The 123,877-nt window shown below is 35.0% G+C and overlaps 7 protein-coding genes, 1 long non-coding RNA gene and 1 pseudogene across 13 annotated transcripts in view; 5 read left to right on the top strand and 4 right to left on the bottom strand.

Annotated features, from left to right (window-relative positions):
• Positions 1-6,479, top strand: part of LOC110712866 (protein arginine N-methyltransferase 1.6-like) — a 17,272-nt gene extending 10,793 nt beyond the window's left edge. For both annotated transcript variants that reach the window (XM_021891314.1, XM_021891315.1), the window contains 7 exons: positions 1-152; positions 259-332; positions 1,034-1,127; positions 1,199-1,348; positions 1,455-1,529; positions 5,874-5,970; positions 6,086-6,479. The exon at positions 1-152 is cut by the window's left edge and continues 85 nt beyond it. In XM_021891314.1, the coding sequence (XP_021747006.1) occupies positions 1-152; positions 259-332; positions 1,034-1,127; positions 1,199-1,348; positions 1,455-1,529; positions 5,874-5,970; positions 6,086-6,243 (800 nt within the window). In that variant the 3' untranslated portion in view covers positions 6,244-6,479. The remainder of the gene's footprint in view (positions 153-258; positions 333-1,033; positions 1,128-1,198; positions 1,349-1,454; positions 1,530-5,873; positions 5,971-6,085) is intronic.
• Positions 6,480-8,856: 2,377 nt separating this feature from the next.
• LOC110712860 lies at positions 8,857-12,657 on the top strand. The gene is made up of 2 exons (XM_021891308.1): positions 8,857-9,463; positions 12,386-12,657. The coding sequence occupies exons 1-2, from the start codon at positions 8,857-8,859 to the stop codon at positions 12,655-12,657; spliced, it is 879 nt and encodes a 292-aa protein (XP_021747000.1).
• A 2,673-nt stretch (positions 12,658-15,330) lies between these two features.
• Positions 15,331-40,116, bottom strand: LOC110712869 (chaperone protein dnaJ 13-like). 2 transcript variants are annotated; one of them, XM_021891319.1, is made up of 13 exons: positions 39,836-40,115; positions 37,151-37,434; positions 36,802-36,999; positions 36,550-36,664; positions 35,929-36,015; positions 35,704-35,792; positions 35,221-35,305; positions 30,595-30,648; positions 30,137-30,217; positions 17,088-17,165; positions 16,293-16,532; positions 15,738-15,845; positions 15,331-15,656 (listed from the first exon to the last, which is right to left on the bottom strand). In XM_021891319.1, the coding sequence occupies exons 1-13, from the start codon at positions 39,977-39,979 to the stop codon at positions 15,600-15,602; spliced, it is 1,620 nt and encodes a 539-aa protein (XP_021747011.1). In that variant the 5' UTR covers positions 39,980-40,115; the 3' UTR covers positions 15,331-15,599. The 2 variants fall into 2 exon arrangements, with proteins under 2 accessions (XP_021747011.1, XP_021747012.1); XM_021891320.1 differs by lacking the exon at positions 30,595-30,648 and having other exon boundaries at positions 39,836-40,116.
• A 6,148-nt stretch (positions 40,117-46,264) lies between these two features.
• Positions 46,265-48,957, bottom strand: LOC110712861 (protein FAR1-RELATED SEQUENCE 5-like). The gene is made up of 3 exons (XM_021891309.1): positions 48,533-48,957; positions 47,008-48,169; positions 46,265-46,895 (listed from the first exon to the last, which is right to left on the bottom strand). The coding sequence occupies exons 1-3, from the start codon at positions 48,955-48,957 to the stop codon at positions 46,782-46,784; spliced, it is 1,701 nt and encodes a 566-aa protein (XP_021747001.1). The 3' UTR covers positions 46,265-46,781.
• An 8,878-nt stretch (positions 48,958-57,835) lies between these two features.
• Positions 57,836-58,310, top strand: LOC110712868. The gene is made up of 2 exons (XR_002509716.1): positions 57,836-57,925; positions 58,017-58,310. It is a non-coding gene; the product is annotated as an uncharacterized LOC110712868 (long non-coding RNA).
• Positions 58,311-79,479: 21,169 nt separating this feature from the next.
• On the top strand, positions 79,480-82,473 carry LOC110712871 (putative glucuronosyltransferase PGSIP8). Its single transcript, XM_021891323.1, has 5 exons — positions 79,480-80,040; positions 80,561-80,816; positions 80,997-81,198; positions 81,396-81,543; positions 81,669-82,473. Exons 1-5 carry the CDS (start codon positions 79,748-79,750, stop codon positions 82,210-82,212), a joined length of 1,443 nt encoding a protein of 480 aa, XP_021747015.1. The 5' UTR covers positions 79,480-79,747; the 3' UTR covers positions 82,213-82,473.
• LOC110712870 (asparagine--tRNA ligase, chloroplastic/mitochondrial-like) lies at positions 79,966-102,300 on the bottom strand. 3 transcript variants are annotated; one of them, XR_002509717.1, is made up of 16 exons: positions 101,895-102,300; positions 101,749-101,817; positions 99,487-99,597; positions 98,105-98,209; positions 97,355-97,492; positions 96,657-96,737; positions 96,084-96,161; positions 95,915-95,983; positions 95,756-95,830; positions 95,571-95,654; positions 95,154-95,240; positions 94,086-94,181; positions 93,926-94,000; positions 83,526-83,652; positions 82,619-82,799; positions 82,245-82,586 (listed from the first exon to the last, which is right to left on the bottom strand). XR_002509717.1 is itself a non-coding variant. In XM_021891322.1 (15 exons), exons 1-15 carry the CDS (start codon positions 102,267-102,269, stop codon positions 80,082-80,084), a joined length of 1,587 nt encoding a protein of 528 aa, XP_021747014.1. In that variant the 5' UTR covers positions 102,270-102,300; the 3' UTR covers positions 79,966-80,081. The 3 variants fall into 3 exon arrangements, 2 of the variants coding, with proteins under 2 accessions (XP_021747014.1, XP_021747013.1); XM_021891322.1 differs by lacking the exons at positions 82,245-82,586; positions 82,619-82,799 and adding an exon at positions 79,966-80,098; XM_021891321.1 differs by having other exon boundaries at positions 82,245-82,799.
• Positions 102,301-106,991: 4,691 nt separating this feature from the next.
• LOC110712862 lies at positions 106,992-116,648 on the top strand (annotated as a pseudogene).
• A 932-nt stretch (positions 116,649-117,580) lies between these two features.
• On the bottom strand, positions 117,581-121,426 carry LOC110712867 (transcription initiation factor TFIID subunit 14b-like). 2 transcript variants are annotated; one of them, XM_021891318.1, is made up of 7 exons: positions 121,260-121,426; positions 120,817-120,980; positions 120,585-120,673; positions 120,252-120,473; positions 120,010-120,176; positions 119,773-119,891; positions 117,581-117,692 (listed from the first exon to the last, which is right to left on the bottom strand). In XM_021891318.1, the coding sequence occupies exons 2-7, from the start codon at positions 120,922-120,924 to the stop codon at positions 117,594-117,596; spliced, it is 804 nt and encodes a 267-aa protein (XP_021747010.1). In that variant the 5' UTR covers positions 120,925-120,980; positions 121,260-121,426; the 3' UTR covers positions 117,581-117,593. The 2 variants fall into 2 exon arrangements, with proteins under 2 accessions (XP_021747010.1, XP_021747009.1); XM_021891317.1 differs by having other exon boundaries at positions 119,989-120,176; positions 121,260-121,424.
• Positions 121,427-123,877: the final 2,451 nt, after the last annotated feature.

Below are 123,877 nucleotides of genomic sequence, written 5' to 3' on the forward strand. Positions count from 1 at the left end.
CCCGTGTAATGTTGTTGTTTCCTGGGTTGCGAGAGAGAGGTTTACAGTATCTGCGAGCTACTGCTGAAACAAATCAGTTTTCTGCTGACCGTCTGAAGCTTCTTGACCACCGATTAGAGTACATCTCAATTCATGAAACAGATGGGAAGAAGGTAGCCATGGCAAAGTTTTTCATCGTACAACAATGGTTTTTCTCGAATTCATGCCATAGCTGACTGAAACTGTCAGTTAATGTTGCTTATTTTCCTTTCTGTGTAGATTGACCTGTTGGTTGGAGAGCCATTCTACTATGGATCTGAGACATGGCTTCCATGGAAAAATCTGCGATTTTGGTGACTATATTGCTACCTTGTCTGATTTTTATAAACTGCTTGTAGCTATTTGATAGGATAATGATTTTCTACCACCCTGGTTTTGCTGTGCAATTACTTTCTTTGTAGTTCTAAAATTTATAATCTTCAAGAAAGATCAAACTACTTTTTGTAGTTCAAGTCTGCAATTGCTTTGAATATACCAAAACATGGAGAAAGAAAGAGAACTAGTATGCATCACAGGATTTGGACCCAAGCTAAGGGGAGTGAAGAGGGAAAATATATCCGAAGGTTCCACTTTCCTCCTCTGTTATATGCTTAGCTTTGACTGAGCATGTGTTTATGACAGAGTTACTCTTAACACCTTAAATAAGAGAATGTTATCAATGTATCAGTGCTTAATTTCCTAATATGATATTCCATTTTAATTGTTCTTACTATGATACTTCCTCCGTCACTAAAATTTGCAACACATCCTTTTATACAATTATATAGAAACTGCATCTAAGTGAAGTTCAAATCTTGTTGCTGGTGTACAATTCCATATACTTTCTATCCCTATCTATTGTGAGCTTCTATTAGTATAGGGTCTAAGGGTCGGTACAATACTAGACTTTCAGCCTTTATTATATATGAAATACATGCTAGTCACCTTCATCTCATGATTCTTATTTAAATATTGACTTTTTCCTGCATTGATTATATTTGTGATATGAATTTAGGAAAGAAAGGACAAGGCTTGAAGGAATATTGTCCAAAGATGCTATTGTCATTCCCTGCAAAGGAATTTTACGTGTTTGTGCCATGTCTCTCCCGGTAAGAGCCCTGATATATGCTGATTGCTGGTGTGTTGGGGCGGAAATGTGACCTTATGATCTGCTTGTTAGGATCTCTGGAAAAGTCGTTGCAGTCTTACATATATTGAAGGATTTAATCATTCTGTTGCCAATACCATCCTGGGGGCATGTGGCAACTTGCCATCTCCTCAGGAGGGTCCTATACTGCCGTTCTTTGTCTGGCAAAGTGGGGAATCTAAGGTATTGATACCACTTCCTCAACGGCTCAATCCCCTACCCCCCCCCCCCCCCCTCAAACCTTTCATTTTGTATTAATATCCTTTTTTTAATTTTTTTTTATCTGCAGGAACTGAGTGAGAGGTTGACACTGATGGAATTTGACTTCTCAAAACCTATGAGTTCTTGCTCTGGTAAAGCGAAGGTACACACTCTATGCATCTTTTGCTCAGATAATGACCCATTGTTAAGTTTCTAGCTTCTAATACTATATAATTTGAATTGCTTGTATGTAAAATTCATGGTTGTTGAGTAACATTACTGGTAAAAGATATTTCTGACATTTTGTATACCTTTTAAATTGTGTCAATTGTTCTTGTGCATGGGTGTTACACATGAGTACATGTTTTACTCATTGAGAAAAAATATTTTAAGAATTAGGAATTGCATAGGTAATTTGGACATGGGCGTCTGGACATGACACATACCAATGCAATGTTCTTAGACTCCAATATGCCTTTTGCACAAACAAACATATAGAGAAGGCAGTGAAAAGGATGGAATTGTGGTGAGAGAAAACAAATGTTATTAGTTTGAATAATTGATGATCAATGTGTATTTTGAGATAACTGGAGTTACTCAAACTTTCTCAATCATTGGTATTTGGGAACCTCATTCACGAATTGATAATCCTCCCCTTTCGATATCAATTTTGTTTTCTCAAGTCCAATATTTAAGAGCGCATTCCGCAATCGACATCTATTTATATATATACTATACTATAAGACAAGCAAATCAACGTGAGGATGACAAATGTCACTCTCTCATTCGCCTGTCTTATATATATATGCGCATATATTTTGAACTAAATGTGCAGAATTCTTAAAAAATAAAAAACCAACACCTTAGGGCTTGTTTGGCATCAGTTTTGGTTTTCAGTTTCCTGTTTTTTTTTTTTAAATCAAAAACCAAAAACAGAAAACAAGAAAAAGGTGTTTCCACTTTTCTGTTGTCGGTTTTCAAAATTATCATAATTTTAATAAGTTTATATAATTTTTGATTCATTATGGGACTCATATTATATACTTTTAGAAAACAAAAAACCAAAAAACATAGCAATGCCAAACGAACCCTTAAAAATAAATTTCTCTTCCATTTTCAAGATTTTATCTACCTCTTCTCCAGCTATTGTTAATGCTCATAACTTTCTCTCTCCTCCAAGCTCCAACAATGGTGGCCAATCTACCGTAACTCACATGTACTTTCTCTCTCCAACACTTTCTTATTTGCCGTAACAACCGCTCGATGCCCACTATAACTGTCAATCTCACTCCAATTCGGTCTCTTCTTCTTCATAATCCTTCCCTCCACGGTCACCAGAATCATAATATTATTGCAGCAAAGGTTGTTGAGATAAATTTTTCGGCATCAAATTTGAATTAAATGTTATTTTTGAGTTCTTATATAATAAGACTCCTCGCTCTAGGAGTATTAAGGTCGCGTTCTGGACTTCTAGGAAGGGGTTGTAGTTAAGAGACACCTAGCCGTTCCACTAACAACGATGATGTAGAGTCGTAATAGGAGATTGGTGGTACTTTTGTTGCTAATGAATCTACAGGAGGTTGATTGTTGAAATTGTGAAAATTGAATTTGCAATATTTTTAAATTAAATTTGCATAATATTTGTACTAAATGTGCATTACTTTTGCTAAATAATGAATTTTACACTAGGTTGATTTTTCAAAGAGTGAAAAATAAATGTGTATAATTTTTGAATTAAATGTGCATAATATTTGTACTAAATGTGCATTTTGCAATGGTGAAATGTGAATTGTAGGATTCATTTGAACGTTTAAGATTCCTTCTTATGCTTCTCATTATAAGATCCTTCTCAATGGATCACAAACAAGGTGACTGTATACCCCATACATAAAAAGCCTAATATTGCTATTTTGCTAAAAATTGTTAGAAAAAATCAATGAAAATTGATGTTCAAAGAGACCGGATAAATTCTTCAAGGCACGTGATAAACGCTTTCCTAATAGTTATTTATCGACTCTCTTTGGAACAATCAAGTTACACGATAACACTATTGGGATACAATGAAAAACCAATTAGTTTTGCTTGTTCTTACAAAACTAATTCAACAAAGTTTGAGTAGAAATGTGTTTGTTTTCACTCTAAGAAAATTACTGCAGATTTTCTCTCAAAGTAAGCAAGAATGATTTGTAATTCTAATCACATCCATCATATATGTCATATAAACTCCTATTTATAGAGTTTATATGAAGAGCAGTTTTAATTCAAACAAATATGTCCGTTCACAAAGCAAACCGTTCGAAAAATTGTCAAAACCGTCATTTTTGAACTTTGCCCGGTCAGATCGCGCAATGGAGCCCTACCGGGCGCGAGCAACACTTTTGTAAAACATGTAAAAACTGACAAACCCCCTTCGCCCTGACAGACCGGGCAATTGAGCCCTACCGGGCGCGAGCAACATCTCAATGAAATTGAGATAATTGACAATTTTTACTCGTGCTCGCCCTACAGGGCGAAGCACAAATTTGTCAATTTTGCCTTGTTTTGTCACTTTTATACATATTGCTTTGCTATACCAAGTATAATCATTATACTAATCTCCTCAACTCCTAACATAATATAAACTTCATATATGATGCATAAGCTCCATTTATTCCATAAATGTTCCAACAAAAATTAAACAAAATCACGTGTAAAATTTTGCTTGAGACCTAAATTATTAACATAATTAATAAAATAATTTGGAGAATCATTACCAAAATAATCAATAATATATCTTACTCCTATTTACCCAAGTTCTACCCTTTTCAACTCATCTTACGCCTCTTACCTCTCACTATATACACCATTTTTACACACTCTTTCTTATTTATCCACCTTTTTATACACGCACCCACCTATTAACCAAATCTCTTTTACATTATTCATTTTTTTCTTACATTTTTTTTTTTTTTTTTTATTTTTTTTTTATTAACATCTCCTAGAAACAGGAATCTACACTATATGAGTTGAACTTTTTTTAAAAAAAATCTAGGAACAAATGGACTAATATTTATTATTAAAGTATTATTTCCTCTATTTTTAAAATTATTTTTTTGATTCACAACTAAAATTTCCACAAAATGTCAAAGTATTTCCACTCAAAAATTTATACTTACTGTGATAAACTAAATGTTGCTGCTATTTGCTCTTAAACCTGTAGAATCATTTTAATTCTTGAATAATAATAGGCAAAGTTTACATCACAAACACATGGGAATGAATTGCATATGTATCATGTCAGTTGTGGCATATACCTGTGTGCGTGGTACCATGTTCAAGCTTATGAATCTTCTTTCATCAATTTAAATGCCCATGATTTTTTTTGACAACTACTAAACAAACAAAAGGAAGAAACAAAGGATCAAAACTAAAACCCAGTCGAATGCCTTATCGAGCCCTGTCATGTGCGGCTGCCACCATAACTCTATCGACCTTGCGGATAAAACAAACCTTGAACTGTGTCCTTCGGTCCTGATTTCCTGGAGAGTCAGGTGAGGTGAGCAGGTGAGTGACCAAATTAAAGGAGTCAGTATAAATTTCCACATAGCAAAGATGCATTGGTAACACCCAAGTCAAACATTGAAAATAGGCCAGAGACTTTGTGTGTATAGCCGAGTAGCTGACCCAGCTGAGGTGTAACATTAATACAACATGCATTGATAGTCACGCACAAGTCAGTGTAATTAATGTTACATTTTCATTTGTTTTTTCCATTTTTAGCTTTTTATATGTAGCCCTAAGGGTTATGTATAAAATTTTCCATTAAACTAATGTATGTTTAATTTAATAATTAGTACTACCTCCGTTTTTTTAGTTGACATGTTTTGACTTTAGCACTATTCACACACTTCCCTTTGACCGTGTTTTGTGATTTATACGTAATGAAAAATATATTCTTGTGGGGTCTTGTTAGATTCGTCATGGTATACATTTTCAAAATATCAACTTTTTATAATTTTTGCTTATCGGTAATTAAAGATATTAACGATTAAATTTGTGCATAGGCAAACATGACTAAAGAAACGTGTCAACTGAAAAGAAACGAAGGAAGTATAAGCTTTAAGTCTAGATGGCCAGAGCTTGAAAAAGTGAAAACTATCTTGTTTATTAGAGAAGAAATGTGAGGATTAAGACAATTCTAAAATGCAAGGATAGTTTGAGAATTTTGTTAAACCTCAGTGTAGCCATTTCCCTATCTATTTTTTTTTAGGTAGAAAAACTAAACATATATTTGTAGAGGTCTTCCTATTGCGATGTACAATTTAGCTTGCCTGAACGATACATATGTTTCCTATACGTCATAGCCTGAGCTTTGGGGTGGTTCTCATCAGAAAGTAGCGATGTACAATGCCATTCCTTTTTTTTTCTCTCTTCTCTGGAAGCATTTTTAGAACATAAGAAATTTGCTTTATGACAGCACTCTTATGCATGAAAGTTGACTTCATATGAACATTCTGCTATACTACAGGTTAAGTTTACCGGGACTGGTATATGCCATGGCTTTGTTCTTTGGATTGATTGGGTATTAAGTGCAGAAAACGATAGTGTTGTATCAACTGGCCCAGGTATTAAGCAATAGTAGATAAACTTCCTTGTGAAATATTACATCCTTTTATACATCATTACATTTATGTTATTAAAGCAATAGGACATATTGACTGATTTGCTTGTATACCCCAGATCATAGACAATGGAAGCAAGGGGTAAAGCTGTTAAAAACCCCTGTGGCTGTCAGTAGTCAGGATCATATGTCTTCTGATGATTTTCATTCAGTGGAAATGGAGGCAAATTTTGATTCGGCCAATGGTGATCTCATGATTCAATATGTCTTTGTATAATGAGAAGAATTGTTAGCATAAAAGTATATGCATTTGATCTGTCTTTTCTTGCAAAATCTTACACTCGGGTAAGATGGATGCTTTCTATTTTCTTGCCTTTGTAGTCGTCGCAGCCCTTAGTAGAAATGTATGTGCGCTTTCAGTGGTCTTTCCCTGCAAATTTGCCAACAGCAGTCTTTCTTGGTTGACTTTTATAATTACTACAAGAGGGTGAGGGAGTGAAAATTTTAAGTTCACGCCTCTAAGAGCATGCACAATGGTTGTCCACAACCATTGTGCTTATTGATTATTTTATTAATTTCTACATCTTTCACCTCACCTATAACCACTCTTATACCCATTTAATAACCAATGTCTCTCAATAGTTAACCACGTCTTTTTGGTTATATATTTTCTCTCTCCTACTTTTACCCAACTCCACCATACAATATCTCTTTTAAATCCTATCATATATAACTAATACACTTGGTAATAATCAATTAAAACTAATAATTATTATTAGCATACAATAATTAAATAAAATGACTTATGTTTAAAATTAATGCATTATATTATTTAATTAGTAAGTAATTAGTCGTTAATTAAGAAATACACAATAATTGCAACTTTACTAAATTCGATAATAATAAAAAATAGTACATATTCTATCAAATGACAACAATCTTTAAAAGATAAAAATGAACCGTGCTTGAGTACAAATACAATAATTTAATGTTACGATTATACAACTATTAACGCAAATTATTTTGCCTACTGTGGACACCGAACTTGAGCCACATATGTTCAACTAAGTCTTTCTTTAAGGCTTTATGCATAGCTTCATCACGAACACGAGCTCTATTAGACACATAAATTTCCAAACTTGCAATTCGGTTGTTGCTATTTTCGAACTGAAAAGGCTCTTCAGTGTTTCTATTACTTGAAGACGCGTTTGTAGCTTGATCATAATCATTTGGATTGTAATACGTTTTATACTTATCTCTTTCGTCCTCAACGATCATATTGTGCATAATGATACATGCTATCATTATTTTTCCTAACATTGATGCGTCACGAGCTAGCGCAGGATTCCGTATTATTGCAAAACGAGCTTGTAATACTCCAAAAGCACGCTCAACATCCTTTCGTCTAGCTTCTTGTAATTTGGCAAAAGACCTTCTTTTTCATTTTGTGGTAGTGATATTGTAGGAATGAATGCTGCCCATTTAGGATATATGTCATCAGTGAGATAATATCCCATATTGTAATGATGGTCATTCACAACATAGTTAATAGAAGGTGCACGACCTTCAAAAACATCGTTAAACAAAGGGGATCTATCAAGAACGTTAATATCATTACGACTACCTGGTGTCCCAAAAAAAGCATGCCTGATCCAAAGTTCATATGATGCCACAGCTTCCAATATTAATGTGGGCTTACCTGGTCTTCCAGAAAACATATCTTTTGTAACACAAGCATATTTGGGACATTTTGATACAACATGATGCGTGGAAACCAAGTGAAGATATTGTTCAAAAATGCAAGCAAAAAACATCTTCTAAAGGAAGTGACTCAAAGAGATCACATATCAATGAAGCTGGCAACTACTCATCTTCATCAAACCCGGAAACACCAACCAGTGGTGATATTGGGTATTCAGGCTTGCCTTCCAGCAACGAATCTAGCAAAAATAAAGGAAAGAGAAAGATGACAAATATGCCACTTGCAGCATGGCAACAATGGACACGACCCAGAACATGAACCTTATAAGACAATCAGAAAATCAAGTGGAAGTTACAAGGTTGCAACTAGAAAGGGAGAAAGAAGCAAGGAAGCAAAGAAAGATTAATATGGAGTTATTTAAACACCTCGATTCAAAGCCAAACCTATCTTCGGAAGATCAAGAACTAAGGAACAATTTATTGAAGAAGTTGTTCCCCTCAGACTGATGTACTAGGTGTATGGTTAATCATAGTTTAAATGTTGCTTAGCTTAATTTCAAATAATTTGCTTTTTAGTTTTCTGTTTTATGTACTAAGGTTCGATTTTTATTTTCGCAATTTTTAATGTGTTGTTGATTCAGGATATGAATGAATGTTACATTGTAATGTTATTACTAATATAAAAAAAAAACAAGTTTATTAACAATTTAGTATTAAAATCGTATTATACGATACACTTTATATACATATAATTATTATTGATTTGACTAAACTCATCAATTCACTTTGATATTTCATAGCAAAAGATGTTAATTGATTTACATTACACTGAAAAAGAATTGATGTACCCAACACTGAAAAGCAAATATTAGATATTAGACATTGATATACTTAACACTGAAAAGGTAATAGTAACACTATATTGCTTTTACGTACATAACAATGTTAAGATGATATTGACAATACAAAAGCATGCATCTACATTACTAAAAAAATATTAATTTTTTTTTCTGAATCAATGCATGCATGCAAGACTTCAAATTCACCATATAAGACAATAAAGATGACTACATACCCAACACATTTGTTCTATAAAATGGATGAGATACATTTCACTTGATTAACCATCCATTTTTTTCCCTAAAAAACTTCTACCTTCCATTCTCATATCAACTTGGTTTTTAATAACATGTCATCCGACGAAAGCTCCAACTCTTCTAACTCTTCATCCAATTCAGAAAATAGCCAAACACAACGATATGAAAGACAAAGGCAAGCCAATCGTCTTGTTAACCGAATGATGGATGAAGTTTTTATGTCCAATCCAATTGAAATATATCAAATGTTAAATCAAGTTCCAAGGGAACAAAGGATCCCCGTTCCAAGGGATCGTGAGGATGGACACAATCGTTTATGGAATGACTACTTTGCTGACCATCCTGTGTTTCCCCCACAGTTATTTCGTCGGAGATTTTGTATGAACAAATATATATTTCTCCGAATAAAGCAAACTTTAGAAGAACGTCATCCCTTCTTTCAACAAAGACAAGATGCTACAGGAAGATTTGGTGCCTCCGGATTGCAAAAATGCACAGCTGCTATGAGGCTAATAGCTTATGGCACCTCTGCTGATTCTGTAGATGACTACATTCGAATTAGTGCATCTCTTGCAAGAGATTCACTACAACATTTTGTGGAAGGAATTGTCTCTTATTTTAGTGATGAATACCTTAGAAAGCCCAATGAAGAAGATCTAGTAAGACTACTAAGAATTGGTGAACGTCGAGGATTTCCAGGTATGCTAGGTTCTATTGATTGCATGCATTGGCGGTGGAAAAATTGTCCACTTCGATTAAAAGGTGTAATCCCCCGTATTTTTAAATATTTTATATATGAAAATTTATTTTATTTATAATATTTATTTGTTATTTTTCATAATTTAATTTCAAAAGTTTCAAATTATTAAGCTGGGTCGAAAATTATTTGAACAAATTATTTTATGCACCTTTATTCTACAATTTATGTCCAATCAAACAAGCCTAACCCATTTGTATATTTAATTGACCCATTATTTTTATGAGGCTCAATCTTCCTTTTTACCCTACAATAATTCTCTCCTATAAATACCCCATGAATCTCCAAAAATTTCCCACACAAAAAGGTTAGTCTTATTTTCTCTCTCCTTTGTTTTATTAATTTGTAATTATAATTATTGATTTATGGATTTTGATTTTATTGTTTGAAAGTAATTTAATTAGTATCAAGTTGTATTTTGATGATTAAACTTTATAATTTCAGATTTTATAAGTGTCATAATTTTTCAGATTTTGTAAATTTTATAACCTAGGGTTTTTAATTATTGAAAATCATGATTTTAGGGTTTTTATGAACAATTGATTTAGGGCTTTTATAGTAATGATGTTTTGAAATTTTGGTGATTATAACTAATGATTAGCTTAAATTAATTCCAGATTATTTTGAACACTTAAATTCGTGTTTTAATTTTAAGATTTTCGTTCATTAATATTAATCCCGATCAGGTTCTGAACTCATCCGATTTTTATGAAAAAGTAGTGTTTTTCATGTGAAAACAACGTTTTAAGAAAGCCTCACTACCTTTGGTTGTGTTCACCACCCTCTCGTGGCCAAATTCAGCCTCTAAATATGATTTTCGGGCAGTTTTTGATTTTAACGAAGTTTTTTTCATACTTAAAATATTATCCTTGAGTTTGATTAATAAAATTAATTATGTTTAAATTTAAGCATAAATATATGTTTTTATTGAATTTTTAAGTGTTGGAAATAGTTTCTAAGTACTACTTTTGATGTTTTATAAAGAGGGTTTAATCACCCATTAAAAAGGGAGATTATAAGGGGTTTTAAAATAAATTTCAGATTTTTATTAGACTTTGAACTTGCTGTGATTTCATGTATAAGAGTGTATTTTAAGGTTTTTATGAAGAAAATTTAAAGAACTATATATAAGCCTTTAATTTTAACTAAAGGGAAGGTTTTAAAGTGATGTTTGATTTGGATTTTGAAGGTTTTAAAGTAAGTTAGTATTGCTGTAAATTTGATTGATTGGGTATTGATTGAGATGTTATTATTTGGTCAAGGAGAGGAGTTTATTGAAGGTGATTTATAGTTAGTAAAGTGGCATACCAATTCGTTTGCTCAAGGTACGTACAAGTTACGAAACCTTTATTTTAGGTGCATGTTTAAGGACGACGGATCGAGAACTTAGTATCATGTATAGGGATGACTGAGTTAAATTGTTTGGTTATACATTGTGAATTTCGTATGACGTGCACTATTTTATATTGCAAGTATTATTTGTGCTCTAATTATGCAAGGTGCACTTAGAGGCAAAGGTATATGATTGGTGTAATGATTAATTTATTACTCATTCATGATTATGCAAGTAGGATGAGTAAAGGAAGAATTTAAGTCTTCTAAGACGAGGTTAAGGTTTTGGGGTGCCTTATGCACTCAAGGTGTTTATACACCGAGGTAGTAAAGGAATAAATAATAAATGTTGCTTGCCACTAATAAATCAAGAATTGAAATTGAAAAGTTGTTTTACTTGATTGAATTGATATTGGATTGATTGTATTGTTTTGCATATGAGTCATCACCAAGTCTAAACCTATAAATCACGTAAAGTGCAAGATGGATGAGTAATAAAACTCTGGATTGGTGCACTTCTGTAGTAATGACAATCAAGGGTTGGGGTACATGGGGTATTAGCCGTGTACTTTTCTCGAGGCCGTCTGATCTACCAGTCCCTTATTTCAAATATTTTTCAAAACTAGGAGTTATGTGAGATCTCATACTAACTACGGTCACGGAGTCGCACTTATTGATGTTTCCGAAAGGAGGCATGGGGTTTTTCTTTTATTGATGTTCCAAATGGAGCATGGGTTGGACAACCTTGTCTATTGCGTAATCCAATGAATAAAAATAATGATTTACCTATTATTAATTAATGGAGTCTTAGTAATATAAATAGTCGAGTCGTGTGTTGAGTCTATAATTTAATGATGCATGATGATTGATTATTAGTAGCATGTTATGGATTTCTTAATTTATTTTGCAGCTTGTATGTACTCAGCTTTGCTGATTGCGTGCTTTGTGTGTCTTTCTTTGGTCATGACCTTCGCCTTTCAATGACCCTGTGACGATCCAATTTTTACACTTGTAATATTGGGGAGCAGAATTACCACAGGTTCTTACACAAGCAGCATTCATCAGGGTTGTGGGATCTTGAGTAGAGAGTTGGTTGTTTGCATTTTGTTTCTTTTGCAAGTTTGAATTTATTTTAATTCGATTTTATTCGACACTATTTCTTTTGGGTTTGAATTTATTTGAACACTGAATTTAATCACTTACTACTTTTATTGGGGTTTTGAATAAGGGCCTTAATGGTTCCAAGTTGTATGACTTAATTTGGTTTCATTCGTTGGTTTTGAAACTTATTTATAACTGATTTAGTTTTTCCACTGCTATTTTTTGATAAAGCCTTAACGTTTGAACACGTGGCGGTAGCACGCCAATAATTCTCTTGAATATTGTTCAGGGTCCTCACAGGTTTAAAGAGAGAATTATTGGGGTGTTACAAAAGGTATGTTTTCTGGAAGACCAGGTAAGCCCACATTAATATTGGAAGCTGTGGCATCATATGATCTTTGGATCTGACATGCTTTTTTTTGGGACACCAGGTAGTCGTAATGATATTAACGTTCTTGATAGATCCCCTTTGTTTAACGATGTTTTTGAAGGTCGTGCACCTTCTATTAACTATGTTGTGAATGACCATCATTACAATATGGGATATTATCTCACTGATGGCATATATCCTAAATGGGTAGCATTCATTCCTACAATATCACTACCACAAAATGAAAAAGAAGGTCTTTTGCCAAATTACAAGAAGCTAGACGAAAGGATGTTGAGCGTGCTTTTGGAGTATTACAAGCTCGTTTTGCAATAATACGGAATCCTGCGCCAGCTCGTGATGCATCAATGTTAGGAAAAATAATGATAGCATGTATCATTATGCACAATATGATCGTTGAGGACGAAAGAGATAAGTATAAAACGTATTACAATCCAAATGATTATGATCAAGCTACAAACGCGTCTTCAAGTAATAGAAACACTGAAGAGCCTTTTCAGTTCGAAAATAGCAACAACCGAATTGCAAGTTTGGAAATTTATATGTCTAATAGAGCTCGTGTTCGTGATGAAGCTATGCATAAAGCCTTAAAGAAAGACTTAGTGAACATATGTGGCTCAAATTCGGTGTTCACAGTAGGCAAAATAATTTGCGTTAATAGTTGTATAATCGTAACATTAAATTATTGTATTTGTACTCAAGCACGGTTCATTTTTATCTTTTAAAGATTGTTGTCATTTGATAGAATATGTACTATTTTTATTATTATCGAATTTAGTAAAGTTGCAATTATTGTGTATTTCTTAATTAACGACTAATTACTTACTAATTAAATAATATAATGTATTAATTTTAAACATAAGTCATTTTATTTAATTATTGTATGCTAATAATAATTATTAATTTTAATTGATTATTACCAAGTGTATTAGTTATATATGATAGGATTTAAAAGAGATATTGTGTGGTGGGGTTGGGTAAAAGTAGGAGAGAGAAAATGTATAACCAAAAAGATGTGGTTAACTATTGGGAGACATTTGATTATTAAATGGGTATAAGACTGGTTATAGGTGAGGTGGAAGATGTAGAAATTAATAAAATAAGCAATAACCACAATGGTTGTGGGCAACCATTGTGCATGCTTTAAAGGTTGGAAAAAACTTGTGTGGACCTGTTCACAATAATTTTATTGCAGACTTGAAGTCCACACGTGCCAATCGGCGTTATGTTGAATATAATAACCTTAATTTCAACACAATTACTTTTATTAAAACCTGTGTGGACCTCAGGTGTACAATAATGTGCCAACTAATGTTACATGGAATATAATGACTCTAATTTTGATATTAATATAGTGACCTTTATCATTCCAGCACGTTTCTGATGCGGCTGGCCGCACGGTGCGACAATGTGTCACATCAGTAACCCCCCAAAGTAACCACTTTAGTAACCCCTCAACTAACCCCTCTAGTAACTCCACTTAAGCAACCCCTCAATTAACTCATCTAGTAACCTTTTAAATAACCCCACTTAAGTAACCCTTTAACTCATTTGGTAACCCCTTAAGTAACCCTTTAAGTAACCCTCGACCTAGTAACCCTTTACCAGATTTAGTAACCCCTAACCCATCACTAACAGAAAACTACCACCCACCCAAAACACCACCATCATCATCTAACCCCAAGAAATTGATATTATATTGAACTTAATAATCCAGTTTTATCTATTTCCAGGTTTCTATTTGTTCTTTAATTTGACAAATTATGGTGGACAACAAAACTTCTAAAAGCGCATCATCATGTCATCATGTTCACAAATGTTCCTCAAATTATTCACAAAAATTAAGCCTCTAAAATCGAAAAGTAAGAAGAAGAATACAGTAACATCTTATTGCAGTCTAGACGCCTTCCTTTTGAGCTTGAATATAACATGCTCGAAAGGTTTTCGGCTAAATCTCTTCTCCGTTTCCAGCGACGGAGTAACCAAACCACCACTACCCTCCCAGCGAAGCCACCACTTTCGAGGAACGAACCACCAAACAACGAAGACGACTATTGATGACAGTTGTAAACTTTGTGTTCTCTGAGAAAATGAGATGAAGGTTCTAGCTTGAAGAAGAAGAAAAGAGGAGAGAGAAGAGAGCGAAAAACAGTTTTAAAAAAAAATAAAATAAAATTGTGACTGGCCGCACGGTGTGACCAGCCACATATAAAACTTTGTGTTATCATTCATATTTATTTTATATTATAAAAATTCATTATAAAATATAATAATCTCTTATGAACTTTGTTATATCCCAATGCCTATTATTTTAACATAATAACCTTTATGTATTTTTGGGTTAATTATCTTCTTATGTCATAACTCATAGGTTTTTGTTTTTTAATGATGTTCTTTGGTATTATACTAGCTATTTTGCTGATGTAGTAAACAATAAAAATTCAAATTTGCAATATACGTATGAAAGGGACGAAAATTATGGAAACATTAATTTCATTTATGAGATACGAGTTACTTTTTTTGTAAATCTCTTGAATCTCTCCTCTAAGGGCTAGGGTTTTACTATGTTTATGGAACATACGATATCAACTTAATCCATATTATGAACCTATAACGGTTAGTAACAGAGAGGAAATGAAAGTCTTTGTGACTTTTTCCATCTAAAGCTTAATGAGACTCTAAAAACAAAAATTGTAATATTGAATTGCAGATTAGAGAATATGATAATTATTATATAATTCACGAAATTCTTAAGAAAATATCTTTTATTTATGATGCATAGTGAGCATTATACATATGCAACTACTACCATAATTCCCCCCAGTAATTTACGCTGTTAAGTTCCTCCTAAAAATATGCACTTGAGAATTGCAACTTTTTGGAAGGAAAAAAACAAAGGCACCATATAACAAAAGAAGACGCCTTGTTAATTTGTTATACAATAATCAGTCTGATTAGTTTGCACTCTCAGTTCTGAGAAAGAATCAATTAAAACAAAAATGTTCCAGCCATTTAAAGCCTCAAACAAAAATGATACATATGGCATAATTATTGCATTATTGACTAGATAATCACAATAAGAAGATATAACTATAAATATTGTACTGTACTACTGTGTCTTTATTTTTACTTTTGTGATAATTGAACATAAGACTACAGTATGACCTTTGTGATGCTTTACGGGCCTCAAACAAGCTATAGGTGCTTCATAGGTGATTTAAGGGAGGTGATGATGCTCTTGTTACTGAAGAAAAAGTCTAGAGCTTGTGAGCTTCCTGGGGTATCCGCAGCTCCTCACAGTCTTCAACCACCACCTATTTGTAATCATGTGAACAAATTAAAACTTACTCCTATTAACAAAGCTTACAATTATCTAACAAAACAAATAAAATTACCTGGTAGTTTTGACCGTTGCATGTGTACCTGACCAGCAGTTTCTTATGTTCTCCTGGACATGGGTCACAAAACCCCATAATACCTGATTTCTTCACACCTTCATGAAGCTGTGCCGAAAGGAAAATTAACCAAGTACTTCGATAGCAATATTCACACACAAGTACAAAACCACAATGCATGTCATTGGGTTAAGGCAAGAAAATTATAATAAGACATTGAAGACAAGGCAGGCAATGTTTGGCCTCGATTCCAATTAACCTGGCAGGCATTCAAATCTATCTCACCTAAACATTTCTCATATCATAGTTGAAGCTTAGAAACCTGAACATAGTCAAAACAAATATTTTGAACTGCCATTACAATTTACAAATAATTTGAGTGCTCAAACATCTGTTTTGAGTTTGTTGATTTGCCTTATCATTATAATTGACAAATCAATCTTTGCAGCTCAAAAATTTAAAGGAAAAAATAGACGGAAAAGCCAAGGAATATCAAAATTCAAATTGAAATACAAGAAATTGCATGCTTTCATAAGAAACTAACAGGGATCATACCTGTAGTTGCCCCAAATCATTAACCAAGAAATTCAGAGGTATAGTAACATCAATAACTTGTGAAGCCAATTCATCACTTGATTTTTCCACATCATCCAGCTTTTTCAGAGCTTTTGCACTTCCATAAACTGCTTTTGTGATGATCAATCCACCAATTTCAATTTGTTTATTCATCTTTCTATTGGCCACATTTTCTAACAGCTGCTGAGCCTTTGCTGCTGCTACTCTAGCTTCACGAACCTAGATCAAAGTGTTGGGGATAAAGTGATTGCCAGACATATATCATAATCTCATAGATGGCAGAGATTTCAAGTCCCAACTCCAAACACATAAACACTTCCCTGTTCAAAACGTTAAAAAAGAAATTTGGAAAGGGAAAAGAAATGGCAGAAAAACATGATCATATTCCCCGAGCAAACATTAGTCACTTAATGTATGGAATTAGAGGGGAAGAAGTTGTACATACTTAAGATTGATCAGGGAAAAAAAAAAGGTGGACTGTTTCAGAAAATATTCCTAAGATTTATTTTCTAATCCAACAAGGTTTAAATTAATGGGACACTTCTCTACATTAATTTTAAGAAGAAAAATACAGAGTACAATATTATCATAGGAGACTCTATAAAAAAATCCAGAAACTACATCAACAGTTTTCTATAACAGGCTAATAAATCATCAGTGTTCTACTTGTAGCTACAATGGCAACCCTTTGGCCTCCTTTTTTTTGATAGTAAGCATGAATTGTATGCATTCAGAAGTAACACAGTTCAAGTAGCATATATAATTATGTTATACCTGCCCTGAGGTTTTCTCCATGATTTCTACTGCCTTGTGCTTCTCTCGTTTAAGGTAATAAGGTTTGGCAACAAATTTCTGCAAAACAAAGTATAAATAATAACATATCGCTTAGCATCACTAGTTTACTTCTGCAAGACAGGCGTAAAAGTACTGCTGGCTGTCTGCCTAATTGATCAAAAGTATTTCCCTCTTTTGGGAAGAGCTATAAAGAATGGTGATGCAAATATAAATTAACCTCAAGCCACCTTACAAGTTAGTAAGTTACCACTAAGCTAATTGTCATTCACTTATATAATCTCATTATAAATTAATGTAATAAGGTGACACCCCCCAAAAAAAAAAGACCATAATCCCATACAATTCTTGAGGAGTACAAAACCTATGTAACATTTGCTTGCATCAAAATGTGTGAAAAGTACTTCCATGGGTCCACAACAGGTTGTGAATTACTCTCCCCCCCCCCCCCTCCCTCCGTCCCCAATTAGATTTCTCATTTGGGTTGGACACGAATATTGAGGGGAGACATTGTAGTGAGGTTATGGTAATGCAAATATGTTGTTTAGAAGTAAATAAAAAAAATAAAATAAAAACGATTGAAAAATTAAAGGGTTAAAGATGTGATGTTTAAAAGTTTGAAATGATTATTAACAAGGAAAATTTGACAGAACGACCTCTGGCAGCAGAACCATAAACAATTTTTATTTTAAGATGCAACCTTACTCCATTTTTCCACAAACCCTTTTTTGACATTGACTCTCACGTGACCGTCATGTGCCTCTTCTCATCTCCATCTTCTTCTTCTTCATTGCACTCCAAATCTTCATCTTTAGTTCATCATTGTCATTACATTGGAAGTAGCCATTCCTCAAATTAAATGCTCCCTCCTCCTTGCACCATCTTTACAATAATATAGTGTCATATAATTCATCACGGTTTTCAAGCAATTAGGGACATGTAGGTGGGTTTCTCAAGTAAGTTTGTCGTATGATAAAAATCCATCCCGTGCTTGTTATAATCATCTTCCCATCACTGGTAATATCTCTCTTGAAAGTTAAGGCTTGGGAGGGATGATACCTTGAGATTGAGGGCCCTTCTCAATTATGAGGTAAATTTGATGTGAGAAAACGAAGCAACAATTTTGGGGTAAAGCTAATGTCAAAAGTGAATTGATAAAAATATTGGCATTCAAAGCAACAATTTTGGGGTTTGTGTGAATTATTTGTGGTTAAAGGGTTGTAATTAGGGAAAAATAGAGTTGGATTGAAAAGAAAAGAACGTTGAAAAGGGATTGTAGAGAGTAGATACATCCTTTAATGGCTAAAAGCTTTGGGCATTCAAAGCAACAATTTTGGGGTTTGTGTGAATTTTTTGTGGTCAAATGGTTGGAGAAACTTGGAGCGATCACCACTAATTGGAAAATTCATGAAATGCAATTCGAGATAGCCGATACTCCAGTACTTTTGAAGGGTGATCCAACTTTAGAGAAAACCCAAATTTCTCTAAAAGCCATGATCCATGCTATATGCAAGCAAGGGAGTGGGGTTTTGATTGAAGTCAACCAAATGGAGATGGGAAGTATCAAGAAGGAGAAAAGGGACCCGTCGGATTTTGTGAGAAGGGTCTGGAGTATGGAGTATGGGATGGTTTTTAAGATGCCGCAAGGTGGTGAGGGGGCATGAACACGCCATCACATTAAAGGGAGGGAGTGATCCAGTTAGTGTGAGGCTATACCGATACCCCCAAGTCCACAACGACGAGATCGAGAATCTCATAAGCGAGGTGCTAGAAGCCGGAATAATAAGACCTTACATTAGTCCTTTTTCAAGCCCAGTGCTCCTAGTCAAGAAGAAAGATGAGTCATGGCGTTTTTACATCGACTATAGGGCTCTAAACAAAGCAACGGTACCGGATAAATATTCCATACCGGTGATTGATGAGCTCCTTGATGAGTTACATGGAGCAAGGGTGTTTTCGAAACTCGATTTAAAATCGGGGTACCATCAAATTAGAGTATGTCCATAAAACGGCTTTTCATACACATGAAGGACATTACGAGTTTCTAGTAATGCCCTTCGAGTTAACAAATGCACCGGCTACTTCTCAATCTCTCATGAATGAGATCTTTAGGCCCTTTCTACGCAAGTTCGTTTTGGTCTTCTTTGATGATATACTGGAGTATAGCAAGATGAAATGGAGCATGCAAGTCACTTGAAGCAAGTAATGGAGAGACACTGACTACTCACAAGTTGTATGACAAGAAATGTGAGTTTGGAAGAAAACAAGTAGCTTATTTGGTCAAGCAATTTCAAGCCAAGGTGTTGCAATGGATGATGAAAAGATTAGAGCCATTGTGGATTGGCCAACCAATAAATTTAAGGGAGTTGAGACTTGAGAGGCTAACAGGCTATTATGGAAAATTTGTGGCCCAATATCTCTGTTACTCGGACACGGCATTTTTGCTGTCATACCCGGGTCGTACACAGATCTGGGTATGAAATCCGTTCCGGACTCACCATCTAGCCCTCGGGTACGGCTATTCACAGTAGCCAATGAAGAAAAGAAGCCTCTAGAGAGAGAGCAAAGAGGGAAGAACGAAGAAAGCGGTCATTAAAGGAAGATGAAGGGTTTTAAGTATTTCTTTACCTTTATTTTATTTTTTTTGAGGAATAACTTTATTTAAAAAAGCTTTCTGACTTCCCAAGAAAGAGAGATGTACTGCACATTTATTTTAAAAAAAAGGCTTTGGAGTTTGCCAAGAAATTGGTACATAAAAGTTGTGGTACTTATTTTCTTTAATAATAAAATCTGGTTAGCTTCCCAACCAAGCTTTTACAAGATTTTATAATGTTTAAATTAAATATTATATTATTTATTTTAGTTATTTAAAAGAAATGTATCAAAATTTATATTGAATAAATATAGACTCAAAAGATTTGTGATGTGTGCCAAATAAAAAATACTCCCTCCGTTTCTTATTTCTTGCAACATTTGCCATTTATGGAAGGTTCACATTTCTTGCAACAAATGTTTATTTTCCTTAATTAGTATATTTTAGTAGGTCAATTTACCTTTTTACCCTTGTTTATGTATCATTAAAATGGTAATTGCCCCTTACTAATTCATAATGAGATTATTAAGTCTTCATCATTAACTAACCATTCCCACCAAAAAAATCAGAACCCTTTTATCTCCCCTCTATTTGTATCCTACTGATTGAAGAACAAAATTCTTCATCTTCCCAACCACCTCATTCAATTCATCTCCAGATTTTTCACCTACCTACAATTACTCCATGGCTTCACCGTCTCTCTCATCTCCCTTTAAATTCGACACTTTCTCTCCCCTGTTTTTTTGGAACCCTAGTTCTTGTGCTGTGATTCGCCGCTTTCTCCTTGTTCCTAAATTTCCACCTTATCCCCCTTCAAGATCTACCTTTTTTCCTCTACTACGAACATGAGTTCCTCTGAAAAAAACGACCCTTCCTTGTTTTGCTTTGAGAATCTCCCCCCTGAATCACCAAAGGATGACCTCCCTCCAGGTGCGACTCGATACATCTGTGAGAGAGGTTCTGGGAAGATAAAACCCTTGCGCCGTGCTCGGATAAGGGCGCTTTCTTGTAGGGTTCGTCGTGGTGCCTTCTGATGAAGAGAGTGAGGTCCAGTCTGAATTGGCCGGGAAAACCTCCAAAAACCCTATTGAGGTTACAGATCTGGAAGAGGAAACTAAAGGGCAGGGATCTGTGAAGGGGGAAGGTGTTGGGTCTTCCAAAGGGGTGGTCATTGAGTCCCCTGTAAAGGCGGCAGTCGAAGGTGGTAAGTCGGTGACAGCCAAACAGCAGAAGAAAGGATCCCTCTCAGGGATGAAAAGGGTAAGATCTGGGCTGCCTGTTGATCCTGAGCTTCTCTGTGATGAGGATTACATGGATTTTCGGAGGGATATGCACCCTGAGTGGTTCTCTGCCAATTAACCCTGCAGCGTATAACCTTTCTTCTCCTCAAATCATCTTTATTTTGTCCTCCATTTGTGTTATTGTTGCTGGTTTACTTGTGTTTTGAGTCCCTATATCATTGTTGTGTATACAAGGAATGTTGTTATTTCTGTGTTGGATTTGTATGTGTTGTGTTTAACTGTGTGTGCATATGGCTTGTGGTACTCTCTGTGTTGGTTGTTGTGTGATGCCTTTAGTTTTGGTTTCATAATGGCCATGGGTTTGTTTAGTTGATGAATGATGCAGTGTTATGTTGGTTATGTTGGTAAGACTGTTATTTGCACAAAGCTTGTGGTACTCTCTGTGTTGGTTGTTCTGTGTTGCCTTGAATGTTCCACTACTGGTGAGGCTGTGTTGTTCTTGAGTTTATATTACTAAGAGTCCCACTCTTATGCACATTGACAGCCCTATGGAATATCATTGTGCATATATGTCTGTGTTTCAGCAACCCCCCTAACATCTTATTGTGTTATGCCTACCCACTGAATTTGTTTGTCATGCTATTCTGTTGCCTATTGAAGAGTTGGAGTTATGAGTCCCAACCTAGGTATTGTGTGACTATGCCTTATTAGATTGAGCCATGTGATGAAGGGACTCATTTGAATAGCAGTTGCTAGTGGTAGCATTGCTCCAAGGCCACTGGTGTTGAGGTAACAACCCTAGCTAAACTGAGTGATGTACACATACCCTTGCTGATGGTCTTTCAATCTTAGGTTTTTTCCATGCATGCATTGATATTAAAGTAAAAAACATCTTACCATTTACTCTAGAGTGTTCAAAATAGAAATCCCCTTACTTTACATTACTGCCTTGCATCTGTTGCATTTGGTTAATTAAAATACACATAACCTAAGCATTACATACTAATACTAATAACATGTAAATAACTTTGAGAAATTCTTACCTAAGTCACCAAAATACTAAGAAGGTTATGTGTGGCAGTCATACATACTTGTAAGGGAGTTAACATTCCTTTGTCCGTAGTCAGCATCAACTTCCATGTGTAGTTCTTCTGCTCCATTTGTTGTTGGGATGAACATTGTGTCTAGATAATTGACTGCATCATGTATCAATTGCCTAGGCACATGTAAGTGTTTACGTAGTACACCTAACTTCTCAAGCTTCTTCTTATTCATATGAGGAGGTGAGAAGTTGTTTCCTCCCTGTTTTTCAAGGACCTTGATCATGACTGACTGTAATGTGAGTCATATGTACTTGTTTGCTTTTACCTCAAAAGCATTATATGCATTGGTAACCTCTTTGATTAAATCATCCAAAGTTGTGGGGAATGATTGATATTGCAGGGACTGAATGACTTTAAACAATCCTAGGTCTAAAACATTCAAGTCAGGAAACTGAGCTGATTGATAAACCATTTCAATATTAAAACCATTAGCATGACAAGCACCAACAAATTCTTCATCTTTAGGGATTTGATGAGGCCTTGCATTGTCCCATTGAATTTTCACATTTTTAGGGCCTGGCCATTGTTGGTGTATTGCTGGTATGATGTGCTCCATTAGCATTTGTTTGATTGCATCCTTGTTGACATTCAGTACAACCTTTGTTTCCAATGTACCAGCTTCTCTGTTTTTGCTCTTTTTCTTTGCCATCTGTTTTATCACAAATAGAAAGATACCATACTTTCCATCATGCAAAAGAGTCCCATCTCTTGCATATATTGGTTTCCCAATCATAGCCATGAACATGGCCTTGATCTTAAACCTCTTACTCTGTTGGCACCTGTATGGATCTTCCTCAGGAGGTAGAATTTTCTGGTTTCAGGGTTCAAGTAGAACCATTTTTCATCTATGTGAATGACTTCTTGCATGTCAACAAACTTTGGGTCCCCTTGAGTTGGAATTGGGTTTATATGACTTAAAACCCACTTCAACCTTGCCACCTTATGATTGGATTTCAATGCAGAATGGTTTGTGCTTGTGTGTGTCCTCAGTCTTCCTTTCTACCTTAATCTGTGAATTGTTGAATGTGAAACATTCAGTGCACCTGCATAGCTTCTCTCTGTTGTTCTTTTGTATAATGGCACAGATTGCAACCATTCATCAAAGTACTCTTTGGGTTTTGGACCAGTCCTTCCCAATTTTTTTGATCTGACATCAATGACATTCCCCTGGGCCATTTGTTTTTTAATGTCTGCATACAATCTTGACATTGTTGATCTGTGAATGTCATGCTCTCTTGCTTGCTGTGATAAAAAACCCCTTGGCAGATCTCCTCCTTGCATTTTTAACGGAATGGCATCCACTATTTGCCTCTTGTGTTCAATGGTGAGGTCCCTCCTCTTCTCTCCTTGTTGCTGTGTCTGTTGATTGTGTAAAATCTGAGAGTATGCCCACTCTGCAGCATACTCATCCTCTGACTAGACAGTGATGAGTCACTTGATAAAACTTCTTGTTCTTCTCCTAGCAACTGCTCTAATGAAAAAAAATCTTCCATATCCGTTTCAAGTAACAGATATTACCTTGTTCTAAACCAGGTATGGCGATGGTGATGATGGTGAGGAAGTAACTTTTTGGACAACTCAAACGGAACCAGCTTTTGGAAGAATTCTGAATGATGCCGCTGCCCCTAATTTAGCACTAATTAGTTTTAGGAAGTATTTTGGTTGTATTTATGGTAGTTTAAGAACTTTTGTAGTGCTAACTTTTGCTGAATTTAAAGCTCAAATGTATTCATTAGGTGGTTAGGTGGTAGTTGAAAATGGTGGTGTATGACAATTATGAAACTTAGCTTGGAGATGTGAACTATTTATACCCCCTCTTCCTTGGGGAAAAAGTAAGAGGAGGGAAAAATTTAGTCCCTAAAAACTGAATTTTTAAAATTTGGTGAAAATTTGGGAGGGAAAAGTACACCCTCCCAAAAATCTGCCCATGTGAAACTTTAAAAAAAAAGGGTGGTCCCTTATACTTCCCTCCATTTTAAAACTTAATCACATGCTATTAACCCTACCTTTATTCCCTTAAAAATTTTGATTTGGGAATTGTGCTACCCCCCTTTGTTGCAAGAAATAAGAAACGGAGGGAGTAAATAAAAACGTTTTTCTTACAGAATTGATGTTTTTTTTTTTCCTTAAAGAATTTATTGTCATATCTGTCCAAAGTTAAGACGTTGTCCCCGTTTTCTAAATTTATTTAAATGACGTATCAGACACTCGGATCCGTACTAATATCGGATACATGTACCCGTGTCAAATGTAACATAGCCCAATATGCAGAAATAGCTAGCCTTCTTACTTTACAATTAAAGAAAGATGCTTATGGGTAGACGGAAGAGACTAATCTTGCATTTCAGAATTAAATGTGGCAATGACAACGGCTCCCGTGCTAGTTATGCTGAATTTTCACAAAGAATTTGTAGTGGAGACTGACGCATCTGGATTTGGGTTAGGCGTCGTACTTATGCAAGAGGGTCGCCCCGTGGCATACTTTAGCAACTTGTTGGAAAGTCGAGCTTAAGCAAAATCCATTAACAAAAAAGAGTTAATGGCTACACGTTTAGCCATCGAGAAATGAAAGCAATATTTACTTGGGCGACATTTCATTGTAAGAATCGACCAACAAAGCTTACGATACATCACTCAACAATGTGAGGTGGGAAGTGAACACCAACAATGGATGAGGAAATTGGTCGGGTTTGATTTCGAGGTGCAATACCGACCCGTTGCTTCCAATCGGGTAACAGATCTGTCCCGGAAGGGTAGTAAGGTGACACAACTTAGGTCCATGGTCCATTGGTCCACACTAGGTAGTTAACCAGCATGAGTTAGAGGAAGTACCAGAGAAAGATACGTGGATGAAGAGTATTAAGGCCGCCATAGAGCCCAATTCAAATGGGCCCAATGGGTTTTCAATTGAGGGAAATAAGCTCTTATACAAAGGGAGGATTGTTTATCTAAGCAGTCCAAGATCACTCCCATTCTGCTACATCAATACCACGGCACACCGGTGGGCGTCCATGAAGGGGAGGTCAAAACTTACCTCTGAGCGCCGGCCGGCCGACAGGTACTGGCCGAGAATGAGGAAGGCGATCGGAGGGTATATTCGCCGTTGTGAAGTGTGTCAGCAGAGTAAGGTGGCGCAGCGCTCCCCCTCGGGTTGCTCCGGCCACTATCGGTGCACTGACGGCGGTGTGGGAAGACATCTCCAAGGATTTTGTGGAGGGCCTTCCTCTATCCAAGGGAATTGACACCGTTCTCGTGTTTGTGGATCATTTCTCCAAATACGGCCATTTCTTAAGGCTTAAATACCCCTTTAACGCTCTCAAGGTGGCTGATCTTTTTGTTAAGAAAATCGTAAGGCTTCATGGTTTTCCCTCGAGTATCGTTTCGAATTGCGATCGAGTGTTCATGAGTCACTTTTGGAAAGAGCATTTTCGGTTACAGGGAACCCGACTAAAGCGCAACACAACTTATCACTCGTAATCTGACGGTCACGAAGAAATCGTCGACAAAATCCTTCCCCTGTCCTTTCAGATGAAAGAAATCGTCGACAAAGATGAAAGAAATTACCACCAAAGGGGTGGGCTTAGTGGCTGAGATGGCAGACTTAACACCTCCCCACATTTAGCAACCAAGGTGTCACCGTTCAAGGTAGTATTGGAGAGATCCGCCCAAGCAGTGGCGAGTTGGTAATGGGCAAATCCCAATTGATGCGTTGGAAGAAATGCTCCAAGAGTGGAATTTTATGCTGGATGAGTTGAGGCTAAATTTGAGCTCAACAGGTAATGAAGAAGTATGCGGATCAGAAGAGAGGACGAGGTATTCTTAAAGTTGCAGTCGTACCGGCAATGTTCCCTCACAAAGCGGTTGTACGAGAAGCTGGCCACCACGGGCCGTTCAAAGTGGTTCAGAGAATTGGAAAGGTGGCGTATAAATTGTTGTTGCCACTGTCCTCTAAGACATACCCAGTCTTTCATGTTTCACAACTTAAGAGGGCTCTAGGTGACATTCCTATCAATTCAACGGTTATCATCAGAATTAGAGCTTGTGGTTGAGCCTGAAGAGCTAATAGATGTTAGACGCAAGGGAAGCCAAGGATCACTATGCTTGGAGGTGCCGATTAAGTGGAAAGGCCTGCGAGAATTCAAAGCAACTTGGGAAGAGTTCGAATTGATCAACGATTTCCATCCTTCCACCTTGAGGACAAGGTGAAACTTAAAGGGGCGGAGAGAAGTGAAATATGTGATGGACTGATTTCGGGGCTTGAGTCAGGAAGGTCAAACACCGATCTTGGTTTATTCGAGGCGCGGGAAGAAGGGAAACGTGAAACAGCAACATGAGCAAGGACAAGGTAGTCAAGGCTAACAAGACAAAATCAATTAAAGAACAATTAGAGAAAGCAAGCAACAAGTCTTTACTTTGTCTAGGATTGGTTTTGCTAAATTAGCTAAGTATCACGAGTACTAGTTGAAGCTTGAGTATAAGTATGTAGTAACTTTAGTAGTAAAGGTATCTAGAAAATTAGAGTGAAAACACGTGAGAGTTGTAGCCTAAAGCTATTGTAAGATTCATAACCTAAAATTATGACTTTTGACCCTCAATCAATCAAATATTCAAGCTTTTAGCCTAAAAATTATTATTACCTGGGCTTATTTTCATTAAGTAGAATTCAGTCCACAACAAATTTATATGTATCAACCCGAGGGATTTAAGGTTGAAGGTAAAGAGAATTAGGTATGTCGCTTAAGGAAATCACTTTATGGATTAAAGCAATCTCCTCGAAAGGGGTACAAGCGATTTGATTCTTTTATGTTAAAACAAGGATTTTTCGGAAGTAGTTACGATTGTTGTGTATACATTCGCAAAATTTGCAGAGGTGATTATATTTATCTCCAATTGTATTTAGACGACATGCTTATTGCTTCAAAAGGCAAGGTGAAGATAGATAGGTTAAAAATTCAGCTCGGTAAAGAGTTCAAGACTAAAGACTTGGGAGCTACAAAGAAAATACTGAGTATGGAGGTTAGAAGAGAGAGATCAAAGCGGAAATTGTTCTTGAGCCAAAAAGGCTACATTCAGCGGGTTTGGGATGAAAGTGCCAAGTCAGTGGTGACATGGCTCCACATTTCAAGCTTTCTAGTAAACAATCTCCCACTATAGCTGAAGATAAGGCATACATGGATAATGTACCTTATGCTAGTGCAATAGGCAATTTATTGTACGCTATGGTATGTACACGTCCAGACGTTTCACAACAGTTAGTGTTGTAATTAGGTTCATGGCAAACCCTGATAAATCACATTGGGAAGCAATGAAATGGATTTTAAGGTACTTAAAAGGTACCATTGACATAAGTTTATGCTTTGGTCAGTGGAGGATCAACATTGACGCCCGGGGGGGCACGTCCTTTATATGTGTATATATATTATAATCTGTATAAATGTTAAGTGTCTCCAGCATTGCTTCAGTGGTAAGGGAGTTGGATGGGTGAATTATGTGTCTTCAAGTACAGGGTTCAAGACCCCTTAGCATCATTTTTTTTGCTTTGAACCCAAATGAATTTCCACTTTCCTCCTATTTAATTAACAAAAGGATAAGCTATTACTATCTTTTCATGATAAATTTCTTTTTTCCGTTTTCACACTTTTTATAAAACAGTCCTTATTAATATGACATACTCTCTTCGTTATATTTTATTCATTTTTCTCATTTTCATCACATAATATTTATTGCATTTATTTGGCCATTATTAAATCTTGTTTATAATCGTATGAAAATTTACACTGAAATAAATACAAAAAATCATACTCCAACTGTGTTTAAATAAATGAAACATTTTGACTTTTTGTACAATTCATCTAATTCACTTTAGCTAATATTTATGATTTATACATAACAATAAATATAGTCATGTGGGTACTTGGTGGAATCGTCAAATTTATTACTATAATATTCAATTGTTATAAGTTAAATTATTAAAGATATATATTTTTAGTCAAAGTTTTACGTTAGCATATGTGCCATAAGTGCACAAGGAAAAATTTATACCAAAGTTTTCGGTATAAATTCATATGCAACTTTGACAAAATAAAAAATAAACAGGTGGAAAGTTTATAATAGTATAATCGATATCCACAATATAATTGAATTATTTGTAAAAAAAAAAAAAAAATTATTTTAAAAAAATTATTTAAAAAAAAAAATACACTTGTCAATATAAATGTTTGAATGTGATTGTTAATTATTATACGACTACACAACGCATTATATCCATGTTTGGCTGATTAATTATGTTACGTTACAACAATGTTATACTTTTTCGTTTTATTATTGTCTAGTGCTACCCCTACTTCGGATTCCTAGAGATACATGTCATATAAGTGGCTTTGTTGACACGGATTATGCTGGAGATTTAGATAGAAGACAATCTAGTGGTTATGTGTTTAAAATACATGGTGCTCCATTTAGTTGGCGATCAATGTTACGAGCTACAGTGGCTCTATCTACGATAGAAGTCGGCTATGGCATAAGGAGTTAAGGAAGCAATGTGGTTACGGGGACTTCTAGAGGATTTGGGGTTGAAGTAGGATAGTGTGAACCTAAACTGTGACAATCAACTTAGCCAAGAACCAGGTTCATCATGCTTGTACCAAACATACATATGTAAAGTATCATTTTGAACGAATGTCATAGAGAAAGGTAGTATTTCTCTTGTAAAACTGCATACAATTGTAGACATGTAAACAAAAGTTGAGTCAGGAAGCAAGTTCCAATATTGTTTGGAGTTGCTTAACATTGTCCCATGTTAGGTTACATGGAGAAATAAATGGAACTACGATTGGTTTGATCCCGATCAAGCGTAAGTAGGCAGTCATTGTAAAAATGCTGCAAACGGATACGGATAACTAAAATTTGTTCGTCTAAAATTTGAATGTTGTCTAATTTTGAACGAGGTGGAGTATTGTGAGAAATTTAAGGAAAGAATAGGATGAGAGCAATATAAGGAGGATAATAGGGATGTTTACCTTTGTTTAGTTATTGCTAATTAGAGGAAACAATATTCGTGATTGTTAGAGAAACAATGTAAACCATTGTTTAATTAGCCTTGTATTCATTATAAATGTGTAGTATCATAATGCATAAAAGAATTCAATCATTTCACTTCATAAGTTTATTATTTACCATTGTGAGGTATCGGTTTCATATTATCTAGTAGAAGCCACATTTTCGCTGCTAGTCTATCCAATGTTAATGAGAAAAAATTGTTATTTCAGAACGTTCCTTAGGCCCTTAGGGGAGTGATGATCAATGAATGAGATCATACCCTATGTTTTTTTGCTTTAATATTATTTGTGTTGCATTGTTAGGACACTATGAGTTTATTGTGTCGCTACTTATTATAAAGCCTCAATCGACCCTTACCTTCGCTCTTGTCACCAATTGGAAAGAGTGCCACTTCTAAAATAAAGCGTTTTCCTGTGTTGCTAAGTGCACACAAGCCCATTTCCATACAAGGCTTGCACCCTTGCAACAAATAGGTAAGAGTGCACCAAACAATCCAGTGTCTATCCTTTCCCAGATTTACCGACCCTTCAAATGATATCAAGATTGAATATGTATGGTTGAGAAAAGTGAAGAATCTGTCAACAGCCATATCTTTAAAGGGCCCTTATAACCCCCATACACTTTGCAGCCCCTCCTCCCTCCTCTTCCCCCTCTTACACACGCACACACACAACAATGGATCTCTGAAACTGTGTGTGGGTCAAGAAATAAAAACCATAATGGGACAAAAATTAGTGTAACAGCCAAAGTCAACTCTGCATATACATTTGAGCTGTTGCTGACATTAATCGGGTACATAAGAAGCAGATGGTGCTTATCATAGGCAAGACTTTGCACAAAATGCGGTGAACAATGAAGTCTGAACAGAAGACCAAAGTTTTTAACATTTTTGTCGTACCTCACCATCAACCCCTCCCAGCATGGATTGTTGTTTGCTTTATTTTAGACTTTCAGAGCAATATTTATAAAACTTACTATACTAATTCAAATATGGATATCTCACAAATTTATCCCAAAAAAGGACGTCTAACTTACCTTAAGTACGAAATAAAGGGATGTCGGAATAGCAAATGCCCCTGCTGCAAAAAAAGGATTTATATACCTGGAAAGCAAAATCTGCAAGCAAAATTCATCCCATAACAGAGATCCATAAGCTAAAATGAAAAATAGAAACTGAAGATGAAAAAAAAAAAGGGAAAAGCGATAATCAATATTGACAACCTTGCATATTCTGACAGAAAGTATATAACCACTTCTACTGGCCTCTTAACATACACATAATTTATGCAAGAAAATTAATGATAAAATTGCTCAATCCTTGTAATCATGTGCACCACAAGAACAAGGAGGCATTGAACCTTGAACCTCTAGACTTTGTTCAATAAGTAAAATGCAACACATTCTACATTGGATTATGTGTGATGCAACAAAAAAATAACATCCATGCAAACAAGAAATCTAAAAATATAAATTAAGTTGAGAACAGCACTAACAGGAACTATTAACTTTTGACCACCGCGATGCAACTCAAACTTCCAAAAGACACCCTACGAATAAGAAAAGAAAAGATCATTAATAACAAAAATTGATGCATTTTAATGAGAAGCAGAAGCTAATGATTATATATATATATATATATATATATATATATATATACACATTTAAAATAAGAAGGATGAGAAGGATTTTTTGTGCATATATTTTGTTCATAATGTGCACATTTTCTAGTTTTCTAGAAAAATCAAAATCTTTATTAGTTCAAAAATCAGTTTTGCACATTTAGTGAAAAAAAATATGCATATTTAGTGAAAAACTCATGCACATTTCATCCTTTTCATTCTTCTCATTTTAAGAAACTTCTTATATATTAATGATAAATAAAAACTTCCTCTGTTTCTTTTTATTTTTATTTGCATCACTTTCCTAAAACGAAAGTCTTAAATTAGTTGTATCACTTTCCTTTTTCGTTAATAAACTCTCTCTATCTCTCTCCTATCGCATGGGTCTATCCCCCCCCCCCCCTAATTATCTCTATCTCTCTCATCTCCGAAAATTGCCTAGGAATCTGCAATTTGCAAAGTGATGCAACTAAAAAAAACGGAGGAGTAACAATAATGATAACAATAATCCAATGTATCAATTCAATAATAATATAATTATAACAATGAAAAAAAGGCACCAAGAGACTGTTTGATAGATAACGGGGAAGGCAATGTATAAGAAAGCTCTAAGGCGCTCTAACGCAAGAGGGAATCTGTTGTGATAAGGTGCACCTCCTCTATTTGAAGTTTTGAACTATTAAAATTAAATTAACTGAATAAGTGCGCCTCACATGCGCCAAATTACCAATGCCTTGCCAAACCAAGTTAAGAGCTTACCCCTTAGCGCCTTGTGCCTTACCTTAGGCGTGCTTTTTTAAACGCTGAGGGAAGGTCTAAATGATCGTTTTGTCCAATCAATCAACTAGGATAGCAGGAATTGAGTGTTGTCAATCGCAAACAAGAAGATGCACAATAGTGCGGTTTTGTGTTTGGTTTTACTCCCTAAACTCATGATAAATAATTATAACCTAACGTCTTATATAGGTTTAGATGAAATGATTAATTCCCTAAATATAAAACCAAGATAACAAAACCAATTATTCTATCTTACTCGTTTAACAAAAATCACAATAAAATCTAAAATATCATAACATAAAATTACAGAGAAATTCTCTTTAGTACACACAAGTTTTTTAATTTTCTCTTAGGTGAACGTTAAAAATTTAAATTATCTTTAATAATCACGAAATATTAGTATAAATAAACTATAACCTTAATAATATATTTTTATTAAAATCATTAACTAGGGTTAGTTTTTTAAAATTTTGTAATAATTAAATAGTTTTTAAAATATTAAAAAAAAACCACCACCATTACTTCCCACAGCCAGCGCTAAAGCTAAACCCCCTTCCCCGTGCAACCCTCTGAAGCACCCAACCCCCCTTCCTCAAAACCCTCTCCCTCTCCTCCCCCACTATAAACCCCTAAATCTGCCCCCACCCCCCCCCACACCCTCGAGAAATTTTAAATAACCCACATAGAACTCCGACAAATTCTTCGGCGTCTTCTCTCTCCTCGAACGAGTCAAAATCAGCGCCGATAGTGAGTAGTTGAATCGGCGGTTAGAGTTGAACCGAAGCTTGAAGATGAAAGAACCTAGTGTGAACTCTCGGGGGCGTTGGGGGAGGGAGGCGGGCGGCAAGGGAGGGAAGAGAGGACAGCGACTGGTTCGAGCAGGGGAGGGTGGCTGATTTCAGCGTGCTTCTTGGCAGGGGGAGGGGGGCTTCGGCAAGGGAGGAAAGGGTAAAGGTTCTATATTTTTGTTCGTTTATCGCTTTAATTTTTAATAAATTATTATTATAATACCAATCAAAATCATTTTTAAAACTATTTAATTTTTTTTTTTAAAAAAAAAAAAAAAAACTAACCATGGTCAAACCGAGTAACAAATGTCATCATTGGATTAATAACAATAGTTCATGATTACCAAAGATAATTGAAATTTTTGCTTATCACCAAAGAGAAAATTAAAAATCTTGTAAGTACCAAAGAGAATTTCCCAAAATTATAACTTAAAATGAATAACTAACCGATAAATCCCATAAAATCTAAAACTCTAAATAACCTTAATCTAAGTCTTGATAATTATCGATTGCACGGAACTTAAATACTCACGCTTAGATCTAAAATGTATTGAACGAACCCGTATAAAAACTCGTTTTTTATCTTAATCTGTAAAATTGAATATGTAGGACATTGTTTGGTCGGCAAATGAGCTTAAGAGAGAGAAGAGGCAGAGAAGGAACTGAGGAAGTGTAGCTATTCTCTAGATTTGGCAAGCACGTGATATTTGATGAAGATTTTTGGCTAACCTAAAAATTTATCCAATTTGTTTGTATTATAAGAGTCCAAATCATCAATGATAAAGTCGCAAACCACTATGTTACTTATTAAATAAGAATTTATTTTCATTAAATAAGGTGAATAATTAATGGAGGGGACAAAAAGTTCACCATAAATAACAAAGTAAATAGGTCAAAAAAGCAACTTCTATCAGCATCCTTAATTATCAACTTGTTCAATTGTGGGGCTTTATGTTGCAGCGCAAGGACTATTGATGGCTACAATATATTTCCTTTTTTTTTAGATGTATCATTTTTTATATTATGGACTTGTAGGCAATTTTTGGAGTGGAGAAAGATGGAGAGAAAAAATAAAGAAGGCTCATGTGATATGGGAGGGATAGAGAAAATTTATTAGTTTAAAAGGAAGTGATGCATCTAAATTGAAAGTTCCATTTGTGGACAGTGATGCATTTAATAAAAAAAACGGACGAAGTATTAAGATAAGGTCAAAGAAAAATTAGGAGCAGCTAGGGTATATTGATGATGGCTCATAGAGCTAACTACCACTATGTAGAGCTTGACATTCAAGCAATTGAGGACGTAACAAAGATCAACAATTACAAACTTGGATGCGTTCCTATAGATCTATTGTAGGAAGATCTTACTTGGCTTCATTCCACTTTTACTTCATTCTCCGCGTCTCATGTAGATAGTATAGGTAATACCGCAATACAGTTGCTAATTTCATAGCAACAGTTATTCCTAGTAATGGGGAAAAGTGGCTTTGTCGAGGTCTTTCACATTATCTCTTTGTATTGACTGGTTTGTCAATCAGTTGTTGGCTCACACGACTAACTATTAGCACAACTCTTTTATTGACTCCCTGAGTCGTTAAACTTCAAATTAAACATAAATTGGCTACTAGAAATTGATAAGGTCAGCTAATAAACTGATCTAAGTCATCCAACTCTTTGAATTCTGACTATAAAAGCTGGAGAATAAGGTGAATTAATCAGCATATTCATTTTGGCTAAGAAAACTGGCTAAATAAGGCTGTTTAAACAAATTATAGCTAAATGCCAAAGGCTGAATTCTAGACAAACACCATTTGTTAAACAAAACTAAAATGAAATAAAAAGAAGGAAATTTTAGATTTTAACACCACATAAAAACCCGAAAATGGTTTTTAACACCTCCATAAAAAAAAATAAAAAATTAAAAAATTGATTTTAACACCACACAAACTAACAAAAAATGGGTATTACCACCACTTTACGGATTCCTAAACGGATTTAGTTAAGTGCCACGTGTCTCTTTCTTATTGGCAAAAAAAAATAAAAAAACCTAAAACTACCCAGCCCCACCACCGCGCCACCACCGCCTAACCACCAACCCACCCCTACCCTCCCAAAAACCACCACCAGCGACGCCTTCGCTCACCCAACCCAGCTGAACCCTCCCCCTCCCTTTCCCGCAACCGCTTCGCCCCCAAAAACGACCAAACCCAAAACCCTCCTTCCCTAATACGGTCACGATTCCGGCCAGAAATGGCCGACATCGGCCGATCAAGGCAACTCAGTCCCAAAACCGGCCGATTTCGGCCATTTGTGGCCGGAATCACGACCGTATTAGGGAAGGAGATTTTGGGTTTGGTCGTTTTTGGGGGCGAAGCCATTACGGGAAAGGGAGGGGGAGGGTTCACCTGGGTTAGGGGTGCGAAGGTGTCACCGGTTGTGGTTTCGGGGAGGGCAGGGGTAGGTCGGTGGTAGGCGGTGGTGGGGCTGGGGTAGTTTTAGGGTTTTTTTATTTTATTTTTTTAAAAAAAAATTATTTTTTTTAAACAACTAAAATGGTGACACATGTTACTGTGGACCCCACTTAATGGAATTTTTGGACGGAATCGTTAAGTGGTGGTAATACCCATTTTTTGTTAGTTTGTGTGGTGTTAAAATCAATTTTTTTTTATGGAGGTGTTAAAAACCATTTTTGGGTTTTTGTGTGGTGTTAAAAGCTAAAATTTCCTTAAAAAAAAATTCTATCAGCCATTTCAACCACACCTAGTATAGACCTCATTGTAAAACTGTCAATCAACAAAGTTAACTTATAATTGTCAGGGGAAACCAAAAGGTAGCATAACAATTGAGACAAAAGTCAAAGCCAATAATTATTTCAGTTTCTCATAATGCTACAAATGAACAGAACAGTCTAAGCCCATATAGAAGACCGTAGTTACCTGAATTCCTATAGAATACAACATCCGCACTGTGCTGAAATCAGATATTCTACGTCCCCCACCAATTTCGAACTCAAGAGCATTGCTACAGAGAAGAAATTCAATTCAAAAGCCAAACGTAGCACACCAAACGCACAAGTACAAAGTATATACTTGCAAATTTGAAAGAAATGGTTCGACAAAGGGCTCATCACAAACAGGATGTATGTAACAAAATATTTCCTCTGTTTTCTAATAATTGCCGCACATCCTTGGCATGCTGTTTGAGGAAGTAATTAGAGAAGGTAAACAGACATATTAATTAAATAAAATTAAACCGCAATAACCTAACAATTTCCTCTTATCGGTGGTAAAATTATTATTAGTAATTCCCATTTACCTTCCCTAATTTCTTCATTAACATGCAATGTAGCAAAGGAGAAAGTATATATAGTAACAATTAATCAGTCAAAAGTGTGAATTTTTATAATTTAACGGACAAACCTTCCTAATCTGCCTGTTATACGCCCATGAGACTTAGATGAAAAGCGGTGTGTATAATGAGCTGATGCCCCAAAAGAGCTGGTGCCAAACTGCAGCAGTGAAAACATCATAGAATAATATATCCACAACTAATCAGTAAATATAAGCTAAATTAAGGAAACATATTTCATTGCTACCAAACAATAATTTCTTTAATACTAACTTTCCTCAATAGAATTTTGGTACCTTTATCTCTCCAGCAACAGATATTTTCTCTTCTTTCTTCTGCCATCCAACAGCAATAGATGATTCTGTACCCAGAAGAAGTTGTATCTGAAATGACAGTTAAGCAAATTCAAATATTATATTACCAGCTGCAAAGAGAATCAGGAGATTTCAGAGTACTGTAGAGCTCATTTTTAGCCATGTTCTCTACAAATAAACAAGTAGAAATAATGTTCAGAAAATTTTAAAAGTACTAGTAAAAATCAGTTTTGATCAATTATCAGTAACCTCGTACAACAAAAATAGTTTCAATCAATTAACACCAGACTCAATAAGTAAAAAAAAGTTTTAGCCAACAAAAGCAGTTTAATCAGTTATTATAAATTAAGTCCAGTAATATTTCCTGTCAAAAAAAAGTCCAGTGATATTTTGGTAAAAAGAAAAGGGCCTTTTGTCAAGATGATGCGTAAACAACATGTAAACAACAATGTGTACAACATGATATGAAAGTTGTGAAGACTGCATATGACCATTGATGACTACAAGCATATGGATCCATAACAAAGGCAAACATGTATCTCCCCTTCACATTTTCCTTTTTATTCTATTTTTGAACGTGCTATTGTGATGACAGAGATTTACATTGCCATTTGAAGTCTGAGACAGTTGGCGAGTCCATAAATTAGAAAGATTGATAGATCCATCCTTTAGTGACATTGCAAGTCCCGCAGTGGCAGAGGAGTGAGGTGATAAGTGGCTGTAGGAAAACATAAGCAGTTTTAACTCTTGGATAAGTAAAAACTTGACAATCAAGAAGTGTAGAGAAAAGGGGTGCCACACTAGCAAAATCAGCATGATAAAATTAAATTACAAAAATAGATACAAGTTAGATACCGTGTCGTTTCAATACCAATAATTGAACGCAAACCAGCAGATGCCATGAGTTCAATGGAAGCAACTGATGATATCTGGTGTTTAAGTACAGCAGTGGCAGCACCACCGCCTGAGTTGCCTGTAACAGCTAAGTTCCCACCAATAGCAACTGCAATGCGTTTGGACATTTGAGATTGGACCTCACTGGCCATGGCCATTCTGGCATTTACAAGTGCAGGTACCATTATAAGATCAATGAGTGGCATTTTAACAGTATTAAATATTAGTTTTTTCTGCAAAAGCAGTGATACAATCACACATGGAAAAAATTACATGTAATAAGGGGGAAAATAAAAATCAAATGGCATACCCTTTCATAATGCCATCACCCTCACAAAAGTCTGGCAATGACAAATTGGCCATAATAGAACCAGTAGGTCGGATATGGGCCAGCTTTTCCTGTTCCTTTCTGCGACGTAACTTTTCAAGTTCTTCTTTTATTTCTTCAGCTTTATTTAGCTTTGGTCCAAGTTCTAGACCAGAGTTTAAACCTTCCATACCATAGATATCATATATCATTCTTTTGTTCTCATCTGAGAGTATTTCATATGCCTCACATATCCGCTGAAAATTCTCTGTAGCAATTTCTTTCATCTGAAAGGAGCAGGGGAAGGAAATTAAGTGTCGAGAAAACTTTAAGCATTTGCACCTCAAAAAATAATTATCAAATAGACATACATGTAGGGAAAAACACCTTAGCTATAGAAGTTCAAACATCATATCCAGAAAATGAAATCTTAAAATGCAAAGACTTACATAATTATAAAACTCCTAACCATCAGAGAAGAATTAGCTTTTTTTCTAGGACTTATGATAAGCTGTTTTACATACTAATACATATGACTCACTGATCTTCAATTACGACATCTTGCACAAGTATCTCTTTATCCAAAGGGCATGAACTTCGTGGAGATTAGCACATTGATCTTGGACCTTCAATAGCCATACATAAAAGTTGAAGGCCAAAGATTAATAGATCACAGACTGCTTAAAGAAAACTTCCATTAAAGCACTTTAAAAAGCAAAGATGCTCAAGGTGATCATCTTTTTTTATAGAGTCCGTGCAAAGGAATAGGACCATAAGGACTATAGCATTGAAATAATGTACCTATCTAAGGTCGAGTGTAAGCAAAAAGTCCATCAAATATTTAAGATTACCATGTGCTACTTCCCAGATGCAATGGAAATAGCTAACTCCAACAAGAATATGTTGCACTTAATCAATATGAAGTCCATTTCCTCTTGAGGAAAAAAAAAAAAAAAAAACCTTCCCCAAAAAAATCAAAACAAAAAAATTCCTAGTATTGTTAGATTTAAAAAAAACATATGTACAAGATCTAATTACTCCATAGAATGTACAAAGACTTCACAATAAGATTTATGTACGTCAAGGTACGGGGTCGTGGTGTCCGCTATGAAGACTAAAATACCTCATCCTTCAAATATAGAATTGAGGAAATTAAAAAAGTCAATCGATTTGCAAAAAAAGGGGATTAAACAATCAGCAAAGAATAAAAAAAGTTCAACAATCAATTACTTAAATTATGTCCACAAATAAATATACTACCTCCGTTTCAAATAATTTGCAACGATTAGACATTTTTTCTCTCTACTTTATATCAAATCGTTGCAAATAATATGTAACGGAGGTAGTATTACATTATTTTATTTATGTCAATGAGTACAATCAATTAATAAATAAAAATATAAATTTCCAATCATTCAATAAATTTATACAATAAAAATCATCTCCAATTAAGTTCAATAACTAATAGAGATGTCATTTTTCCATAATTCATTAGCTTAAATTATGATAAGCCAATAAATTAGTAGTTTTGATACTTATTAATATTAGTATCAATGTTTATACATTAACGCGGAAATACAGATATACTACCTTTATTTGAAATTTAGTCACAAAAGAAGACGATATTAAACACCGTAATCACTCACTGTTGTTGTTGTTAGTCGGGGTGCCAAGCCCAACTATCAATCTCACCCTTTCATATTTGTGAATTATTATATCTATTTTTACATGTAATATTTTGTACTTAATATCTAAATCCTTATTGTATACTTATGATAAAATCATATTAGGTGGTTAATATTAGCAATAGTATTATTTAAACAAAGACATTCAACAAAAGGTTGGAAAAGTAGGATTTACCTATATTTCTTTAGCAAATGGTTATTCACCTTACAGCTTATTAGACTTTATCATGACTTAATTTAGAAATAATTTGAACTTGAGTAACCCTGAACTTATCTAAGCTGAACTTTTTTTCCCCAAGATAAGTGAGAATAAGGTGAACAAAATAGGGCAATATTTGAATTATGTAATTAAAAGACTCAATCAGGTACCTAACTTTGTAGACTAATGCACTCTTCCAAAGCTAAAATCTATTTCATGAGCTATAAGTAACAGCATGAAGCTTGGAGAGATTAAACAGAAAATGCTCCATCGAGCAGGAATTTCAGTACAATCCCAAAGCTTGGAGGGTGTTTTGTACGGAGCCCCACAAAGTCAATGGCCACATTCTGTACCCAATAACCTATCTTACTCGCGCTGACTCCATAACAATGGCTACATTCTGTATCAGTAACCACCGTCTTTATTTTGAATTAGGGGAAAATTGATCACCAACTGCAACTCCTCATTAATTTTAACAATATCTACACTAAAAAAAATCAATTCAAATTGCAAATTAATTAAATGTGACCCAACAAAAGACACAAACACTAACCGCTTCCCTTCAAATTTCAGAAGAAATTAGGGGCGCAACAATAAGAATATGACCAAAATAATTATTCATCGGAATATGAACTGCTTAAACAAAACAATCAGCACATAGAAGATATTGATAAATTTCCAAGATTCAATACATAAGTATTATGAAACAGTAACTAGTCCATCAAAATCATATAGTTTGTGGACCAATTCAAATTCAAATTCAAATAAACAAAAAAAAAGGGAAAAGAGAGAAAAGATGAGTACATGAGAAGCTTGGTATTTGTCAGGATGATAGACCTGAGCCCACTGGCGATAAGCTTTGCGGATTTGTTCGGTAGAAGCATCTGGGGAGATGTTAAGCAAAGCATAGAGCTCTCTGTTCGGAATACCTTCGTCTTTTTCCTCCATTGATGTGTGTTTCGATAGATTCTAAACCAAACCCAGGGTTCTACCAGGGTTTTTATTTTTATGTTGACCCTTTTCCAAGGAAGGTCCTGTTGCTTCTTGAATTGAATTAGTTTAGCATAGCGCTAAAACCAGACCTAACTAGGTCATACAATTATACAAATGGTGTTTTTAATTTTTTCATTAGATATGCAGATAATATAATGCAACAAATATTACTCGTATAATGCAATAAATATTACTTGTGTATCAACTAGTATTGGTTTCTTTCCTCAAAGCCTTCACATTTTGGCGTAAATGGATTTGATTTGATCTAATAAAAGCTCTTGCTATCTTAATAGCTTTCAAAAAAAAAAAGCAACTAGTATAGTATCCGTGCAAATATCAAATCTCATAAGATTAAGTAAGAGCATCCACAATATGAAGAGGTCCTTGCTTGTAAATTTTAATAGTTAGAGTTAGTAGCTCACCATTGTAGAGGGTTATAAACTTATAACTTTGGTGAAATTACATAACTCTACAAAACTATGTAATTTTTTAAAATTTTTTTTTAAAGATACAAAGCTATATAATTTCAGTACACCTAAAACATGTGTTGTCCATTTTGAATGATTAAATTATTTATGATTTTTTCATTTATTTCCTTTTTTTTAATCTACTTTTTAATTTATTGGAAAAGTTAAATAATATGTGGAACCTATTAAATTACAAGAGGTGGTAGCAAGCCATTATGGAGGTTTTAGCTTATATTGATGTAATTTGAAAATGATAATGTGGCAACCCAAAGCTACAAGATATGTAGCTATTCATTGTGAATGCTCTAAGGTTATACTACCTCCGTTTTTTTTAAAGTTGACACGTATTCCTTTTTAGGAAGTTTTTTTTAGTTGACACGTTTCCTTTTGGGGAAAGTTTTTAACCTTGCATTTTCAAGCTACCCCACTTAATTTATGATTCTCTCTCACACTCTCGCCTCTCCTTAATATATGTGCCTAAATCAAACGTGTCAACTAAATAGAAACGGAGGAAGTATTAGCTTAATGCATAATAGTGAAATACTTTACATTAGTACTTTAATCATTACAATAAAGTGTACCCATCTTATCACAGTACCCCGTGTCATAAATTTAATTCAATGTTGAATAAAAAAGTTTAGAAATAGATACTTACTTTATTCTTTTATCACGCTTGTCAATGCATAGTTTTAATTATCATTAACTTTAATTCTCCATAAGTAAATATTATAAAAGTTATATTATGATAGTACTTATTGAGAGGATTTTAACAACACCTCACATAAATATGGTTTTCCTTAAAAATAATTCATAAGAGACGGTCAAATAATGGGTAGTGAATAGTGTAAAAGTCAAAGTGGGACAAATAAAAAATAATGGAGGAAGTATATAAAAAGGTTTGACCTTTACAAATTTTACCTATTACATCATAATGACCCATGCTCATTCATATATCTCATATATGTTACCCTTCACGTACTTTTGGTTTAATTAACACAATAAACCATATGAAGTACTATTTTCGATTCTCCATCCCATAATGTGGTCACAATCTTTTCAATAAATTGGGTATACAATAAATATTTCACATTAAGGGCCTGTTCTGATTTACTGAAATGAGCTGAACTGAACTGATCTGAATTGAATTGAGCTGAACTGAATTATTTATGAGAGACGGAAATTAGGAACTAAATCGAAATAAACTAATTGAAGCTAAACTGAACTGAACTGAAATTAGGCTGAAAAAGGGTCATATTGTAATACCAGCATATTTTATGATGTTATGTAATATATTTTATAAAAAATAGTTTATATTTTTATTTTAGAGTCGAAAAATTAAAACCCTATTTTGTTTAAATAAGACTCTACAATTATAAAAAAGATACATAAACTATTTAAACCCTATAAATAATATTCTTAACACTCAAAAGATATTTTATTAAAAAAGAAAGAAAGAAAGAAAGCAGTTATTTTCCTTTTTGCCGATGTGTGATAATTGTAAAACAAAGTCAAATTTGTTTCTTCTGGTAAGTTCTTATTTCATACTAAAATATATATATGATTAATTATTATGATATTATATGATCTAATTGGATTTGAATATTGTATTATATTTAATTTTTTTATAATTGATTATGCTAGGGTTTTAATGTTGTTGTTTTAGGGAGTATTGTTTTGAGGTTTAGGGTAACTAATGCGGAGTATTATTTTTGGGTTGAGATTTGATTATATTTGGGTTATTGGTATTATTTTTTTAAGAATTGAGATATTTATGAATCGAATTGTTATGTTATTTGGGAACATATGTCATTATTGAGATATAATAAATTAGTTTGCAAATGATTATTTGATCGAAGTATGAGATCAAAAGGTTGAGCATATTATTTTGTTCATGGTTTAAGGCTCGGCGTTTTAGACCTTAGTCCTTGGCATGTTGGTAAGGAGATGATAATTATGAGTTACGAATGAGGTACAATCTTTATTTATAATTTTATATGGTTCCCTACAGTGGGATTTGCCCCGTATGTGGTCTGGTTCAAGGTGTTTTTCTGGTTATTGAGAGTATTCAAGTTTTTATACTTGTTGGTTTGTTATTCAAATTACCCATGTCCAAGGGTAGATATAAAACAAAAGGTGTGGTACACTTATGGGACAAATGAGTTGAGTAAGAGTTATTATTGCTATTCGAGGTTGAGTTTAAGAAAGGCAATTTCCAGAGTACAATGTGTAATGTAGTTTCAAACTACATTGATTAATTGATGAGCTAGTAATATTAATAATTCTATTTTTCTTTGTATTCCATTAATGTAGTTAACGTGTGTGTTTGTTTGTTGTTGTGCTACTTGTGTTTGCGGTCATGTCTTTTTTCTTATGGTGGCCCTGCGACGATCTATTTTGGAATTTGTCAAGGTTGTAACAGGTTGATCAAGTGATCGTAGCTAAAGGAGCTCAAGTGTTTCGATTAGCATTTTATAACGAGTTTATAAAGTTGTATAAATAGTTCACCTAGTTTATTAAGTTGTAATTATTGGGATTTTGTAAGCCTTAACACTTGATAGGTTGTTGAATGTGACAGTAATACCTCCGATTTAGGCGTATAATTCTGCAATTCTATTCAAAGTTTTTTTATTTTTCCTTTAATTCTTATTTACTATTAGTTAGTAAATCGGGGTTGATACATATTTAAGTTATTTTTGGCATCACTTTTTTCCCTTCAAAAAATAAGTTAAATTGTAGTACTTAATAAAAATTGCTATCTAAATTGGTGTTTTTTCAAAAGACGTGGATTTCACTAGATTGTCTAGATATATAAATATAAGCTTATGTCCTACAGAGTAGGTTTAAAGATTTGTCAATAGATACTCTATGGATACTTCAATAAGATTTGTCAAGAACGACACATGTTGATTATTCTTAATGTGATTTTTTCTTGTCATTTTTGTTGTTATTTAACATTCAATTGATATGGATATAACTTACAAAAGTCAAAAAATTTAATTTAGTGTTAATTTTATAAACAGTTATTGAATTTAGTAACCTAATTTTACAAATTTCAAAGTACATTATAACAATCATTTTAGAATGTGAACTTTTTTTTAATCAATTAAAATACATCATAAATAAATCTCAATTTAAATTACTTTATGAAATGAATTTTATGATTTAAAAATAACATAATTATAAGAAAATTATTGAGAGTTATAAAATGTTAGGTTTAGGTTTTTTTTTAAAAAGAGGAAATTTTGACATTTGCTAATACGAAAAACACCTCGATTCAAATTTGCTACCGGTTTAAATTTTTTTTATTATTTATTTGCTACCACCCAAATCCCATATTGTTAAATTTCATTACCACTATATGGAATCCGTTAAGATCTGTTAAGTTTAATAAAAAAGTAATAATAAATAATAATAATAATAATAAAAAAAAAACATCCACCCTCAAGCCTCGTCAGCCCCCTCCCGTCAGCCATCCCTCCCCTCCCCCTTGCCGACGGCAGGCGCCAGTGACCCCACCCCGTCCCCTTTCCTACTCCGCTTGGCCGCCCTACCAAATTCTTACCCTTCAAAATCAGGGGTTTTCAATGGGCTAGGTTTTCAATTAGATGCGAAATTGGTGACGGTGGTGGTGTTGTGGGCTGTAATTGGTTGTGTGTGGCGAGCAGATTAATTAATGGTGGTGGTTGCTACACTCGGTGGCTTGAGTTGGGTTGTGACGGTCGATGCTCGTTGCTATTGGAAATGGGGGCGTAGCGGCTGATTTGTTGTGGGGGTCTGAATTGGTGGCTGATGTTAGGTGCGGCTGGTGAATGCGTGCCCTGAGGGGTGAAGGTGGAGTGGGTGTTGTTGTGGTTGGAAGTGAGGGTGGATGGAAAAAGGGTGGCTGGTAGGGAAGGTGGTTGGAAGGAGAGGAAAAGGGAGGGGGGTTGGCTGGTGGAGGAAAGGGAAGGGGGTGGGGTCGCCGGTGCCGACCGTCGGCAACAGGAGGGGGAGGGGCAGCATTGATGGGGGCTAGGAAGGTGGTAGTGAGGTGGTTGGGGATAGAGGGGTGGTTGGAAGGTGGCTGAACGGTAGTCGGGCCCCACTAACGGAAATAGTAACAATATTAGGCATCAGTAGTGAAATTTAACAATGTGGGATTTAGGTGGTAAAAAAAAAATTAAACTGGCAACAAATGTGAATCGAAGTGTTTTTCCTGATAACAAATGTCAAAATTTCCCAAAAAAAATGTTAGATTGCATCCCGCTTAAATGTTACTTTTTTTTTTTTACGGGTAAATGTTAGAGCATAGCCAACTATTAACCATTTAGGGTGGCTATTATGTGAGAGAGTGTACAATCGTAGAGAGAGAGAAAAAAATAATGGGTGGTTTATACACACGGTTGTACGATGCGCATCGTACACACGCCCCAAAACGACACCCTTTAATAAGTGAAACGCAAAATAGTAATTCATGGTTAAAAAGGCGGAAAGAACATCAGTAACAATGCAAAGAACATGTGGATTTTAAAGAACATTACGATGAAAACAAAGAACGCGTGAAATAAGGAGGTAATTTTGGGTAGTTACGGCCCACGTGTTACTGCCCACAGTGTTCTATGTGTATTCATTTTTTATAAATTGGTTTTGATCCCTATTTTTTTTAGGATATATTATTAATTTGATTCTAATCCTTTTGTTTTTATAAAACATAGAACTTGTTATGCGTGAGCGATGCGTATGTTGATGATAGTCAAGAAGCTACATATGGTATCAAATATGTTAAATTCGAAGAGACAATCAGATATTGGCTAATTGATTGCAATATAGAATCAGTTAAAGGATATCAGCTGGTAAGTCATATAATGTTCTTTTATTTTAAAGTAGTGTTCTTCTGAATTTAGTATATGTTCTTTAATTTTTAAGTAGTGTTCTTCTGATTTTAGTATATTTTCTTTTCATGGATTAGTTACACATTTTCTGTGACTTCCTTCACTATGTTCTTTTTATTTCTTTGATTGTTCTTTTATATACGTGTGTTGTTCTTATATGATTATATCATGTTCTTTATAGTATATTCAATGTTTTTTTTTAAATTATATGTTTTTTTATCTGCCTGTTTCAGTTGTTTTTCCCTGTGTATGCGCACGACCACTTTTATGTGATGGTCATAAATACAAAATCAAAGGTTGTGGAAACTTTGGATAACAGACCACTTGTAGAGGGTGTTCCTTTTTCAGAAAAGTACCATGACTATCCAGAGAAGTTGGTAAGGATGTTATTTAACTTTTATAAATAATGTATGTTTTTAATTAAAATATATAGTGTTCTTTCTGTCTAACTTTTATATTCTTTCGTTGTGTATGGTAGAGGCATGCCTTCTCAATGTACCTGAAACAACATGGGATGAAGTTATGGGAAAAAGTCTTCAACTATGAAATAAAATTGGTAGACATGCCATGGAGAACATTGGACAACAATGTTGATTGCAGAATATACGCAATGCGCCACATGGAGACATACTTCGGGAAGCGTAAATGGAATTGTGGCTTGAGGGCTGATAATGTAATATTATCATATTTTGTATTTTTTTATTTAAGAAAATAACAAACATTAATGTTATTCTTTTGTTTTTTTTTTCTTTTTTGTGGGTGAACAGTTTGATGCATTGAAGGCACTTAGAATGCAGTACACATATGAGATTCTTGTGGATCAAGTGAATAAGCGCCATGCAGATTTTAGCATGAAGGCCAAGAAATATTTCAAGGAAATTAGGAATGATTAGAGACACTTGTGTTAGTTTTTGAACAAGTATGTCTTTTTGAAAATTTGGTGGATGTTGAACAATTAGCACTGTTTATTTTTTGTATAGTTGGGGCTAATAAACTTTGGAAGCATATTGATTTGGAAGAAAGAATAGAATGAACATGTACAATGTTCTTTATACAACATGTTTTCTTCTGATTTTATGCAATGTTCTTTTGATTACAAACAATGTTCTTTTATTAACATATAATGTTCTATTGATTACATACAATGTTCTTTTAAAAACATCTGATGTTCTTTTTGTTCAGTGAAATTTTATTTCTAGTTATTTTGCATCATATGTCTTATAAACTAACACAAAATATGTCTTTTTATAGGCCACAGTAACCACCATTAATATGCAAAATATGTCTTGTTAAAAAAAAAAAAAACTGAAATAGAGTGTTCTAATTTATAAGATCTTATTAAAAAAATTTTTAAAAAAAATATAAGGACAAATATGAAATAAAAAAAATTGTTAACGTAGACTAAATAGTACATATCATTTATAATTCTCTAATATTCACTCCAAAATAGTCATCAGGCTCAAAAAACTCCAAAGATCCTCCAAATTCGTTGGAATGTGCCAGAACATTTCCATCAGGTACAGGGAGGAAATCCTTCCAAAAAAAAAAAAAAATTATTTAAGTAAAAGAACAATATGTATAAAATGAAAGAACAAGTTGTAACCATAAAAGAATGTAATATAATATAATTAAGAACAATATATACCTTAATCGTAGTCTGTGCTTTTCGTTTCATCTTTGAAACACCCTTTGCGCTTTTCTTTCTCCATGACTTTATCTTTTGACCTTTGAGCTTGTTGGAAACCTTTTCCTGTGTGCTTTTCCACCTAGTATTCTTTTGACCCTTTTTCCTTTTTTTGATAGGATCCTTGACATCTACCTGAACTGTGTGTTCTTTAACAATGCCTCCATGTTCTCTTTCAAAACCTCCATGTTCTTTTTCAAGTCCTCCATGTTCTTCAGCCAATTCCTCAAATATTACTGCTGGTTCTAATAGACTGCCATCACCTTTTTCTGGAGTAACATCTTGTTCATTCGTTTTTGATAACTCAGGTGGCACATCTTTATCTTCTCCCATCAAGAGATTAATCCTAGCAGTGCATTCTTCAATTGCTTCCTCAATGACAGCTCGAGCACTCAAGTCATTTTGTGCTCGATCTACAAGTGTGATAAATGTACGAATATGATACAATCTCCATACACTACAAGGAGTGACACCCATTTCAGCAACATCATTGTCATCAACTCTAGTGCACATAGCAGCTTTTGTCCATCTCTTGCAAATGTATCTCTTTGGGATATAAGTAATGTTGTTTAAATGTAAGACACGAAGTGAGTGCTTGCACAACAAACCTACCTCACCAAAATATTTGCAAGTACAATCAACTGTAACTGTTGATTCATCAAATGCAACAGTATGCATGATCAAATCCTTTTTTGGATGCCCAACATGATATTCATAAAGTGGAGGTTGAAATCCTATTACCTTTGCCGTGCAGGGAACACCATTGACAAAATTGTCTTCAAAATGTAAATAGATTTGAATAGTATAAATCTTCCTTGCATGCTCCAACAATCCAATATCTGCCCAAACTAAATGACGATTTCCAGTCATACTATCATAATCATTACTACCTTCTCTACTCCTCCACTCATCAACAACCTCAATAAAAGTAGTGTAGAAATCACATAGACCATGAGTGGCATGTAGTCGACGGGAAACTGATTTGTTAGTAGTTTCACTCCTCTGAGATGACATAACACCGCCACTAAAATAATCTTTGGAATATGCAGGACACCACATCTCTTTGATATTATACAGATTTTGCAGCCATTTATTATCTGTGCATTTGTACGTTTTCTGCATGCTGTAAAATAAAAGAACATCATACTAAGTGAAAAGAATGTCAAATATAATAGAAAAGAACATCTGTATACTTAATTCCAGCACATTAAGTTCACTTCAGAAGAACATCAAATATATGATAAAAGAACATTAAACGAACAACACAAGGAACATTATTTTAAGTAAAAAGAATGTCACATGTAATAAAAAAGAACATCTCTCTATATTAATCCAACATATTGGGTGTACTTGAGAAGTACATCAAATAAATTACAAAAGAACATTAAACATGAAAATAAAGAACATCGTCTAGCAACTTAAAGAACATTGAATCAGTAAAATATTTAAATAACATAATTTTAAAATTATTAATTCATAGCGTTACCTTGACCAATAGTGCTCGAATTCTTGAATAGTATCGGTATACTTCAAAACAATATCAAACAAATCATTAAAACCTTCCTTTGCTCTAAGTCCTTTGATATTTTTCTTTGCATTCTCCCTAATATGCCACGTACATAGTCGATGTCTGGAATTTGGGAAGACAACCTTAATTGCTTTGGCCATTGCTTGAGCTTGGTCAGTCATTATTGTCACAGGATGTTTGCCACCCATGGATTTCAAAAAAGTATTGAACAACCACTCAAAAGATTCCCATTTTTCATTGATCAAGAAGCCAATACCAAACATGACATTATTGTTATGATGATTCATACCAACAAAAGGTCCACAAAGCATACCATATTTGTTTGTACGGTACGTTGTATCATGGACTAATAAATCACCAAAAGCATCATAATCTACCTTCATTCTATTATCACGAAAGAAGAAAGATTGCAAATGACTTTTTCATCAACATCAAAGTCATAAAAAAAGTCATACTCACTAGATTTCCTCTCCTTAAAATAGCTAAGCAAACGCTTTGCATCACAACCGTCAAACATCATTTTCTTATGTTGGGATAAAGCACCATACGCATCCCTACAAAGAAATGAAAGATTTGCCTCTCCACCAGCTTGATGTTTTAAAACACGCACTGCATCAGCAATAGGTATACTACTCTCAGTCAAGCTACTCATCATCACAACTTGTTCATTAGTAACCTGTGTACATACAAAAAAACACATTGTTTCAAAAAAAAGAACATCATGTATTTGTTAAAGAACATATATTGCGCATTTAAGAACATGATTTAAAATAATTTTAAAAATTGTACCATTACCTTCCTATGAGACCTAATCAAATGTCTCTTTGAAACAGCAACCCTACTATGATTATGAACCATAGTGTGATTGACCACGACATACAAACCAGACACCTTATCAATATCAAACTGTATATGAGCCTTGCAACCTGTGCGGAAATTCCTCTTTTGGTAAACTTTTGATTGTTCACCATGCTTCTTCTCTTGCTTAAAGCCAGCAAAAGAACACACCAAAAAGCGTTGCCTAGGTGTCCTATCTTTGTCATCTCTACGATTCAACCTATCTTTACGTATACCAAAACCATGTTTAAATGCATAACTATTATACAAATCATAAGCCTCTTCATCAGACTTAACTTTTCTGTCAAATAATTCTGATTCAGTTGCCTCGGTAAAACCTGAAATAGGATATCAAAACACATATATATTAAGCTGATGTTCTTACATAATAACATGATGTTCTTTTAAAGGTATAAAATGTTATTTAATATATTTGTAATGTTCTTTATTAAATGCACATTGATAACGGCACATTAATTACAGAAAATACAAAACAGAGTACAACAAAAGTACACGACTCTTTCAGGAAAGTACATTACATTACAATAAAAGTATATAAAGAGTACTACAAAGTACCTATATAATTAACAATTGCACATGCACTAATAAATAAAATCAACATTGATTTCAAATTACATATAATAACAAATAAAAAAGAACATATGTAAATAATAAAAGAACTTCATCTTCAACCTCATGAAAATCACTGTGAAATTAAAAATATAAAGTAATTCGATAATAAAATTAAAATTATTAGTAATAACTAAATCTAATAATCAAAATTAATGATTAACAAATGAAAAATATAATGAATTAAACAATTCACCTTCATTGAGGTTTACGATACCCTCGACTTCACCTTCATCGTTGATATCATAATCATTTGCATCATCGACAAATCTAGCATTAGAATCATGGCGAAATTCAGATTGATAAACCATTATTAACTTCTTCTACAATAAATTCAAATGATTGATCCTCAAAATTTTCTCTGTAATTCTCTCTCTGTAATTTTCTCTCACTAAAAAGTTTGAAATCTCTATGATTTTCAATCTCTATCAGTTAACAAAAATTAGCAAAAACTGAAAGCTATAAAATTGGCAACAATTTAGCAAAATTCACGTGATGTTAAACTGTCTCCTTTTTTTTTTTTTTTTTTTAAATTCCCGTAATTAGAAATTAATGGAATTAATCCTGCCAACTCAGCAGGTGTACCATGAGCATGGTACACCCTTGTGTACTATCAAACTTTCAAAAAAAAAGAGAGATAAAACAACAACCTAGTTAAACCTTTAACCAAGTTATTGTAACATGGTTCTTCAAAAACAAAAAAAAAAAAATTATTGTAACATGGTTATTGAATAAAATATTTACCCATTTTTGTAAGATTTTCTACTTATTGAATAAAATTTATGGACAACCATTAACATGCATTGATTATAAAATAATTGTCAAAGTGGTTACAAATAAGGTAGAAAATGGATAAATGAATAAAATAGATGATAACACAATAATTGTGATTAACCATTGATTATGCTCTTACTCCACTTTCTCTTGCTCAAAGAAATAGGGCCGAACACGCCTTTAGTAAAAGCAGACAAGTAGTACATAATACAACAAAATCGTGCATCTCGTACGTTGAGGGTAAAACATATACGGAGTAAGTGAGTAACGAATCTCTCTGTTATTTTTGGTTTAAATGAGGGTGGGGGAGGAAAACCAAGTGGATAACAACGGCAAATGAGAAATGTGGACGTTTTAATGACAATCAGCTAATGGGAAACATTTATTCACATCACCAAACAGAAATACTGCCACTTCAAAATTTGTTTGCTCTGGGCCAGTTGGGACTTTGGGGAGGTTTTACCTAGTTCTTTATTCTCTCTATTTTAAATGAAAGAAGAAACTAAAATAAAAATATCTGCTGAAAAAAAAAACAGCAAAGGAAAACACGAATGAAGAGCATTATTATCCATTAAATATTAAATATCTAAAGATCAGGGGTTAGAAATTGAGCGACAAAAACAGAGAAAGAATGGGAATGCACTTGGTGGTAGTAGCGGCATTTCATCTATCAAGGGGTGCGGGTGCGGGTGCGGGTGCGGGCTTGACTACCCCTCGAATCGCGGCTAACTTGATATGGCCTTTTTTATTCAAGCTCTGCTTAAGCGTCAAAGTTTCTCCGCAAGATTTAGTTTGTTCAACCAGGTTCTTGCTTTTTCAAATTGCTCAGATTTTCTCTGGTGTCGATAATACTAATAACACCAGTAATAGCCGATGGGATCGAACCCTTCGATTGGTGCGCGAGAGAGTCGCCGTTGCCAGAGATTCGCCACGGTCTTTGCCTCATGATGATGAAGAAAGTCTCCGTATACTCTCAATGTTTGCTCTTTGAATTTTCATTTCCTATTTTTATTTTCTTCAACAGCTTCATCACTGTATATTATTGTATCATTCCATTAGGTACTTCTTTGTAGTAGTATTAAATATTAATTAATTTGTTTATGGACCACCTTTTTCTATAAATCATTAAACTAATGAACTTCTTAATAGGAATTATTTAGTACATGCCAAATAATTGTATCCGTATGTTGGGAAAGGATCATTTTCTGTAACTTTTTAAAGACCCAGTTTCGTAATGTTATAGTTCAATTAACTGAACTGGTAAAAGTAGAAGTGACAAGCAATGATGTTAAAAAAATAAAAAAGAATTCACAGAAATACAGAATCCTTCACCAACTAATGGAGGAAACTTGGTTATCGGAATTTTTTTTGTACCAAGTAATTGTTGGAAAAGGATCATTCGGACATTTTCTACAACATTATCCTTTGTTCTCGAAGACCCAGTCTCCTTATCATATCATGCTGTACGATTAACTGAATTAATAAAGGTAAGGTAGGTGAGCGATTGATAAAATAAAGAAAATATCTGACTTGTTAGACCAAACCACACGCAAAGAAACATTATGGTAGAAGAAGGTATGTAAACATCTGTATCTATACTGTGTATATAATACGGAGTGAGTTAGAGTAAAATACAGTTCCTAAACTTTGGTATTTGTAGCATTCTAATCCCTCAACTTACAAATGAGGCAAAAAGGTTCCTCAATCACCCAAGCATCACCTTTTTCTGATGGAGGAAAAACTTAGTCCCTAAAGTTTAGAGACTTCAATTCCAAGCCAACTAAACAAAGTTTAGGGGACACACAATATGATGTGTAATTTATTTTTATTTTTTCAAGTAAAACTTTAGGGACTTGTTTGCTCACAAGTCAATTAATTAAATTAAATATAAACAAAAGCTTAGGGATTTATAAAGCTAAGTGAGTTTTTTTATTTATTATTTTTTTATTACCAAATATTTATAAATTGAGTTGGCAAGAATAAAAATTGCTAACAAAATTTTATAATCATGATATATTTTATATTTTGATCATTCCTTTTCTTCCTACCCTTTTTCCATACTCATATTTTTTACAATATATCCCAACTAAACTCATTGAACACTTATCCTCAAATCCTATTATATATATATATATATATATATATATATATATATATATATATATATATATATATATATTCCTACAATATGTTTTTCTTTTTTCGTACTCAATTTTTTTTTACAATATATCCCTTATATATTTGACAAACCAAAAAAAAATTTAAATAAAATAAATAAATTGAAAGATATAATGTGTTTTCAAAGTGAGTAAGATAAAACCCAAACTTTGTAATATAAACTAAATAAACTAACGGAACTAGAATAAAAAATAATACCACCCCATTTTTCTCAAAAAGTGACAATTTTTCTTCTTCTTGTGTTTATGTGAGGTTTCAATTTTTTAGGGTTTTGTGTGTCAATTTTCAAGGATTTTTTTTTCCCTATTTGTGTATGTTCTAAATAATTTTTAATTTTTTTGGATTTTGGGTGTGAAAATTTTTAGGGGTTTTTTTTTCTTCTTCCTTTTTCTTGTTTTAACTTCTAGGAGAAAATAATAATTGTCATAAATTGTTAACTAAATGTGTGTAACTAAATGAGTAAGAAATAAGAAGGATTTATTCTTTTAGAAACAAATTTTGTATTATATATAGCAAGATCTTAACTAGATTTCTTAACAGATTTTAGTGAGAGAAAGTAAATGATGACTATGAATTTCACACATAAATATCTTTCACTTACATATTTTTATAAAGTAAATAATTTTTTACTAAAATTAAATTGGTTTTGTTAAAATTAAATTAATTTCATTGAACCAAATTACACGTATTATGGGTTAAATTTATAATCACTCTTGTATGGGAGCGCCATGTGTTGCTAAACTTTGGCATATAATAATTACATTAGCCACCTCACCCTATATATCCCTAAACTTACATTTCTAACTTAGTTAAAGCCAACTCATCAACTAAATGTCTCTAAACTTTGCTTTAAAATTATTAATTTATTGCCACATGTGCCCTAAGGTCCCTATAAACTATGCTTAGTGAGCTAATTTGTATCTGAAAAGTGAGTCATTAGTGGTTGAGGGACCATTTTGCCTCATTTGAAAGTTGAGGGACTAAAATGCTATAAATACCAAAGTTCAAGGACTGTATTTTACCTTTACTCCATATACTATATATTAAAAGGTGTTTCTAAACAAGTTTACATGCCACGTGGTGCTCATTTAATCGAGTTTTTAATTCCATATGTTAAAGCCATGTGGCACTCTCTTATTTAATCCATTTTTCACTCCATATATTTATAAATATGGATTTTACAAGATTTGAACACACAACTTTGAGTTTAAATCCTAACGTGTTATCTAGGGGTGGCAAAAATTGACCCGACCCGAAAACCCGACCCGAACCCGACCCGAAAATAGCGGGTTAGGGTTGAGAATTTCGACACGAAAACTTAAATGGGTTGACACGAACCCGACCCGAAATTAAATGGGTTAGGTTAAGGTTGAAAATTTCAACCCGAAAATGATCCACATAACCCGAAAATAATTTTCGGGTCAAAATCAGGTCAGGTCAACCCGAACCCGACCTTATAACCCGAATAAAAAAGTCTTAAAAAAAAATCATTTTAATAGCTAATGGCCCAAGCCCAATTTAAAGTTCTAAACTTAAAAAAACCCTAAATGTGACTAACCCCCACTAGTCATTTTTGTCTCCTTTTCTCATTTTGCCCTCTCTTTCTTTCTCTCTCTCTCTCTCTCTCTCTCTCTCTCTAAACTTCTCTAGTTCTCATTTTCTCAACAATCTCAAGTTCTCAGACACTCCACACTCACTCTTTCCTTCTAGTTCTTTCTCACTCTTTCGTTCTCAAGTTCTCAACTTTTCCCTCTTCTCACTCGTTCTCACTCCTCAACGCCTGAAAGGTAATGGTTATTAATTGTTTTTTATTTCGTTTCGTTTTTGTTTTGAATTTCAAGTTTTGATTCTGAATTTTCCATTCTTGTTTTTTTTTTCAAATCTTCAAATCTTCATCTCCTTCAAGCTGTCAAACCTCAAACTCTCAAAGGTAATTCTTTTTTAATTTTTGTTGTTTTTGTTTCGATTTTTGTTGTTTTCGTTTCTGTTTTGTTGTTTTCGTTTCGGTTTTGTTCTTAATTTTTGATTTTTTTTTTCGTTTCAATTTTTTTGTTTTCGTTTCGAGTTTGGTTGTTTTCGTTTTGGTTTTGTTGTTTTCGTTAGTTTTGTTCTTGATTTTTGTTGTTTTTGTTTCCGTTCCATTTTTGGTTGTTTTCGTTTCGAGTTTGTTGTTTTCATTTCATTTTGGTTGTTTTCGTTTGGTTTGTTCTTGATTTTTGTTGTTTTTGTTTCTGTTTCAATACAGATTTGTATTTGATTATTGTTGTTGTTCTTGCATGATAATAGTATTAAGTTTATATAACGTATGATGGGTTGCTTTGTAAATTTCTAGCACAATAATCCAATTCCTGATCTAATTTACAGCAAGAATATATCTTTGACATGCATGTGATTTTTTTTTTTAATTTTAGGTCTGATTTAGATTATATCTCTAGCTTGTTGTTGTTGACTTGTTGTTTATTTTATATTGTTGTTCTTGTCCAAATAATTTCTGATTTTTTGCGGTAATTATGGATGTTGATGTTTAGATTATATCTCTAGAAAGAATAGATTAGTTTTTGTCTCTTGTTTTAAAATAAATGTTTTATTTTGTTATAATTTTTGCAGTAATTATGGATGCCGATGTTCAGCAACTTTCTTCCGAGGAAGAGGAGATTGACTCGACAACACAAGACAAAGGAAATGGTAAAAACCAGAAAACTTCTTCTGGTAAACCTCGTGTGATTCTTACTGGTAAGAAACGTCAACGTCGGCTTTCTTCTGGTGTTTGGGTGAATTTTGATTTTTTAGACGAGCCTGATAAAATGGTAATCTAATTTGCAAATGTAAAAAGTGTGGTATACATTTTAATGCTGATAGTAAGAATGGAATTGGGAATCTTCATCGTCATTTGAAAAATTGCAAACAAAGGTCTTTTAGGGATGTTGGTCAAATGATATTAGAGAAAACATCCTCTGGTTTAGGAAATAGATTGCGTGAATTTGATGCTAATTATTTCCGTGAATTATTATCTCTTGCTATTGTGGAGCATGATATGCCATTTCAGTTTGTAGAGTTCAAGGGTTTTAGGAGATGTTTTAATTATTTGCATCCTGATTTCAAACCTGTCACTCGAAATACTATCAAATCTGATGTACTTAAGATGTATAAAAGAGGGAAAGAAAAATTAAAAGTTGTTTTGGGCTCAACTTGTAGTAGAATTGCATTGACTTCTGATTGTTGGACTTCTATAACCACTGATGGTTATATTTCATTGACAGCTCATTATGTTGACAAGTCTTGGTGTTTGCAAAAAAAGATTTTGAACTTTTCTTACATTGGTCCTCCCCATACAGGAATTCATTTATGTGATCATGTGTATGGTTTGTTAAAAGAATGGGGTATTCAAAAAAATATTTTTTCAATTACATTAGATAATGCTTCTTCAAATGATGTTTTTGCTGAAAATCTAAAAGGGGAACTTGAGTTGATTTGTGGTGGGGAATTTTTTCATGTAAGGTGTTGTGCTCACATTCTTAATTTAATTGTTCAAGATGGTTTAAAAGAAATTGATGAGGCTGTGTATAAGATTAGAGAGAGTGCCAAATATTGTAAGAGTTCACAAGCTAGGAAACAAAGGTCTTTAAGTTGTGTATCACATGTTGAAATTCAATCTACTAGAATTTTACAACAAGATATTCCTACTAGACGGAATTCAACTTACATGATGCTTGATTGTGCTTTGTATTTTAAAAAAGCTTTAATTCACTTTCAAAAAGTTGATGCTAATTATGTACATTGTCCTTCTGTTGAAGAATGGGGTAGAGTTGAAAAAATATGCAAGTTTTTGAAAGTTTTTCATGATGTCACACTTGCCTTTTCTGGGACCAAATATCCAACTTTCAATATCTACTTTCATAGAGTCTTACAAGTTAGGTTGTTGTTACAAAATCAAATGAAAAGTTCAGATCTTTTTATGCAAAAAATGGCTTGTAAAATGTATGAGAAATTTGGAAAGTATTGGTCAGAATTTAGTACATTTATGGCTGTTGCTGTGGTGTTGGATCCACGATATAAGTTGCAATGTGTCAATTGGGGTTACATGAGGATATATGGTCAGCATAGTGTTGAATACGAGCTTGAGTTTTCTAAGGTTAAGGATGCTTTACGGAGGTTGTACGAGGCTTATGCATCCAGTCATTCTTCATCAAGCAATGTTATTCCCACTGCTAATGCTTCCAATGCTAATGAAGCTTCCGATGATTTTATGATGGTAAACAACTTTATGAGTTTCTGTCTTTTTGATGCATTTACCTTTATTGCAAGTGAAAACATATCCTGATTTAATAATCTGATTTTTTATAATCTGATTTTTTATAATCTGATTTTATTATAATATGATTTTATTATATCTGATTTATTATATTATAATCTGTGATTTATTGTATTATGATCTGATTTTTATTTTCTGATTTTTTGTGTCATGGCGTCATGCTACTCATATAATTTGATTTATTGTATTATAATATGATTTTCTTATAATCTGATTTATTATATTATAATCTGATTTTATTGTATGATAATCTGATTTTTATTTTTTGATTTTTTGTGACATGCTACTCATGTAATCTAATCTTGGTATATAGGATTTTGATAGTTTTTCTATGGAGCAATCAAATGTGGCAATCAAATCTGAAGTTGATATGTATTATGAGGAGCCACTTATCCCCCGAGGCACCAACCTTGATATTTTGTCTTATTGGAGGACTTGCTCGGTCCGGTATCCTATATTAGCTAAAATTGCTAGGGATGTTCTTGCTGTCCTCGTATCAACTGTGGCCTCCGAATCAGCTTTTTGTACTGGAAGTCGAGTGCTTGATTGTTATAGAAGTGCTTTAAAATCAGAAACAGTGGAGGCTATAATTTTCTTAAGGGATTGGGATTTTGGGGAAGGTAATAAATGAGTTAGAACTATTATATTACTTGTAAATTATCTTTTATTTTAGTAAATGTGTTGATTTTAATTTGCTATCTTTTCTTGTAGATAATATGGATCCTCAAATGGCAATGCTATGTGGATCCGTTATGAAGCTTAAGGTGGGGGACAACGATGACGCACCACAAACCTCGCCGGAACTATCAGAATTTGATGAGAATGCTTCTTCGAATATTGTTTGAGTCACAAGGACTAAAGTTTATTAAAAGACATTTTCTTCTTTTTAATTATGGTTTGTAATTTGTTAAGACTATTTTGGTGTGTTAGTGACTTAGTGTGTAATAGTTAATTAGGCATTTTAGACTATTGAAAACATTGGGTAAAAAATTCAGGTTTTGTTAACTGTTTGAAAACACAAAATTTGGCTAAAAATCAGTTTATTCAGCTAAAAAAAAAATTAAAACAATTAACAAAAGTCAGGTCAAATCAGGTTGTTTTCGGGTTGACCTGAACCCGAAAATATCAGGTTCGGGTTGGGATTTTCAACCCGAAAACTTAAATGGATCAGGTTTAGTTGGGGATTCCTTGACCCGAAACACGAAAACCCGAACACGAACCCGACCTGACCTGATCTGTTTGCCACCCCTAGTGTTAGCCACTAATCTATTACCATATTACTCCCTCTATCCTAGAATAATTAACACATTCAAACTTTGGACACATGTCGATGTACTAGTTCTACCTTATTTTTAATAAGTAAATATTAATAAAAAATTATTTTGAAAAAAATATATTATAAAACTTTATATCAATATATATCTAATAGCACATTTTATGATAAAATATGTTGTGTCAGGCTAATATATATAAAACTATAGTCAAACTTGATGTATGAATAATGAAAAAAGTTCAACGTGTCAATTATTCTGGGATGGAGTACATGTCATTCAATCAAAATTAGATATTAATAAGGATGTTTATCATGGAAATAATGCAGTAACTTGGGATATCATTCGGGACTAAAAATTAGTTTACAATGAAAAAAACAAGGAGTATTATGTGCAACGCCGCCAATGTGATATGGCATGTGAAGGTGCTTCAACTTTACACGACCCTAGAGCTGGCAGTTTCTGAACCGTACCGTTAAACCCGATTGTTTTGAGCCGATACGAAACGAAACTAAACGTTAAAAACCCATTTTTTTGGGAACCAAAAACCAACCCGACGACCCATTGTTTTCTAACCCAAAATTGAACTGAATCGAATTTGTGCGAACTGTTACTAATCCGACCCATTATCAAGCCAAACCGTTACAACCCAAAACTGAAAACAACCGCGAATAGATTACGTTTGAACCCGATAGTAACCCGACTCATTTTAAACCGAAAACCGTTTAAACCCGACAAAAATCCAATAAACTTGAACCGTTCCAACCTATAACCAGTTGTGACCGAACCGTTTTCAACCTGTACCCGATTGAGACGGAACTGTTTATGACTCGTAACCCGTTGAGACCGTACCGTTTATGATCGGTAACCCGTTATAATTGAGTCATTTACAACCCGTAACCCAATTTGTTTATGATCTGATCCGTTTCAACCCACTACTCCATAAACCTAACTTATTTATGACTTAACTTGATTATAACATGACCATTTCCTACCCATTATCTTACTAAGTCGACTCGATAATGATCCGACTCGATTTCAACCCAATATGATTTGGACTTAAACCCGCTTTAAATTGGGTGAACCTGTTTTGAAACCAACCAAGTTCAATCCAAACCGATTATGACCTGACCAATAATGACCGGACCCGATTTTCACATGATCTGTTTTGAAACGAAATCCAATTTCAAACCGACCTAGTTTAACCCAAACTGATTATAATCCGACCCAATTACTACCCGACCCGATTAGGACCCGAACTGTTTTGAATCGAAACCCACTTTAAATTGGCTTAAACCGCTTTTAAACCAACCTGGTTCAACCCAAACTAATTATGGCCTGAACTAACAACAACCCGACCCAAATAGAAACCAAAATTAAAAAAAAAAAAAAACCAAACCAAACTGACCCGGTTGTTTTCAAAACTGACCCAAATCGACTCGCTAATCATTTCAACCTGTTATAACCCGAAACTGATAAACCTAACCCAAACCCGAACTGTTTGCCTAATTGACACCCCTAAACATCCATCATCTCATCCCTCAACTTGACTCGAATTCAACTTAGACAAGTAGACACCTTTAATCTTGTATATTTACATGTGTGCTCCCTTATAAATTCTTTCTATTTAGAATATGACATGTGTTGAACAAATGAGAGAATTATATGATTTTTTTTTGAAAGAAAACTATATGAATTTAATGTCATATATGTTATGTGCTTATGTGATTGTGTCAGACTGTGAATGAGTCAAACAAAAAAGTGAAACAAGAAAGACAAGTTTCTTCATAAACCCGAACATGATATAACTTGATAATGACTAGACCCAAACTTTGACAATGACTAGATAATAATCCAACCAGAAAAATTTGTCCAAACCCGATCATGATCTCAACTGTTTTAATCTAAGATAAATGGTGACCCATGCCTGATATGACTAACCTTAAACAACCCGAGAATGACTAGACCCAAACTTTGACAATGACTAGTTAATAATCCAACCAGAAAAATTTGTCCAAACCCGATCATGATCTCGCCTGCTTTAATCTAAGATAAATGGTGACTTATGCTTGATATGGCTGACCTTAAACAACCCGAGACTTGAGCGTTCCAAGGATTAAAAATCTAAACCCAAGCATGACCCGACCAAGAGCCCACAATTTATTGACCTAAACCAAAGAGATCCAAACTCCAATCCAACCCCCTTGAAACTCAAATTCAATCTACCTGTGATAGGTCGTCGTCAAATTAAACCTATTTAAGATAAAAATCTAACTTAGTCTCTCTAGTGAGTAATAAGGAAAAACAAGGATCGATATGGTCCCACTAAGGAGAGCATGCGTTGACAAACATAGACCCACAATGGTTTGGGGGTGTTTTAGGTGATGCATCAACGCTATTAATTTAGGTCAACAATGGAAATCCTACTAGAGTAAGTATTTTACATTTTAACAACATATTTACTTTTATTATGTATTTTATTACAAAAAAAATTTATTAAATAGTTTCTCATAAAATCTGAGTCTTATTAGGTAATTTTTTTTACCAAAAATTCTAATAAAAATATTTTGGAAAAGGGTATCCACCAATCAAGTCATTTACGAACAACAAATAAACATGTACTCCCTCCGTTTTAAAATACTTGCTCCATTTCTCTTGGACACGCATGTCGATGCTAATATTTAATCACTAATATCTTTAATTATCAATAAATATAAATTCTAATAATTGAAAATTAATTCTCTATTCATTGAGATGATTTCAACAAGTACCCACAAGACTATATTTTTTCTTATGTATAAATCACAAACATTAGTCAAAGTAGGATAAATGAATAGTGCAAAAAATAGAAATGGAGCAAGTATTCAAAAACGGAGGGAGTAGTATATAACATTTTAGGGGATAAATTAGGGGAAATAATCAAGACACTCAAACTACTCTTTCGAGCTAGAAGGGATAAATTGAATCATAAGCTATAACAGATTCTCATGGTTACAAACATAACCTCTAGTGTTAAACCATGATCACAATGACACAAATTAAACACTTTTTTTTTTTTACTACAATTACAATTTCTCAATCTCACTCAATAAGCATAAGATAGCCTACAACCTAATTTCATTATCTATTGAACCTTGGTTAAGGAGACCTTTTTCCCTCCTTTTTTACAAGTATTAAAGAGACTAAGGGTCTTTCTGATAAACTGAACTAAGCTAAACTGAACTAAATTAATTGGAGTTGAATTGAACTAAACTGATTGAAGCTGAATTGAACTGAATTAAGGGCATGTTCTGATTGACTGAACTAAGCTAAACTGAGCTGAACTGAACATATTGGAGTTGAACTGAAGTGTAGTAAACTGAACTAGACTGAATTGAATATTTTATGAGAGAAAAAAAATTATGAACTGAACTAAACTTATTGGAGCTGAACTGAACTGAAAATAATGTGAAGACAACCGACCCTAAATTGAAGTGAACTGAAATTAAGTTGAAGAGAAGGGGCCATAATTTTAGCCCATCTAAAATGATCCTAAATTTTCAATGTTTTGGACCTAAATAACGGGCTTGAATTTGTCTTGATCTGCTTATATGGCTCTAAAGACTGACCCGTGATCACTTCTAATTTTTTTGCAGAATTTCTCTCAAATGTGACTAACAAAAAGAAGTGAGGGAGAATAATGTTTAAACATTTAAACATAGGTCCGCCAATAACTGGCTGGTTGCTAAATTTGGAAACGACTAATAAAACAAATTCGTAGTAGGTGAAAAAATACCAACCATATGGTCAAACTTCTTTTTTCCCGATTCCCATTTTAACTAACACGTTGACTCAGCTCAAGATATTTGCTGAATTAGCCTGTGTTCGTTCAACCTGCCCTGCTATCCTGCCGCAACTTGTGGTAAGATGATTTGACTAAGTCAAAGTGATTTAGCATATTCATGTGTTACTACTTCTTTCTAGCTTTGAAGAAAATGAGATTACGAGTCAACTCAAAGGGGATTGGACAAAAACTTTGACAATGTGACTACTATTTAAACAAATTAATGGTGCTAATAAAATCATCTGAAAAGTTTGGGGAAGCACTAGTGATTATATATATATATATATATTATATATATATATATATATATATATATATATATATATATATATATATATATTTATTAAGGGAAAGCACTAGTGATTATAGCAATAGCAATCATATAACTAATACGAATATATAAAACTAAACTTTTAGCCACACTACGACACAACGACACTTGGTGTTTTTATTTTTCGTCAAGTGTCACATCATGTAGGCAACAATTAATTATATTATGTCACATTGTAGTTATTCGGATATATTTTTATGGCTAAAAAAGTTTCTACCTCCGGTCCAAATTACTCGCAACTTTAGGGTATTATTTGTGAGACATAAAATATTCCAAAGTTGTGAGTAATTTGGACCGAAGGTAGTATATTTTTTTATTAAGATAAAAACTGGATAAAAAAGTTAACATAAAGTTTTATTTTCAATAAAATTTGGATAGATTTATAAGATAAAATTGTCGATTTAGAGTTCAATTTCCGATAAAATATCAATATTTCACAAGTATAAAATAAAGAAAAATTTGTCAGAAACAACCTTTTAAAGTGTCCACTATATTTAAAACAACCTTTTAATTTTTTTTTTTGCAATTTCAGACCACATTATAATTTTTTTTTTTATCAAAGACAACCAAATGTTACTTTCCGGCGTTGACTCTATTTTTCCCGATATTGACCACGATTGTGCGAGTCACGTGACCTCCTATATTGCTTATATACCCTATTTCCCTCCAATTAACTCCTATTCAAACCTCTGCTTCTCTTTCATCCCTCTTTTAGTACGAGTAAATTGGAGGGAAAAAAATTGGTGTATTAAGCAATATACAAGTTCATGTGTGTTGCACACTAGTGGTCAACATCGGGAAAAATAGAGTCAACGCCGGAAAGTAGCATTTGGTTGTCTTTGATAAAAAAAATTGATAATGTGGTATGAAATTGCAAAAAAAAATTTAAAAGTTTGTTTTAAATAAAGTGGACACTTTAAAAGGTTGTTTCTGACAAATTTTCCTAAAATAAATTATAAGTTTAGTCAGATCACGAGACAGTAACACTTGTTGTTTCAACTTTTCACCAAATGTGCGCCACGTAAACAACAATTAAATAACTTATCATATAAATTTATTTTTATATCATAATTTTCTTTGGATCAAAGGAAATATATAGTTCAGAACGTAAAACATTAATTTATAAATATATATTCAATAAACAACACGGGTATCGCACGGGGCACCAAGCTAGTGTATTTAAAAAGTTTAAAGATGAAAATGTGATGGGACCGGAGTATATTAAAATTCAGTTGGAATAATTTACTTCACCCTTTTAATGTATCTAAAAATAGTATTATTATATAACTAATATATAAAGCTCAACTTTTAGCCAGGCCACGATACAGTGACACTTGGCGTTTTAATTTTTTTGTCAAGTGTCGCGCCATGTAGGCAACAATTAATTATTTCATGCCACATTGAAGTTATTCGTATATATTTTTATGGATAAAAAAGTTATATTTTTTTATTAAGATAAAAATTGGATAGATTTTATTGGATAAAAAAGTTAGTATATAATTTTATTTTCAATAAAATTTGGAAAGATTTATAAGATAAAATTGTCGATTTAGAGTTCAATTTCTGATAAAATATCAATATTTCACAAGTATAAAATAAATTATAAGTTTAGTCAGACCACGAGACAGTAACACTTGTTGTTTTAATTTTTCACCAAATGTGCGCTACGTAAACAACAATTAAATAATTTATCATATAAATTTATTTTTATATCATAATTTTCTTTGGGTCGAAGGAAATATATAATTCAGAACATAAAACATTCATTTAAAATATTCTAATATATATAAAAAAAAAAGGAAAATGCTATACATAACCCTTAGGGCTACCTATAAGCATTAAATTTACATTTGAAAATCGTAAAAAATTAAGAAATCATCAAAATATAAACACTAATTACACTGATTTACGCGTGTTTTTGTCATGAATTCCTAATTTTATACAATTTCTAAGACTGTATTTAATGCTTATATATAACCCTTAGGGCTGTATATAGCATTACCCAAAAAAAAAAAAAATTGGCCTTAAAATTCAATAAATAACTCGGACATCACACGGGGCACCAAACTAGTTATATAATAAAACTAAATTAAACTAGACTTCTAATGTATCTTCAAAGTTCCATGTTTTGGGTTAGTAGTTTGATATGGAAGCATGGAAAATCAATGATCATTAATTTCCTTTTGGAAAATTTGCCAAGAATAATACGACCTTTCAGCGGTTTCTAAGAATGGAATGACCTTTGAATTATTTCAAAATGGAACGACCTTTGTTGTACATCTGCCAAAAATAGACCAAAAAACATGCAACTTGTTTTACAGGTTACTTTGGACACGTGTCACATTTGTGATTGATTAAAACTTTATTTATTTTATTTTAACATTTTTCTTTTCATAATATGATATAAAAAATAACTTAAAATAAATTTTTAAAATTTTTTTTTTAAAAATAATAAAAAAAAATAATAAAAATGGAAAAAAACATATCCCTCCCCCTTCCCGGCAGCCACCCACCACCACCTGCTATCCCCATCCCAAAACTCGCCGGTGGCCAAAGCCTATACCTAGTGTCGGCGTTGCCCTCCTGACCCAGACCCCGACTCCGACCACCTACCCGTCCACTCCCCTTGAACCACCACCCGAAAATCCAATGAGCCTAAAACCACCACTCGATTTTAAGGTTTTCGAGTGGTGGTTCAGGGGAGGAATAGATTGGAGATGGGCGCCGGAGGGGCGTGATGGATTCTCCAGCAAAGGGGAAAGGGTTGGGGCGTCGGTCGGCCGCACGGTGAGGAGAGGTGGGTTTTCAAGAGGAGGGAGGGGGTTATAAGGTGGAGGGAAGGTGGTTTATTAAGGGAAGGGGAGGGCGTGTAGGCTCGAGATCTGGTTAGGAGGGGTGCGCCGTTAGAGGTATCAGACCGTCGACCGGGGGTGGAGAGGGGGAGAGCAGATGGTGGTCGAGTGGCTGCTGCGTGGTTGCAAGGGGGAGGTTTTTCTTTTTTTAAAAAAAAAAATTCACTTTTCTTATTTAGTTTTTAAGTATTTTTTTATTTTAAATTTAAAAAAAATTGTTAAATAAATTGACCAACGACATTGTGACACGTGTCACTGATAACCTTCTAAACAGGTTACTAACAGGTCACGTTCTATTTATGGCAAATGTGTATCAAAGTGTTGGGGTTTGGTGAGTCCGACTCACCGCGGAAACAACCCCGACCCAAGGAACCACTCGCAATAATTAAAATCATAAAGCATAAATAAATAATCACAAAGAAAAGATAACGAATCTTACCCTCGAAGCAAGCTTCGCCCAAAAACCAGGGCTCTTACTTGAAAGCTACGAGCACGTCAAGCGCCGCGCCTCCGACGGTATCCACCCACAAAAAGGCAAACACAACTTTAAGGTCCGCTACCTTGGGGTTAGCAAGATCCGACCAAAACCCGAGTGTTATATGAGTTTAAGAGTTTTCCCAAAAATTATGGAATGCTCTTTTTAACTCCCACTTAAGCAAAGAATTCTCAAGCCATGCCATGACTATTTATAAGGAAGTATGCCTTGTGAATTTCACTCATCTTTTAATGTGGGACTTTTCACAAAAAGATCCCACATGGAAAGATTGGTGAATTCAACCCTTAGTTAAATAAACAAAGGAACAAGTAACAAGTGTCACATGGTTAGGTGTGGACCACTTTCTCACTTGGTCCCCAAGGCATTTCACATGCAATGTGAACTAACCATGTGTCACCCAACCTTGAGCCCCAAGTTGGGTTCGGTTGGCCCATTTTATTTTGGCCCGTGTCCATGACCCATCAACCCGGGTCCACGGCCATTGCCACATGTGTCGCCACCGTGGCGCGCCGTCACCATGGCGCCGCCACGTGGCACGCTGCCACTTGGTGGCTGCTACTAGGTGGCTGCCAATGTGGCGGCTGCCAACATGGCTGCTGCCAACGTGGCGGCCACATGGCGTTTTGCCATGTGTGCTGCCACGTGGCATGCTCCTATTGGGAATGCATTCCCAGCCTTTCGCGTGGCTAGGACTTTACTTGTTACTTGATGCATTTTCCCGTCTCGCCAAATCCTAAATTTTGGCTCGACATTTGAGATTCTCCGACGCTCGGTTTCGACGCTCCAACCTCGAATTTCCGACGTCTAAATGTTTAACACTCGGGCGACGAATTAATTTCCTCCGAATTAATTCGTCGAGTTGGTTCGTATATTTTGCTTGGGTGTGACCCGAAGGGTTCAGTCAAGATTAAGCTGTAATATTAATTATATTAATATTACTGATCGAAAGCGGCCTCCACCCAGGCATTCTGATCACTTGACCTTACTGAATATATTAGCTTTCTAATAATTCCGAATCCGCTATCAGAATAATACACTTGTTCGAAGGACACCAATCCTTTGAATCTTCCGGACAAGTGTGCATTTAGTGTACAACCCTTATCCTATGTCTCTTCATGAACTACAGAGTAAGATTACTAGTCATCTCTGTTACGTCCAGAAGTGTTTGTCGAAATCCGAGTTTGACTGTCAATAAGCAGATGATTTCTAAAATCCATCTGAGCACGGCCATGCATTTTTCACAGTCTCGCTCTTTGAGAGACCTTGTAAACAACAAGACATGTTCCCTATTTTTAGTAGGGGAACATTTCCAGTCTTGTAATGTAGCTTCTTTTACTAAGAGGACTCACCCGCCTGATATCTGTCTTTATAATCCCCAGTTACGGCAGACGTTTGGCGGATACCAAAGCAGACCAGTACTCAAACAAGAGATCTCCCACTACTCATGGTCAAAGGAAAAGAGTTCCGATAGTAATAATGAGAAAATACTTATGACGATTTTTTAAATCTTTAAAGTATCCTCATAGGTCGATCCAGTATGGTTCTAAACCAATACCTGTGCAAATGATTTATATCCTCATAGAACAAGAAACGGTGCTATAAATCATACTACACACTAATCTCTGATGGTCATCAATCGTCCACAAAATATGACCTTGATTAGGGATAATTTTCGATTAAAATATTCAATATTCACTTAATAGGTGTTTCTTTATCCAAGTCATTGACTTGATACCCTATTTTGAATATTTATTAAAATCGAATGGACTCATTATTTAATTCTAAACCACTATTAAATAGTTTTGTGGAATATTTAGAAATATTTTATTCCACTATGAAACTTCACAATGTTTCATCTTATGATAAATGGTTTTTCCCAAATGTTTTAAGAGTAGTACTCTTCATAAAACATTCATAAAAATCACACTCATATTTGATATGCTTGATTTCTTTCATGCAATTATGAATGTTGTCGTTCACTTATTGCATAGGTTTAGTTATAATTACTTTGCAAACCTTAGCATCTTCATTATCCACTATTTCCATAATAAGATGATAAAATTTTGAGAGTGTTAATGGATTACATGTGATTCAGGATTTATTGTCCAAGCAATGGCTCCCACTCATTTTTATGATTCGAGACCTTCTACTTGACAACCTACAATCATCAACGTTCAACAACGAACTTTTCCATTTAACATCTTTCCTTATTATTGCCTTTAAGGCAACAATATTCCCAACATATATTTCAGTAGACTCCCTGATGATGTCTTGCTTGGGTTTCACTCCATGTGACTCACAACGATTTGGGATACCCTAATCACTTGTGAGCATGGAAATTTTCCTTAAATTCCCACACATTATACATGGATGCACATCCATGTTACCATTCTCAAGCCACGACACTTCTTGCCTCGTGCTTATAAATGACTTCCTTGCTAAGGATCTAATCCTTGTTAAGGTTGTGCTTGCAACATCAAAACTCAAATTATATTTGTTTCCATGCGTCAAGAACTCATCCAACTACTTATCTAAGTTCTTTGGATGTTCTTGACTATAATCTAATGATCTAATACTTAGATTAATGTCGATTGGTATTATATACGTACTTCACATGCTTTAAGCATTTAAGTCATCTGACGATTCCATATCATAGCTTTACATGATGGATTTAATTCTAGAATTATTCTCAATTTTATTCCATCCATGTAACATTTAGCTCATACAGTTACACTGAGTCTTGCCAAATTGTTCGTTATATGATGTGGTTGAAAGTCTCCTACTAGAGTCTTTCTCGTTTGACTTAGTACTTAGCCTAGCTTATACATAGGTCAAACATTTACTTAGCTTCATACATATGGGTCGAAAGCCTTTCAAAGTCCTTCATGTTTAACATGGTAATTTCTTTTACTCATTTAAACTTTTAATTAAGTCTATACCATAGAACTTAATTCCCAACATGTACTAAGTATCGTCTTTAGCTCGATCCATTGTCGAAAATACTTTCAAATCTAAACATTTAGCATTTGATGGTTGTTTCACAATAGAGTTCGTAAACTTCTTGTTGGACCATTACTTTTGCTCCCACTAAACTTCTTGTTCATCAGAATTTCTATGTTTCTCCATAAGTCAATCCTCTTATTAACTTTATGAGAAAACACGTTCCAATTCCTTCATGCAATGCTTCCTTTAATCCTATGACGGATTCCATGTGCTTGCTTTCAAATATAGCATTATTTAGATTTTCAAAACCCTTAGACTATTCCATAGTCACTTCCAAAATTCTATTTTGGGTAGGCGGTTTTTGTATCTATTTTGCCATATTTCATATGTGCAATTTTGCTAGATCAATCACGAAAAGACTTGAGCATTCCGATTGGTGAATGGGATTTTAAAATCAACTCCTTGATATTAATTATATCCTTTACAACCAATCTAGCTATGTATGCATATACATTTCCACATTTGTTAGTTTTCTCCTTGAAAACTTATTTGCAATCGATGGGTCTTTCACCTTTCATGCAAATTAATCAAGTTTCAAACATGATTTTCAAACATGGAGTCTATTTCGGATTTTCATGGTCTTTAACCATTATTCGGAATTTGGATTTGTCGTAGCTATCTTACCAGACATTATTCCTTTACTATCTAATAGTAAATAGTATGCTTGTAAGTCATAGGTTTTGTTTCTAACTTAATAGAAAATTTATAGGATTCAATCCAAGCCTTTGGTGATTTCTATACCTATACGGGGCAATTGCATCAAACACTGAGTTTTAAGGCGCTTTCAAAGCCCTTTTATTATGTTGATCTTACTCCAACATTTTTAATGTTTTGTGAGTAATGAATTCTCTTTTAAGGCACTTGTAAAGTCCTTTTGAGTATTCTTGATCAAGCATTCTCATGAAGTCCTTTAAGGTCTTCCGAGATTCTCAGTTCTAGTTTGTTGCTAAGATCGATGGTCATCGAGTTCATTTGTCTCCCACTTGTCGTTTTGGAAACGTGTTACTTTCCAGAAAGACACTACTTAGAGCAACAAACAATTTTTGTTCTCAATTAGGATGTGGAGGTAATACCCGTAGTCTCACTTGAATGCTTACAAAGAGACATGTATATTGTCTTTGGGTAAAAGTTCGTTGTGAAACAAAACAGTTAGCTCCTACTTGAGCTATCTTAGTCTTTATTGATCCATTCAGCTCCCACTGAGTCACCTAGCTCCCATTGAGCCACTTTGCTCCTACTGAGCTAGTGAACTCCCACTGAGACTAAGAGCCTTAGACATATACTTGAAAAGACTTTTAGAAGTTATTTCTATCCATAACTGAATATGGCGTCCTTTCTTAGCTTCGACACATTGTTTAGTGTAACATTAGTCATTTGTGCAAATCTTTAAGAACTTTATAGGAAGGGTTGTGAACCATCATTGTTCGAGTCATTTTCAAATGACACCGAGGTCTCCATGAAGACACACTATGTTCTTTGTGGAGTTATTTATGAAAATTTCCATTCATAACTTTGAGATAGTCACGCTTGGCTCAAGCAAACATCGCTCGATCTAATCTAGACGTTTTGATATCTTGCCAAGTCGATTCTGTACTTCACTGAACTCTTGAGCTACTCAAGTCAAGTTTGTTCACATTTGATGAATATAGCCATATCCTTTCAAATTCTTTGTGAAACGTTGAAGTAATTGAATCCTCTTTAGCCTTCGGAGTCAACTGTCTATACCAAGAACAATAGCTCTCTGTTTTGTCGGTTTCAACAAGTAAGACTTGCTTGTCTTAGAACGATTTCAAATCGAGCAACTATCAAGAGTCTATCTAATAGAGCCTTTGAGTACGTTCTTGTCGATGTGACATTGCTAAAGATGTTCGGAATGCAAATCAAGCCCATGACTTGAACTTAGTGAGTTTATCATGTTTAGGGAAATGTTTGTTTATAATCAGGCATTCTTGACCCAATGCCTGGATAACCATTCCATTCAAATAAATCTCGCAACTATTGCTCATTACTTTGAATGTGAGTCTTTCCGTGTGTAAACGGATCAATTGCTGATTATGGGACATAATAACCATTACTTGTTCCAGCCTTTGGCTTAAAAGGTCTTTAAACAAAACATACGACCTTACAACTGATGTAGCTCTTCTTGCTTCATTCTAAGCTTGTAAGTCGATAACTTAGCTTAACTTCAATAGTTTGAGGTCACTATCATAGTGGAACACTCAAGCAGTATCCGATACTTGTGAAGATAACGAATTGCTAAGTTAACTACAATGAAATGAAATCTAATTCCTTTTCTTCGTTCCTTCTTTCCTATATTTCTTATCATACAATATCTCATAATCTTACTTTAAGAATCATTTCTTTAAGTATCTTGAATCTTATACTTTGTTAGGCATAATCAAACACCTAGTGCGCCGTAAAACAAAGTTCCATCTTTTCCATTAATTCTTACTCGAATTACTACATCAATGAGTCTTACTCAATTATGTATGATGCGAAAGGATACGTTGGTTGTCAATCTTGAGATTGCAACTCAATTCCTCATGTTTTTATCAAAACTACCTAGTATTTTGAATACATGATGTCCAACCGTCCTTTCGGACTTAGTTATAAAAGTCATTTATGAGAATTGTATTTTAGAAATGCTTTTCCTGTCTTTGAGATCTATTCTCAAGGATTTCCTTTACCAATCATGGAAACAATATTATTTGATTTAGAATACTATAAATATAAGTGCTAAGTATAACCATTTATCAAGAACATAATAAGTTTGAAATTTAATAGCATTCATGCAAACTTCAATCTTATTAAACGTCTTATTTACGCATAATAATTGTCCCTATTTGGCGAAAATAAGGCGATTCCAAGATCCGAAGAAACAAAGAGTGGTTAAGCATGCTTTGGATTGTCTTAAACACTCAATCTTCTAGGGTAAGCATTGCCTTGCTAATGGCTCTAAGCCACTCTTGGTTAGACAATCGTCGCATCTAATGCATCTTTGACGATGTATCTCTTTTGCCACGGTATGTGAGGACTCCTCACGCATACCGATGAGTTAAACCAAAACCAACGTGCACACCCGGTGTGCCTTATGCCCCTTGGAGAAGTGATGGCACCTCGCTTTGGCGTATCCTACCATCACCATCGTCCGGTTAGTAAGTGTTGTTTTGGAAAGGCAAGTTTGACTCAATATTATTAGGGACCTAGGATTTCTATGTTGGTTGATTTAAGTGAACTTAACTAATCATCGCAACATCAAGAAAACCTAAACATGCATCTAACGAATAATTCACATATATATAAGCATAAAATATAAAGCGAAATTATAGATGCATATTGGCAACTAGCATGACCCCTTGAAATCTTCATATCTTCAAAAAGGTCTTCATTTGCAATTCAAGGCTTTGTCTTCCAAGATACGCCGTCTTCAAGACTTAACCAAACTATGCAAAAACTAGTGTCTACAACTAGGAATAATCTAAATATTAAAGTAAAAAAATACTTAACGGTGCGTAGACCGTATTTAGATTTACAAAAATACATAACAGCACGTAGTCCGTATTTTCTATCCTAGTCGGGTCCCGCTAGTTGCCATTTCATAAAACCTGTGAGAGAGAATATATATATTCCATTCATCCATTCACTATTTTTGAATGGCCCATGCAATTTACAAATTTAAAACAAAGTAAAAATGCATTTAAACAACGCGCGCACTAGTAACTAATCTAGGTGGTTAATCAGATTAACACACCTAATTAAAACTAGTCAAAGTTGTTTAACCGATTATATAATTTACGTCATTAATAATTGAAGCTCCCACTAAATTCCGCATTTCCTTAATTAATCTAATTAATTAAGTCGGTAGCACCCAAACTTGTCAAAATGAAATTTTGCCAATGCCGCTCAAAACCGAGGCCTAGCCTCCCAAAATTTTAATTAAAATAAACAAAATTAATTAAAATAAGTAAAACGGCAAAAAATTAACATCAAGCCTTACTACGGCTAGTCACCTCATCGCACCAAGCATACGCACACGCCAAAAAAAACGAACACACGACCCACGGCACACGACCGCGAGCTGCTGCCAAGGCACAACCGCGCGTGGCTGCTGCAACCCGCGTGCTGCTGCCGTGCGTGGCTGTTGTCGCGCGTGTGGCCGCAAGCAAGGCGGCGCTGCCACGGCCTCGGGATTTGATCCCTTTTTGCGAGACAAAAATAATTAATTCTAAATTAATTTTAGAACTAATTTAGAGAGCAAAATAAAATTTTAAACAAGTCTAACTTAATAAAATTTTCAAAGTGCAAATAACCAAAATAATTCCAAGAACCATTCTTAATTAAATTGGTTTAGCTTGGTGCAACATAAAATTAAGGCAATTTCTCACTTTCAATTTAATCAATTTAAATTAAACTTGAGAATTTGACAAAGTAAAGGGAATTTGGAAAAATATGAATTTTAATGTTCAAATGAAAATTCCAACATCTAAATTTTGTGAATCCTTGAAAATTATATCTTCCAAAATGAAGATAACCAAATTTCTATCACAAAAATCGAAACTTTATGTTTCCAATCAACTCAAAATGATTAAAACATCAAAGTTTAACACAAAATAACATGGAATTTAGTGGTTTTTAAAGTTTCAATCACTTATCACAAATAAAGATTGAATCTTTAACACTTAGGAAGCCTCAAAAATAAAACTTTCACACTAAAAAACAGTTAGTTTGCAATTATGTGAAAATAAATCAACCTTTAAGCATCAAATACTACCAAGTAAGTGTGCTTTAAGGGGACATAAAAATGCATAAAATAATGCAAATAATCAACCATATAATCAACAATTTATGCCATTAATTTCAAGGTTAGAAAAGACTTCAAATTTTTCGTCAAAAACGAAAAACTCCTCGAAAAAGGCATTTCTGGTCAGAATTTGGCTAAAATCACAGGCCCCTTGAGGAAAAAAACCTTTCTAGAACACGTTTTCCACCCAAAATTCACTAGTCTTGGGCGAAAATCTGGGTTCTGGGCCAAACTCGACATTAAAAACGGGATTAAAATAAATAAAACCGAGCTACTAATCTAATTAGCAACTTAAACCAGAAAATTAAGCCAAAATAAACCTTGAAAAACATGATTATAAAAATAAACAAGCGGGGCTCCGATACCGCTGTTGGGGTTTGGTGAGTCCGACTCACCGCGGAAACAACCCCGACCCGAGGAACCACTCTCAATAATTAAAATCATAAAGCATAAATAAATAATCACAAAGAAAAGATAACGAATCTTACCCTCGAAGCGAGCTTCGCCCAAAAACCAGGGCTCTTACTTGAAAGCTACGAGCACGTCAAGCGCCGCGCCTCCGACGGTATCCACCCACAAAAAGGCAAGCACAACTTTAAGGTCCGCTACCTTGGGGTTAGCAAGATCCGACCAAAACCCGAGTGTTATATGAGTTTAAGAGTTTTCCCAAAAATTATGGAATGCTCTTTTTAACTCCCACTCAAGCAAAGAATTCTCAAGCCATGCCATGACTATTTATAAGGAAGTATGCCTTGTGAATTTCACTCATCTTTCAATGTGGGACTTTTCACAAAAAGATCCCACATGGAAAGATTGGTGAATTCAACCCTTAGTTAAATAAACAAAGGAACAAGTAACAAGTGTCACATGGTTAGGTGTGGACCACTTTCTCACTTGGTCCCCAAGGCATTTCACATGCAATGTGAACTAACCATGTGTCACCCAACCTTGAGCCCCAAGTTGGGTTCGGTTGGCCCATTTTATTTTGGCCCGTGTCCATGACCCATCAACCCGGGTCCACGGCCATTGCCACATGTGTCGCCACCGTGGCGCGCCGTCACCATGGCGCCGCCACGTGGCACGCTGCCACTTGGTGGCTGCTACTAGGTGGCTGCCAACGTGGCGGCCACGTATGCTGCCACGTGTGCTGCCGCATGGCGTTTTTCCATGTGTGCTGCCACATGGCATGCTCCTATTGGGCATGCATTCCCAGCCTTTCGCGTGGCTAGGATTTTACTTGTTACTTGATGCATTTTCCCGTCTCGCCAAATCCTAAATTTTGGCTCGACATTTGAGATTCTCCGACGCTCGGTTTCGACGCTCCAACCTCGAATTTCCGACGTCTAAATGTTTAACACTCGGGCGACGAATTAATTTCTTCCGAATTAATTCGTCGAGTTGGTTCGTATATTTTGCTTGGGTGTGACCCGAAGGGTTCAGTCAAGATTAAGCTGTAATATTAATTATATTAGTATTATTGATCGGAAGCGGCCTCCACCCAGGCATTCCGATCACTTGACCTTACTGAATATATTAGCTTTCTAATAATTCTGAACCCGCTATCAGAATAATACACTTATTCGAAGGACACCATTCTTTTCACAAAGGTCGTTCCATTTTAAAATAATCCAAAGGTCGTTCTATTTATGAAAGACCACTGAAAGGTAATATTATTGTTGGCAAATTTTCCTTTCCTTTTAAGGGATTAGTTTACCTTATTTTTGTTGACCCTTCTATATATATATATTTTTTTTTGAAGAACCTTCTAATCTAATCTACTCTATATGATTTTCTCAAAAAAAAAAAAAAAAAAAAAAAAAAAAAAAAATTCTACTCTATATGATCTATATATTTTTTTTTGAAAAAAATATTACATCTTTATATTTTTTTTTCATTTTCCCCCCTTCCTCCATTAAATCAGGCCAATGTGAGTCCATGACCCTCACTACCTTCCTTTCCAGCCACCTTCTCCTTCCCTTCCCTTTCCGCCAAAGCTCCCTAAAATCAATTTTTATTGTAAGGGGAAAATAATTAAAGGGAGGATGGAGTTGAGAAATTGTGGTGGTGGTGGTGGTAGAGGTAAGACGAGGAGGATATAAAACAATGGTGGCAAAGAGAGAATAGTGGTGGCGGTGAGGGGATAAAGAGTAAAATAAGAAATCAATGACGAAAAAGTGAGTAAGCGTGGAATATTACATCAAAATTTAATCTAAAAAAAAAAAGGATATTTATAACTTGCACACACTTCAACTCTTCAAAGCATCTTGCATTTCTTTTGGGTGTTCAAAGGGAGTATTACTATACACGAACAATTGTATATTGAAGAGACAAGGGTGTAATTACACGTAAATGTATATTTTGAATTTAGAGTAACGTATTTGAGTGATTAATATATAATTCAATTGGGTGATCAAATAGTATTATTGAATATTCAGTGGTACTATATATATGTATGTATTCATTGGTACTAATTATGTGTATATGTATTATCACTAAATAGCCAATTGTATTATACATAGCATAACCTTTTAGTCGTACAATTAAAAGTGGTCTCATTTATTTATTTTTCTCATCCTTTCTCTCTTTTTCATGTGGTTTTCAATATTTTAGTAGTGGTTATGCATTTGTAAATGCATAACAATACTGCATTACTACTTTATGTCTTGCATTGGATTTGTGTACCTCTAATAATGCCCACGTAGATTGTCAAGATATGCAAATAAGTTTGCTTTTTCGACTATAAGCTTAGGGGTAGGTGGGTGATCGATGATTTGATGTTAGTAACTAAGGATGACAATTCAATTCGAGTTCGATTCAAATCCGATCCAATCTAAAGAAAAAAAATACGATCCAAATCTGTTTAAAATTAGTCTTAATCCGAATCCGATAAATTAGATTTGAATATTAATGAAAGGCGGATCAGACTTGGACCTTATGCAAAGTCCGACCAAGTCCGATTCGACTCCGAGTCTAAGAGTATGAGTATATGCTTTATAACTTGGGACAACTGCTTGCTTGTTTTATAGCAAAATTTTACTATGTAACCTAGTTCATAATCTAAATAAGTTATAATTATACATTACTCGACATGACTATACAAACAATTATAAATATATCACACATTACAACAACAAAAAAAATAATAAAAAAAATATTCGGATAATTTCAGAGGTCCGAATAAACGGACTGGATTCGGCTCCAAAAATTACAAGTCAAATTCGGACTTTTTGGATTCAGACAAATCCGAGTCCAGGGTCTATTTACTAAACGGATCGGATTCGGATTTAGCCGCATCCAACCCGAATCCCATCTATTGTCATTCCTATTGTAACTTATATATCATGAACACCAAGCCTCAAAGTGGATATTTTGTGACAAACTACCTAATAAAGCCTATATTTTGTGAGAAACTACCTAATAATAAAACGAAAATTTGTCAAAAATAACACCACCTTTCATTGGTCTTCCAAGAATAGAACGACCTTTAGATTATTCCAAAATAAAACGACCATTGATACACATCTGCCAAAAATGAAACGTAACCTGTTGGTAACCTGTTAAAAAGGTTACTAATGACACGTGTCCCAATGTCATTAGTCAATTTTTTAAAGATTTTTTTTTTCAAAAACAAAACCTTAAAATAAAAAAACAATACTTAAAAAAAAGGAACTGAAACAAAAAAAAAAAAAAAAAAATCCCTCCCTCCTTGGTAGCCAACCCCACCGCTGGGCCTCCGCATAACCACTAGCGGCCAGAGCCCCAACCCCGGCGTCGGCGGCACCCCTCCTAACCCAGACCCCGACCACCAGCTCCAACCACTGAACCACCTTCCTCCTGCCCTAAAACCCTCCTCATTCACCTCGAAAACCCTCCTCCCTCCCCTCGAAAACGTTCCTCTCCCCACCGGCCGGCGCCAAATCACCTCAACTATGCCGGCGAACCAATTTTACCCTTCCGACGACTTTCTCCACCCCTTCCCCCCTCGAATCACCACCCGAAACATTAAACCCCAAATTCTTGTAGTGGTTTTTGGGTGGTTCGGTCAATTGTGGTGGCTTTCCGACCACAATCTCCCTTCCCCTCCCCGAATCCGACCACCAACCCCCTACCCCTTCCTGATTCCAACCACTACCTCCATGTTTCCGGCCGACCCGACTCCAGCTGTAGCCCGCAAACCCCAAATTCATTCCAAATTTGGTTTTAATTATTTTTTAAAAGTGTTTTTTATTTATGTTTTTTGTTTAAAAAAACATTATTATCAGAGAAAAATCTTAAAATAAAATTAAATTATATAAACCAATCACACATGTGACACGTGTCATATGTAACCTGTAAAACATGTTACAAGTTTTTGGTTTCATTTTTGGCAGATATGTATCAAAGGTCGTTTTTATTTTGGAATAATCTAAAAGTCGTTCTATTCTTGGAAGACCATTCAAAGGTGGTGTTATTTTTGACAAATTTTCCTAAAAAAAATGTTGTAAGAAACTACCTAATAAAAGATAAAATGTTGTAATATACTATCTTTGACCGAAATTTCACCGTTGACTTACTTTTAGGATGTTGATCACCTTAGAACACCCCCAAAATCACCGTTAGGGTTGGTTTTCAATGTGATAAGGTTATTTTCGGGGTGGTTGGAGGATATTTCGAGTTGGTAAGGATAGAATAGCGCTATCGAGATGGTGGTTTTTTCAGGGTTAGAGGTGATGGTTTTGGGGTTGAAAGGTGGTTTAGATGTAGTGGAGACGATTTCAAACAAGTTGTGATTAGTTTTGGGAGTGAAAGCGGTGGTTTTGGGAGTGTTTTGAGGTCGATCAACGGTGAAAATACGGTATAGGTAGTTTTTTACAACATTTTACCTTTAATAGGTAGTTTACTATAACATTTTTTTTATTAGGTAGTTTCTCTCAAAATATGGATTTTATTAGGTAGTTTTTGACAAAAAGCCCTATAATTAATTAATTAATTACGTAACAAATATGAAATAAGTACTCGGGAAAAAACTTCTCTTTATATATATATATAACAAAGTTTAGCACATAAATATATATACATAAAAATTATTTTAAAAAATTCAAACAAACCGTGCATCGCCTAGGCTTCATCTAGTATATACTATATAATCATATTAAGAAACATCTCTTAATTTTTTTTATTTTATTTTGTTGTTTTCACTCGATTCATCCTTTTAGCTAATTTGATTCGGGCTTAGTTTTGGGTGATTAGGTTTTATTCTCCTTCTAATTATTGTTGTGGGGGATCGATACACGCAGTCTTTTCTATCAAATGCATCCTCAATCACCACTGCATCGACAATCAATTGGTAAGAAATATCCCTTATTTTATACGCGGTCAACCATCAACGGAAGGGTAATTCGTGTATACCGTGTATTATAGAGTAGATGTATTTATAGAGCACCCACAAAAAAAAGAGCCGTTGATGGAATCAAACGCAAATCCAACGCGAAAACAGAAAAGAGAAATCAGAATGTTCATGAATGGTGTCCTAGCTAGGATAGGAGTAATATATATTATACAAAATACAGCAGTCATCATCCTTAATAATAATAATAAGTAATTTGGGGCATAGTGAGTCAGCGTTGATTTGTTCTAATCTTGATAACTTTTTCGAAGCTCCTTCCTCCCCAATTCTATAATCTCCCAAGTTGATTTAAATATCCTCCTTTTCCCTATCTACTTGACTATACATTTGAGTATGTATGTGTATATAAATATAAATAAAAGAGTTTATAAAAAAACATACCAAAGACAGCTAATCTATATTACTGGTATCCTTAAATTATCTATCGGTCAACAATATACATAAACAGAATCGGAGAAATAAATAAATAAATCAATCAAATGATGTGGCGGCGGACGGCGGAGATAGTGGTGGTGATGATAATAAGTATATTATTGAGGGCGTCAGCGGCAACGGAAGGGAGGAGAAATAATAAGGGAGATGGAGAAGACAAGAGCAATAATAATAAAAATAAGAACGCATATGCAACGATGATGTACATGGGAACACCGAGGGACTATGAGTTCTATGTTGCAACACGTGTGATGATGAGATCTCTCCTTCAACATCAGGTTCAAGCTGATCGAGTTGTCATTGCCTCCGTTGACGTTCCCCTTCGTTGGGTGCGCGCCATGTAAGCTTTTTCATTCAACCTTCTTTTATTGCTGTTTGCTATTATAATCCTGGAATTCCTGCAATTTCAATGGTGGATTTCAAGCTTTTTCGGGTTAGGGAGAACAATGGTGAATTCGCGAATTGGATGATCAGAGAGAAAACATAACTTCCCAGAAAATATTACCATTAGACATTAATTAGTTCCAAAAACCATGGGATGTGGTCTTTTCGTTAATTTTTTTTTTTTTTTGTTTTTTTTTTTTTTTAAGATTATTGATTTCAACAAGTATATGTACATGTATTCCATTACTTAAAAAAAAAAAATACTAATATACATTGTATATATAAATCACTACGTGGTATATATTTTTGCATAATTTGTATATATAAAAACCTGCATTTATGTTAGAAGATCAACTCAACCAAAAGCTACTACAATATAGTACATCGTACTAAGTACTCAATACTATATAGTATATACTAGAATACTATAATAAACAAAAGAGCTCACGAGAAATGTATATAATTATCATTGGCAGGGAAGTAGAAGATGGACTGAAGGTAGTTAGAGTGGAGAACATATATAACCCTTACAGGGCTGACAATCCTAACGACAGATTCAAGTTAACTATGAACAAGCTCTACGCTTGGAACCTAGTCAACTATGAAAGGGTGATCATGCTTGACGCCGACAATCTTTTCCTTCAAAACACCGATGAATTGTTTCAATGTGGTCAATTTTGTGCTGTCTTCATCAATCCCTGCATTTTCCACACAGGCCTCTTTGTCTTACAGGTATGTATGTTCTGCATCTACATGCTTCATTTTTTTGCCTAGTTTTGCACTTTTCTCATCATATCATAGATTTCAAAATATTAATCGCTGCCAAACAAAGGCTATTGAGTACAGAGTGATAAAAGATTTTTTATTAATTATGTTTGTTTGTTGACCCTGGAAATTTGACAACATATGCAGCCATCAGCAGAAATTTTCAAAGACATGCTTCATGAAGTTGAAATTCGAAGGCCAAACTCAGACGGAGCAGATCAAGGATTTTTGGGTAGTTACTTCTCCAACTTGCTTGATATGCCCATGTTTCATCCACCGCCAAATGGAACCAAACTCCAAGGCCAGTACAGGCTTCCTTTGGGATATCAAATGGATGCTTCTTATTATTGTAAGTTATGATTTAGTTTAGTTCCATGCATTAATCTAGCTCTATTTCAAAATATCATTTTAATGACTAAAAACTCTAGCAGAAGTTAAATGTGATATGGCAGAGCAAACAGTTAAAACTGAAAGCAAACTCTTCTTAGTTCAGAATTAATATTATGTCTAAATGTACATGAATTTATAATCCTATTCGTGTTCCAGACCTGAAACTCCGCTGGAATGTACCTTGTGGACCAAATAGTGTCATAACCTTCCCTGGAGCAGTTTGGATGAAGCCGTGGTATTGGTGGTCATGGCCTGTTCTTCCTCTTGGTTTCTCATGGCATGAACAGCGTCGCAATTCTCTAGGGTAAGCTTTTGGAACTCTTTGTTCATGTCGTCTTTATTTCAAAAGACACTATGTATTAGAGTGATGCGTATTTTACTGGTCATGACACAAAACAAATAATTAAAGCTCAACTATTCTTTTTCTAGGTATGGTGCAGAGATGCCCATGGTGATACTCGAGGTGATTCTTTACTTGGGAATTATAGCCCTGACTCGTTTAGCTCGGCCAAACTTCTCTAAACTTTGCTATCGCCGTTTTGACAAGAGTGTAACGGTGTACCATGCAAGTTTAAAATTCCTGGCCTTGGCATCCATTCTTGCAGCATATATTGTTCCCTTTTTATTAATCCCTTACACCATTCATCCTATGGTAGGGTGGAGCCTTTATTTGTTAGGGTCTTTCTCTCTTTGCTCAATAGCGATCAATGCCTTCCTCTTGCCAACACTAGCTGTGCTGACCCCATGTATTGGCATATTTGGGGTACTCCTAGTCATGGCATGCCCTTGGTACAAGGATGGGGTTGTGAGGGCACTTTCCGTATTTGCCTATGCCTTCTGCGCTTCTCCTCTTTTGTGGGTTTCTTTCACTAGAGTTCTGGCGACTCTTCAAGTTTCTTTAGAAAGGGAAGCATTCTTGCCCAGCAGATTGAATGAGTCTCCACCACCTCCTGGGTTTAACAAGCTCTACTGATTAATTGATATTGAACCAATTAACCAAGTATTGTCGAGATTCTCATCAAAGGTCATAAATTGCTGGAATTTCACCCCAGAAATGAAAAAAAATGTCTGTTGTCAATCATAATACAATGTTGTGGAATGGGAAAGCAGCAGTCAGCAGTAGATGAGCTCTAACACATATTCAATTAGTTGAAAAAAAGATTTTTGTAGTGTTGGAAAAAATTGTACTTCGTATGTTCATATAATGTACAGAATACATTGAAAATTGATAGCATCTTTAAATAGTGAACACAATAATTATTTTGCAATTTATAATAGTGTATATGTTTATTCTTATGCTAAATTATCAATGACAAACTCCATAGCTCCCTGAAAGTATTGTTTATATAAAAGATGCACTTCATTTAAAATAAATGTAAATGAAAAAGTTTTACATGTAAATGGTTAAACACTGGAAACCCAAAAATGAGATGCGCAAGTTGAATCAAAATTCAGCAGAGCCTGGTGTCCGAGGGAATGGTATTGCATCTCTGATGTTATCAATCCCAGTTGCAAATTGAACCAGCCTCTCAAAACCTAGTCCAAAACCCGCATGCGGGACTGCCAAGCACAAAACAAAGCATTAAAGATTGGGATCCGAATAAACTGAAGCAAATGACAGCTGAACTCCAAATTTCTGTCTACTGATTCAGGTCCTATGTAATTTGTCCCAATCCCTCCTGACTTTTGACACCTTATCAACATACTCATTTAAGGTGGTGAAAATGTTGGAGACACTGAGGCTCCATTTCATTTCCCCATTTCCCTTCAATAAAGATGGTATGCTACATTTTCCTCTTTACGCTTCATGTCTCTATTTTATCTCCTCTATCCTTCCCCTCCCTTGTACTTCCAATTTTCCTTTTTTACAAATTATGTTTTCCATTATAAATTGCTTTCAATCAAAAGAAACGGAGCCTGAGGCGAAAGGTAAATTGTGTAATTTGGAAATGCTATTGACGTCCAGCATCTCAATGTTGGGACATCAATTGAGCAACAAAGCTTCTGTCATTTCACATAAACATTCACATGGTCTTGAACTAGCCTATAAGGTTCAGATTTTCAGATAATGAGCACTCCATAACTTCAATAAAAAAATTAATATCAATGTTGGGACATCAATAAAGCAAAAATGCTTTCAATAGGCATGCTTTTTTGGTCGTTGAAGATCCTTGCAATCCGTCAAAAGAATATATATGCCAGAAAATAAGAGCAGCCCTAAGAATATGAGCAGTCACAAAAATTTGAAAATCTGTACAGCAAGAAAACAGATGGCAAGAATTTAACCTGATCCATAACGACGCAAGTCAAGATACCACCAATAGCTTTCCCTTTTAAGCTTTAATTCATCTAAACGGGTTTCAAGACATTCCAAACGTTCCTCTCTTTGACTGCCACCAATAAGCTCACCTACCTGACATAGAGGCAACAATATGTCAAGAAAAATAGATCATACACATTACAGAAGAGAAAGATCACAATGAGTATACTTGAGCCAACTCTCAACCACAGGTTTATTTGACATCTTAAAAATTTGTAGAACAAGAAGGTAGAAAGTGCTCAGCGTTTTAGGAGATAACGTTGGAACATCGATAGATAAATGTCTTATAGGTACATATATGAGTTAAGGATTAGAATAATAATAATACTTGGTGTTAATGCAAAGCAGTTTACACAATTTGAAACAACGTAAGGTAGTGTTTGGATTTAGGGATGTCAATGGGGCGGGGCGGGGTGGGGCGGATGTTGGCCTTCCCATCCCCATCCCCACCTAATATTTCCATCCCCATCCCCATCCCCATCCCCGCGGCGGGTCCAATTTTCATCCTCATCCCCGCCCCACCGGGTACAACTCCAAAACCATCCCCGCCCCACCCCCCACTTGGATATCCATCCCCACCTAACCCCCACCAAAGACCCGCTTAATCCCTACCCAAGATCCACCTAATATCCATATCTCAAAATACACAATCTTACATAATTAATACGAATTATAAATAAAACATTCTATACACATTTTTGTGTTATAATATAAGTGTCGTACAAAGTATTATAATTAATAATGTATTTCATGTAATTATTTTATAAATAGAATAAAAGTATGTAATTTTGTTTTAAAAGATATATAGATGTGGGTATGAGGTGGGGATGGGGCGGGTACGAAGTGGGGCGGGTGGGGCAGGGCGGGGATGGGGCGGGTACAACTTAAAATCCACCCCCGCCCCATTACCCATGGCGGGTATGGTTTTTATCCCCATCCCCGCCCCACCACCCGCCAAACCGAGACCCATCCCTGCCCCATTGGGGCGGGGATGGGGTGGGTCTCCTACTTGACCCGCCCCATTGACATCCCTATTTGGATTCAACCATTTCATTTCAAATATGGAATTTGAAATCTAGAATTGCAATTACTCACATTCAATTATAAATTATCTCCTTGGGAGAAATCAGAATTTCAAATTTATCATTTCAAAATTATTTGCCATATACCATCGCCACTTACCAATACTAGCCATTCTCTCTCCTCTTACGTTGCTTCTCTTAGCTCTCTTTGCACCTTAAATGTTTATCCAAAATTCCCAAATTGGTGAAAGTATGGCTCAAAATAACTTACATCTGTATATCTTTTTATTTCTCCTTTTCTAAAACTGAGATTAGGTTTATGAATTTCAAGACAATGCTGCCGTTGAAGGACTGAATAACATATTCTTGCAACGGAGGTGATAGTGGTGAAATTGCAACGATGAAGGAGATAGTTCACGAAGGTGAAGGCAACGGCTATGATGGTTGTCGACGTTACGTCAACAATTACGATGGTTGTCGACGTTACGCCAACAATTACGATGGTTGTCGACGTGAAGACAAATGAGGTCGTTTATAGTGGGTATACCGCCATAATTAAAGCGATAAAGATTGAGTAACTAGAAAATGTTTTGCAATTGGGGAAAATCAAAAAGGAAAGAGATGAAATGGTTTGAAGGATTTGAAATGCCATCAATTGATACTGGATTTCAAATTCTGCAAACTGAACCTTAATAATGAAAGACTAGAATTTGAGTCAAATCCAAATGCGAATTCTATTAATTTCCAAACATTTGAGGAAATTCCATCATTTGAAATAAAATGATAGTTTCCGAGCAGGCCATAAGGGAATGACGATTGATTTAAGCTTTGCCTTTCTCCATTATGTGAAGACGTGCCCGATCGAGAAAGCAATATGAATTTTTGTTTGCTTCCTTTGAGAAAATTCATTAATCGTATCTTCTTTGTGTCCCAATAATTATATCACGCTACCATGTTGCTTTGTAGAGGGTCGCTAATAAGCTATTAGTAAAACGACTAGTCGACTATGTTACGTGCCTATAGGAAATATACGATCCCTTTTATTCCTCATCCTCTGATATATTCTATTAGATAAGTTGGGGTTATCATATCTAATTTTTATATTATATAAATAAAATAAAAAAGTAAATGTGATGGAAGATGGTGAAATATTATTATTGTTATTATAGAATACTCATAGATGTTAAATGAAATAGTGGGCCCAAAAAATAAGAAATATTTCAAATTAAAATTTAAAATTATCAGTGCAGCCATGCCTAAAGAGGTATTGTTCAAATTATTATGCATGAGATGGAAAAGTATGACACGTAAATAACCAACTCTCATCATATAGGAAACAAGTAGCTGGTTTATCGCACTCGCCTTTCTAGGCGGTTACCAATTTCCAACATAGAGTGACCCTTCCCTGTATTTCATTAATAAACCCTCTCTTGCCCTCCATAAACCAAAACATTTTAAAGTTTTAAATTTAGATTGGGTGCTTCAATAAACTCATACTTCCTCCGTTTTATTTATATTACAACAAAGATGAAATTACGCATCACAAAGCACATTTTATATGCTAAATATCTATAATTGTGTAAGAGTAAAAATTACTTCCTCTGTCACGCAACATTTTGAGTAGACACGCTTGCCGATGCATATGTTTGACCGTCGATATTTTTTATTATATATTTATAAAAGCTATAAAATTTATAATAATAAACTATACATTAAAATAGAGCCAACAATATCTTACATGATTACATTGATTTTTATTATAATAGCTAAAAAAGATGGTCAAAGTGAGATGTGTGAATATGTAATGAACCCAATCCAGCCACTATTGGTGTACACGATGCGCGGGAAAGGACGTCAGCAGCAACAAATCTAGAGAAGGCATTACTTTGCAAAAGGCCAAAAGTAATTAAGAAGAATGAAGGAAGGAAGATCAACCATCTTTAGCAATGTTCATTTATGGTTTTTCCATATTAGTAAAGTAGTCACATGTACTGCCCTTAAGGTCAGACCATTAGTATAAGTATGATAGTTTAGTCTGGCAAGTGTTTTTATCCAGAAAATTGTGAGGAAACCTTAGAGAGTTGCAACCTCAAGTTGCTTTAGAGACTGGAAGCCTCAAGTTGCTATTGTATCCCCTGTCCGAATTTCCTTCTTGTTCGATTATTAATCAATTGGTTGCCGAGCCTTCCTTAATTAATCGTGTTAATTATAAATTAATTGAGTCAATCTATAACAAACTTGGTATCAGAGCGGTCGATCATGGCAGGACCATCGTTGTCCCAATGTGCAGGTGCGGTGGATGGAAAGCTCGAGGAAGTCAAGACGCGGTTGAAATCCCTTGAAGAGAAACTCACCAACCAGGACGCCTCCATTGGTCGGGCAGTGGCAAATGCAGTTGGTCGAACTATGGCTGACACTCAAAAAAATATCACCGACTGTTTCACGTCGTTTTTCGAGGCTGAGCGAAAGCGGCAAGAGGAAGACAGAGTAAAACTCGAAGGGCGAGTCGATCACTTTCGCAACGATTAGGAGGACCAGGCCAACATTGCTGCGAGGGAACAAGAGAAGTTCAGGGAGGAAATGCGCGCCGTCGTTGCCGCGGTCGAGCAACCCCGACCAGCGCCACCTCCACCCTTTCAACCACACATTCCCGTAATTGAAGATGGAAGCGAAAACCATGGTGAGAATGAGGTACGAACCCCGAGGGTCTTCGGGATGCCGAATTGGAGGAGGGATCCTAGGGGGTGGAACGAGGACCAGTTCGACGGAGGCGGAGACAATCGGTGGCGACATAAGAAACTCGACATGCCTTGAAGGCAAAGACCCGGATAATTGGGTGATGAGGGCAAAAATGTACTTCTATAAACTGACGGAGGAGGACATGGTGACGGCGGCGGTGGTGTCCATGGACGGCGCCGCGCTCCAATGGTACCATTGGGAGCAACAGAGAAGGTCGTTCGCTAGTTGGCAGATCTTAGGCAACGGGTTTTGAAGGAATTCCAACCAACAAACTCCGATACCTTGCACGAGCAATGGTTGGCCGTCACGCAAACCACCACTGCGGAGGAATACCTGCGGAGGTTCATTGAACTCGCCTTTCCTCTCGAAGACGTGCCAGAGAGCCTCATGATAGGGCAATCTGTGAAGGCCGAACTCCGATTGAAGAATCCGGCCACTCTCGAAGATGCCATGGAGTTGGATGGGCAAATTGAAGAGCGAAATAAACCAGCAATAGAAGTGGGGGAGGCCTGATACAATCCTATGGGCTACCCACAGCCCCTACCCACACTCCAATGTGGCCTAGGCCCCAGAATCTCAGGGCTTCATCAACATGGGCCGGCCCACAACGTCTCAAAGTTCCCAGAAGGTGGGAAATGGACCATGTTGGCTTACGAAAAGCGAGCTGCAGGAGAAAAGAGCCAAAGGGCTCTGCTTCTGTTGTGACGAACGGTGGGGAATTGGGCATCGGTGTAAAAGAAAAGAAATGAGTGTGTTAATTGCCGGAAGTAGGGGTGAAGAGGAGTAGATGAACATTGGCGACTTGGAGGAAAAAGAAGAGTGGGAGGAGGGCGACACCAACGTGGAAGTCTCATTGTGTTCGGTTGTGGGAATTTCGAACCCAAAAACCATGAGATTGAGAGGGGTTATCAAAGGGAGGCAAGTGGTGGTAATGATCGATCCGGGAGCTACACACAATTTCATATCGACATCAGTAGTAGAAGCGGCTAAGATACCACTCACGGAGGGAGGAGAATTCGGAGTGTCACTATAGAATGGTGATACCGTGCGTGGTAAAGGGAGTATGCCAAGGAGTGAGAGTGAAGCTTAATGGTGGAGTTACGGTGGTGGAAGATTTTCTTCCACTCGAGCTAGGCAACACCGATCTAATTCTTGGGGTTCATGGAGAAATTAGGGGCGGTCACCACTAATTGGAAGACTCGTGAAATGCGGTTCACGGTGGCCGGAGTGCCGGTGGCACTCACTCGAGACCCGTCATTAGAAGCGGCCCTTATTTCACTCAAGGCCATGTTCAAGACCATAAGTAAGCAAGGCAGTGGGCTTTAGGTTGAAATAAATCAAGTATAGCAGACCCAGAATAAGAGAGGTGAAGAGATTGGGCCACGGGAAGAAGTTGGGTCGCCAGCTTTAGCTGTTGAAACAATTTGAAGGGGTACTCCACTTACCAAGTGGACTGCCACCATCTAGAGGCAAGGAGCACGCCATCACCTTGAAGGAGGGACGAGATTCGGTTAGTGTAGGCTATCGGTACCCTCAAGTGCAAAAGGACGAAATTGAAAGGATGATTCGGGAAATGTTAAGATGCCGAAATCATAAAGCCTTCCAAGAGTCCATTTTTTAGCCTGGTTTTGCTAGTAAAAAAAAAAGATGGGTCATGGAGGTTTTGTGTGGATTATCGGGCTCTCAAGAGACAGTTCCAGATAAATATCCGATTCCGGTGATCGACGAGCTCTTGGACGAGCTTCATGGTGCGACCATCTTCTCAAAATTGGACTTAAAGTCCAGTTATCACCAAATTCGAGTCAAAGCCGAAGACACTCACAAGACGGCTTTTCGGACTCATGAGGGCATTATGAGTTTCTCGTCATGCTCTTCTGGTTGACTAATGCCCAGGCCACCTTCCAATGCCTCATGAATGACATTTTCCGGCCATTTTTGAGGAAATTTGTATTAGTCTTTTTTGATGATATCCTTGTATATAGCGAGGATGAAAAGGAACATCTTGAGCATTTGCAGCAAGTTCTCAGCAAGTTGGCTTATCATGAGTTGTATGTCAACTACAAGAAATGTGAATTTGGGAGTCAACGGGTTGCATATTTGGGCCATATCATATCCAAGCAAGGGGTTGCAATGGTTAATGACAAAATTAAGGCCATCCTTAATTGGCCAAGGAGTTAAGAGGATTTCTCGGCTTAACGGGCTATTATCGCAAGTTTGTGGCCCATTACGCCCAAGTTGTCGGCCCTTTAACCGCCCAACTCAAGAAGGACGCATATGGGTGGTCGGAGGAAGCTACTAAAGCCTTTGAGAGGCTCAAGAAGGCCATGACTACCGCCCCGGTGTTGGCCATGCCTGATTTCAAGGAGTTTATACTTGAAATTGATGCTTCCGGTTTCGGGTTAGGGGCGGTATTGATGCAAGAAGGTCGCGCCATCGCTTACTATAGTAAGTTTTTAGGGGTAAGGGCTCAAGCTAAATCCGTGAATGAAAAGGAGATGATGGCTATTTGTTTGGCTATAGTTAAGTGGTGTCACTACTTGTTGGGTCGGCATTTCATAGTAAGAACCGACCAACAAAGTCTTCGCTACATAACTCAGCAACATGAGATTGGCAATGAGTATCAAGGATGGATGCGAATATTAGTCGGGTTTGACTTTGAGGTTCAATACATGCCCGGGGCTTCAAACCGAGTGGCGGATGCGCTCTCGAGAAAGCAATACGAGTTGAGTGCCTTAATTTACACTCAGAGTATTGATTGGGGAGAGTTGGATAAAGAGTTAGAAGCTAATAAGTGGATCACTGAAATAAGGGGGAGCCTCCAGCCAATGAGATTAGGCCCAATAGGTTTACTCTCAAAGAAGGCCGAGTCCAATATAAGGGGAGAATTGTTCTTCCTAAGTCAACCAAAATCATCCCCAAATTGTTGCATGAGTACCACGACTCCCCCATGGGAGGCCACGACATTTGGGTTAAGACCTACCTCCGCGTGGCGGCGGAGTGGTTTTGGCCAAGGATGCGCAAGGCGGTGGCGGAATACGTGGGGGCGTGCGAAGTTTGCCAGCGGAACAAGGCTTCTCAAAGAAGTCTGGCTGGGCTACTCTAACCGCTACTGGTGCCGACGACCGCTTGGGAGGATATCTCGATGGATTTCATCAAGAGACTTCCTCTCTCAAAAGGGGTAAATGTAATTCTGGTTATTGTTGACCGGTTCTCAAAGTATGGGCATTTTCTGGGGCTCAAACACCCGTTTACCGCCTTGAAGGTGGCGGAGTTGTTTGTCAAGGAAATCGTACGGCTACACGACTTTCCTTCGTCGATTGTCTCTGATCGTGATAAAGCTTCCATCAACCAGTTTTGGAGAGAATTATTCCAACTCCAAGGGACCCAATTGAATCGGAGTACGACATATCACCCACAATCCGATGGACAAACAGAGATTGTTAACAAGAATTTGGAGGGATATCTGAGATGTTTCGCCTCGGCACAACCCAAGAGCTGGGCTCTAACCAACACCTCCCCGCACACTTCCACCAAAACGACACCTTTCAAGGTGGTGTACGGGAGGGATCCGCCAAAATTGATAAGGATAGGCTCGGGACAAACTCCAGTGGGGTCCTTAGAAGAGCAACTCAAGGAGCGTGATTTTATGTTAGATGAATTACGGCTGAATTTGATTCGGGCGCAGTAGATCACGAAGTCAAATGCAGTTAAGCATCGCCGCGAGAAGGTGTTCGTGGTAGGGGATGAGGTATTTCTCATAATCCGTCCTTATCGGCAACGTTCCTTAGCTAAACGACCGTTCGAGAAACTGGCAGCCCGTTTCTACGGTCCCTTCAAGATCCTCCTACGTGTGGGAACGGTTGCATACAAGTTGGATCTGCCAAGCTCATGTAAACTACATCCCACCTTTCACGTGTCACAATTGAAGCGAGCTAAGGGTAGCAATATCATCGGCCAAACCATTCCGACCCAACTGACGGCAGAATTGGAGCTCATGGTTGAACCCGAGAAATTGTTAGATGTTCGCAAGCGCAGGGGAGGAAACAGGGTAGTCCTAGAAGTTCACATTCAATGATCTGGAATGCCCCCGTTTGAAGCTACATGGGAAGAGTATCAGGCTATGGTCGACCGATTTCCCTCCTTCCACCTTGAGGACAAGGTGAAACTTTGGGGGGGGGGGGAGTATTGTAATGAACCCAAGTCAACCACTATTGGTGTACACTAGGCACGGAAAAGGAAGTCAGCAACAACAAATCTAGGGAAGGCATTTCTTTGCAAAAGGCCAAAAGTAATTAAGAAGAATGAAGGAAGGAAGAGCAACCATCTATAGCTATGTTCATTTATGGTTTTTCCATATTAGTAAAGTAGTCACATGTAATTCCCTTAAGGAACCATTTGTATAAGTATGATAGTTTAGTGGGCAAGTGTTTTTATCCAGAAAATTATGAGGAAACCTTCGAAGACTTGCAACCTCAAGTTGCTTAGAGATTTCAGCCTCAAGTTGCTATTGTAACCCCTGTCCGAATTTCCTTCTTGTTCGATTATTAATCAATTGGTTGCCAAGCCTTCCTTAATTAATCATGTTAATTATAAATTAATTGAGTCAATCTATAACATAATAGTGCAAAAAGTCAAAATGTTGCGAGTAATTTGGGACAAAGGGAGTATAAAAAGTTGATATTGTGAATGAGACGAATCCAAAAAGATCCACATGACTATATTTTAGCTTAACGTATAAACCATATTATACGGTGAAACAAGAGTGAATAGTGCAAAAGGTCCATTGTTGCAATATTAATAGAACGCAAGAAGTAATTGTTAAGGGAGCATTTGGTTCACGGAGTGGTATGGGTTTGGCATCAAGAATGAAACCAAGGTGATATAGAGTTACAAACTTGATTCTTAATACCTTGTGTTCGATTGTTGTTTAGAAATGATTTTTTTCTTTTTATTTGATAACTACAGCAAAGTTGTGGTATGATCCCACTTCAGCTTCTAAACCTTATACTTTCGGGTTTAAGGTAAGTGTTTAGAAATTAAAATTTTCTTAAACGAATATTAAGTATGGGTTTAACCAATCTACAAACCACAAGTTCCCTTACAAGAATGAGGAATCAAAAGTTGATCAATCTCAAAATATTGATTTAAAACTTAGATCAAAAGAATACAAAAGTTCAATGATACTTCCAATCTACTCATGGATTAATCAATGACCTTCTACAGTCCTAAACACCTTGAATTACCAAACCTAATAATTCATGAATCATGATTACTCCTTCTGTACGTAATTAGTTGTTCCACTTCTCCGGACACGGAGTTTTAGAAGGAATGGTATAAAGTATTTCCTCTGTTTCAAAATCATATTCTCACTTGGAATCTTTTTTGTATAAGGTAAGAGAAAAATCTTGAAATAAAGTACATTCGGACCATTTAAATACAATAGGATCATCCTTTATTGGAATAAAGTACATTGGGACCACTTATTATTTTTAAATTAAGTACATTGGGACTATTAAACTAGGGTAATATGGGTTAATAATTAGGATAATGTAATAGACCGGCTTTAGAGGGGGTAATTTGGTAATACAGGTCAACCACAACCTATGCGGGTCTATGATAGGAGGACAGTCAACAAGCAACAAGAGCAACAGAAAAGGGCAGCAGCAGCAGGGAGCATTTCAAGGCCTCAAGACTCCAATTAGGTAGAAGACAAAATCAATAAAGAAGAAGAGAAGGAAAAGAAGCTACTTAGTCCTATGATGTTAATTTATGTTTGTCTAAATTAGCTAAGTTTCACATGTTAAGCCTTAAGGTCATCTTACCAGCTTAGTATAAGTAGTAGTAGTGTTAGTGGAAAGGTGGGCAGAAATTAGTGAGGAAAAATTGGAGAGTTGCAACCTTAAGTTGCTAGGAGATTTGTAGCCTCAAGCTACTGAGAGACTCATAACCTCAAGTTATGGCTATCCTTATGCAATCCAACCATTAATCAATCAAATGTTCAAGCTTTCAGCATTAAATTAATATTAATTGTGCTTAATTAAATCAGTAGAATCCAGTCTATAACAGATAAGTGAGGAATTAAAATAGAAAGTGGGAAGATCATTTTGAAATACACAAAATGGAAAGCAAGAGGATCACTTTGAAACGGAGGGAGTAATATTTTTATGATTGACTTGGGGTTAATTGAAGAATAAAAATTCTGAAAAGGCGAAAGCTGTTATAAGTAGGGAGGAGAGAGAATTAAAAACTATAAATATGATATGAAGGGACCACAGTGAAGAGGAAAATAGTAAAATATTGTTAAAAGTTTCCAAGAAGCAATTATTTAAAAACAACCGTAAAAGAAAAGTGGAGCAATTAATTAAATACGAAGGGAGTACAACTTTACAAATGAAATGGGATACTAAGCAAGAATAGAATCAGTAGAAGTAGAAAGACTCGATTAAAAAATTGGTAGCAATGAGGAAAGAGTGTTGTTCATTTATTTAAAAGCAAGTGAGAAGCAAGAGAAAGTAGCATGTATTCCAAAAAGGGGGGTGGGTATGGAAATAGATAGATAGTGTAAAAATACATAAATCATCAGAGAAGATGCATCAAGAACTTACCCTTGGAACCAGCAAATCCATTGCAGCTACAGTCTTCCCATCATCGTTTTGCCTCATGTAGAATGCCTTGATTTCCTGGAAAATTCACAATAAAATTGCCTCTTAGCTTCATAAAAACTAAAATATATCCCTCGTGCTCACTCTGCAGATCATAACATGCCTTGGGATAGTCTCTAATGATTACAGGACAACCACCAAATGCCTCTTCCGTAATATATCGCTCGTGCTCACTCTGCAGATCATAACCCCACTTAACCTGTTGAATCAACAACATACAACAATATCGATAAAGTGAGAAGCAACAATTACTATTTCATGGGTGAAGCATCGTTAACACATTGTCACTCGATTAAAGAGCTCAAAATAATCATTACTCAACCTATCGAGTCCAAATATACCAATAATACTAATAAAGTGAGAAGCGTTACAATATCAAAGCCTTAATTCCAAAGTGTGAAGCAACTAAAACACCACTCAATTTAAACAAGAGAATCCAGAGTAATCATATATGCGTAAAGATAATAAGAAAAGGATATAGTCTCTTCCGAGCACTATAGTGTAGTAACAGTGTGTTTGATTAGCATATATGGAGGGACACGACGAAGGAAAGGGAAGAGTGTGCTTCCATTTTCTTTCCAAATCTCCTTATCAAAGGAAAGATCTGATTCACAAAGACCATCCCCTCCCTTTTAGTCCAATCAATCTTATCCAAGCACACTAAAAAGGACAGCGTTCAAAAGATAGCCTTAAGTGAATAGTAACATATTATATTTATGTACAAAACAGATGGATACAAGATACCTCAAAGAGGAAAACCACGAAATCAGGTATAGTAGTGGCAATTAGCAACTATATATCTGTAAAATAGCTGGAACTTGATAATCTGATCCACCAAAGTACCAAACAACCAATAATTGCTAGACATCCGTAAATGTTCATTTCCTCAACATTTACTATAAAGGCTAAAAGATTAAAAGTTTAAGACACATGTAGAGCTTGTTACCCATTAGTGTCCAGTTGCAGCAATTTCAATAAACGATAACAGTGGAAGGTTTTACTGGGGAAAGAAAGGCATAAAAAATCTTACTGAACAGTAAATAGAGAATGAAATTATACTTGAAAATTAGTCTAAACGTAGGTAGTACTACAATTTCAACATACTTAAACTCCAGTATCAATACATAACTATTTAAAAAAAAAAAAAAAAAAAAAAAGCAACAAATCATACCGGGAATTCAAATTTCTTATTTGCTTTCAGAAGAATATTAACAGCATCAGTATAAGTAAGCTGCTCAAAATCTTTCACAGCCACATCCTGCATATGAGACAAAGAATTATAAATTCTAAAACAGAACATACATCAAGGGATCAAACAGAAATCACCGGTTGGGTTGGTCTGACCAAGAAAGGCACCCAAATAAACTAAGCTCAAGAGTTACTCAGTAATGCATTGGTATTGACAACTGGCAAGTTACACTCTATATTGCATTTTTTATTTTAAAAATTACAAGTGATTGTGCATCGAATCGATTGTTACATTAAATAGACAGAAAATTGAGTAAGTAAAGTTTGTTTAAATTGAGAAATTGGAATGGAAGAAAGCGCAATGATAAACAGAATTTATTGTTTCAATAAAAAACCATACATTCAATCGATTAATGATGTCTTTCTCAACCCACGTGTTAAAAAAATCCATATCTTCCTTGCAATTTTCAAGAATGTGTCTCACCTACAAGAAACAGAACCAACCGTATCAGAAGTGCAAGGTAATATTATAAGCATACCAGATAAACATATCAAACATAACAATAGAAGTGTGAGATAACATACTACATACTGGAGGTAAGCAGTGGCACAAGCCATGTCATCATTGAGATCAGCAAATGCAAGTTCTGGTTCAATCATCTACAAAACCAGTAAAACAAACATCAGAACTGAAAATGTGATCACGACAGCAGCAAATAGGTAATCAGCAGCAAAAAGGTATACCCAAAATTCGGCTAAATGTCTAGAGGTATTTGAATTCTCAGCTCGAAATGTTGGGCCAAATGTATATACCTGGCAGAAAGACATCAATAAATCAAAAGGGAAAGCATAGATAATCAGAATAAAGATACAACAACAAACCCAGTAGGTAATCAAAAGAAGACAAGCTTACATCAGAAAGAGCAGTAGCATAAGTTTCAGCATTAAGTTGGCCTGAGACAGTCAAAAATGCCGGCTTCCCAAAAAAATCCTGACAGGGGATATAAATTAAGTTTAATATCATCAAATCAATAACTTTTGACAGGCTATATCATTGGCTGGTAGGATATGACATAAAATTTGAAAGAGGCAGCAACTCTTATTGGTGATATTCTTCCAATGCAAGACCTCTCACTACTGATATAGGCATCCTATATCTATCTAATCAGAATATAACCAACCCACTGGCCTTACATGTGCAACAGTGAAATAAAGGCCAATTACATTAATTAAAAAAAATACATATAACAACAAACAACCAAATCCTTAATCTCAATATGATGGGGTCAGCTGCATGAACCAAGATTATATAAATAGATAATTAATGTATCCTTTACCAATATTGGATGAGCTTGATGACTAGTCCATCTTTAGACCTCAAAAGGTCAAAACATATAGATGTCTCAAGATTCAAAGTCTTTTTTATCCAAGAAAAAAAGGAAAATTAGCTGATTTTCTCATACCATTTTAGAGCAATCAGACTCACCTGCGACCAATCAATCAAACCCTCATCTGTTTTTGGGATTTTACCTGCAGAAGAATCCATAGCTTCCAGGGAGGTTGGAATCTGTTGATTAACAAAAACATTATAGGAATTGAAATGAACAAGACAAATGCTAAATAAAACGTATGTAGTAATGTCAAAGAAACCTTATTTGGACTACAACTTGCATTACATTGTATTTTCCCAAAATTAGAGTCAAAGCTGATTTTTAAAATTAACAACTTCTATTAATGCAATTTCAAGGTGCAGCACACAAATTTACAAGCAATTATTCGCTTCCAGATACTAAGGCTTTTTTTAGCACAAACCTACTACAAAATTCCATGGGAAAACAAATAAACTTCAGAGGAAATAATTTATACTTTGTGGGGGGGGGGGGGGGGAAGATGTATTTTATTAAGGCTTGGACCAAACTTTTGAAAGTGGGTGAGGGTATCCTTGTCTTTCTAACTTCTATGAGTGTATGCAAATGGAATAAATGGTGGATATGTTACAATATAAGGAAATAGGGCAACTTTTAATGGACGACCCAAAATAGAAAATGGGGCAAACTACTAGGGACTGAGGGAATAACATACAAGGCACTCACCCACAATTCTTTAGCCACATAAAAAAATGTAAAGCCCAAAACTCTACCGGCGGATTGAAAATAAAATAGAAATTCTCTGCCAACCACTTACCAAAGTAGTCACACAAAATTGTTCACCAGCACCTTCACAATCTGAAGCAGTGATAATTGGATTTGAGATCCAGACAAACCCATTCTCTTGGAAGAATTTGTGTGTAGCATAGGCTAAAGCATTCCTCACCCTTGCAACCTATACCAGCTTGCAATGACAATAAACCTGAGATACTTAATGTGGTACATCTTTATCAAATGCAAATACATTAAGAAACTATAATTCCGGGTGAAGAGAGAAACACGCATCTGAATAAGCAACTGATATTTATAAGCAGATGACATTTTACATAAAAGCAAGATTATATATATACTTCCCCTGTTTTTTTCTATTCGTAACGTTTGAATTTTTACACTATTCACACATAAAATTAAAGTTATTCATGATATAAGATGTGCACCGGCAAACGTGAAACTCCCAACATTGCAATTAAAATATAATGGAGGAAGTATAATGATTTTATGGATTTGAGAGACATGAACCACGTAATAATCAAGGAAAAAAAACAATATATAACCATGATGGAACAACATATATGCCAAAACGATCAAAGATGATAGCATCACATAAAGAAGATGACATTTCTAATAAGAAAAAAAATCTACAACTAAAATATAAGTAATTGAACTAACAAAATTCATGAAAGAAAAAGATATTTCTTTTCTTTATACTTGAAGTCAAACATCGTTTAGTTTACCAAAAGATGGACTTTATGAGTATATTAGTAAAAACACTAAGATGAGATCATACCGCACCAAAAGTATTGGTTCTAGGGCGAAGATGAGCTTTAGTCCTCAAAAACTCTCTGCTAACCCTTTTCTTTTGTATAGGAAACGAAGAATCACTTTCACCAATCTGAAATGGTAAAAGAGAGAGAAGAAAAAACACAAAAGTAGTATTTCAGCACCATATTACACATAGCTCAATAGAAGAGATGCAAGAAAAGATGAATGAACTAAATTTTTTACTGCAAGTTGATATCCTTTTCATGATAATTAACAGGATATTCATGGTTTACTTTAGAAATTATAAACATATATTCGAATTTGATACCATGACCATAATATGTGACGAACACCAGGAGGTTGAAATTCATTATCTATAGTTAGGAAAAGCACGCTTCAAAGGAAATGCCATCCGCATTCACATCAATACTTAAGGGATGTATAGTAAAAGAATTTTCCTTTTCTCTCATGTATCTACGGAAAGCAGCCTATTTAAAACAATTTGTTACATAAGATAAAGGAACATTCCTTTTCCATTTCAAAGGAATATCTACGGAATATGTGAAAGGAGAAAAGAGTCCAAAGATTTATGAACCCCAACTACTGTAAATGTGTAATTTCTTTAGGATACAAGAACTATTACTTCCATTTGTTCTCAATAACTCTTTGAATACTTATACGATATAAGCTTCTTGCATGTATAAACTAGATATGAATGACACCTATAAATAATAACTTGAAGCAAGGAAGAAAAAGGAACTAAGTTGCATCCTTGCAATAATAGTGTTGGGTTTGGAACAGTGTGGAGAAATGATTCAGGGCTAAATTATGGTGGAAGAAGAGCTGTTCACCCAAAGATGGATGGCAGTTCACACAAACTTGAAGAAGAATATGGAAACAAGTGATATGGGTAAATAGTCCAACCAAACCTTCATGACCCTATTTAGTGATTTATGTTTTATCAAGCAATATCGAGCCTTCTTGTCTATATGATTTTTTTATGTCTTGCACTATATATATTCATGTTAGCCATTGTATATAAAAAAAGCTTTGATTATTATATAAAAAAATAAAAAAAAAATAAAAAAAAAAAAAAGCCTCAATTGTAATAGCACAAACACTTAGAGTTTAAGTGTGAGAGAAGTTTTATTGAGGAGGGCGCTTCAAATTGAAGCTTAAAGCCTCCGTCATTAAATTATTACTATAGTGTATTGGTGGGTTTATCACCGGGTTTTCCATGATAAAATATGTTCTTGTCTCCTTCATGCTTGTCTATTGCTAATAGTCTTCATTGTAGTTAATGTGTGGTAATCACAATAAATCAGTACTCGTTCTTTCCTTTCATGATTTAGTTCCTAACAGTTTGCATAGTAAAACATATATCAACAACCAAGGAAGATGATATACCAACACAATCTTGTTAACTTTTAACTCAACTTTCTGTTTCGATCCTGGGCTTCCAACTATGGTGCCATGGACCAAGATTGATGCTCCTGTGGAGATGCAACCGGCTTCTACCTGAAAAAAAATAAAATAAAATAAAATAAAATAATAAAAAATAGTGAATGGATGACTGGAAGATATGATGCAAGTGCTAGTCACATTATTACAGTTTGGTAGTTCAAATGATGTTGCCACATCAAAACAAGTCTGTGGTGAAGGTGCAAAGACAATAGGTGATTAAAGAAGTTTCATTTCTTCACATCTGTAAAACATTTGAGGATTCAAACTGTATCACAATTTCCTAACAAGGAACAGCACGTACACTATCAGCACTAGACCTGGTTATTGGGCGGGGCGGGTCAGGGTCGGTTGCGGGTCAGGGTCAAATAGGGTCACATTTTATAGGGTCAATATAGGGTCGGGACAATGCGGGTTGCGGGTCGATAATGGGCGGGCCTACAAAATATCAAATTAAAATACATATGAATACAAATTAATCTATATAATTATTTTTACATTGTGTATTTTCTTTATCAACTAAATTGGAAAAACATGTTGGCCCTATATTGACCCTACCTAATAAGGGTCTTGTCCATTAATAGGCTTGTCCATTAAAAACCCTATATGCTTGGCCCTGACCCTATTATCATTGGGCTACCCTGTCCAATAACCACCTCTAATTAACACAGGGTATTTCTCACCAATTTGATCATTTTGATAGAGTTATGAGAAAGAGAATGTTGGAAAGCTTGATTATATTGATGAATATACACGAGTATATATAGTCCAAGATTAGAACATTGAACATACCAAACTATGACTAGATACAATATGTGACTAGGTACGTTAGCTAATTATAAGGGATATACTTTGACTATCAAAATTAAGGAGTAAATCAAGGGATTTACATATTCTAAACAATAACTAATAATGATAATGATGATATAATCATCTTTATCCTTTATACGCCCCCGCAAGACGGAAGTTCGGAACGAGAGAGCCGATCTTGGATATAAGATCTCAAATCTTGTTCAATGTAGGAATTGAAATGGTGGTGAGAAAGGTTGCATTGCATTGTGATTCTCCAATAAGGTCTGGAGGGAGTGGAGCATTAGAAGGTTTTTTTTTTTTCGCTAAGAAGAAAAAGGAAAGGAAGTGTGTTAAAGGAGCTTTTTTTTTTATAGATGGAGGAATTGCGTGAAGAAGTTAAAAGATAGTATATATAGAGAGAGAATAAGAAGTTGTTTAATGGGTGTTTTTCACGGTTTTTAAACACATGAACCATTGATTGTAAATATTCAAAAATAAATAAAAAAAAAAAAGAAATTTCAAATTTGCTGGCGTATGCTTGCAACAAATGGAAGGGAAAAAAATATAGAGGTTCCTTGACCACCATACAGGCGAGATAGAAAAATTATAATGGTGGTGATGGTGGTTTAGAACATAATGTTATGTTTCTCCATAATGGTTTTGGAGAGAATTTTGTATATGGTAACACATGGTAGGTAAACTACGGGATATCGAAAAAGGTTTGTTTTTTCGTGTAAGGGGTTTGGAGAAAAAAAAATATCAATAGCATCTCTTGGTATATGAAATACGGGGTGCCAAAACAATTGAGCAAAAAGTGTGATTTTGGTTTGAAGCTTTCCGAGAAGAAAAGTTTGATATGGTCACCATCATTTGTCGGCATCAACAAAGGGTTTTGATAGTGTAACCATGGTAGTAGCGAAAGCAAGAAAAGATGGATCAAAAGCTCATGAGAAAGATGGATCAGTAGCGATACCAATGATAGAGTTATGAGAAAGAGAATGTTGGAAAGCTTGATTATATTGATGAATATACACGAGTATATATAGTACAAGATTAGAACATTGAACATACCAAACTATGACTACATACAATATGTGACTAGGTACATCAGCTAATTATAAGGGATATACTTTGACTATCAAAATTAAGGAGTAAATCAAGGAATTTACATATTCTAAACAATAACTAATAATGATAATGATGATATAATCATCTTTATCCTTTGTACATGTCGCCTAGCTTGGGGCGCTTCGACTCGAATAAAAAAGTTTTCAACTAAAGTATTTCCAACTAGCTAAATGTCCAATGGCAACATTCGATAAATTCTCGTTTTCATTTACTAGAAATATTGATAAGCAACATTCGCTTTAGTTGTTACAGTACTATCAATGTGACAGTTAGATTTGGACGAAGTACCTGATCATAACCTTCAGCATCTGAGCTCACCACACATTGCATATTTGAGAGACACGACCCATCATTCACCTGCCATAATAATATATAAATCAGTGAATTCCAACAATAGAGAATTAGAAACATTTCTTCAAAAAAAAAAAAAAAACCTCAATAAAAGTGACGCTGCTCTGCATCCGAATGGTGCGAACCCAGCCTCGAACGAGCAAAGTATGGCCTAAACGATCCAAACCCTGGTCAGGACCGCCCTTAATATCAGCAATTTTCAACCTCTTACGAAACAGTCCGACTTTACTACCGGAATCGACATTTTCCGGCGGCTTAATGTCTTCGCCGGCAGATGAGATGAGAGTGCAGCAGCATCTCCGACGAGGCAGAGGAGAAGAATGATGAGCGGAGGAGAAGCATAAGCGAGGTTTCGGAAGAATTGAGTTACTAAGGGTTGTGGTCGTAGGAAGGAGAGACTGAGCAAAGATACGAATGGCAATGTGTGGTCTTAGGCGGGGAGAGAAGGCAACGGCCATTCTCTCTTTTTCTTTTGTTTTTGATTTGATTGATGATAAAGAGCTAGGAAGGCTTTTGCCTGGTGTATACTTATTGAGTTATTGTAGCTTTGCCCTTCTTCTAGACATATGTTAATATTGTTACTCAAATGACAATGTTGTTAATAGTAGTATTAGGGTTTTTTTTTTTTTTGAAAACTATTAATATTAGGATTTGTTCTCATACATTTATTTTTAGCTCAGTTCAGTTCAACTCCTAATTTTTTTCTGTAATAAAATATTTAGTTCAATGCAGCTGAGTTCAATCAATGAGAACATGCCCTTAGTCTTGAAATTCGTGTATAGCAGTCCTTCCTTCTTCATCTATCTCTTCTTCTTCCTTCTTCACTTGTCTGCAAAAGTATAACAATGGTGTTATTCGTCCAACACCACAAACATAGATCGTCCTCAACACTACTAACACCACAACAAACTCCGATCCCAACATGTCACTTCTGGTGGCTTCGCCACCGAATTTTATGAAAACCCTAAAAAAAATTATAAGTTAAGGGCATGGTTAACCTTAAATGGTAGGAATTTGTTATTGTTTATAAGTGTTCCCTCCTTGTGAAAAATTGTTCAGCCTCCACTATTAAATAATGAAGATCTCGGTTTCCCCTTCTCATCTTTTTTTCCTTCTCATCATTTTTTCGTCATCTTAACTCCATCTTCTTTACTTTAATCCAAGCGTGACTAATCTACCCCTACCTTAGCCGGTGAAATGACCAGCGTATCCCTTGAGTAATATGGATTGTTACTAAAATTGAGTAACTTGAATTTGCTGCTCTTCCTTTTGTTGGTTGTTTATAAATAATTAATTAACTTATTATTAAAGATGGCGAGGATTCATTAATGTCTAGTTATTTTCTATATTATTACACAATGGCTCACCGGTTTATTTTTTTTATTTTTTTTTACGGACACTTTAAATATTTATATTAAAATTATCGTCACTCCCCACTCAAACATTTCACTTAGACCCTATTCATTTTGTTAAACTTAAATTATATTTGCTAAACTAAAATTATTTTTTACTGATTTTCTAATATATTTCTTCTTTCAAGTTATTGATTTTTACTAAATTGAAATTAATTTTACTAAACTAAAATTATTTTTACTGAATACTCCATATTATTTTTTTAAAATTAAACTGAAAAGGGCCTAACTTCACTTTACAATGCCCCGTGCACTATTTCTATGAATAAAATAATATTCCACTATGTTCACTTTACAATAAACATCTTAATAAACTATTCCACTCAAACATTTTCATAAACTCCATGCCCATTTCAATGTGTCAATTAAATGGGAACGGAGAGAGTACTCCTTAAATTAACTTACGGAGTACACTCTCTGTTTCATAATATCGCAATAGTAAAGTATGGACAGAGCTTTAGGAAAATTACAGGGTAATATCGAATGACACTCGTCACTTTCTGGTGTTGTTTTTTTCCAAAACAATGGGTTTCTTATTATTATTTTATCAAATGTTTAAAAGAATACTTAGGGGCGTTTGGTTGGGGGGTTTCAAGAAACGGAATGGGAATCAACTGCCATGATTCCCTTTAATGTTGTTTGTTTGTCTAATTCAATCATTCCATTTCCCCTTTGATTACCCAATTTTCTTCCATCATCATTCCCCACCTCCTCCAAGGGAAACATCCATTACCCCAAAATCCTCTACACCCAACAACTATAACCAACTTTCACCACCTGACTTGGTCCACCAGCAACCTCCCACTGCCAATCGTGAACCGTCCCATTGTAGCGTCACCACCACTGACGACCCCAGCTTCAAACGCCCCTAAAACTCCACCGCTCCACGAAACCACTTTGAAATTACCATGATACCACCACAACCATTAATCAAAACCACCACAACCACCCCGAAGCCCCACCACCACTAGAAAAAAACCACATACAACCTCCCAATTACTACTAATTTTAAAATTAAAATAATATAAGTGAAAAAATTACCTTTTTCTATCATCAAATATGGCTATAGATGGTCAAATACACCAATAAAAACTCCAGATCTAGAGTTTTTAAGGGTGAATTTGACCTTTAAAACCTATAATTAGATGAGAGAGAAAATTTCGATTGTGGGGCCTAAGAGAGGCAGCGGCGTGAAGGTGGCAGTGACAATGGAAGGGATCCAAAAATGACGTCAGGATGGAGTGGATGGTGCTCTATTAATATGAGGGAGAAGTTTTTGGAGAAGGTGGTGGAAGATCTGTAACTTATTGATTATGTAACCCAAACAACATATTACATCAAAGGGTATCATTTCCTTTCCCCCTCAATCCCTTTCTTGATTCCATTCTGTTTACCTTGTCTTAACCAAACGACCCCTTAATGTACCATAAATATCAATAATTGGGTATACTATGTCACAAGTAATATGTTACAAATATTACCACCTTAAATATCTATGTATTGTGCAATTTTACCCAACAAAATTATAGTTAACTTAGATAAGATTATAAGTCTTTAATTGCATTATTTGTTACATATCATAAGATAATTAACATGTATATTTTAAAAAAATTAATAGATTTATTTTGAAGTTTGAAAAATTGTATTCTTTTTCGATTTGGTGAAAAATAAGAATTTTCTGTTAAATATTTTTGTTATATTCAAATCACAACATACAAGAATGAATTTGGTTCTCCTTATACAATTTTTTTTTTCAAAATATTAAATTTGCAACATGATCATCAATACTGTGTAAAACAAAACAAAAAAAAAATGAATATCAAATATCAATACATTAATAAAAAAAAAAAAATAGTTGAACGTTATCATCAAATTAAAACAAGTACAAACTTGATTATCAATACACTAGCTAATAAAAGACAATCGAATATTATTATCAAATTAAACAAGTACAAAATAGTAACTCAGGACATTGTCCAAACACACCCTAATTTCCAATTATTATACAATATGCTTTATCATTTTTGGGGGGAAACAGGACCGAAACATGCCACTAAAAGAATCTACTAAGACAGAACAAAGACGGGTTTTACTGTCAAAGTGTCTAGTTTACCATACAACATTTATTATACTTTGGTCCTATTCACTTCACCTTATTTTTGTTGAACATAAATTATTTTTACGAATTGAAATAAATTTTGATGAACTGGCATTATTTTTACTAGATTAAAATTAATTTTTCTGAACTAAAATAATTTTACCAAAATGAAATTATTTTACTAAAATAAGATTAATTTTGCTAAATTGAAATAATTTTTACTAAACTGAAATTATCTTAATGAATTGAAATTAATTTTGCTGAACTAAAATTATTTTTACTGAATATAATTTTTTGTAAGATGAAGTGAACATGGTCTTACACTACTTTGATGCGCAATTTCATGTGTACTCTCGGTATACCATGCACAAGGTAATCCAGGTTCATAATTTCATGTTATTTTAATGTGAATTTCTTATTATTTCAAATTTTATATATTTTATTTTTAAATAAGTACGTGATATTTTATACATGTATTGTATTTTTTTATATTCAACATTGATCATTTCACTGTATAAAGCTCTTGTGTTAATTTGAATATGCCATACTCTTAACATTAATTTTCATGTAATATTTAATTCTCTCAAAGGAATGAGAATACACATAAGTTGGTTTTGAATACCAAAAATTATCAATTTCAAGCAAACTAACACAAGGTATAAAAATAGCAAAGTGTGTAAATAATCTCTCAGCTCATGCTATTTTATCAATAATACCTATATTATTTACACAAACTTTTATTTTAACATAAATTTTTGCTAGATACTCATATTATTAACTACTACATTGACAGCTAACCTCTACCCACTACTAATTATAAACTATCCAATACTCTAATAGCTACCCGCTACTCGACCGCTAAAAGTTACCAGCTACCAAAAGTTTTGCCAAATAGAGCTTATTTGATTATTTATTTATTTATTTTTCTAAAAAAAATCGGAATAAATTAGCATAACTTTTTTTTTTTAAATCTGAATTAGGAGTTGTAGAAAACAAATCTATCTATTAACTATTACCAAAACAGAAGATGTTGACGTTACCACTGCCTATGCGTCGCTCTCTTAATAAATAAATTTCTGCCTAAATGCAATGATGATGTCATTTTTTTTTTTCTGGAGTTATCATATTTAACATTTTTTAAATTTAAATATTAAAAACTTCTACATTACAACTAAAACCTATCAATTTATAGTAAGAAATTGAAACAATTTTAAATAGCACAGTAGCACACTAATAAATGACCTCCTACATTGAACTATAAAGTAGACGACGTTGAACATACACCATATCATAATTTGATGAAAATAAAATTTTTAAAATAATCAAATGTACGTAATTTATATTCATGAATAATAGCAATTTATTTTTAAAATATACAAATTAAAAATAGGTTTTATATAAATCGCTCGGGTTCTAATTTAGTGAAACAACAAGATCAAATAAACAATTTAAAAGGATTTATCAAGACAATTTCGTATATAAAATTTAAAAATTATAAATCAACAATTTTTTTTTAGAAAATAAATCAACAATTTTTTATTAAAATATGACCCAAATTACCATATTACTCCGTAACATTTAAAAAAAAAAATTATTTACGATATCCCCACCCCTAAAGGTTTGTTTTTTTTGTTTTTTTTTTTTTAAAAAAAAAAAAGAAAAAAGGTGGGCTTTGGTGTGGGGACGTGGGGTTGGTTGGACTCGTGGGGGAAGGAAATTCATACCTCTGCGTGGAAGACAATAAATTACAACGGAGTACAGACTATAGAGGACTGTCTTTCCCCTCTTTCTATCAGTTTCCGGTTATTTTTCTCCTCATCCGACGTGATCAGATATCACCTACGTTTATGGAACTTTGATCTGTAAGTTCAAACTTATTAATCTGTTGACTTCTATGCTGCTTCAACCAACTCAGTTTATTCAATTTTGTCGCAATTTTATTTTATCTTTATTTATTTTTTAATTATTGGAGAGGAACAAGAGGAGAGTGATTTGCGAAACCCTTGTATTTGGGGCCTTGTTCTGTTTTTGTGTTTGAATTTGTTTTTTGATTTGCTTCTTCGGATCTTTAATTTGGTGTAGAATTCCAGTTGGGAGCAGGAATTTGGTAGAGGTTTTAGGGTTTGTGGAATTGGGTTGGTTGTTATAGAGTGATTTGTTAGGTTTTTATTTTTCCTTTTAATTAAATTAATGGCGTCAATTCCTCCATTTGAGTTGGAGGATCAAACGGATGAGGATTTCTTTGATAAGCTAGTAAATGATGATGACGACGACGATGTTAGCTCGAAAACAACTGGATTGATTCATGCTTCTGATTTATTGGATGGGAATGAGTCTGATGAATTGAAAGAATTTGCTAATTTAAGTGCGGGCGAGATAAGTCGTGGAGATAGTGGCACGGACACGGTTAAGGTGGTGGGAAACTGTGATAATATGGGGATACAGAGTCTTGAAGCAAGGGGGGAACAGGTTGTTGTTGATGGGGAGGCTAATTCTTCGTTAGTATCATTAGATTCGTCTGTTTTGGACAATGGGCCTGTAACAGGCGACGGGGATATGTCTTCCGAGGTTCAGTCAGGGCTGATGAGAGAGATTAGTTGCTCGCCTACGAGTGGTGTTATGGAGGTCCAATGGAGTGCTTTTACTGATTCTGCTATGCCCGGTAGTGGTGGTGTTGGATTTTATGACGAATTTTTTACTGACTTAGGAGGAGGGGAAATGGGGAATTTCTATACCGAAGCTAAAGCTGTGCCTGGAAATGAGGCAAGAAAGAATGAAGTTACAGAGAGTTCGTTTAGTCATAATGAGTATCAAGGTTCAACTGGGGCTTTTACTGAACAACCTCCAAATGAGGGAGATACATATAGCATCGAGTATTGGGAAAGCCTTTACCCTGGATGGAAATATGATCCAAACACTGCACAATGGTATCAGTTGCATGGTAGTGATGGAGTTTTAAATGGGCAGGAAAGCTTTGATATCACTGCTGGAAATATACAAGGAACCTTTGGTGCAAATGGAGACAGCCTATGGAAAACTTCTAATGTACAGTCATCCCAAAATTTTAATGCACAACAAACAGCTCAATCTGCTGTGGGAACTATAAGTCAATTAAGTATGACTGAAAATTTATCCGGACACAATTCCATTCTGCAACAGTATGAGGAAACTCAGTATCCAGCACATATGATTTTTGATTCTCAGTACCCTGGTTGGTATTATGATACAATAGCTCAACAATGGTTTTCTTTGGAAGTTTATCATGCAACGGATCAGACTAGCAATTCACAGGTTCAAAATGGATTCCTCTCCTCAGCAGGTTATACTCATGCTAGTAGTACTAGTAGTCAGGGCATTAACAATGATGGGCTACAAGGTCCCAGAGGTGAAGGCCTGGAAAATTTTGTTGCTACTACCAATTTTAGTGTGGTTCCGTCGTGGCAAAGATTCAATGATAACAATAGCTACGGTAACAATCAATTGTGCCAAGAGACTCCCTCTGGTTCCACAGGATCTTTGGAAACATACAAGCAAACAAGTCAGAGTAATGATAATTCTAATTGGGCTGGTGGCTTGAGCAATTTTTCTGCTGAGAATAATTTTCAGCTGTTTAATCATGCTCAACAGGCTCTGCAAAATGAGCAGCCAACTCAATACCCAACTGGTCATTACAGCAGTCAAAATGCAGCTGCTGTTCCCCAACCCTTATTTTCTAATGCTCACCATGTCTCTTATACACCAAGTGAGGGAAGGTCATCTGCAGGTCGGCCTCCTCATGCTTTAGTTACTTTTGGGTTTGGGGGGAAGCTTGTAGTTATGAAAGATAATAATATTGGTGGGTTTTCAGCACTTGGAAGCAAGGTATATTCACTCATTTATGCTTTACTATGTCAAGTTAATGTAGTTCTCATCTTAGATTTGGACCTCATTTGGTGATTTCCCCCTTTTGCAGGATAGTGATGGATGCTTCTTATCTGTGCTCAATTTGATGGAAGTTGTGAGTTTGAGCAAGGATCCATCTTGTTCTGAGACAAGTGCTTATAGCTACTTCCATTCTTTGTGTAATCAGTCCTTTCCTGGTCCTTTAATTGGTGGTAATGTGGGAAGCAAAGATATGAATAAATGGATTGATGACAAGATATCAAACAGTGAATCTCTGGAAATGAATTATGGTAAACGTCAAGGTTCGAAATTGCTTCTTTCATTGCTAAAAATTGCTTGTCAACACTATGGAAAACTTCGATCCTTTGGCGGGGATACTGGGCTGAAGGTATATATGTTTTTGAATCCTGAAGTGGCTGATCTATAGTGTTGGAATCTTTTTACCTTTGTTGCATCTGCTATTGATTGTGAACTGTTAGTAGCTCCCACTCCCCCCCCCCCACCCCTCTCTTATTTTGAAGAGTTTACATAATACAAGTTTTTTGCTTCTTTCCTGGCATTCACTGTGAACTACCCAGTGGCTTTTCCCCCCTTTGATTGTGCTTATAGCATTTTCCTTTGGGCAATCCGCAACTTTTGAACTGCATGTGAACAGCATTAAGCAAATGATAGATTTCTATTTTGGTAAGAATGAATATGTTTACATTTTGGGGCTCATTAGCTATTGATGCATGGTCAGTTGTAAGTTCTCTCAGTTTGGTATTTGGGAGTTACTGCTTGGCCCTTTTGCACGCTGAAAGAAATGGAGAAGGGATTGCTTGTTTTAGTTCAGGATTAAGTTCAGTATTATTCGGCAACAAATCCCATACCTAATTTTTTTTCTTTTGCATTTTTTGTTTGGAAAATTTAACTGGGATAGTTTTAAGTTTGGGTTGTCTTTTCAAATTAAAAGCAATTTTATAGTTTTTAGAAATATTTTCATAGTTGAGGTTGTCTTTTGAAATGGAAATTCAGCATTACAACCGAATCTGCACTTTTTTCCCCTTTTTTTTTTTGTGAGATAATTCATACGCATGGTTATTTAATCTAGTGAGTTTGAGCCAATGTATGATGCCTATTTCTGAGACTTATTGCTGGTGCAATAATTAGGTTATTTAAGAGGGATAAGAGGAGTTAGTTTTTGATGCGGAAGAATTGAGAGTTGAGGTTACAAGATTTCTTTTATTGGCAACTGAACAACTTTGCTGGAGAATGTTATTGTAAAATAGTACATGAGAGTGCTTGAGCATGGGGACAGGAAACTAAAAAAAAGCATTCACCTTTGTAATTTTGTATGTTGTGAGGAGTGTTTTCAACGTAGAAACAAGTGCTTCAAGGTTTAATGCTCTTACTTACAAATTAGATGTTCTGGTTCAGAAGCAAACCTTGTAATTTGAGTGAATTCTTTATTGGCTTTTTATATGGCACTATTTTCTGATATTCAAGTGTTGATTTTGCTCTCTCTCTCTGTGTGTGTGTGTGTGTGTGTGTGTGTTATGTGACTACGTGGGTGGGAGGGGGGTGGTTGGTGGGAATTGAGAATAAATGAAGCATGGGTTCCTGATCGGTCACATTACTTGCCGTTCAAATCTTCAGAACTCAGAAATATTTATCAATAAAAGCGTTTTCTTCCATATATGTCAGGAAAATGACCTTCCCGAATCAGCCGTTGCCAAACTCTTCGCATCTTCCAAGAGGAGTGATGGCCAGTTTAATGTTTATAATGCAATTTCTAATTGTTTGATGACCTTGCCTTCTGAAGCACAAATTCAGGTATACTGGACCTTCCTGTATTTCTTTCATTTTATAACTAGTATTATTACTTCTGTGAAAGACTGAAATGGATACTTGCTATTTTAGACTACTGCTACTGAGGTACAAAACCTTCTGATATCTGGTAGAAAGAAGGAGGCTTTGCAACGAGCTCAAGACGGTCACCTCTGGGGATTTGCTCTAATTCTTGCCCGAGAACTTGGGGATCAGGTTTGTACTTGTATACTTCTCATCTTCTCTTATCAGATCAGTCTAGGCTCCCTGGCTACTTTGTTTAATGCATTTAATTAGTTGATTATTGGTATAATTTGCAGCTTTATGCTGATACGTGAAGAAAATGGCAGTTAGCCAGTTAGTGGTTGGCTCACCTTTGAGAACTTTGTGCCTTTTGATAGCAAGAAAACCTGAAGAGGTTTTCTGTAACAGCACGATGCCTGCTAATGACGTGTATGAAGCAGTAAATATGTTGCCACAGTCTATGCAGGTACATAACTTTGCTTCTTATTGCTTCATAACACTGGGAAAAATAATTGAATTTTACGTATTGATAAATCGTTGTAAAGAATTGACATCATTAGTTTAGGGTAGTTAAGAGGTTCAGTAAGGGGTTAGGACTGATGTCTAGTTGCACTTTCCAACCCGCTATTTGTTTTTTATATGATTTTGTTACGTCAAACAGACTTCACAAATGCTAGGTAGTACTCTAGAGTCGAATGGACCTAAACTAAACAATTTGATCAAACGGACTGAATAGTTTACTCAACTAGAAACGCTAGAATTGGTGAAAATTAACTCACTTATTTTTACAAGGTTAAGCACAAAACTTTACATTTTATTGATCTCAATCACACACATATTAATAAAATCATAAGGCCCTTTAAATTGGCACTATAATTTCTTAAATAATGTAACAAAGAATCCTACTATACATAGAAAATAAACCCCTAATTCGTAAAATTATTTAAATCCTATGGCTGCCCTTTTCCTTCCTCCCCCCCCCCTAACTTTCATGGCAGCCTCTTCTTCCTTCCCAATCCCATATCCTTTCATTGAACCCCCTCCCCACAATTGTATTTGCCTTAGCCTTTCTTTCACACACCTTTCTTACCTGTATCTTACCCAACCCTTCAAAGCTCTTCAAACCCAGCGGTTTGAAACTTTGAGTTGTTCAGTTCCTGATTCCTCTAAAATACCCCTTCAACTCTTTTCCTGATCACACCTCTTACCGGCCTAAAACAAAAAGCCCTAGTCTCTATTAAGAGATGAATTTCAAACTGTTTAGAGTGGTTCCAGATTATGTAATTCAATAGATTCCATTAACTGCCAACTAGAAGTCTAAAAGCATTTTTAGATGAAAGGTACTTGTGAAGTTGTGAGAATTATAGAAAATAAATTAATTCTAGCTATAGTAAAATAGGTAAAGTAAATTAATGTTGTACTATTTGTTGAAGAATTCAATAGTCCTGTCATCCAACATTAATTTAGCTAAGTTACAAACATTATTAATATACTACTTATATATCAAGACAATTATTACATTGATGTATAAATTATTTGATATGATTATTGTCCATTGCCAAAGGAAAATCAATTTCCAGAAATATTATCAATTGGGAAAATTAGATAACTTTTTTCGTGCAAACAGCAAGGTTTCTGGGTTGCTTCAACTTAAGGGCAATACTTATACTGTTATACATACAGGGGAAAGGGGGTCTATGAGGAGGGGGTTGCTAAAATAGGATGGTGAGGAGGAGAGTTGTGGAAGGGGATGGAATTGTGGGAGGACGAGAAGGGGTTTCCATAGTTCCATGGGTTTGGAGGAGGGAGAACGAAGAGACTTCGTTGGAAAGAGGTTATTGGATTTGATATCTTGCTTTCACTTTGTCTGAGTTTTTACCATATAGTCCCTCCGACCTTAAATAATCTTCCTATTAACCTAACTTACGTTAGGACATGCATTTTAAATTTTAGTGGGGTTAGGATTAAATGTGAGCCGACCCCACATTATTGGATTACGTCTTTGATTGATTGATAGGATTAAAATGTGAAAGGGGTTCTTCTCACATGGGTATCCTTAAAAGATAACATGAAGATTATTTATGGCATTGGCAGCGGGAGCATTTTGTATATTTGATTATTTTTTTCCTATTTAAAGAGAATTGAATTGTAAGAACTGTCAATAGTACTGGGAAATTATGTTGAATGTCCCATAAATGTTTGATTTAGCTTTGGTGATGCTTACTTGAGGTAGTTACAATATCTTTTATTAAACGTTGAAATTTTAGTATGCTAAGCAGAATGCAGGTTTTAGCATGCTGGAGAACTGGAGAAAATTTGGCTGTAATAACTGCAAATAGAACTGAGAATGATCATCTTGTGAATTATCCATCTTGGAGATTGTCTACTGAAGGAAAAAACATGATGTATGTCTTCCACTTTATTTTGGGCAGCAGCTGTTGGCTGTTAAGTATTGTTTATTTTCTTTGTTTGCAAACTTCAAAATTGCCATTTCCATCCATTAGTCTACAGTTGTAGAAAAGTTAGAAGATTTATCAGCTTCATTCTTATATGAGTCCAATTGTATAGGTTACTGCTGCACATATCTGCTACTTGGTTGCAGAGGCTGGATTTGAGCAGTATTCAGATAGTGCAAGATTGTGTCTCATTGGTGCAGACCACTGGAAACTTCCCAAGGACGTATGCTAGTCCTGAGGCAATTCAGGTGTTATTTTAGTTTCTTGTAGTTCTTTACAAGTTACTTCGGCTTTTCTATGCATGCAGTTAGACTTTTATTGTGGTGTTTCTACTTGCTAGAGAACTCTGCATTTATTTATGCCTTAAATCGGGGATAAAATTGTCCTTTGTATTTTTTTATATTACTTTAAATTTTATCGTGTGTCATAGTTTATCACATTTTGCGTACTACTTTAGCTAGTTGAATAACTGTTACCTAAGTTACTATCTTATGATTTTCACCCTGACCATCAATGTATAGATCCCTTCTATAATTTGTTTTTGTTTTTGAACGTACTGCTTTCATGCTTTGAACCTGTTGGAATAGTTTGCTTATAGTAGCTCTTCTGCCCTTAATAATCTAGGCTGTTTTATTTTCTTATGCACCATCCTTTCACTAATCCATCATATAGATCTATGCTCCCATTAAATTTTTATTTTCTTTTGGAGCAAAATATGTAGTGATAGAAAATGATCTTGAAGATTATGTTTTGGTTTTTGGTTGTTACTGCAGATGACAGAGCTTTATGAATATGCAAAGGTTCTTGGGAATTCTCAGTTTCTCCTGCTTCAACTGCAGCCATACAAACTTATATATGCGCACATACTGGCTGAGGTTGGAAGGATTTCGGATTCATTAAAGTATGTATATGAGCCTTTTAGTTTAATTGTTGAAGACATTTGTCCTTTGATTTTTTTTTTTTTTTAAGATGATGGCATAATTCAGATACTGTCAAGCTGTTTACAAATCTCTTAAAATTGGACGATCACCGGAGGCAGATACATTGAAACAGTTGTTGTCATCTCTTGAAGAGAGGATTAGGACTCACCAGCAGGTTTGACCTCAACTTTCTTTTGCTAAGGAGTTGTGGTGCAATTTCTCTAACCTTTTTTTTTTTTTTTTGGTAACCTTTTCAGAGTGGATATGCAGGTAACTTAGCTCCAGCAAAGATAGTGGGTAAATTGCTGAACTTTATTGATAATACTGGCTCATCGTGTTGTTGAGGACTTCCGCCACCTGGTCCTTCGTCTTTAACACAAAGTAGTTATCAAGGCAGTGAAAATCAATTTCAGACACTGGGCCCTAAGGTGACTGGTAGTCAATCAATCATGGGTGTCTCATCACTGACACCATTAGCATCCACGAATGTAACGGGCAGTCCAATCAACCATGGGTCTGTCGTCACTGACTCATCAGCATCCATGGAGCCCATAAGCCAGTGGGCAGTAGATGAAAGTAAAATGACATTGCAAACTAGAAGCATTTCTGAGCCAGATATTGGTAAAACTAAGCCGGTATAGTCACATGCTCGTGTACTTTTATTGTACTTCCTAATCCCTTGAGACACACACACACACACACACACACGGTAAGTTGTTAACCTTTTATTTTTCAAATTTGATATGAAATAGGATCAGGTTGATTCTTCAAATGAAGCAACTTCTTCCAGTACAGTGGTAAAACAATCTGGTTCAGCAGGAACATCTCGCTTTGGTCGTTTTAACTTTGGTGCTCAGATCTTGCAAAAGACTGTTGGATTGGTCTTAAAGCCTCTTCAAGGCCGCCAGGTAAGACAATTTATATTTATGTTTAGATTTCTTCCGTACCTGCACAAAATATATGAAATATCTGTATCTTACTGATTGGTTATGCTTATTTTATGAAAGGCTAAGTTGGGGGACACAAATAAATTCTATTACGACGAAAAGCTAAAGAGGTGGGTGGAGGAAGGTGCTGAACCAACTCCCTGAAGAATCTGCTCTGCCACCACCACCGACTGCTGCCTTCCAAAATGGAAGGTCAGACTATAACTTGAAGAATGCCTTTGAATGATGGAATGCATGCCATTAATGGTGATCCACCTAGTAGTTCAACCCCTGAAAGCAGCCCTGCTATACCATCTATGCCTAGCTCAAATCAATTTTCAGCACGCAGTCGGATGGGTGTACGATCAAGGTATGTATGAATTATTTATCTCTTGATTTTCGTCCTCTCTAGAGTCCCTCATCTCTGTTGGTACTCTATAATAAACTTATGAAGTGATTGGAATATTTTGCTGGGTTGTGATCTGATTCAGTTACCCTGTCTGGTTGCATTATCAATCATATTTTTTTATCCCTCCTCCACCCTCAGTGTTTCGGATGGACTGAATGATTTTAAGGGAAAGAAGCACTCCCCTTGTTCGTATAGATTTCATTACTAAATTTTAAGGCTTGAATGACATCTACCTCCACTTTGCTGCTGCAAATAGCAGTTTTGTGAGCTTTTTTTTTTTGGAGGTGGGGAGGGGATTGTTGTTATTCTCTATAATGTGTTAATCTTTCTAAAAGTGAAGTTTGTATATATTTTCAGTAGTGAATTTTTACTCTGTATAGGTATGTGGATACCTTCAACAAGGGTGGCGGGGCCTCTACAAATTTGTTCCAGGCACCATCTGTACCATCAGCTAAACCTGCTAATCTCACTGGCACAAGTTTTTCATTCCCATGGCTGCACCGACAAATGAACAGCCTTCAGGCACTGATTCTGGAAGCGGAAATGAAATTTCTCTAAGTGGAGAAAATTCTTCTAGTGATCCTTTCCAAAACCTAGCACCTGCACCCATTGGAACAATGCAGAGGTTTTCTAGTGTTGATACCTTACCTAGCAAGGGTGCAATGGACAGTGGGATAAGCTCTCTTGCACCTCAATCTCGTCGTACAGCTTCATGGAGTGCAGTTCAAAGCGATACATTCTCTCCGCCTTCAACAAGTGAGATTAAAGCTTCCCCACTTTCGTCTATGCCTGGTGATCAGTTGCTGGTAATCTGCACATGGATAGAGACAATTCTGGGGATGACCTCCAGGAGGTTGAAACTTTGAACTGGGCTGCTGTAAATATCAAGTTTTGCATTTTATAATTAGTATGAAAAACTCGATTAGAAATTATCAAGGCCAAAGCTACCGAAGCCCAGCGAAGTGGAGCTTCAAGTTCTAGATACAGAAACTTCCTTTTTCTTCACTCTTTGCCATCTGCAAATATGTCAGAAAATTGATAATCTTATTATTGTACTAATTACTAATTAGAGGTAGGATGTTGTAGCCGTTAGATGGACATACTACATGGGCAAAAATGAGTTGGAGCACCTTGTACAGTTCCATTTTGTTAGGTTCATTTGAAATGTACTATAGTGAACAGTTAAAAGGTGGATAGAAGGGAAAGATGTCAAGGCGAGATTCAATAATGTAACGAAATTTTTCATGTTTCATATTGCTGCAAATAATTGACTTCATCACAAACTTTAAATAAGGTAGGCGGATACAAATATGGTACGAAAGTGCAAATAATATTAAGTTAACCTGATTTGACCTGATTTGAATTACTCTGATATCCAATGATAAATAAATGCAAATAAAAAGAATTGGTAACTATCTAAGGTAATAAACAATAGTAGTGTTAACGGTTCAATCTTGTTTTTGATTGTTGGTAACTATGGTACTATCTTAGGATATATAAAACAAGATTTGATCTCTCATTCTGTTTTTTTTATGTTATGCTCAAAATAAAAGATTAAATTATACAGGCAATTTGCATGACTGTATATGTCATATTTTTGCCCATCTCTCTAAAGCCCCACTTTAATATGTACTTCGAATTTTTTTGTAAATTGGATAATGTCTTTAAAATTATGAGGAACAGCGCGTAATGTAGCACATAACATATCCATAAACAATTGACGACCTCAACTGTGTCAAATACATTTACTCCGAACTTATTTACAAGATAAGAAAATGTTAAACTATGAAGTCTTAATTGTAAATTTCACCACAAGCAAAACTGGTACACAGGAGCTATTTCTTCTTAGTCAGAAAATACATTTAAAAGGCTGAGGCAGGATCCGCAGTCCAGAAGAGCCTTCCACCATACTCATTTGTCTTCTTAGCTTAACAATATGAGCTTGTACCTATTACAAGGTGTCATAATTTTTGTAAAAAAATATACTATTAATTGTTAATCAGAAGGTTTGAAGCATGATAAATACACCAAAATGTATAGCTTCTTCAACATAAGTGGTTACATCATACAAGTTTGAGAATTGAAGTTAGTTTCCAATGAGCGCGTATAGGTAATAACATAGTGAGCACATTATTTTATCTATGGATGAGCATAAAAAAATGCACATATGAACAAGAAATATGAATATGTTATGTACTGCAGTCAATAGAGAAACAAGAAACACAAAACAAACATATACTACAAACAGATCAAGTGTCTAGAACCCAGTTGTAGTAATCTACTATGACTATGCAAAAGTGGTTTCATTGGTTATACTTTCGGAACCAAATCACCTCATGCAGTTGCATAAAGAATTTTTATGCATGTGTATACCATGCTCTTAGTAATTCAGCATCATAGACAGTGTCTCTTTCCATAGTCTTAAGACAGCTTCCTTGCAGTTGCAAAAAAAGTTGGCATACAATTTAATGTCAGACATGTCCAAAGTAGCAGTTATGAGTGGGGAAATGTTTTACATTGAATCACAATATATATGCAGTTGCAGAATTTCTATGCATGTGTATACCATGTTCTTGAAAATTTAGCATCATAGACAATGCATTTTCCCATAGAGTCTGATCAAGGCAGCCTCTTCGCAATTGCGAAAACAAAATGTCAGACATATCCAGCATAAAAGTTATGCATGGGGACATGTTTTACTTTGGTTTCATAGTATCATCATCATCATAGTAATAATTGACCAAGTAACTCAATGTCATCCATAATTACCAAGACAACCGAGTGACTTCTACAAGATACATCCTAATACTAGCACTCACTCAAGCAGGAATGCAGTTCTGTATGGGTAAATAGTTTATTATTTAACTTCTGGTGTTGGGCAAAGGGGTACATTATGTGCCTTAACCTCGGCCAAAAAAAAATGTTGAATTTACCATCTTTATTTGGCTTACTAGAGGGAAAAGGCCAACCAAAGAGATATACAATGGAGAAAGATACTCAAGCTAGTGGCTGGTCTTATTGGCTCAAAATCTTCAAGCACATAATACAATCATATACCATAATTAAAAATCCAAATCACAACTAATAATTCAGGACATGTGAAATTACAAATTCACAAATCCACTATCACAAATTCACAAGTAATGCGGTCATGCCTTACAATAGTAAGAAGTACTAATTGCAATTCTTATATCACAACTGACAAATTTATATCAGAAGTCAGGCTGTTCATAGCTTATACTTCTACACTAATATACAATGGCAATTATATAGACAAACATTCTATTGTTCAAACAGCTTGAATTCAATTGCATTAAAGTTGTAATTAGTAAGTAGACAACTATGATGCAAAGTAATTTTATATATTTTTTTGAAAGTATGATACAAAGTAATGATCAAGAAGAATCCAAGATAATCTACCAGATAGGAAACAGAATAGGACGTAGGTTCGCAGACTTTTTGTCCCACTACAGATGCAAATATAACAAACATTTCCTAAAGTACAAATATAAGATCTCAAAGTATTATAAACTATAGCCAAATTGCCTAACGTACCAAGAACTTTAAAATATGTGAAAGCACTTATAGCAACTTTGTGCTGATGCAAATCAATTGGGAAGAAAACACCTCCCTCGGCTACCACTGTAAGTTCTATCCTTGCAGAAAATATGATAAACTGTTGTTTGGACATTACCAGAACTTATTCCTAGCCATTCCAAGCTCGAAGACAAAAAACTGAGAAAGGTCAACTCAAAACCCAACCACAACACCACAACAATATGGTTCAGAGTCCACCTCTTACCATACAAGTGAGTGCATGGAGTTCAGTATAACAAGCAAAAAAGAAATCTACTATATGGGTGCAAATCAAGTAATCACCACACACACATCAGAAACTGTAACTGTCTTAAACCAAGCACTAATTTAGAGTTTATCACAAAGAACATAACCAATCCTACGATAAAACAAATTTAGAAACTACGATAATGCCAAACAGATTAATATAGAAACCAGATGACCGCATTTACCTGTTGACGAGCTGCGGCAAGTTTGAGCAGTTCATCTGCCTCTGAAAAATTCATAAACCAATGGCCTAGAGGGTGATCTTTAGTGTTCCCTCTCCGATCACTGTTTTCTTCCGTCAGAGCTGATGCATCAATTAAAGAGTTAAGCAAGCTTACAAAAAAAGTCTTTCCATGAATATGAATAATTTTAAAAAAATGAAAGCAGAAATCACATCATACCAGAGGGTGGTAGCTCCAAACCTGCAGGAAGCCGAGGAACAACAACAGCAGGGTGATTCTGCACGCGAGCAAGAAAGAGCTCTGAAGGATCCGGAAAAACAACTTCATCATATGATTCCACCACAACAGGCTTCTTGGTAGACTGAGGACCACTCTGTTCTAGAGGATACAGTTTTAAATGGTGGAATCTGTTGAGAAGTTAAATACTTAATGAGATCCACCCTTTAGTCAGAGCACAAAGAAAACAGAGAGAATTTACTCACACGTCCAATTTCCTATCACATGCATCACTGTGGAAGTATAGTGAAATGGCAATCTCAAATTCACCCCAACCGCATTCAGACAATTCAAAAGGTGGAGAATCAACAACTCTGATAGGATTATTGAAGCTCGGGTGGAGTTGAAAAACAACACGCTTAACTACAACACTCAAATCCTCATTTGTCGCCCCACGAACATAGACTGTCCATTTATGTGATTGAGACCTAAATTATTATTTTTTTTTTTAACAAAATAAGTAAATAATTAAAAATTCAATTAGACAAGTTATCAAACACTAGGTAGGCAATAAGTGAAATCAAAATACACAAACTCACTCAGTTGCCTTCCGACCAAGCCAAAACGCAATGGTTCCATAAACAATTGGCACGGAAATTTCAACATCCTTGACTCTTCGACTCGAATTCTTGACATAACCCATTGTTTAAGTTAGAACAGAGTAGAAATAAACATGACTGACTTCCCTTAAAAAAAAAAAAAAAAAAAAAAAAAAAAAAAAAAAAAAAAAAAAACTATTCTTCAGTAAATCTTGAAAACAATTACTCTAACCTTTTTCTCTCTCTCTTCCAGAGAATTTTCAGCTTTATTAAGCGGCGAGCCGCTGCCATCAGATAGATCAACCCCATCTTTTGGGGCAGAAGTTGGTACTTGAGTCATTGCAAATCGAAACAAAATTTATAGCCGAATTGCACGATGATCACAATGCCCGACACCTTCCAAAAGTAATAAAATCGATCAAAACTTAGCTTCACCATTATCAGTTAATACAAGATACCCAAAATAATGAAATATAGCACTCATATACTATGAAGTACGAGTATTGTTATCATCTTCATTTTCGACAACCAATTTCAAATTTAATACATGTCACTGGATATATAAATTGAGACATAAACTTACCTAAATTATTAATCAAGAAAAACAGAAATTAAAATGGCGAAATTCAAAAAAAATAAAAACGGAGTAATAAATTATTACTCCCTTTAGCTTACTGATATGGTTTTCGTGCCAACAACAAGGGAGATTTGACCCTTCTGGATTGCTAAGATTGAAAGAAAATTCCTCACGAATTCCAAGCGACGAACCCTAATATCTTTCCGGGAAAAAAAAATTGGGTTTTAATCCGTTTTTTATTTTTTACTACCACCAGTTATTTTTTACGAGTATTTTATTTTATTTTTTTTAAAAAAAAAACTGCTACTTCGTCCTCCCGAGTCCCTGGTATTTTTTTTTTTAATATTTTGTTTTTATGATTTGATATACATTTTTTTTCCGAGAGAGTCCAAGTTAATATCTGAGATTAAATATTTCATTTTATATTATTTCACAATTTGCATAAGTTTTTGTGTCACTTTGCGATTTTACTTTTATTATTTTAAAAATAAAAGAAAAACAATATATTGTGAAAGCAGATACATTTAAAAATTTATGTTAGACATCAACTAGATTTTTCTCATTTTATTTTTTTGGAAATATCATCATGTGAATCAAGATCATTGTCCAGGAATCCCTTGGATGCTGATTTTTGTTCCTCTGAATTCCTTCTTATCATATTGCTATATGAAACCTTTGATTTGCTCGGTGATTTTACCACCAGCGTGTTCTCCACGAAAGAGTCCATTTCCACATTCTCAGGCTGCAGTTCAACCCTAGTGGTATCCATGGGAGAATTCTCCGGCATTCTTTTAAATTTCTTATTCGATCTTTGCGCGCATTAGGTCCTCTTCTTCTGACGAAAGTTTCTTCACTCTTCTCTCACTATCGCTTTCCATTTTTTTCTTTCTTTTTAATATATAAGAGCTTTTTTTTCCCCTCTTTCTAGATAATAATGGATGATCTTTTTTTACTTTATATATCCTCAATTTCAAGACTATATACAATGCTCAAAGGCGACTTCAACCAAACTCTATGTTCAATTCACATAGCTTCTAAAATTAAAACCAACCTTTTTACTATTTCACATTATCCACTAAAATCAAATCAAACATCAATTGAAAAATATGTAGGTAAAAAAAACTAAAAGAAACAAATTTGTAATAAGAAAATAAATGAAGACTTAGGAAGATGATAAGGAGTTACTTATTATCTTCCTCTTCTTTCATTTCTCCCATGCTAGCTTAAAATTTACTTCCTCCATTTGTTTTAGTTAACACCGTTAGATTTTTGCACTAATCACAAACTACACGTTAATTAGCTTTTGTGTTTATAATTACAATAAAACATAGTCATGTGGGATCTTGTTTGAATCGTCTCAAAATATAATGAAATAATGTCAATAATAAGAGATATCAATCATTAGAATTGTGTATTGGCAAACTTGATAAAATTAAAGAAAGGTGTCAACTAATAAAAAAACGTAGTTAATATGAAATTAATTAACATTGTTATGTTTTTCATCCAATTTGATGAGTTTTTTAAGTTTAAGGTTATCTCAGGCAGTAATATAAAAGTCAGAATTATATAAGAAAAACACATAAAACATACACGTGTTTTCCAATGCATACTTTCTAACATAAATATCCTTGATTGTCTATGAGCAAAAATTATAAAATATTGATATTAATTTTAAAAAAATAGATGTTGAAACGAATTTAACATAGCCCCACATATAATACTATATTTTTTCTCAACACGACATCATAAAATGAAGTCAAAGCAAGTTATGTAAATAATGCACAAAGTCAAATTATGTCATCTTAATTTAGATAAGAGGAAGTAATATATAATATGGAGTATATTATTAGACAGCGCATTTTGTGCGGCTGGCCACACCATGTTACCACTTGTAAAAAAAAAAGTAACCCCCTATAACATTGTTCGAGTAACCCATATAGTCTGGACGGGTTTGGGAAATGGATTTTTTGCATTTGTAGTTGATTTTTTTGGCCCGACCCGAAATTGGCCCAAAAAGCCCGTATGGCTCGACTAGTTTGGGCACATGTTTTCTGGCCCGAAGCTTGGCCCGACCCGGCCTGAGAAATGGACAACTTTTTATGACCTCGACTCGACCCGCCCATTGATCACCTCTACAAATTAGCTAGTCAAATTGATGCATTTTGAAAAAAAAAACAAGTTTCATTTTTTAAACCTATACTAAACAACATCTATTTGACCTTTACTCTATTTAATAAATATACAAAAAATTACAAACAATAAGAATAACCTTTGCTCTATTATTGAGTAATTATGATAGAAAATCGGTAAATATATTTTAACCTGTAAAATTAAGTTTTTGGGTAAAAAAAAACTCGAGAGAAGAGTAGAACACTATCCTCAAATCTCAAATCCTTGGAAACGGAAAAAAAAAAATTATTTTTTTTAAATAGCTAGACTTGTCATTAATTAGGTTATTCTCCAACAACATATTGTAATTTTTTTTAAAAATGGAGTAGAAAAAAGGGAAATTCTCAATGGTAGCCCCCTGTTTTTGCTTATTTCTAATAGTAGCCAATTTTTTTTTTCGATTATCTTTGGTAACCCTAAACTTTCATTATTTTACAACCTTGACCTTAATGATGATTTTTCCGTTAAATCTAACTTACTACTCAACTAAGGTTAAACTATTCAAAAAAAAAAAAAAAAGGAAAAAAATGTTAACTATTTTAATTTT

This window comes from Chenopodium quinoa, unplaced genomic scaffold, assembly GCF_001683475.1.
Source record: "Chenopodium quinoa cultivar QQ74 unplaced genomic scaffold, ASM168347v1, whole genome shotgun sequence".
NCBI lineage: Eukaryota > Viridiplantae > Streptophyta > Magnoliopsida > Caryophyllales > Amaranthaceae > Chenopodium > Chenopodium quinoa.

Bases quoted from the DNA above. Each gene is read 5' to 3' on its own strand.
- LOC110712871 (XM_021891323.1), top strand. From the start codon at position 79,748: ATGATGTGGCGGCGGACGGCGGAGATAGTGGTGGTGATGATAATAAGT. The intron at 81,199-81,395 runs GTAAGTTATGAT...TTCGTGTTCCAG, and splicing joins AATGGATGCTTCTTATTATT to ACCTGAAACTCCGCTGGAAT. The intron at 81,544-81,668 runs GTAAGCTTTTGG...TTCTTTTTCTAG, and splicing joins CAGCGTCGCAATTCTCTAGG to GTATGGTGCAGAGATGCCCA.
- LOC110712861 (XM_021891309.1), bottom strand. From the start codon at position 48,957: ATGAAGGTAGATTATGATGCTTTTGGTGATTTATTAGTCCATGATACA. The intron at 48,170-48,532 runs GTAACGCTATGA...TTTATTTTACAG, and splicing joins TTCGAGCACTATTGGTCAAG to CATGCAGAAAACGTACAAAT. The intron at 46,896-47,007 runs GTATATATTGTT...TTTTTTTGGAAG, and splicing joins AAGCACAGACTACGATTAAG to GATTTCCTCCCTGTACCTGA.
- LOC110712860 (XM_021891308.1), top strand. From the start codon at position 8,857: ATGTCATCCGACGAAAGCTCCAACTCTTCTAACTCTTCATCCAATTCA. The intron at 9,464-12,385 runs GTATGCTAGGTT...TTGGGACACCAG, and splicing joins TGAACGTCGAGGATTTCCAG to GTAGTCGTAATGATATTAAC.
- LOC110712870 (XM_021891321.1), bottom strand. From the start codon at position 102,269: ATGGCCGTTGCCTTCTCTCCCCGCCTAAGACCACACATTGCCATTCGT. The intron at 99,598-101,748 runs GTACTTCGTCCA...ATTTTTTTTCAG, and splicing joins ATGCTGAAGGTTATGATCAG to GTAGAAGCCGGTTGCATCTC. The intron at 95,655-95,755 runs GTATGTTATCTC...TGTTTCTTGTAG, and splicing joins CTGCTTACCTCCAGTATGTA to GTGAGACACATTCTTGAAAA.
- LOC110712867 (XM_021891317.1), bottom strand. From the start codon at position 120,924: ATGACTCAAGTACCAACTTCTGCCCCAAAAGATGGGGTTGATCTATCT. The intron at 120,674-120,816 runs GTTAGAGTAATT...GGTTATGTCAAG, and splicing joins TGGAAGAGAGAGAGAAAAAG to AATTCGAGTCGAAGAGTCAA. The intron at 117,693-119,772 runs GTAAATGCGGTC...ACCTTGTAATAG, and splicing joins TTGCCGCAGCTCGTCAACAG to GTACAAGCTCATATTGTTAA.
- LOC110712869 (XM_021891319.1), bottom strand. From the start codon at position 39,979: ATGGAGGAAAAAGACGAAGGTATTCCGAACAGAGAGCTCTATGCTTTG. The intron at 17,166-30,136 runs GTAAGTTAGACG...TTTGTTTTGCAG, and splicing joins CCCTTTATTTCGTACTTAAG to AAATTTGTTGCCAAACCTTA. The intron at 16,533-17,087 runs GTATAACATAAT...ACTTTGATCTAG, and splicing joins TGGAGAAAACCTCAGGGCAG to GTTCGTGAAGCTAGAGTAGC.